Genomic DNA, 144,179 nt, shown 5'->3' on the forward strand with positions numbered 1-144,179 from the left:
CGTGGGGTTCACAGCGCCGTTTCAGCCCCCCAGGGCTAACCCATGCGGACGTTGATGTAGGCATCCTTCCGCGTGCGGGCATAACCACCCCTGGTGTGTTTGTTCGCCCTCCCGTAACACCTCTGCAGATGCATAAGCAAGGGCTGCACATTTAGATTACACTTTTTTAAGTTTAACACAGTCGTAATATCTTGTAAAATTCTACATTCGGGACACTGCAGTGGCGAGATATTCACTTCCTCGCCTGGTATGGAGGAGGTTGTGAGCTCGAACCCGACTTTTGACGCGTGTATATTTGGAGTTTGCATGTTCTCCCCGTGGTCGTGTGGATTTGTCTCTGGTTCCTCTACTTTTCCCCTCCACATTTAGAATCAACATCTGTTTAGAGTATTTGGCTGCAACAATTTCCACGTGATAAGCCACTTCGTTTAGCTATCATTTGTGGCCAGGTCGCTTATGACAAAAAAGCTATATAGCACAGATGACCTTAGCTGGTAAAATCAAAAAAGTTTAGTTTAGAGCACATCGAGGCTATGGCGGATTATCTAACTAACGTGACCAAGATTTTCACTATGATTTGCTGAAGGCAGGATAACATAGGAATACAGTAAAACCGTGGATTGTGATTAATTGCCCTCTGCTATCCACAACATAACCTCACATCAGCAGCCTCTAACACCCGATGCATGCATTGTGGTTATCAATCCAAACACTATCCAGGCTTAACACGTAGTAGGCTTTCACGACCAATATGGTCCATAATAGAGTTTTTTTAGGGTTAGATCGCGTAAATATATAAATGTGTCGTTCAACCCGCCGCCAACCGACACAGCCAATTAGTAAGGATTGTCACGTAAACAGAACATGCCAATTCGTTACCGGTACAGCGCACCGGTGTGTTGGAGAGCCATTGTAATTGATATGCCTTTCATTAACCCCCCCCCCCTTCACAAGTGAATGGCTCACAAGTGACGTCATCACATCTATCCCTCTATTTAAGGAACGAAATAGGAGGATTTCTCCACAAATCTGGATGTCCGCCTGATGATGCTAGTTGTAATTGCTGGTGAAACGTCGTACTCAGTTTGTAAATGTTGTGGATTTGCTCTCCAACACACCGGCGTGATGTACTAGTAACCAATTGGCACGTTCTGTTTACGTGACAAACCTTACTAATTGGCTGTGTCGGGTGGTGGCGGGTTTAATAACACATTTATATATTTATGTGATCTAACCCCCAAATAACTATATTATGGACTATCCAGGCTCAATGCCGCTTAGCTTCTAGGATCTGATTTTAATGGGCAATTCCATCTTAGGCAAAATATTGGACAGTTCCGTAACTTCAAAAGGCTATTACTGTTTGTTTTATGCATAAAGGCATAAACAAATGAACAACACGTATTGTTATGGAGATGGCCAGAAACACTGGCATGTAACGCATTTGTAGACAATGTAATTTGCAAACAAGTTGCCCAGGTACTGATTTTAAAAGGGCATCATGAAACTAAAAAAAAATTGCGGTAATACATTTCGCTCGGACATTCCCAATGCCTCTCATTATGTTTCTGCTGCAGAAATTTTATTTCATTGCATTATGGCATGAAACTTCAAATGCAATGTGCGTCCCAGTACAGATGTTATCCACGATGCCAGAATTTGTGTTGTTTTTACACATCCGTTTATTTGCATTAAAACAAAGTTAAAGGGTGCTATGGATACATCTGACATTATATATTCATCATACTGTTGTTTATGGATGACCCAATTTTAAGTGGCAATCATCAGCACAAAAATAATACAATAAAACTACTGCATGTAATTATACGAACAAAATATATCTTACAATTGAGATTATTCTTCTTCTCGTGTCCACACGATTTGGTTGTTGAGACTCCCGATAGCGTACCCAGAAGGCCCTCCACTAGACATCTCTAGAGAGCCCCTCCAGACGGTATTTGCTTACTCTTCCACGCTGACCAGATGTCTTCGTAATAGGTGAGAGCAATCCACAATTACCAACTGTAATGAGTCTATTTGTACTGGAAGGTAAACAGATGCAGGGTGGCGTTTGAGAAACTTGCCCCATTGTTTCAACTGCAAGGCCAGGACATCGAACCGGCGACCTCTGGATTGGACATCCAGTGCGCCGACCATTACACCACGGAAGCATCCACCACGGTGGCGGAAAGGTTATGCTTGTTATGAACATCATTGCAAGTCACACGTGGGGACTTCTTGCAGACCAGGCGACTTCATTGACCAGTCGTGAAATTTTACCCAGGACAATAATGTTGACGACATCACCATACCGAATGCCATCCAAGAAACATCCGGAACCTTAGGTGTGGTGGACAGAACATTGTTTCTCAACTCATCCGAAGAAACCTCAAACAGTGGAAATACTCTCTAGACCCATTCTGGGAGAGTAATTGAGCTCTGGGCTAATAGGGAAACATTCAGCTGCTGTGCAATTAACACCATTTCTCATTCCGCATTCAACCTCCTGATTTTGCTCTCAGTGATTCCTATTGAGCTGACCAGGTTAGGAACGAAATCAGGCATGGTCAATCTGCTGCTTAATGAAGACCCCCCCCCCAATCCTCAGCCATCACTCAAAACTCCATGATATAACAACAATCCGCCTAGCACCTGCACACGAGATGATTTTACCGCTCCATATTCTTTGTGGAGATCGTCTCAGACGTGTTCCATTCCCTGGCTCCTGCTCCATAATTACTCTTGGCCAGCTGCCATCATCCCTTCGAATAACGTCTCCTGCCCAAGCCAGTTAATTGCCTACGCACTCCAATGTGTACGCTCTTCTGTCCCTCTGTCAATGCAATTCTAAGCTTGCATGGCTCGAGGTTTATTTCCACACTTTTCAGAGTGTGTCCCATTTGTTTTTGTCAATGACCGTGTTTCTGAGCCGTGTTATTTGCAAAATTGGCTTCGTTACGTTTCTTACCAAGTTCATCTTTGTAAAGCACTCCAACATGCCCTCGTCCGCCTCTTCATTTCATTATAAACAAAACAAACATCATCATCATTATCAGCTATGGGACATTTTTGCCAGTATCCAAAATGATGAAAAACAAGAAGAGGTTTTACCCTTTATGGCAATGAAAAAAAAGGTGTTAATCTGTTCAAACACCAAAAGTGTTCTCATACTTGCATTCGTTGTCTTTGTTGCTGCTCGCCTTTTGGCGTCCTCTGGTCTAACACCGGTGATGAGACAAGGCCATTAAGAAGGCTGTCTCTGGTGTAGGCCAATCAGTTTGAAAAACAACATTATCAGAGCCTGTTTGTCTGCATGTTTTGCCACAAAGTACGTGTGGTTAATTCAGACTTGATGCCTTGCAAAAGGTTTGTATTTGCTGTTTGAACATCGTAACACCTGTTTTAATTGCCAGAAAGGGTAAAACCTATTATTATTATTTGTCATCGCCATCATCATCAAACAGGATGCCATCAGATGCTATGGTGGGTAAACGTGCAAACCTGCTGACAAGATTGGCAATGGTCAGATCGTATTTTTTTCAGTGGTTAAATTTAAATATTTGCAATCAGTATTTGGGGGGGTGACCTTTGGAGATTCAAACCGAGAGCCAGGACTGGCTATGGGTGGGCTGTAACAATCAGGGGGCGTATAACGGTCTTTCAAAGTGACAAGAAACAAACTGGACAGGACATCACATTAATCATGAAATGTTTCCATAAAAAAAAACGGAACACATTGGCATATGCTCAACACGTTGCATGCAACACAGCGCTGTTAAAGTGCAGGAAATGCATCTGTGAGACTTAACGGCAAGAGTTTCGTCCACGCATGATTTTTCAAAGTAATTTATCTGGAAATCCTAACCACTTCCGCTTGCTATCAATAAAATATTCTACTCCGAGAAGAGAAGTTGCCCAAGCCTTTTTTTTTGCGAATGCAGTACCACCCTTGCCGACAGCCCGAGCCATACTCTGCCGGCTGTTTGTGTGATCCATCCGTTTGGCTAAAGAAAATTGTATACGCTTTGGTTCTTACGGTAAATCAAGATGAAAGAAAATTGCTTTAATTTGCACAAACTGCGTTTTGGATGACAACAGACTTGACTTGCCAAGTTAAGGACTCGTTGGAATACGAAGCAGTGAGCTCATTACCTCATTTCACAGATTTCGCAGATCCAAAGATCAACCCCCACCCCCAGGCCTTTCGAGTTTGCAATAAATTTCATAATTTATAGCGCCAACAACGCCGCCGCATTTTATATGCCTCACTTGAACGTACAAATGTGGTGAAAACACTCTAAAGCAACGGTAATAATGTCTTTTTTTACCAACTATATTTCATGCTACCCATAAAAGAAAAAAAGCAATGCAACTAAATGATATGAAGAAGTGGCTCACAGCTTGCAAATTATGAGCAATTAGATATGCCCAGAGACCACAGCTCAGTGACGGAGTGGCATTTATTTATTTATAAATTGAGCTTGTGGGCAAACGGCAAAAAGCTCTTATTGTCCTGCCATGAGAGTAAAACGCATTTCCCGAATCACACAATAGGAGTTTGAGTGCGTGGCTGGGTGGGTGGGTGTTTCCGCTCAGCGCTGGTAATTCTTCTAATTGCAGTCGACCGACTCGACGCACCGTGTCACAGGCTACGGGGCAGCTTCATGAGCTAGGCAGCAGCAGTAGCAACAACAACAACAACAAACAAAATAACGCACGCCGCAAGTCGCGGTGCCTGAACAACAAGTCTCACAAACGGTGCCACGCTGCCAAGATTCAAGTTTGAAATCGTCATCTTTCATACATGCCATCTGCCCGTAACTCTTAAGGACTGTCTGCCAGCTTTAATTAAAATTACTGGACTGCGAAGCTTTCGAAATACTCTGCACACTCTGCACCCCGCCGTTGATTAGTATGATTATCGTCAACGCTTTCTAACTAAGCTTGAAAGTGCCTATAAAATTAACTGTCTGTCCATTCGTAACGGGGGGTGTGGGGGTGGGTAACCCTATAACTCTTGATCATCCAATGAGGAAAACTTTAGAATGGCATTGTGTTGCAATTAAGAATGGACTCGATTGAAAAGTGGCCAAATTCATCACGTGGTTGCCTGAAACTTTGAGTGACAATCGAAGAGCAAATATGACCACCCTCATGTTTCAAACAGTGCAACAAAATGTTTGTTTTGCTCCGACAGCTATCCACCCGTCAGTGTCCATCCTCACCAATTAACTACGAACAAGCGGCTCACTTTCACCAACGCATGAAGGAAAGCGTTGGGGGCCGTCCATAAATGACGTCACGCGATTTTGGACGCTTTTTGACCCCCCCCCCCCCGTCGTCTCACGGCGTCACAAAAAGTCAAACACCCCTCCCCCCCCTCAAATATGACGTCACAAAGCTCTGCACCCCCCCCCCGCACCCCAAAAAATATAAAACATGCTTCAAATCTCTTTAAACTATTGCACTGGCCAACAATTTTTTCTGGCTTGGACTTTTGCAGCTGTTTTAGAATAATTTCAGGGTGCTGATTCCAAATCTGATCCCAGATTTTCTCTATCACATCTCATTTTTATGCTATCGGCATACCCCATTTTCATTGATTTTACCCGAAATTAACTCTGTCACTTATGATTGCAAGTTGTTGCGAGTCAGTGACTGCTTTAGTGTTAAAATATGGTGCTGTATTTTTAGGATAGTGTGTTTATAATATCATTTTATGTAGATATCCACATCTTTTTAATATTTTTCTTCTGCAGGGCGTGATCTAACAATGGCTACAACATCCGAAAGAAGGAAATGCAGTAATGACCCAGATATCTTCTGCTACATCTGTGGCAGCTTCACTTTGCAGTATCAAAGGCGCAACATCAATACCTTTGTCAAGAAGGTTTATCTTGCCTACTTTAAAGTACGACTTGGAGACCAAGACAAAAATTGGGCTCCTCACAAAGTGTGCAAAACCTGTGTTGAAACTTTGCGATCATGGTCTAAAGGAAATAATGCTAAACTGAAGTTTGGTGTGCCAATGGTTTGGAGAGATCCTACAAACCATTTGGATAACTGCTACTTCTGCCTTGTCAATGTAAAAGGTTTCAATACAAAAAGCAAACAACACTTACAATATACAGATATCCCATCTGCCAGACGACCAGTTGATCACTGTGAGGAAATACCTGTGCCTGTATTTACTGAGCTACCAGAGATTGATGTTGAATCCCTCAGTTTACCTGCTTCTACAGATGATGATGATGATGCTCAGATCGAATATACGCCATCTGATGCAGATTGTGATAAAAATGTCTGTGTTTAGTCAGCCTGAATTGAATGATCTTGTAAGAGATTTGTATTTGCCAACGCAGTCTGCTGAATTGTTGGCTTCCAGGCTGCAAGAGAAAGGACTACTCAGACCTGGCACTAGTGTCGCCTTTCATCGTAACAGAGAAGCAGCACTGCGAAAGTACTTCCATTCAGATGGTCAACTTGTTTATTGTAATGATGTTGAAGGGCTTATTCTCAATATGGGACTGCCTGCATATGATTCAAGTGAATGGAGACTTTTTATTGACAGTAGTAAAAGGAGTTTGAAATGTGTGCTACTTCACAACAGAAATATATATGGTTCAATCCCAATAGGACACTCTGTAAAAATGAATGAAGAATATGCCAACATCAAGATTGTTCTAGATAGATTGGAATACCATGTTCATGGATGGCTAATTTGTGTTGATTTGAAAATGGTTAATTTTCTGCTGGGTCAGCAAGGAGGTCACACCAAATACCCTTGTTTCCTGTGCTACTGGGACAGTAGGGCTACATTAGAACACTGGGTTAAAAAGATCTGGCCACCAAGAATCAGTTTGACGCCTGGTGACAAGAACATCAAGATTGAGCCTCTGGTTGATAGGAATAAAATTGTATTTCCCCCACTGCACATAAAACTTGGGTTAATGAAGCAATTCGTCAAAGCTCTTGATCACACTGGAGACTGCTTCAGCTATATATGTTCAACCTTTTCAAGTCTCAGTGCCGAGAAGAAAAAGGCAGGAATATTTGATGGCCCTCAAATAAGAACACTCATCGGGGATCCACACTTTGTTACAACAATGACTGCGGCAGAGGCTAGAGCTTGGAATGCATTCTCTGATGTGGTGTGGAATTTCCTTGGGAACAGGAAAGCGGACAACTATCGAGAGATTGTGGAGGAGCTGCTCTTGAGTTTCCAAGCACTTGGATGCAGAATGAGCATCAAGGTTCACTACTTACATAGTCACTTGGCCCAGTTTCCAGAGAACATGGGTCACGTGAGCAAAGAGCAAGGTGAACGCTTTCATCAAGACATTAAAGTTATGGAAAAACGTTACCAAGGCCGATGGGACTCAAACATGATGGAAGATTAGTGCTGGTCCTTGATGAGAGACATCCCACAAGCTGTACATCGGAGATCGTCAAAGAAGAGGTCGTTTATGCAGATGTAACATCACTATTGCGAATGATCTTTTTGTACATATTTTTCTTATCTTCACAATTCAATCTTACACGGTAATATGCATTCACTCTCACAACTTTGTGCTACGGCTCATTAAATGTTTGTTTCATTATTATTGTATATTGTATATTATCTTATTATTGTATGGATATCTGTTTAGCTATCCGTATATGAGCATAAATTTGCTGTTTTTATTGAAAATACAATATTTGATATCTCAAAAACCTGATGTGATAGACAAAAACTGATGCCAGATTTGGAATCAGCACCCAAAAATTACCTTAGACCCGTTGGAATACCTTATGCCAGAAAAAGTGTGTTGACCAGTGTTGTCATTGTAGTGCGTATTTAATGTGGCGCTGCATTGATGTTATAGGTGAATTTTTTTTTATTTAAAAGCCTATTTAATTAAGTAGAACGTGTTGTCTATATTTATTTAAAGTTGCGCATTTTTATGTAACGTCACATTTCTCAAACCCCCCCCCCTCGTCACACATCGTCACAAATGTCTGACCCCTCCCCCCCTAGGTGCGTGACGTCATTTATGGACGGCCCCCTACGCAGTCCACGTGCTTGCGCGCTTCTCCTTTAGCCGTCACTGTTAACCTGATGAACATTGTTTTTAAGTGGAATGAGTTTTGTGTGACGCACTGTCCATGTTTGGCACGCTTCATCCGTTGAGGGTGGACAGCCCCATCCCCTCCGCCACCCTTAGGCCAGTGTACACGAGGGGCATACTCATGCCACCAAGGGATCTGAAAACGAGGTTAGTGACAGGACCTCAGGAGGAATCACGTTGCTTTCTACTCGGGAGAAATTAATCCTTTTGACAGGGAAACGTTTTTTTTCTGCGCTCCGGTGTTCGACAACAGAGCGTGTGCCGAGAGTTTGCCGGTCGTGCTAACACGAGACTGAGTGCGGGAAAAGAAAAAAAAAACTTCACAGCCCAATCAAAGGCAGAGAAACAAAAATATCGCTCCTCAATCAGATAAGCAATTGGGATTGATAATTAAAACAAACTAAAATAATTACTGAAATGTGTTTTTTTATGGATTACATGCCATTTATTAATCGTGCAGAGTGTGATAGATGAAAGTTGATTTTCAATCAAGAATCAATGAAGGCACTATTGTCTGCTGCTTATGATGGAATGGCTCATAGTCCCATACTGAATTTGTATCACTCATCCGGTCCATGTACTTGCGTCTGATCTGGTCAGAACTCGCAAGCTAAGCCGAGTTGAGACTGGATCGTGCTCGGATGGGTGACCACCAAGTGAGGGTCGTGCATCAACATCCATTGTTGTGTTCTACCCCCCCCCCATCTTCACAATCGCACACCGACCGGCGTGGTGAAGTATGGGCCAAGATTCCTCACGACCCGCACCGCATGTTGAGGCCCTTATCCAGGAGTGGCCAGACACCACGCACTGTATTTGTACACGCACGGCCATTCTGTATAGAAACCCGAGCCTTTGACGCAGCTGTTTTCCAGTCCAAATTCCCGATACGCGTTGCGTATATAGCCAGAGAATCACATATTCTCTGCGTGCGTACACGGATCGAATAACTAATCACAACCCGTCGATACTCAAGTATATCTTGCAAGAGACACCTGCGCATACTGTAAATGTTACCATAAAGATCAGCACACGTGACACGACAAGCAATGTTTCTGTACAACGTAAAATATAAATGCGTAGAAAAAATTAATAACAAAACCTCACGGAGACACATTTCACAGGAATGGATGACAAAATGTTCCATGTTTTCACGTTGTACCACCTCCCCCAGACAACCACCCACCGATAGAAATAAGTCAACAATCAATACACGTGGGATATTACTATATAGTTTTTGGCCTGCATTGTGAAGCCCTAACATATATGTTTTAGCATTAAGGGATACGATCTATACAGTGAAACCAAATAATACATTCTGTAATACATGTGCATTCGTTTGATATTCAACTTTATATAGATACGTATAAGTTAATATTCTTTGCAGAGACAATATATCTGATGAATAGACAATGAAATGTACGTGATACTGAATTGCTTAATGATAAGCTCTAAGCTAAAAAATATATATTTCTCTTTTAGAATCATGACATGAATGTCACATACAGGTTAATGTAAGGTTCCAGGGACATCCTTGCACCCATTTAAAATGAGGACAAAAAATATAAAAAAATTGTGTCAGCGTAGACTATGGAAATATACCAAAACACACTTGCAGCAATGCAATTACGCGCGACGCGGCGCGATCAGAAGTACTGGCGGGTCCAGAAAATATTGGCAAGTCGGGGAACACAAAGCGGCAAACTAAATTGAATCTTCTATCTTCCCGTGTGCAACTGCATTCTGTCTTCTCACCAGCAAATCAGCAAACAGCCTGTTCGGCCGCACCTCAATTCTATGCTCGCGAAACTCGAGCGCTCACACAATTTCTGGGACACGGAATCAGTTTGGGAACACATGTAGACTGCAAAAAACCCCATCACTCAGTGTCGGCGGGGACAAGCTGCATTATCTCAATGAAAAGAAAACACGGCGATTTCAAAGTCACCGGCTTACGGAGGTGTTATTTTGGCTTTTCACGAAGGCAGTTGTTGTTGTTTTTTGCTTTCTGATAAGCACTTTATTTCAAGTGTCCGCAAATCACGTGTGTGCCTGGCGTTTGAAGTAAATGTGAGCGAGTAAGAGAAATAACAAATCATGCAAAGACGGGAAATGTACCTGTAATTGAAAAGCAAAAAAAAAATCACCTTCGTAACATTTCAGAGAAATTCTATGCCTCGCTACTTAAATACAACTTGGCATATTTCATGCAATTGATCGTTTCAAGAAAAACTTTGGAACGTGTGTGCTTTTCACACGTAAAGCTACGTATTTTTTGGTGTTATACCGTTTGACAGAACTTCGTTTTCCAAAGCACGGAGGATATAATATGTGAAATGTGCACACGTTTGCCCAATCGCTTCCTTTGTTATTCACAGCATGACTAAATAATGATGGCAGGGGAAACGCAAGCGGCAGCCTGCTATGCCATTAATACACCAAAACGCTTTCCCAGTGCTCTGTGGCAGAACCCGGCGGCATTTTATGGCTTTTAGGAGAGGGCAAATCCTTCACCTGTCCATTGAAACTGGAATTTTGTGAGCGAAAAAGTCAGATGTTGGGGGCAATGCCACAATGCAGCCACAAGGCAATCGTCGGGGTCAATGTTTTTTGACACCACCCACGCCCCACGCTGGCGCTCTGCAAAATCTGTCTTGGACTCGCGAACCGCTGGACGCGGAATTAATTGCGACACCACTCCGCAGAGGCTTTCACTGTTGAGCTGCACAGCTCTCCCGCGATCTTGTTCGGCATGATCTCCTTCTTAAAGCTTTCGTGACTGCAGGGATTCATCTTCTTGGTTCTTTCGGTAAAGTCACGTAGAAGGGAAGTAATAAAATAATAAAAATAAAACATAATAAAATAATTCTCACGACGTTTCGGCCACAACGCAAGCAGCCGTCCTCAGGTAAAGACCAGGTCTGTCGGGGAGACAGCATCTGAATGGCGCAGTCTCCCCGACAGACCTGGTCTTCACCTGAGGATGGCTGCTTGCGTTGTGGCCGAAACGTCGTGAGAATTATTTTATTATGTTTTATTTTTATTATTTTATTACTTCCCTTCCACGTGACTTTACCGAAAGAACCAAGAAGATGATCTCCTTCGTCATACGCCACGTGCTGCGAGCTTCTGCGGTCCCCAAGATGAGAAGCTCGCGATTGTAGCAAATCGATTGTAAGAACCGGCAACACCATCAATTGCAAGAGCTGCCAGAGAGCGAACTGCTCAGTGTCAATGTTGCTGCAGAGGCTACCATCACGTGCAGCGAAACGTCGGACACCATGCCGAACAGCACGCGGCCACAACCCGGAGCGTACGTCAGAGAGAGCCCCTCCCCTCCCTCCATCCCTCACTCCCCTCCCCTCCCCTCGCTCCCCTCCCTCCACTCCCCTCCCTTCCTCCCTCCCTCTTTTTTTGTGACTGAAAAGCTTTAGTCATTTCAAATCAATTAGTAACATTAAGACAAAACAATGACAGTTTTACATGCAACAACATTTATTTGAAACAATCACTCCCTCCCCTCCCTCCCTCACTCCCTTCCTCCCTTCCTCCCATCTCCTCCCTCTCCTCCCACCCCCTCCCTCCTTCTCCTCCCTCCATCCCTCCCCTCCCTCCTTTTATTAAACGATCAGACGAGAAAGATGCTCAGTCTATCGGCACTTTACTTCGTTCATCATGTCGTTTTTTTGTATTTTTTTTTACTTATGTGCTCCCTTTTTTTAAATCAAAGATATAACGCGGGTTTTCCCGTGTAACATTAGTCCCATTGTGTGTTACTGTGTTCATAGACACCAACAAGAAACACAAATCACCCTCAAAAACCCATCACCAGATCCCCTGCTGCTGCACTACCAGCACCATAGCGGCAAAGGCATCTCCCTCCCCTCCCTCCCCTCCCTCCCTCCCTCCCCTCCCCTCCCTCCCTCCCTTCCTCCCTCCTTCCCTTCCCTCCCTCCCCTCCCTCCCTCCCCTCCCGGAGCAACGGAGTTGATGGCGCGCGTCGGACACTTTGCGGCAGGGAGTCCCATGCACTGGCGCGCCAGTAACCAAACATTTGCTCACTTTTTTCGGTCCGCGAGTGAGCGTTTGACGCGTGGCCTATGGGCACTCGGGTCTGGTGATGTAACCGGACAGCAAAATAACACAATTATCTACGGCGACGGAACATTTCAGTGGTGGGTGGGTGTGGACACCTCGTGTTCTGTAACCGGCGCCCTTGCACATGAAATAAAATGAAAAGTCCATTACTGCGAACGTCCCGATGCGATCTCATCCGGTTAATGCGTCTGCATATTCTTTTTTTTGTAAACAGCGTCAAGAATTTGTTGGTAAAATGCTTTTAATGTTATCGCTAATGCACACATCAGATTCAGTCAGCTCCAGGAAATAATTCCCAAAATTGTATTGTTTAGATATGGTTTGAAATAACATGTTCTTTTATATATAGTGTAAAAAAGTGACGTTTTGTTGACCGGTGGTACATCTTTCGATTTAAAGCTTTCGTGACTGCAGGGATTCATCTTCTTGGTTCTTTCGGTAAAGTCACGTAGAAGGGAAATAATAAAATAATAAAAATAACAAATAAAATACAATTCTCACCACGTTTCGGCCACAACGCAAGCAGCCGTCCTCAGGTGAAGAACAGGTCTGTCGGAAAGACAGTGTCATTCAGACACTGTCTTGTGTCATTCAGACACTGTCTTTCCGACAGACCTGTTCTTCACCTGAGACCGTTGCTTACGTTGTGGCCGAAACGTCGTGAGAATTATTTTATTGTTTTATTTGTATTATTTCATTATTTCCCTTCTACGTGACTTTACCGAAAGAACCAAGAAGACGGTGGTACATCGTGAGACAATTAGAGATGGCAGCAGCTTGGGAAGGCCTTCATACAGCAATGTATAGATCATGGCTGATGATGATGGTGATGAGCAAAGTATGTACATGTGAGGTGCAGTTAACACGCGCTATTGATTTAGTATACACTGCAGGATTAACCTCAAGGATCAATGTACAATAATCGATATGGAGCTGAGTAGTACAGTGGTTAGAGTGCGCAGATCCCAATCAGAAGCTTAAATCCCCATCGAGGGTCGGCACAGCCAATCATTCTTTCTGTATCGATAAAATAGGTACAATCTTGTCTCAAGTCAACAGTGGTGGCTGTGTAAATTCACTTGCTATGGAAATGGGCAGCGGTTAAAACCGGTTCGGATCAATGTTAAAATCCATAAAAAAAATAAGTTTGTTCACACCTGTATTTATATACATGTCAATACATCGTTCGCACTTCGAAAGAGTTTAACAACAAGGCTTATTAATATTCAGTGTGAAAGTCTTGCAGCTAAGGGGGCGGAGGAAGGTTGAGGGGGGGGAACTGTATAAGTGAATTAACTGCTTGACATGAACTTCAAGTAGCAAATGCTCAGCTCGAATTCTTTGACGTGAATGACGCAGGCATGGTGACACGCACGCCTGTCACACAACACGTCGTAGGAGAGGGTAGGGAACCACGTCTTATAGGTTTGCGAATCGTTGTTTTGATCTAGATTGAAACTCATTTCTTAATTACATCCTTTTGTGTTTTCGTTGTAGTCCTCGCACCTCCGATGAGCAAGGTCGGCTACGTACGGTGCGAACGAGGTTCTACATCGAGGGACTCCTCTAGTTATAAACATTCTATTTACGAGCTTTCAGAGATACGAACAAACGTGTCCGTATGTCCAGTTGCCTGTTCGGACCGAGAGTCGTAAGTTCAACCGCCTTGCATCTATATCTACAGAATATGAAGACCCAGTGGCATCTACATCTCTAAGTGAGATTAGACAACTTGTTAAAGAAATTCCCCGTGTTTAGAGTACATGCCGTACAACATATTTGGAATTGACAGGAGTAAAATTCCGATTTAAAGCTTTCGTGACTGAAGGGATTCATTTTCTTGGTTCTTTCGGTAAAGTCACGTAGGAGGGAAATAATAAAATAATAAAAATAAAACATAATAAAATACAATTCTCACCACGTTTCGGCCACAACGCAAGCAGCCGTCCTCAGTTGAAGAACAGTGCTGTCGGAAAGACAGCGTCTGAATGGATTCAGCGTCTGAATGAATTCAGACGCTGTCTTTCCGACAGACCTGTTTAATTTTTTTATTTTATTATTTCCCCTCTACGCGACTTTACCGAAAGAACCAAGAAGAGGAGCAAAGTTGGACTTACGAATAAATCGACTGACGAAAAGACCTCTGGAACCTAACGCGTTCGTAAGTCATACGCACAACCTACGTTGCAAATGGGCTTTTTTCATCCATGTGTAGAGAAGTTCCGACGGACGTACTCGGAGACGGAGGTAAGTTAAGCGCTTCCGCCAGGGTTTATTAAAGCTTATCAATAACACACAGCAGGGTACACAACTCCCAGGGGCTAGGGGGGTCCTACTCTGAGTCCGGGTCCCTGCCGGCTAGCTCCGGTCTCTCTCTCTCTCGTGTCGGATCGTGGACTCTGCCGACTCCACCGAGCGGAGATAGAAGCACCTCTACGGCTACCACCGGCTTCTCCCCAGACTCACCACTCGATCCCTCTCTCTACCCCTGGTTCCCTCTTCACCCTTCTTACTCTACCCGTTCCCACATTGACCCCGCTTACGTCACGGGGTATCCCTTAAGTACCCTGGGAGACGTGACGTCATCGCACTGAACGGCACACCTGACGTCACGTCCCCATTTTACTCTCTACACATGCAGCAGGATTTAAAGAGTATTCAATTACATGTAATGGGGTTGTGTTTAAGAGAGCAGTAGACACTGATTTTATCCCACTTGAATATCGTTACCAAATAACTCGGTGGTGCCACGGAGACACCAGCATGCAGGTGGGCTCATGAACCCCTCTGTGTTGACCATCAAATCATTCTCTCTTATGAATTGAGTTTCCATTGTGCCATAGCCTCCCACACATTAAAAAGAAGTCATCAAAAGTACTGGCCAAACTTGACAATGTAGGACTCTCCCTCCCCGCACCCCCCCCCCCACCCCCATCAAAAAACATAACAGAAAGAGCCTTGAGACTCAGTGAAGGTTTCCACGAATTTAGAAATAGTTGAATCTTCAAAAGAAGAAGACGACGCATCAATTTGAACCTTTCGGGTGCTACTCCAGAGTGAGCGGCATCCAATTTAAGTGCTTTAATGCGCACCGATAATCACGGCGTTTGGCCGTGTTAAACTTTATAGCACAACCTTAATTACACGCCGCTAGCCGAAGTCAAGAAAAAAGCAAATTTTAAATTGGCACTACGCAGCGATTAATAAGGCTCACTCCTTTTTTTTCCCCACGCGCTAATTGCGTTCTGGGAACTGAACCTGCGCTTTGCTTAATAGGTTCACGTCCATTGACTATTGCCATGTGGCTCGCTGCGCGTGCGTCTGAAAGCTGCGCGAAACCAATACAGACCGTGGGAGTAAATACACCAACAAACCAACCAATATAATACACCAAGCAATATGGACAGGTCACCGTGGGAGCAAATGAACCAACCAACCGACCGACGACAAAGCGACATTAAAGTTCGTCTTCTGCCGCACATCTAGCATGCGTTCGTTCTCACTAATTACGCCAAGTTACAGTTTCACAATTGTAATCATCGACCAGTGATGCTACCGGAGCTATGTTTAACATACACGCAGTATACATAGAAAGCAGACATCTCTCCCGGTGCCTTTTAGGGGTTGTGCCGCGCATTGTTCGACGAAATGCCTGATTTATGCTCCTAGATGTTAATTTCCTCGCCTGGTATGCAGGAAGTCTTGGGTTCGATCCAGACCCTGCCATCTGTATATTTGGAGTTTGCATGTTCTCTCCGTGGTCGCGTGGCTTTATCTTAGGGTCCTCCGATGTTCCCCTCCATATTTATACAAATTGTGTTAAGAGTATTTGGCTGCTGTAAATGTCCACATTATAACCACTTCGTTAAGCTATTATTTGTGGCCAGGTCACTTCTGAAAACAATTCTGTACAGCTCAGTGTGCCTTATCTGGTCAAAATAAAATAGTTTATAGTTTTAATTTTAGATGCTGGGAGCTTCCTTCTTGATGATGATGCTCACAAAGTCCCCTGCACATGGAGGAAATATGAGTGTTGGTGTATCTTGCGCAGACCTTTTTTGGATTAGGTACCAAAAAGATCTGGATGGAAAAAACCCTAAAATTATGTTTGTTGAAGACGTCCCACGTCTTTTCAGAATCCATGCGTACAGCAGAATAAAATAAATATCCTGCTGTGCAGTCGTACAGCAAAACAAAAAACTGCGTTTCGCAATCAGATTGTAAATGTGAATTTGCTCTCAACACACCGGTGTGCTGTACTAGTAACAAATTGCCATGTTCAGTTTACGTGACAAACCTTACAAATTGGCTAAGTTGGGGGGTGACGGGTTTAACGACACATTTCTATTTACGCGATATAACCCCCCAAAAAAACTATATTATGGATATTATAGCACAATATTTAGCTGCGGAATGAGATTATTCACGTGAACTTCTCCCAATTAAAACCCTTCGTTGTCCCCCCACCTGTTTGTCATCTGAGTGCCCGCAGAAGGTTCTAGCACGTGAAGCAAAACGTCATCCATGAAGCCGAGCAACAACGCGGGGCAACCCGAAGTCACGTGGGGAGAACTTCAAATCGTAACCACGACAGCCGACGCGGCGCTCCGTTGACTCATCATTACGAAATATACCAACCTCGGAGAGGAGGAAAAAAAACTGCGTTTCGCAATCAATTGACTTCATTTGACGCCTCTCGCCTCTCCGGGGCTTTAATTAAGCTTCATTGCTCCCTGAGCAGCATAGCAACTGTTTTGTCTTCTCTTTGCTGCCGTGTGACCCTAATGTTAGTCACCCTCCCATGCAAGGGACCTTCCAGTCACTGCAAATCATTATCGACCACAGTTGAAATACGCAAATGTTGAATCCGCGTCCCAGCCCTCCCTTGCGCGCATAATAATATCTATAAATAATGTTTCGTTAAAAAAAAGGCAATAGTGGCTCAGTGTTGGTCAAGTACTGTTCAAATTGTAAATGCACGTTGTTTTCTAATCCCATTCAGCGTGGTACGGCTTTTAACAGCGCGACGCTCTCACGGTCATCATCTGAAAAGTTTTCAAGGACGATGGCTTTTTTTTCTTCCTAAAAAGCTTTGGAGAACAAATTAGAGATAAACAAAATGAATAAAACGGCTGCGCGCCATCGAACTGTGACCCACTTTGCACGACCGGCTTTGTAAGACGGTTAATTTTAATTCCGCCTAACTATGTCTTGCAAGTGCCTCCCCAAATCGCTATGCGCAATTAGTACTCACATTTTACTGGTAGAAACCTCCTGGTTACACCAGCCCACAGGGGATTATTGTGTCCGTCCGTCCGTCGTGCATCCAAAAATGGGAGGGGTGGGGCTGGGTGGAGAGGGGAGGGTGGGGAAGGGCTGGGTGGGGAGGGTGGGGAGGGGCTGGGTGGGGAGGGTGGGGCTGGGTGGGGGGTTGGAGGGGTGGGGCTGGGTGGGGAGGGGCTGGTCACCCCGTGGTGCCCTTATAAAACTCAACGTTTAACCTACTCACGTTGGCTTGTGCCCGCCCTCACAGTCGGGCATATTTGCGGAATACACCACGCCGCCGTTGACCCTGGCCATTGACCGAGCAACCCAACCTTCTTACCAGCTCCCTCCACAGGAAATAATGTTTCCAAATACGACCGTGAGATTGACGACACTTTGAGAATGGACACAACACAACTACGCGTCTTGTGCTGCGTGTTAAAAGCCTCGCAATTTACCTCCCGCACCCCCGACTAGCGCGGCTGATTACGTACGGTGCAAAAGAAGTTCAACGCACATACATAACTTGATCTCACCACTGCTGGAAGAAGAACTCTCCACTAGAAGGAGCTCTAGAGGGTACGTGGCCTACTCTCCCACGCTGTCCAGACGTCTTGGTTGAGACCATGCGATGATTAAATATTAAAAATAATAGCGCTGCAGAACATAATTTACAGCCCTTTGTCAATCCACTGGTGAATGAAAGGCTTCCCAAGCTGTGTCGGTCAAAGGGGTTATTCGACCATACTTCACAATGCTGGTCATTGCGGGATGATGAAGGGTGGACACATGAACAATGCGGATGTCAAAATCGGTTCAGCGGGTTCATAGGGCAGTGCGCCGACCACTACTCCACCACTTCCTTCAAGTCTTGTGTTCTGCTGAAGAATAAAATAAATGCAGTCGTGGATTGTCAACAGCATCATCGAAGATGAAACGTGTCGCATATCAAGACAGCACCAACGCCGGTCTATTGGACTCTATTAGATGGATTCTTTTGCACACAAACCTACATTCAATGGATGTGCTTTCGACAAGTCCTTTGATGCTGTCATTATCGATAATGATGATGTGTCTCCCTGAAACATCAGAATTCGTAAGATTGTACACAGAGGCCGGTTTTTACTGTCACTAAAAGCCACTCGGCGACTTTCAACCGATCACTCTTTCGCTTTTTTGCAAAATATTGTCCGTGCCGAATTATGGCACTTTTGATAGATTCTTGGCTTCTGCTGAACTGTTATTGGAAATATGTCTCATTTAGACGTCCCGCGGTGGTGACACTCAATTCTGCAGTCCTCCGCATCACAGAATATTGACCACAATTCCGCACAACGTAGCTTGCCAAGTAATACAGCAAAGCTCTCAATTTTGTCCGGGAAAGTGCAAACTTTAATGGTGCGTTGTGGTTGCATGTCTCGCAAGAAAGGCTCAACAAACTGCACCCTCACATTAGAGTAGAGGCATCTCGAAACCTCGACACCACGAGTTACATTTTATCCCAGGGCAATCTATTGATTACAACTCACTCTCCTCCCACATGCAGTGGAGCTGGAGTGATTGCTGCTCACTTATTCACGGACAATGCACAGTTATGTAACCAAATTGCGGGATCCACACGTGATGTCTCGAAATTTGACGGAGCATGGAAGTGGGTTGCTGTCCCACAGATGGTCCGGGCAAATATAATTTCCAAGCACAGTGGTTGTTAGGCAACCACGTGCCAACAGCACCATTGTGCCTCTGGATGGCTGCACATTGCTTCATAACATAAGTGCCCTGGGGCTTTAAGAAACACGGTGGCCCTGATTAGAGCTGGGACGATTAGTTTATTTAGACAATTAACTGAAAATCGTAATTGATTTTTTTTCCTGTGGTTAATTACTCTGGCCCCCCGAAGGTGGGAAACCCCCGACGGAGCACGCCCACGTGTGACCCCGCTGATACGTCAATGACATCACTAGGCCATGCCCACCACCTCCCGTCCAGCGGCACACGTGGAAATACAAGTGAGACCCCCCCCCCACCCCACACAGCTATTTTGTTTATGCAATACGATTAGTCGGGTAATTGATTAAAAAATGGAAGTGTAAATCTATTACTTAAATTATCAGATATCCAAGTTCCAGTATTGATTACCACACTGGAGCACTTCCCACAAAATAAACCAGATATATTACGAACACGTGCAGTGATAAGGAACTGTAAATGGGAGATGCTTTCGAATTGCATTTCATGCCAAAATGCCCTGTGCCGACATGCGGTGACGTCTCTTGGACACCTCGAAAGCGGTTCAACCCTACAATTGCCGATGCCACGGACGGCGCAAGGGCAAGGAGCTATGGAGAGGCACTCTACAGGGTGTTTGGTCTACTCTTCCACGCTGTCTAGACATCTTGTAATAAGTGGGAGTACTCACACTTTACCCCACCACACGTGACCTGCCTGCCGATCGACCAACTGTGGCGGTACCCCTTTATACCGGCTAGGGGGTGGATAAGAGGCAGTGTGGGAAATACGACAGCGCCGATGGGAGATTGAACCGGCGATCTACATTTATTTTTACCATAATTCAAAGTCTGTTCGTTGCCCATTACACACCGCGGCGGCGTTGCCCGTTCGAAGAACAGTTTCCGAAATCTTGGCTCGTTACGTGAACACGGCCCCGATTCAGCGCGCGCGAAGAACACAGCGGCCACGCAGAACGGAGCGAGCGATTATCGCCGCACATTCACACAACTGTTGTTGTTGAACACAACTGGTTGTTGTTGAACACAACTGTTGTTGTTGTTGTTGCTTTCCACCGGGGGTGATGACGGGGGGACACATACGGCGGTTCAGAGGCCATCCATTGAGTCCGTACGCATGGAGGGGGGAGAGGGGAGGGGGTGAACCCAAATGCGTACGCTTGCGTATGGGGGGTCTACTGACAATGTACATAGCATAGGAAACGGGGAGGGGGGTGAAGCCTCGATAATTATTTGTCTACATTGGCCTTCAAATGAGTTAGATAGTCCGGCGGTGGACTATCTGTTTGCTTAAACACGTTAAAAAAAGTCCGCGTGCGTACAGGGAGGGGGGCAGGGGTCAAGTTTTGACAGATTTTTGCGTACCCACTAAATGGATGGCCCCCTAATTCGAAAATTATTGGAACCCGCACGAACCTGTTATCATCACCTTAAAACGAAGCGTGTGCGTCACCCCTTTTATGAGCGCGTAAAAAAACAAAATGTAGCTCCCTGTACCAAATTCAACGTTGCCAAGAACGGCTGTTGCCCTTACGGGGGGGGGCAGGTTGGCAATGCGGCACACAGTGAGATTGCCAGGGCTCTTTGTGAGGCTGCAACACACCACGGAAATAATCCCAGTCACTGCTGCATCTCCTGCGTATGCTGCACCCGGCTGCTAGGCACGAAGGACACCTAGTGGACATTACATGGCTTGTGTACTATACATCTAAAAACATTACCAGGTAAAGCCGCACTGAGCTATGTAGCTGTTATCCACAAGCGATCTGGCCACAAATGATAGCTCTCCGAAGTGGTGCATCACCATGTGGAAATGTATAACAGCCAGATAACTCCAAACGCGTGATGTTGATTTTAAATGTGGAGGGGAACAACTGGAAGACCCGGAGGAAAAAATCCACGCGACCACGGGGAGACAGACAAATATACATGCTTCTAGATTTGAAGCTTTCGTGACTGCAAGGATTCATACTCTTAGTTCTTTCGGTAAAGTCACGTAGGTAAAAAATGAAATAAAAATGAATAAAAATAAAACAATACAAAAATAAAAAAATCACGACGTTTCGGAGGCAACACAAGTCTCCGTCATCAGGTGGGACCGTCACAGCCAGATTTGCTGCATCAAGTGAGGCAAGGATTCAAGATGTAAGCCCTTAAATGCAGGGTCAGGATCGAGCCCACATCCTCGTGTACAATGTTAGACCACGCGTATACGTTGCCTCTAATATTTATTCCTGGAGAAGCAATTCTGTTTTTTTTTTTAAAACGTTGTCATCAGGCTGGGCAGCAGCACCTTGTGGTTGCGATGGGAACATGGCAAGCAGCAGGCAAGGGAGAAGGGTTGGGGGTAGCGACGATGCTCACGAGGAGTTCAGCGCCCCAGCAGAGGTCTCCCGAGGGCTGCACACAGCAGCGGCTTTTGGTTCGCCGGCAAACAGAGACGCGTGGTTGACAATGCACCGCGCGCTTTCAGATGCGCTTCTACGACCGCCTGGAACGCTCTTCCTCCCGACACTAGGAAGCCGCTGTGAGCTATGCACTTTGAAACAGTTAGATTGAAAACTAACTTCTTTAGAGCTGCCTTCTTGTGTTCAGCTTGCTGTCGTCCCCCACAAACATCCGATTAGTACGGTTGGCTGCGTACGGTGCGAAAGAAGTTCAGCATACAGGTTCATACAAACACACAGGCGCGGCGCCCCGAGCAAGGGGAGCGTGAGAGAGGCAGTTGGGGGAAACCAAGGCGTTGTAAATCAAAAGATTTGCCCCTTAAAGATATGGAACTTGCCACGGCGTGACAGCTCACAGCACACACTCCGAGCACGAATGGACTGCCCCAAGGGCGGACGCGTGCTGACGAAGCGCCGAGCCTCAATACTATTTGGTTTACAATATGAGACACCTACTTTACCAGTGGCAAAATATAGTAATAGGTTTTTACCCTTTCAACTGGTACAACAACTGACACCTTTATACAAGGCATCATGTTTGCAATAACCACAACACAAGCAGTCAAAATGCAAACAAAAATAAACAACTCTGATGATGATAATGATATGCACTGTTCTTGAAGTTGATTGGTCCACACACGAGACAGCTTTTCTTAGAGCCTAGTCTCCATTGGTGTTGGACCAGATGACGCCAAAAGGCGTACAACTCAAAAACAGTGCACTGTCAGAGTATTGAGAGCTCGGGGTAAGCATTTACACTATGAAACGTCTCCTTTACAGTGGCAAAATATAGCAATAGGTTTTTACCATTTCAACTGCTACAAATCATCATCAGGTGGGACAACCACAGCAATTGCTTGTGTTGCAGTCGAAACGTCGTGATTTTATTTGATTTTATACCTACGTGACTTTACCGAAAGAACCAAAAAGTATGGATCCCTGCTGTGACGAAAACTTCAAATCTAGATTGCCGAGCCTCAACTTGTTTGTATCACGAATTGCAACTCGCCTGCACAACATTTTCATCCGCTACATCGACAGTGCGTGTTACATTCTGCACGAGCCGGTGGTGTCCACGATTTAATTATTCTGTATAGTGTGTGTTATAAAATAAACATTTAACCTGGTTCAATCTTAATTTTAGAACTTTCGTGACTGCAGGAATTATTATTTGTTTCTTTCGGTTAAGTCACGTCTAAAGATAAAATAATAAATTAAATTAAATAATAGAATACGACGTTTCGATTGCAACACAAGCAATCATCATCAGGTACCTGATGATGATTGCTTGTCATCAGGTACCTGATGATGATTGCTTGTGTTGCAATCGAAACGTCGTATTCTATTATTTAATTTAATTTATTATTTTATCTTTAGACGTGACTTAACCGAAAGAAACAAATAATAATTCCTGCAGTCACGAAAGTTCTAAAATTAAGATTGAACCACTTCTACGGGGAAGTTTTAAGCTTATCTTTTTTCTCTCTCTCTGGCGACTTGTTTTCTCTGCCTGTGTCCTCTCTTTAGATTGTTCACACTTAAATTCTAACTTAGCAATCTTTGAAATACGTAATCAACCAGGCTATGCGTTAATTGTGTGTTGACCGACCCTCTGTGTTGTATTACATTACATTTCGATATTTTACTAGGTTATTTCATTTTAGTGTGTCCTCCTGATTTTCAGGCTTGCTTGCCGTGCCATCGCATTCGCAGCACCACGTCTGTTGACCACTCATTGATATGCTAATTTTTTCTCTAACCCTCCTCCCTCTCTCTGCCTCCGCCCCCCCTCTGTCTATTTAAGGCCACCACACAGAGACGATCACCCCTCTCTGTTACCTGTGTTGCTCTCGCTATGTATCTTGGTGATATCTGTCTGCTAATATGTCTGTCTATAGTTTTCTGGTTAGATTTTATGTCGCTATTTCATTATACCTGATGATGATTGCTTGTGTTGCAATCGAAACGTCGTATTCTATTATTTAATTTAATTTATTATTTTATCTTTAGACGTGACTTAACCGAAAGAAACAAATAATAATTTAACCCGGTGTGATATACGTCCGATAATCACCCAGGAATGTCTGTCACTAACGCCCGTGACGTCACTCCACATCGACCAGCCGCTTGTGTTGCGATCGAAACGTCGTAGTTTTCTGTTGTTTTTTTTTTATTTTCTTTGAACCTATCTACGTGACTTTACCGAAAGACCCAAGAATATGTTAAATGTTTGTTTAAGAGTAATTGCGTGGTTGCTATGGACGTGAAAATTGCCAACCTGGACACTTTTGCAAATGAGGGTGTTCCATCTCAAAGTACTATCCAGGTGTAATATTTAACAAAAAATAAAAAAAATGAACATTTGTGTCAACATTTAGAAGCTGAGATTGTGATCAATTGGTTGAAATGCATTGTTGGGTGGAGGGGGGAGGAGAGGTATGAGCCCAGTTTGATTCCCCCTCATGGCCAACACTAGTGACGATTATCCGAACCGGTTCTGGTCCTCCCCTAGGTCGACTCGGCCTCAAATGAGTAATATGTGCGATGTGCAAACATCGTCACTGGGGAGACAAAGGCGGTCGGGCGTGGTGTTGGCCACCCACCCCCTCGTGTGCCGTGCCGGCCTTCATCGGTGCCACTCGCTAACAGCACTTGCCCCTACAGTCTGTTAAGGCTATGGGGGGGGTGGAGGAGTGGGGGGACATCTGTACACGTCTCGGGGCAAGAAGGAAACAATTTGTTTTAACCGCAGTGAATAAATCATCCTTCATAATTCACCTGCTCTGCATATTCTGTGCACACTCGAGAACGTGAACACATGACTCACACCCCATCGAGTGATAATCTCAAACACTCGGCGATGCAAACGAGTTCGAATGAAGCCAAAGTGCAGCCGTGGACAGAATCATTCGGGAGTGTTCGACAAACACTGCACCGCAGGCGCGCAATGCATGCGTTGCATGTTCTCTCAAGATAACTGGAACATCGCGGGAGTGTTTAAGCATTTTTGGTTTTGTCCCACGCCACACGCTGGAGACGGTGCTGAGTAATTTAGTCGGACAGTTCCCAGGGTGTAATGCTCATTCTCTGCATCCGAGACGATCATGTGGCTCTCAAAGCACCATATCGGACACCATATCTATGGTAGTGTTCTTAACCTTTGCTGCAGCCTTGCCACCCAGTTGCTTCTCGATCGTAAAACATAATGTACACTCTGGATTGGGAGCTTTCGTGACTGCAGGGATCCAAACTCGTTGGTTCTTTCGGTAAAGTCACGAAGGTGGAAAATTAATAGATCACGACGTTTCGATCGTAACACAAGCAATCGTCATCAGGTGGGACAACCACCGCAAGAAAACACTGCTGAAGTAGACGGGAGATCTGCCGTGGCACGAGGTTATATAGTGTGTAGTGTAGTGTATAGTGTAGTGTATAGTGTAGTGTGTAGTGTATAGTGTAGTGTATAGTGTGTAGTGTAGTGTATAGTGTAGTGTATAGTGTAGTGTATAGTAGTGTATCGTGTAGTGTATAGTGTAGTGTATAGTAGTGTATAGTGTAGTGTATAGTGTAGTGTATAGTAGTGTATAGTGTAGTGTATAGTAATTTCTAGTGTAGTGTATAGTGTAGTGTAAAGTGTAGTGTATAGTGTAGTGTATAGTGTAGTGTATAGTGTAGTGTATAGTAGTGTATAGTGTAGTGTATAGTGTAGTGTATAGTGTAGTGTATAGTAGTGTATAGTGTAGTGTAAAGTGTAGTGTATAGTGTAGTGTATAGTGTAGTGTATAGTAGTGTATAGTGTAGTGTATAGTGTAGTGTATAGTAGTGTATAGTGTAGTGTAAAGTGTAGTGTATAGTGTAGTGTATAGTGTAGTGTATAGTAGTGTATAGTGTAGTGTATAGTGTAGTGTATAGTGTAGTGTATAGCAGTGTATAGTGTAGTATAAAGTGCACTGTATAGTGTAGTGTATAGTGAAGTGTATAGTGTAGTGTATAGTAGTGTATAGTGTAGTGTATAGTGTAGTGTATAGTAGTGTATAGTGTAGTGTATAGTAGTGTATAGTGTAGTGTATATTAGGCCTCGGTAGTAGGGGGGGGAGAGAGAAGGGGGGGGGAAGGAGGAGGGGCAGAAAGTGGACTCCGCAGCAGCACCCGGGTCACAGTGTGTAGTGGGTGTCCCACTCTACCCCAGTGTGTAGTGGGTGTCCCACTCTACCCCAGTGTGTGGTGGGTGTCCCACTCTACCCCAGTGTGTAGTGGGTGTCCCACTCTCCCCCAGTGTGTAGTGGGTGTCCCACTCTACTCCAGTGTCTAGTGGGTGTCCCACTCTACCCCAGTGTGTAGTAGGTGTCCTACTCTACCCAGTGTGTAGTGGGTGTCCCACTCTACTCCAGTGTGTAGTGGGTGTCCCACTCTAACCCAGTGTGTAGTGGGTGTCCCACTCTACCCCAGTGTGTAGTAGGTGTCCCACTCTACCCAGTGTGTAGTGGGTGTCCCACTCTACTCCAGTGTGTAGTGGGTGTCCCACTCTACCCCAGTGTGTAATGGGTGTCCCACTCTACCCCAGTGTGTAGTGGGTGTCCCACTCTACTCCAGTGTGTAGTGGGTGTCCCACTCTACCCCAGTGTGTAGTGGGTGTTCCACTCTACCCCAGTGTGTAGTGGGTGTCCCACTCTACTCCAGTGTGTAGTGGGTGTCCCACTCTACCCCAGTGTGTAGTAGGTGTCCCACTCTACCCTAGTGTGTAGTGGGTGTCCCACTCTACCCCAGTGTGTAGTGGGTGTCCCACTCTACCCCAGTGTGTAGTGGGTGTCCCACTCTACTCAGTGTGTAGTGGGTGTCCCACTCTACTCCAGTGTGTAGTGGGTGTCCCACTCTACTCCAGTGTGTAGTGGGTGTCCCACTCTACCCCAGTGTGTAGTGGGTGTCCCACTCTACCCCAGTGTGTAGTGGGTGTCCCACTCTACTCAGTGTGTAGTGGGTGTCCCACTCTACTCCAGTGTGTAGTGGGTGTCCCACTCTACCCAGTGTATAGTGGGTGTCCCACTCTACTCAGTGTGTAGTGGGTGTCCCACTCTACTCAGTGTGTAGTGGGTGTCCCACTCTACCCCAGTGTGTAGTGGGTGTCCCACTCTACCCCAGTGTGTAGTGGGTGTCCCACTCTACTCAGTGTGTAGTGGGTGTCCCACTCTACTCCAGTGTGTAGTGGGTGTCCCACTCTACCCAGTGTGTAGTGGGTGTCCCACTCTACTCAGTGTGTAGTGGGTGTCCCACTCTACTCCAGTGTGTAGTGGGTGTCCCACTCTACTCAGTGTGTAGTGGGTGTCCCACTCTACTCAGTGTGTAGTGGGTGTCCCACTCTACTCAGTGTGTAGTGGGTGTCCCACTCTACTCCAGTGTGTAGTGGGTGTCCCACTCTACTCCAGTGTGTAGTGGGTGTCCCACTCTACTCAGTGTGTAGTGGGTGTCCCACTCTACTCCAGTGTGTAGTGGGTGTCCCACTCTACTCCAGTGTGTAGTGGGTGTCCCACTCTACCCCAGTGTGTAGTGGGTGTCCCACTCTACCCCAGTGTGTAGTGGGTGTCCCACTCTACCCCAGTGTGTAGGGGGTGTCCCACTCTACCCCAATGTGAAGTGGGTGTCCCACTCTACTCCAGTGTGTAGTAGTTGTCCCACTCTACTCAGTGTGTAGTGGGTGTCCCACTCTACCCCAGTGTGTAGTGGGTGTCCCACTCTACCCCAGTGTGTAGTGGGTGTCCCACTCTACTCCAGTGTGTAGTGGGTGTCCCACTCTACTCAGTGTGTAGTGGGTGTCCCACTCTACCCCAGTGTGTAGTGGGTGTCCCACTCTACTCCAGTGTGTAGTGGGTGTCCCACTCTACTCAGTGTGTAGTGGGTGTCCCACTCTACTCAGTGTGTAGTGGGTGTCCCACTCTACCGCAGTGTGTAGTGGGTGTCCCACTCTACTCCAGTGTGTAGTGGGTGTCCCACTCTACTCCAGTGTGTAGTGGGTGTCCCACTCTACTCAGTGTGTAGTGGGTGTCCCACTCTACTCCAGTGTGTAGTGGGTGTCCCACTCTACTCAGTGTGTAGTGGGTGTCCCACTCTACCCCAGTGTGTAGTAGGTGTCCCACTCTACCCTAGTGTGTAGTGGGTGTCCCACTCTACCCCAGTGTGTAGTGGGTGTCCCACTCTACCCCAGTGTGTAGTGGGTGTCCCACTCTACTCAGTGTGTAGTGGGTGTCCCACTCTACTCAGTGCGTAGTGGGTGTCCCACTCTACTCCAGTGTGTAGTGGGTGTCCCACTTTACTCAGTGTGTAGTGGGTGTCCCACTCTACCCCAGTGTGTAGTAGGTGTCCCACTCTACCCTAGTGTGTAGTGGGTGTCCCACTCTACCCCAGTGTGTAGTGGGTGTCCCACTCTACCCCAGTGTGTAGTGGGTGACCCACTCTACTCAGTGTGTAGTGGGTGTCCCACTCTACTCCAGTGTGTAGTGGGTGTCCCACTCTACTCCAGTGTGTAGTGGGTGTCCCACTCTACCCCAGTGTGTAGTGGGTGTCCCACTCTACCCCAGTGTGTAGTGGGTGTCCCACTCTACTCAGTGTGTAGTGGGTGTCCCACTCTACTCCAGTGTGTAGTGGGTGTCCCACTCTACCCAGTGTATAGTGGGTGTCCCACTTTACTCAGTGTGTAGTGGGTGTCCCACTCTACTCAGTGTGTAGTGGGTGTCCCACTCTACCCCAGTGTGTAGTGGGTGTCCCACTCTACCCCAGTGTGTAGTGGGTGTCCCACTCTACTCAGTGTGTAGTGGGTGTCCCACTCTACTCCAGTGTGTAGTGGGTGTCCCACTCTACCCAGTGTGTAGTGGGTGTCCCACTCTACTCAGTGTGTAGTGGGTGTCCCACTCTACTCCAGTGTGTAGTGGGTGTCCCACTCTACTCAGTGTGTAGTGGGTGTCCCACTCTACTCAGTGTGTAGTGGGTGTCCCACTCTACTCAGTGTGTAGTGGGTGTCCCACTCTACTCCAGTGTGTAGTGGGTGTCCCACTCTACTCCAGTGTGTAGTGGGTGTCCCACTCTACTCAGTGTGTAGTGGGTGTCCCACTCTACTCCAGTGTGTAGTGGGTGTCCCACTCTACTCCAGTGTGTAGTGGGTGTCCCACTCTACCCCAGTGTGTAGTGGGTGTCCCACTCTACCCCAGTGTGTAGTGGGTGTCCCACTCTACCCCAGTGTGTAGGGGGTGTCCCACTCTACCCCAATGTGAAGTGGGTGTCCCACTCTACTCCAGTGTGTAGTAGTTGTCCCACTCTACTCAGTGTGTAGTGGGTGTCCCACTCTACTCCAGTGTGTAGTGGGTGTCCCACTCTACTCCAGTGTGTAGTGGGTGTCCCACTCTACTCCAGTGTGTAGTGGGTGTCCCACTCTACCCCAGAGTGTAGTGGGTGTCCCACTCTACCCCAGTGTGTAGTGGGTGTCCCACTCTACTCCAGTGTGTAGTGGGTGTCCCACTCTACTCAGTGTGTAGTGGGTGTCCCACTCTACTCAGTGTGTAGTGGGTGTCCCACTCTACCCCAGTGTGTAGTGGGTGTCCCACTCTACTCCAGTGTGTAGTGGGTGTCCCACTCTACTCCAGTGTGTAGTGGGTGTCCCACTCTACTCAGTGTGTAGTGGGTGTCCCACTCTACTCCAGTGTGTAGTGGGTGTCCCACTCTACTCAGTGTGTAGTGGGTGTCCCACTCTACTCCAGTGTGTAGTGGGTGTCCCACTCTACTCAGTGTGTAGTGGGTGTCCCACTCTACTCAGTGTGTAGTGGGTGGCCCACTCTACTCCAGTGTGTAGTGGGTGTCCCACTCTACTCAGTGTGTAGTGGGTGTCCCACTCTACCCCAGTGTGTAGTGGGTGTCCCACTCTACTCCAGTGTGTAGTGGGTGTCCCACTCTACTCCAGTGTGTAGTGGGTGTCCCACTCTACTCAGTGTGTAGTGGGTGTCCCACTCTACCCCAGTGTGTAGTAGGTGTCCCACTCTACCCTAGTGTGTAGTGGGTGTCCCACTCTACCCCAGTGTGTAGTGGGTGTCCCACTCTACCCCAGTGTGTAGTGGGTGTCTCACTCTACTCAGTGTGTAGTGGGTGTCCCACTCTACTCCAGTGTGTAGTGGGTGTCCCACTCTACTCCAGTGTGTAGTGGGTGTCCCACTCTACCCCAGTGTGTAGTGGGTGTCCCACTCTACCCCAGTGTGTAGTGGGTGTCCCACTCTACTCAGTGTGTAGTGGGTGTCCCACTCTACTCCAGTGTGTAGTGGGTGTCCCACTCTACCCAGTGTATAGTGGGTGTCCCACTCTACTCAGTGTGTAGTGGGTGTCCCACTCTACTCAGTGTGTAGTGGGTGTCCCACTCTACCCCAGTGTGTAGTGGGTGTCCCACTCTACCCCAGTGTGTAGTGGGTGTCCCACTCTACTCAGTGTGTAGTGGGTGTCCCACTCTACTCCAGTGTGTAGTGGGTGTCCCACTCTACCCAGTGTGTAGTGGGTGTCCCACTCTACTCAGTGTGTAGTGGGTGTCCCACTCTACTCCAGTGTGTAGTGGGTGTCCCACTCTACTCAGTGTGTAGTGGGTGTCCCACTCTACTCAGTGTGTAGTGGGTGTCCCACTCTACTCAGTGTGTAGTGGGTGTCCCACTCTACTCCAGTGTGTAGTGGGTGTCCCACTCTACTCCAGTGTGTAGTGGGTGTCCCACTCTACTCAGTGTGTAGTGGGTGTCCCACTCTACTCCAGTGTGTAGTGGGTGTCCCACTCTACTCCAGTGTGTAGTGGGTGTCCCACTCTACCCCAGTGTGTAGTGGGTGTCCCACTCTACCCCAGTGTGTAGTGGGTGTCCCACTCTACCCCAGTGTGTAGGGGGTGTCCCACTCTACCCCAATGTGAAGTGGGTGTCCCACTCTACCCCAGTGTGTAGTAGGTGTCCCACTCTACCCTAGTGTGTAGTGGGTGTCCCACTCTACCCCAGTGTGTAGTGGGTGTCCCACTCTACCCCAGTGTGTAGTGGGTGTCCCACTCTACTCAGTGTGTAGTGGGTGTCCCACTCTACTCCAGTGTGTAGTGGGTGTCCCACTCTACTCCAGTGTGTAGTGGGTGTCCCACTCTACCCCAGTGTGTAGTGGGTGTCCCACTCTACCCCAGTGTGTAGTGGGTGTCCCACTCTACTCAGTGTGTAGTGGGTGTCCCACTCTACTCCAGTGTGTAGTGGGTGTCCCACTCTACCCAGTGTATAGTGGGTGTCCCACTCTACTCAGTGTGTAGTGGGTGTCCCACTCTACTCAGTGTGTAGTGGGTGTCCCACTCTACCCCAGTGTGTAGTGGGTGTCCCACTCTACCCCAGTGTGTAGTGGGTGTCCCACTCTACTCAGTGTGTAGTGGGTGTCCCACTCTACTCCAGTGTGTAGTGGGTGTCCCACTCTACCCAGTGTGTAGTGGGTGTCCCACTCTACTCAGTGTGTAGTGGGTGTCCCACTCTACTCCAGTGTGTAGTGGGTGTCCCACTCTACTCAGTGTGTAGTGGGTGTCCCACTCTACTCAGTGTGTAGTGGGTGTCCCACTCTACTCAGTGTGTAGTGGGTGTCCCACTCTACTCCAGTGTGTAGTGGGTGTCCCACTCTACTCCAGTGTGTAGTGGGTGTCCCACTCTACTCAGTGTGTAGTGGGTGTCCCACTCTACTCCAGTGTGTAGTGGGTGTCCCACTCTACCCCAGTGTGTAGGGGGTGTCCCACTCTACCCCAATGTGAAGTGGGTGTCCCACTCTACCCCAGTGTGTAGTAGGTGTCCCACTTTACCCTAGTGTGTAGTGGGTGTCCCACTCTACCCCAGTGTGTAGTGGGTGTCCCACTCTACCCCAGTGTGTAGTGGGTGTCCCACTCTACTCAGTGTGTAGTGGGTGTCCCACTCTACTCCAGTGTGTAGTGGGTGTCCCACTCTACTCCAGTGTGTAGTGGGTGTCCCACTCTACCCCAGTGTGTAGTGGGTGTCCCACTCTACCCCAGTGTGTAGTGGGTGTCCCACTCTACTCAGTGTGTAGTGGGTGTCCCACTCTACTCCAGTGTGTAGTGGGTGTCCCACTCTACCCAGTGTATAGTGGGTGTCCCACTCTACTCAGTGTGTAGTGGGTGTCCCACTCTACTCAGTGTGTAGTGGGTGTCCCACTCTACCCCAGTGTGTAGTGGGTGTCCCACTCTACCCCAGTGTGTAGTGGGTGTCCCACTCTACTCAGTGTGTAGTGGGTGTCCCACTCTACTCCAGTGTGTAGTGGGTGTCCCACTCTACCCAGTGTGTAGTGGGTGTCCCACTCTACTCCAGTGTGTAGTGGGTGGCCCACTCTACTCCAGTGTGTAGTGGGTGTCCCACTCTACTCAGTGTGTAGTGGGTGTCCCACTCTACTCAGTGTGTAGTGGGTGTCCCACTCTACTCAGTGTGTAGTGGGTGTCCCACTCTACTCCAGTGTGTAGTGGGTGTCCCACTCTACTCCAGTGTGTAGTGGGTGTCCCACTCTACTCAGTGTGTAGTGGGTGTCCCACTCTACTCCAGTGTGTAGTGGGTGTCCCACTCTACTCCAGTGTGTAGTGGGTGTCCCACTCTACCCCAGTGTGTAGTGGGTGTCCCACTCTACCCCAGTGTGTAGTGGGTGTCCCACTCTACCCCAGTGTGTAGGGGGTGTCCCACTCTACCCCAATGTGAAGTGGGTGTCCCACTCTACTCCAGTGTGTAGTAGTTGTCCCACTCTACTCAGTGTGTAGTGGGTGTCCCACTCTACCCCAGTGTGTAGTGGGTGTCCCACTCTACCCCAGTGTGTAGTGGGTGTCCCACTCTACTCCAGTGTGTAGTGGGTGTCCCACTCTACTCAGTGTGTAGTGGGTGTCCCACTCTACCCCAGTGTGTAGTGGGTGTCCCACTCTACTCCAGTGTGTAGTGGGTGTCCCACTCTACTCAGTGTGTAGTGGGTGTCCCACTCTACTCAGTGTGTAGTGGGTGTCCCACTCTACCCCAGTGTGTAGTGGGTGTCCCACTCTACTCCAGTGTGTAGTGGGTGTCCCACTCTACTCCAGTGTGTAGTGGGTGTCCCACTCTACTCAGTGTGTAGTGGGTGTCCCACTCTACTCCAGTGTGTAGTGGGTGTCCCACTCTACTCAGTGTGTAGTGGGTGTCCCACTCTACCCCAGTGTGTAGTAGGTGTCCCACTCTACCCTAGTGTGTAGTGGGTGTCCCACTCTACCCCAGTGTGTAGTGGGTGTCCCACTCTACCCCAGTGTGTAGTGGGTGTCCCACTCTACTCAGTGTGTAGTGGGTGTCCCACTCTACTCAGTGCGTAGTGGGTGTCCCACTCTACTCCAGTGTGTAGTGGGTGTCCCACTTTACTCAGTGTGTAGTGGGTGTCCCACTCTACCCCAGTGTGTAGTAGGTGTCCCACTCTACCCTAGTGTGTAGTGGGTGTCCCACTCTACCCCAGTGTGTAGTGGGTGTCCCACTCTACCCCAGTGTGTAGTGGGTGTCCCACTCTACTCAGTGTGTAGTGGGTGTCCCACTCTACTCCAGTGTGTAGTGGGTGTCCCACTCTACTCCAGTGTGTAGTGGGTGTCCCACTCTACCCCAGTGTGTAGTGGGTGTCCCACTCTACCCCAGTGTGTAGTGGGTGTCCCACTCTACTCAGTGTGTAGTGGGTGTCCCACTCTACTCCAGTGTGTAGTGGGTGTCCCACTCTACCCAGTGTATAGTGGGTGTCCCACTTTACTCAGTGTGTAGTGGGTGTCCCACTCTACTCAGTGTGTAGTGGGTGTCCCACTCTACCCCAGTGTGTAGTGGGTGTCCCACTCTACCCCAGTGTGTAGTGGGTGTCCCACTCTACTCAGTGTGTAGTGGGTGTCCCACTCTACTCCAGTGTGTAGTGGGTGTCCCACTCTACCCAGTGTGTAGTGGGTGTCCCACTCTACTCAGTGTGTAGTGGGTGTCCCACTCTACTCCAGTGTGTAGTGGGTGTCCCACTCTACTCAGTGTGTAGTGGGTGTCCCACTCTACTCAGTGTGTAGTGGGTGTCCCACTCTACTCAGTGTGTAGTGGGTGTCCCACTCTACTCCAGTGTGTAGTGGGTGTCCCACTCTACTCCAGTGTGTAGTGGGTGTCCCACTCTACTCAGTGTGTAGTGGGTGTCCCACTCTACTCCAGTGTGTAGTGGGTGTCCCACTCTACTCCAGTGTGTAGTGGGTGTCCCACTCTACCCCAGTGTGTAGTGGGTGTCCCACTCTACCCCAGTGTGTAGTGGGTGTCCCACTCTACCCCAGTGTGTAGGGGGTGTCCCACTCTACCCCAATGTGAAGTGGGTGTCCCACTCTACTCCAGTGTGTAGTAGTTGTCCCACTCTACTCAGTGTGTAGTGGGTGTCCCACTCTACTCCAGTGTGTAGTGGGTGTCCCACTCTACTCCAGTGTGTAGTGGGTGTCCCACTCTACTCCAGTGTGTAGTGGGTGTCCCACTCTACCCCAGAGTGTAGTGGGTGTCCCACTCTACCCCAGTGTGTAGTGGGTGTCCCACTCTACTCCAGTGTGTAGTGGGTGTCCCACTCTACTCAGTGTGTAGTGGGTGTCCCACTCTACTCAGTGTGTAGTGGGTGTCCCACTCTACCCCAGTGTGTAGTGGGTGTCCCACTCTACTCCAGTGTGTAGTGGGTGTCCCACTCTACTCCAGTGTGTAGTGGGTGTCCCACTCTACTCAGTGTGTAGTGGGTGTCCCACTCTACTCCAGTGTGTAGTGGGTGTCCCACTCTACTCAGTGTGTAGTGGGTGTCCCACTCTACTCCAGTGTGTAGTGGGTGTCCCACTCTACTCAGTGTGTAGTGGGTGTCCCACTCTACTCAGTGTGTAGTGGGTGGCCCACTCTACTCCAGTGTGTAGTGGGTGTCCCACTCTACTCAGTGTGTAGTGGGTGTCCCACTCTACCCCAGTGTGTAGTGGGTGTCCCACTCTACTCCAGTGTGTAGTGGGTGTCCCACTCTACTCCAGTGTGTAGTGGGTGTCCCACTCTACTCAGTGTGTAGTGGGTGTCCCACTCTACTCCAGTGTGTAGTGGGTGTCCCACTCTACCCCAGTGTGTAGTGGGTGTCCCACTCTACCCCAGTGTGTAGTGGGTGTCCCACTCTACTCAGTGTGTAGTGGGTGTCCCACTCTACTCCAGTGTGTAGTGGGTGTCCCACTCTACCCAGTGTATAGTGGGTGTCCCACTCTACTCAGTGTGTAGTGGGTGTCCCACTCTACCCCAGTGTGTAGTGGGTGTCCCACTCTACCCCAGTGTGTAGTGGGTGTCCCACTCTACTCAGTGTGTAGTGGGTGTCCCACTCTACTCCAGTGTGTAGTGGGTGTCCCACTCTACCCAGTGTATAGTGGGTGTCCCACTCTACTCAGTGTGTAGTGGGTGTCCCACTCTACTCAGTGTGTAGTGGGTGTCCCACTCTACCCCAGTGTGTAGTGGGTGTCCCACTCTACCCCAGTGTGTAGTGGGTGTCCCACTCTACTCAGTGTGTAGTGGGTGTCCCACTCTACTCCAGTGTGTAGTGGGTGTCCCACTCTACCCAGTGTGTAGTCGGTGTCCCACTCTACTCAGTGTGTAGTGGGTGTCCCACTCTACTCCAGTGTGTAGTGGGTGTCCCACTCTACTCAGTGTGTAGTGGGTGTCCCACTCTACTCAGTGTGTAGTGGGTGTCCCACTCTACTCAGTGTGTAGTGGGTGTCCCACTCTACTCCAGTGTGTAGTGGGTGTCCCACTCTACTCCAGTGTGTAGTGGGTGTCCCACTCTACTCAGTGTGTAGTGGGTGTCCCACTCTACTCCAGTGTGTAGTGGGTGTCCCACTCTACTCCAGTGTGTAGTGGGTGTCCCACTCTACCCCAGTGTGTAGTGGGTGTCCCACTCTACCCCAGTGTGTAGTGGGTGTCCCACTCTACCCCAGTGTGTAGGGGGTGTCCCACTCTACCCCAATGTGAAGTGGGTGTCCCACTCTACCCCAGTGTGTAGTAGGTGTCCCACTCTACCCTAGTGTGTAGTGGGTGTCCCACTCTACCCCAGTGTGTAGTGGGTGTCCCACTCTACCCCAGTGTGTAGTGGGTGTCCCACTCTACTCAGTGTGTAGTGGGTGTCCCACTCTACTCCAGTGTGTAGTGGGTGTCCCACTCTACTCCAGTGTGTAGTGGGTGTCCCACTCTACCCCAGTGTGTAGTGGGTGTCCCACTCTACCCCAGTGTGTAGTGGGTGTCCCACTCTACTCAGTGTGTAGTGGGTGTCCCACTCTACTCCAGTGTGTAGTGGGTGTCCCACTCTACCCAGTGTATAGTGGGTGTCCCACTCTACCCCAGTGTGTAGTGGGTGTCCCACTCTACCCCAGTGTGTAGGGGGTGTCCCACTCTACCCCAATGTGAAGTGGGTGTCCCACTCTACCCCAGTGTGTAGTAGGTGTCCCACTCTACCCTAGTGTGTAGTGGGTGTCCCACTCTACCCCAGTGTGTAGTGGGTGTCCCACTCTACCCCAGTGTGTAGTGGGTGTCCCACTCTACTCAGTGTGTAGTGGGTGTCCCACTCTACTCCAGTGTGTAGTGGGTGTCCCACTCTACTCCAGTGTGTAGTGGGTGTCCCACTCTACCCCAGTGTGTAGTGGGTGTCCCACTCTACCCCAGTGTGTAGTGGGTGTCCCACTCTACTCAGTGTGTAGTGGGTGTCCCACTCTACTCCAGTGTGTAGTGGGTGTCCCACTCTACCCAGTGTATAGTGGGTGTCCCACTCTACTCAGTGTGTAGTGGGTGTCCCACTCTACTCAGTGTGTAGTGGGTGTCCCACTCTACCCCAGTGTGTAGTGGGTGTCCCACTCTACCCCAGTGTGTAGTGGGTGTCCCACTCTACTCAGTGTGTAGTGGGTGTCCCACTCTACTCCAGTGTGTAGTGGGTGTCCCACTCTACCCAGTGTGTAGTGGGTGTCCCACTCTACTCAGTGTGTAGTGGGTGTCCCACTCTACTCCAGTGTGTAGTGGGTGTCCCACTCTACTCAGTGTGTAGTGGGTGTCCCACTCTACTCAGTGTGTAGTGGGTGTCCCACTCTACTCAGTGTGTAGTGGGTGTCCCACTCTACTCCAGTGTGTAGTGGGTGTCCCACTCTACTCCAGTGTGTAGTGGGTGTCCCACTCTACTCAGTGTGTAGTGGGTGTCCCACTCTACTCCAGTGTGTAGTGGGTGTCCCACTCTACCCCAGTGTGTAGGGGGTGTCCCACTCTACCCCAATGTGAAGTGGGTGTCCCACTCTACTCCAGTGTGTAGTAGTTGTCCCACTCTACTCAGTGTGTAGTGGGTGTCCCACTCTACTCCAGTGTGTAGTGGGTGTCCCACTCTACTTCAGTGTGTAGTGGGTGTCCCACTCTACTCCAGTGTGTAGTGGGTGTCCCACTCTACCCCAGAGTGTAGTGGGTGTCCCACTCTACCCCAGTGTGTAGTGGGTGTCCCACTCTACTCCAGTGTGTAGTGGGTGTCCCACTCTACTCAGTGTGTAGTGGGTGTCCCACTCTACTCAGTGTGTAGTGGGTGTCCCACTCTACCCCAGTGTGTAGTGGGTGTCCCACTCTACTCCAGTGTGTAGTGGGTGTCCCACTCTACTCCAGTGTGTAGTGGGTGTCCCACTCTACTCAGTGTGTAGTGGGTGTCCCACTCTACTCCAGTGTGTAGTGGGTGTCCCACTCTACTCAGTGTGTAGTGGGTGTCCCACTCTACTCCAGTGTGTAGTGGGTGTCCCACTCTACTCAGTGTGTAGTGGGTGTCCCACTCTACTCAGTGTGTAGTGGGTGGCCCACTCTACTCCAGTGTGTAGTGGGTGGCCCACTCTACCCCAGTGTGTAGTGGGTGGCCCACTCTACTCCAGTGTGTAGTGGGTGTCCCACTCTACTCCAGTGTGTAGTGTGTGTCCCACTCTACTCCAGTGTGTAGTGGGTGTCCCACTCTACCCCAGTGTGTAGTGGGTGTCCCACTCTACTCAGTGTGTAGTGGGTGGCCCACTCTACTCCAGTGTGTAGTGGGTGTCCCACTCTACTCCAGTGTGTAGTGGGTGTCCCACTCTACTCCAGTGTGTAGTGGGTGTCCCACTCTACTCAGTGTGTAGTGGGTGGCCCACTCTACTCCAGTGTGTAGTGGGTGTCCCACTCTACCCCAGTGTGTAGTGGGTGGCAAACTCTACTCAGTGTGTAGTGGGTGTCCCACTCTACCCAGTGTGTAGTGGGTGTCCCACTCTACCCCAATGTGTAGTGGGTGTCCCACTCTGCTCCAGTGTGTAGTGGGTGTCCCACTCTACTCCAGTGTGTAGTGGGTGTCCCACTCTACCCCAATGTGTAGTGGGTGTCCCACTCTACTCCAGTGTGTAGTGGGTGTCCCACTCTACTCCAGTGTGTAGTGGGTGTCCCACTCTACCCCAGTGTGTAGTGGATGGCAAACTCTACTCAGTGTGTAGTGGGTATCCCACTCTACCCCAGTGTGTAGTGGGTGTCCCACTCTACTCCAGTGTGTAGTGGGTGTCCCACTCTACTCCAGTGTGTAGTGGGTGTCCCACTCTACTCCAGTGTGTAGTGGGTGTCCCACTCTACCCCAGTGTGTAGTGGGTGGCAAACTCTACTCAGTGTGTAGTGGGTGTCCCACTCTACCCTAGTGTGTAGTGGGTGTCCCACTCTACTCCAGTGTGTAGTGGGTGTCCCACTCTACCCCAATGTGTAGTGGGTGTCCCACTCTACTCCAGTGTGTAGTGGGTGTCCCACTCTACTCCAGTGTGTAGTGGGTGTCCCACTCTACCCCAGTGTGTAGTGGGTGGCAAACTCTACTCAGTGTGTAGTGGGTGTCCCACTCTACCCCAGTGTGTAGTGGGTGTCCCACTCTACTCCAGTGTGTAGTGGGTGTCCCACTCTACTCCAGTGTGTAGTGGGTGTCCCACTCTACCCCAGTGTGTAGTGGGTGGCAAACTCTACTCAGTGTGTAGTGGGTGTCCCACTCTACCCCAGTGTGTAGTGGGTGTCCCACTCTACTCCAGTGTGTAGTGGGTGTCCCACTCTACCCCAGTGTGTAGTGGGTGGCAAACTCTACTCAGTGTGTAGTGGGTGTCCCACTCTACTCCAGTGTGTAGTGGGTGTCCCACTCTACCCCAGTGTGTAGTGGGTGTCCCCCTCTACCCCAATGTGAAGTGGGTGTCCCAATCTACTCAGTGTGTAGTGGGTGTCCCACTCTACTCAGTGTGTAGTGAGTGTCCCACTCTACTCAGTGTGTAGTGGGTGTCCCACTCTACTCCAGTGTGTAGTGGGTGTCCCACTCTACCCCACTGTGTAGTGGGTGTCCCAATCTACTCCAGTGTGTAGTGGGTGTCCCACTCTACCCCAGTGTGTAGTGGGTGTCCCAATCTACTCAGTGTGTAGTGGGTGTCCCACTCTACCCCAGTGTGTAGTGGGTGTCCCACTCTACCCCAGTGTGTAGTGGGTGTCCCAATCTACTCAGTGTGTAGTGGGTGTCCCACTCTACTCCAGTGTGTAGTGGGTGTCCCACTCTACTCCAGTGACCCGGGTGCTGCTGCGGAGTCCACTTTCTGCCCCGCCTCCTTCCCCCCCCCCACTTCTCTCTCCCCCCTGCTGCCGAGGCCTACTATACACTACACTATACACTACACTATACACTACACTATACACTACACTATACACTATACACTACACTATACACTACTATACACTACTATACACTACACTATACACTACTACACTATACACTACACTATACACTACTCTACAATATACACTACACTATACACTACACTATACACTACTCTACACTATACACTACACTATACACTACACTATACACTACTCTACACTATACACTACACTATACACTACACTACACTATACACTACTATACACTACTATACACTACACTATACACTACACTATACACTACACTATACACTACTCTACACTATACACTACACTATACACTACACTATACACTACACTACACTATACACTACTATACACTACACTATACACTACACTATACACTACATTACACTATACACTATACACTACACTATACGCTACACTATACGCTACACTACACTATACACTACACTATACACTACACTATACACTACACTATACACTACACTATACACTATACACTACACTATACACTACACTATACGCTACACTACACTATACACTACACTATACACTATACTATACACTACTATATAACCTCGTGCCACGGCAGATCTCTCGCCTACTTCAGCAGTTTGTTCTTGCCGTGGTGTCCCACCTGATAACGATTGCTTGTGTTGCGATCGAAACGTCGTGATCTATTATTTTTCTACCTACGTGACTTTACCGAAAGAACCAAAGAGTATAATGTTTATAAACGAATAGGTTTAATGAAACAAAGTTGTTCTCATTACGTGCCCGTGATTAATTTGTCTTTCGATGATTTGTCTTCGAAAAAAATCCGGGCCACGTCTCGCGCCCCCAGAAAGGGCATCTCTCACCCCCTGGGTGTGCGTGCACCCACCCCAGGTTAACAACGACTGCTCTATATTAGACGAAGCCTCACCCGCGACTGGAGTGTGATGTCAGCAAACACTGGTCATGAATGTGAGTGTCCACTAGCTTGGAGCTTTACGAGCAAAGCACTTGGAAATATGAGCACAGCAGTGCATTGAATCTGTGTTGTGGAGTTCCGAGTGTAACGCAGTTGTAATAACGCATCGAATTTCGCAAGAGCAGGGCGTCATATTTTATTGTGTTCATTGTACACAACATGTGTCATGCTTAAAGACCATTCCCCACTAGCTGCTTAAGCTAGTGCTCACCAACGGAATAGTCAAGCTCATGCGAGCTCCACCTACTAACACTAGGCATTGTTTTTTGAGAAGCTCGAACCCAACCATAGGAATGTGGGATTCCCATAATTGTTTAGGGTTCCAACCTAGTAAAATATGCGATGTTTGGGCTAACGTAGGCATGTGGTTGGAACCGTTGGACTAGCGTCGTATGTTTGCTAACGAATTCTTCCGGGCAATTGTTGAACATCAACTCAGCGGAAGCACACCATGCACGCGTCTTCAGTTGTTTTGATCTGCATATTCGACTGCAACATGCGGTGATCCATTGACACAGATACCGCACTCAAACAAAAGGGGAGAAAGGTATAAAGTAAACTTTTTTTTATTTCAAAGCCTCTACATGTCTCCCACCAATCTCGATGCACTCCTCTATACGACGTAGTACCATCCTTTCCCAATATTCATCACCTGTTCCGAAGAAAGAAAATGCATCATTTTAAAAATGCGTGGCTTATCTATAAATGCGTCACCCTTTACAAATGCGCGCATTTGTTCAAAACGGTTAGTACTTACACATTGAAGAGCAAGCTGGTGCAGATAGTTCTTTTTCTTGCTGATCATGAGGGCTTTTATTCTGATCATACCAGCTCTTAATTTTTGTTTCGTATTTTTCTATAAAAAAAAACACACACTGTTGCCAAAAATGTACGTCTAATGTGTAAAACTACTGCAGGTTATCCTTCGGTTTGCATGGAGGAGCCAAGTTATTAGCAGAAAGTATGACAACTTATGATGTAAATTACAATGAGATGCATTATAAGTTATAGTTTCCGCTAATAACCTGCCACATTAAGCCACCATCTACATCATCAGCCGGTCCTTCTTCCCAGAATCCCTTGGTCATATCCTGCACTGTGATGGGTGTGGGAGATTCATAAGGTTTGTCTCGTCGTAGGTAGAGTAACTACTACGTCATGTGGGTTTGGTGCATTAACCATCGCATGACATGGATGACATTTAAAATTTAAACGTGGAACTTTTTTTGTTATGATACTGTTATACATATTCCCACAAGTGTAACTGTCTAGTTTAAACAACTAAAGAACACGCTGCATGTGCAGATTGCCAGTAGCGTGTACCCAGTGGCGGGTTGTGTCTCTGGCTAGATTTGGGGAGGCAATAAAGTTCTCACCAGGTTCTACAGTGTCAGATCACGTGTGCAGATAGAGTCATAATTTGACTGCAAGGGCACCGTGTGATGATAATGGGGCGCCAGTGCCCAGCACCCAACCTTCTGATCAGTTCTCCTTGAAGGATTCATTGACTGCATCGTGGAGCAAGCGATCAAGCCACTGCCCATCACATTCAAGCTATTCAGTCCAGACCTGCTTGACCCTCCACGAACTTGAGAATAAGTTGTTCCCCTTTTATCTGGCAACAAAACAGGTGTTAAGTTGTTAAAACACCAAACTGATTACCTTTTACAAGGAATCATGTCTGAATTAACCACAATACTTGTGGTCAGAATGCAAACAAAAACAATTATCTGATAATATATGCATTGTCCTTGAAACTGATTGGTCCACACCAGAGACAGCTTTCTTTTGAGCCTCGTCTCAAACGGTGTTAGACCAGAGGACGCCAAAAGGCGTACAGCACAAAGACAATACACTATCAGAGTAATGAGAGCTCGGGTTGAGCATCCACGTCATGGGACCTCCTTTGCCAGCACCAAAATATGAGAATGCGTTTTCCCCTTTTATCTGGCAACAAAACACGAACTTGTTTTAATTCCCGTAAAAACCAATGTGGGATCGCGCGAGACAATTGGATGAAAAGCGGGGTCAATTGAAGACCGCTTGCGAACACTGTGGAGTTCTGTGGACATTCCAAATCAAATCCTCATCGACAACCCCACGATTGCTATGCACGGTGTTGATCTCCCAAGGAAGCTACGGTGCTACTTCAACCGTTTCAGAACAGCAACAAGTAGCTGGGCACACACCTCCTCCACAAGTGTAGAATTAAAGACGACCCACGGTGTGACTGCGGCCACCCGATCCAGACAATGGACCACGTTGCGAACAACTGCATCCAGAGCCGGCCCAGCCACTAAGCGACCCTTGCAATTGCAAAGGGCCCCGTGGACAGCAGAGGGCCCCCTAGAGTCACTGCTAGCTAGTGGGTGAAAAAAATCATACATCAAAGGGGCCTCCAACCAAATTTTGCTTAGGGCCCCCAAAGGTCTAGGGCCGGCTCTGACTGCATCTGACGCTCGCTCTCCGGCGGACTGAGCAGTATTAGTCGCGCTATTCCTGAAGTTATCGCGTGGCTCACAGACTTAAACTTGGACCTGTGGTTTGCACATACTCGCCATACGCTCGAGAGAGAGAGCGATTCTACCTGCTGCTCGTTGTGAGAGATGAAGGCTCTAGAAATTAACTGTTCTATTAGCTGTTCTATTATGGAAGACACGCCTTGTTATTTAAACAGACGTGAGACGGACAAAAGTGGACGATTGAACGACAACCTAGTAATGGAAACGCTTTATGAAGACATGCGTTGCATTCACCATTGACTTAATCATCAGCCATTTATCCACCGCTGGGTGAATTGCAGCCAACACTCGTGCCATCTCTCCATTTTGTTCATATTTGCGGAGTGTGAAACACAGAACGGTGATGGCACGCGTGAGCAGTCAGGCTCTTTATTTGTAAAAGTTTCACTTTGGCAGGCCTATCCTGTTGAGACGCAGTTTGCATTGAGTCGCTGTATAAATAACAATTGTAAAAGGTGCGCTTTCCAAAGCACGTCACTCTTTTCTTCTTTTCACATCCCATAAGATGCGGTGCTTTGCGAATGGATGGGGGGGGGGGGGCTTCCTGCTGTTTGGAAGCAGCACGCATTTTTGTGTTGGTATGAATCTGTATGTATCCATAGTAGATGTTTTTGGGGTAGATCGCGTAAGTATAAACGTGTCGTTAAACCGGCCACCACCAAATACAGCCAATTAGTAAGGTTTGTCACGTAAGCAGAACATGCAAATTCGTTACTCTACAACACACCGGTGTGCTGTACTCGGAACGAATTGCATACCTGTCAACCCATACGGTTTACCCGCATACTTGTGCAGGGAAATTGAGTTTTCAGGTCCATACGGCATACAGCCGTTTCAATACGGGCAAAACACCCGTTTCTATTCCTTTGTGTTTCTCCCTTGTGATGGTACTTTGTAGGATGGACTTTGAGATTTAATAGGGCACGGCGTGACCAACAAGGTCTTAATTTGTCTGTAATAAGGCAGGGCACTGATAAGGGGTTGACAGGTATGGAATTGGCACGTTTTGTTCACGTGTTTCGTCGGGTGGTGGTGCGTTTAACGACATTTATATTTCTGCGACCTAACCCAAAAACCTCTATTATGGATAACATTGCCCGCGAAAGTCTACTTGTTAAACCAATCTGTATGTATGTTGAACTTTTTTTTCACCATAAGTAGCCAACAGTGCTCACATCGGAGGTGCTGGGGCAAGGAGAAAATCTAAACACAAAAAAGCAGTCCTAAAGGCAAAGGACAATAAACTAAACACAATCTGTTGATTTGAAGCTTTCGTGACTGCAAGGATTCATATTCTTGGTTCTTTCGGTAAAGTCACGTAGAAGGGAAATAATAAAATAATATAAATATAAAAAATTCAAATTTTCTTGCTGTGGATTTCACACCTGATGATGATTGCCTGTGTTGCAGTCGAAACGTCGTGAGAATTTTTATTGCTTTATATTTTTATTATTTTATTATTTCCCTTCTAGATGACTTTACCGAAAGAACCAAGAATATAAACACAATCTATTGGTATTCCAGCCTGCACACCGCCATCCTCCGGTCGTGATGGAGTTTCTCGTCATCTTACAGAACAGTGGATTTGAATGTTGGGCGTAAAGGTGTTGGATTTGAACGGTGCGTGAGAATGAAAGGAGCGGTCGGAGATGAAATTATTTTTATTTGAATATTTATTTATAAACTGTGCATGGGACAAAGTTACGAGCCATTTTTTTTTTCAAATCCAACATTTTGCACGAAAAAAAATGTAGCTAGTACACAAACAACTAACCCCAATAAAATGCTCAGGCTAATTAAGGCAATGTTACCCCACATCACGTACCTAATGTTTAAGCTTATGAAACATCGATGCTTATTAATGAACTACTTCACACAACAGTCCACTTGTCAACCGTATTCAGTTACATCGTACAGCACTGTATGTACACGCAAACTTGGCAATCTGCCGGCATTGATGGGAATTCTGGCGAGTGTTAGTAAAACTTCATAATCGCAGAAAAATAATATATATTTTAAAAATGTCGATTAAAAAAAGAACAAGAGGGAAAACAACAACGGCAACATTTCTTTACAATAAAGTCAGTTCTTCACGAAACAATTTGTCAAATACTTTGGCATCAATAAAAAATAAAATATACAAAATAAATTTACGAATAAACTATGTAACTTTACAATCCAAGCAAGACAACAAAAATTTAATTATACATTACAATATGATAATGACGGGTTCTACTTCACAAATGATAATTGTAAAAAATAAAGAAACGTGGAATAATTGCGCGACGTTGCATACACCAACAACCGAGAATATTTCGACAAATGAACAAAGTAGACCAGACAGTATCTGCTTTTAAATGCAGCAGTGATTTTTTGTTGCAGAGCACATACATGTCCTGCACAAACTAAATCAGAGTGGGACAACAGCTTAAACTAAGTTGTTGCTGTTATTGTTACAGCTCTTTTTTAAAATCTTACTTCATTTCGAACGAATGTGTACCGAGTTCATTAATAGTGGTTTTTACGTACCCTATTTAAGTGTAGGCATGGCACTGAAATCGTTGTTGTACCACGTATCACTAACATGAATCCTTAAGTTTTTGCCAACATAACTATAAAAAGGACCTGATGACTATAAAAAAAAACATGGTATTGAATCACACACTGCATACACGTGCATTGCTTCACACCGATCTCCATAATTTGTCGTAGTGTTCATGTATGTATGTGTGCATATATACATATACACACACGCATATCAAAATGGGCCATGTTTTAATATGGGCCGTGTATACACATCTCCAGAAATATATAACTGGAGAATGATATGGCCGGCTAGGTCCATACATAAATTTAGAATATAGATACACACAAAAAGACTTTCAATGTATGCTCAACCAGACATCATAATTTAACCAACGGTGATACTACAATCATTGTATGCAGTTTTATTTCTCTACCAATTTGGAATTTCTTGGACAAATCAACTACTTAGAATTGTTCTGCCAAGATATAATGGCACAAGCAAGTCATTACAGTGCTGCACCTTTACCAAGGCATTTTAGAGTTGCCCAACTCAGGTCTGGCGTAACCAATAGCTCTCTATGTATTCATGACCCAAGAGAGTGCACACACGTCCTTGTCAATGTAAGCTGCACGCGAATGCAGTGGTGATCCCTGCCTCTCGCGGCACTACTGGCTTCATACCTGCGTACGCAAGAAACTTGCATGCTTTTGATACAGATCATTATACAAACAATTTCCGTGACTCAACCCGGGCATATAGTACACACGCGTATTCGCGGGCGGCAATCAAGCTATGTTACAATGAAACTTGAAAAATATCAAAATGCTACCGAGTGAGTACAAGACAAACGGAACGCCTGGTCCTTTCACATCCCCTTTGTGCTTTGTTTGCAGTCACACAGGAAGCATTTCTACTTTTTGGGAAATGAGACCCAAAAAAACAAAACGCAACAGAAACGTCAACCGCGAGATTTTACCGCAAGCAGAAAATAATCGCGCCGCAAGCATGAAATGAGCAAATAGCACGATCTGGAAAAAGCCAAGCGCAAATTCATCACCGCAATCGAGCGACGTTTGGAGTTGCCGATGGAATACAGCTTCAGAATACGGGTGGCGGCGGCTGCAGCGGCAGCTCCGTGTAAATGTGGCTTCACTCCGAGTAGCACGACCACCATTCCTTGATCAGCTACCTCACAATTGGCCAAATATTAATATTTTCATCGAAGGAGAAAAAAAAAACCTCTTTACATATTTAACCTGTAGAAAGTTTGTTTTGCCTCAGCTGTTAGCAATTCAGAGGGTGGCACTGTGATGCAAAATTATACGGACAAAATTTCGCACGACTCATTATTCTTTTTGGCTTCTGAAGCGCGTTGCTCTCATGCACGTGAGGTTGGGTAGCAGTGTAAGTCGTTTAAATTCTGCAGTTATGGGAAATGACTTTGTATATTAAAGATAGATTTAGCCAGTAAATGTGCATCTCCCATAAAAAAACGAGTAGTTTTTTTTTATTAAGTAGATTTCAACAATTACAAAGTTGACAAATGGTGCCGCTTAAGTTTTTTTTTTAAGTTGCTGCAGAAATGTTACAAAATGTGGTAATTATTTTCAGAAATGTTTAAAAATTTACCCATGAATCAGATTTTTTTGTAACCATGATAAGCCACTTTATTTCCACAGAGCTTAGCAGGCTTTCATATATTTAATTAGTCCTTTTTCAGATTATAAAAAAACAGTGCCAATTTATGTCACGTGATTTTTTGTTCTAAGCTTTTTCTGAAGTATATCAAAGAGGGCAAAATCCAAAGCATGCTTTTCACGCTGGCACTAATATATTCATCTTTTCCAAAACAGAAATTTGCAAGGGTGTCAAAAACACGTTGGAATTTAATTATGGAATCATGAACTTTTATTCAGAATTATTCAAGCTATTATTATGAGAATGTATTATTAGAATGTGTGAAATCTTCATCAGCCTTGGTCAACATCATTGTTAAAAAGGACATCAATTAAAAAGTACGTTAGTACTACCGTTTTAAAAACGCTGTTGTTTTTGGTCAATGCGCAACAGTAAAATGTAACTGCAAAGTCAGCAAAGACGTCTACAGTATTTGTACACAAACCTGTACAAGCAAACATACTGTCAGATGACAGTATATTCATTGCTGTGGCTACAAAACAGACAGCTATTGTGTGGAATGTTTCGTAACAAACGAAGCTGGTGTCTAGAATATCCATATCAGATACATTGATAGAGGCCATGATGTGTTCGGGACATTTTAGGGAAATCGTCACAGGCAATTATAATGTGTTATTCATTTATCATGAGCAACTATGGCATCTTGATATGGCAGTGGCACAGGGTGAATTCTGTCTGGCCATGAAAAAAACATCACTGAAAATTGTATTAAATTAACAATAATTGGTAGTCACATGACGTATGTCTGTGATCTGATTGGTAGCTGGCTTCGCAGTCACCGACTAGGCAGACAGCGGAAATTCAGATTTGTACAACATTTTTCCGCAAAAAGAAAACCAGGATGATTGCCGGAGATGACTGAATTGACATTGCTCTGGTCAGGGATTAGTATCAGCCGTAGATGTCCGGGAGCTGAGGCTGAGATCCAGAAAAGATTTCCGCCCCCTCCTTCTGCCCCCCCCCACCTACCCACACTCTTGACAGTGTGGGGAGGGGAGAGGGGCAGGATCTAAGGCAATGGGGGGAGACCCTGAAAAATATTCCACGTGAGATTAAGCCCTGGCCATAGTGCATCATGACCTGGTGTGTTTGCCCCTGCCAACAACAACTGAGCGCCATGGGTCACGATCCTAAAGGCTCATGCTTTATTCACTGTGGTACTGACAGCTTCACCACTGTGTGGAGATAACCGGTACAGGCACCGGACAAACACAGTTGGGTGCTTCGGAATTCTATTTTATGAGAAACCATGATCTTTAATTTGACGACACACCATTATCTGTTAGCCAAATCAGCTCCGTTAACTCACAGCCTGAAGTGTGGGGGGAAATGTTGTTGGCACGGTGCAAACATTTCTTGTATATTTTCTTCAATTAGTTGGTGTAAAATTAACCAGAAAGATATGTAAATTACCATGGATGAAGAAAGTAACATGCGCACGTTGCTGATTATTGTGTGATAATCGTTATGTCTGTAACAATGCACGGATTCGTCAATTAAAATCAATTGTTACACTCATGGCACCTGCACCGTTGAATCGTGGGCAAGGAAAGTTACCATTTACGCACGCACATGTAGGTTAATGAATGGAAAAAATTAGATATACTACCAAGTAAATGGTAAACACGAGATTAAACAAAACTAATTAGTCTTGAATCAAACTTAAAAAAACACAAATTGTGATTGTGGCCCATTACAATAGTGGGTTGTTGCTACCACAAGCAGGCTCCACGGTTTGCCGTTCCCGCCTCTCGAGTTGACGATGATATACTGGGGAGGTGTGGCCCATTAGGGTGAATAACAGACTCGGCGTGGTATAAAATATATAGCGATGTGCCTTTTGGCAACATGGCAAAGGTCACCATCGCTTCCCTCCCCCTGCTCGAGCAGCCGATGCACTCAAGTAAAGCTTCACCTTTGTCAGAACGATAGCCGCAGAGCCAATCGAAAGAGGCCTTTAATGTAACACATTTTTCTTTCTTCAGCTATAATGGAAACACGGTTTCGAGAAAGCAGGGGAGGGGGGGGTATTTAATAATATTAATAGTATTAAAATGGGAACAAATGTTCCCATTCATCATACATGGACGTTAAATGATAAAAATGTATTTTAAATTCGTGTAGTGCTCAAGGGGGGATGCTATGAAAAACAACTGGAGCTCTATGCCCCAGGCCTAGGACCGTCTGATATTCAAATGTGTAAAACGCCCAAAACGAGAAGCTCTTGCGTTTGACGGATGCCGTGTCAGCAGAGGGTGTAAGATGCGGTGGCTGTGGAGAAAAGGACGTCCTCTGAATACCGGATGAACTGACCTCAAGCGACACCCATGGAGAAAAGAAAATACCACTTCCCCGCGATCAGCGCGCGCGCACACTCGCACGCGCAGCAAATATTCCTCGTGTTGGGGGAATTAGCTACTACTCGTCTATCCAATTTTATTAATTTTAATTAGTCTCCTGCCCAGCCAGTGCTCCCTCCCCACCGCCTCCCTCCCGTGATCCCCTCGTCCCTTACCCCCACCCCCTCCCGCCCCGTTGCGTTGCCGATCGATTGCGAGCGGCGGCTCCTCAGGCGACCGTGGTGCCGTCCGTCACGGGAGACGTGGCCTCGGATCCGGTCACCTTCTCCTTGCTGCCTCCGTACTGGCCGATGAAGGAGCCGTCCTCGTTAAACTGGCCCTCGACGCCGTCCCCGTACTCCGCCAGGCTGTCCTCGCTCTCGCCGTGCTTCACCTCCCCGTCCAGCGACGGCTGGCTGCCCGCCAGCGGCTTCTCGTCGTTGTCGCTGGAGAGGCGGATGGCGGAACGGGCAGGGCAGGGGGCAGACAGACGGGGTTGCCGAGAGGCAGGGTGAGGTGAGGTGGGGTCGGGTGGTGGGGGATGCGTGGGAAGGTTTCGGAGAGGCGGAGAGAGTGTGCGGTAAAAGAGGTCGGGGGGTCAGGGTGAGGTTTGGCAAGAGGAGTGGAGAAGATATTGCAAAGAGGACAGAGATTGGTGGGAGAGATGGACACGGGGACGGGATAAACAAATGTAATTTCACGTCGGGGGCAAATTCAATTGAGAGATGCACGATAGGCGTCGGTTTTGAGAAAACCATCCGTGTTTTCTCGCAAAAGGTTTCGTACCGCATGGGAATAATTGATCAGGCAGGGGATGAAGGCAAGCTTTGAACGGAAGTTGTTGAGCATTCATAGTCAACAGAGATTGCATGGGAGGATAGATTTGTTCCTGGTCCGAGCTGGTTTAACCCATTTCCTTTGCGAGCTGCTTTATTTCCATTGAAACGTACCTTTCCAGTGTTCTATTTCCCCACGTGTTCGCAAATGGTAAAAACACATTGTGTTATTAGAATAATAATTGTGACACACAGAAATAAAAATACAGGCAGACAATGGCACGATGACCGCACTTGACTCTGCGTCTCATACCTGTATTCACCAAACGTCTCCTCCTTAATTGGTTTAGCTTCGGGATCAACCCGGGCATCCTCCTTATCTTTCACTGCAAAGATAAAGCGATGGGAAAGTGAATTAAACACGCACGTGTCAATTGAGATGAGCCTCAGAGCACTGAGCGGATATAGCTGAGATTCTGGGTTAAAATTTCAAATTTCAGCCGCCCCTGATCAAATTATGTCCTTAAGTGTAGCCAGTTGATGGCCTTAGTCTGGTGACCAATGAATGTGCAAAAGCAAAGCAGTCGAAATTATCCATCTCTGCGAATATACAAGAGACAAATATATACGATTGATTAGTCCAAACGACTAACATATCTCTGTAGCAAAGCACGTGAGAAGGTTCTGCCTTCACGCAAAGCATGTGGATAAACACAGAGGTCACTTGAAGGCATCTCATAAGTAGTTCTGTCACATCTGCCTCCACAGGCCATTCTCCAGCAGCTGGGGGCTCTCCGAGAGCTTCAATGGACATTGTTTCTCATGACAGGCGATGCTCGTACAGCATGCTTGGAATTAAATCGTGGAGAACATCAAAATGCACACTTGCACGGCGTAGGGTTTCCACCAGTCCCAGTTTTCCCACGATTATCCTATTTTCTAGGCAAATCTGCAAGTCTTCATGGGACACTGACAGTCCCGTATTTGATCGATTGCGTAATAAAATAATAACACACCGCACATGACGATGCATTTCCATTTAGTGATCGACTTTTCTGGCATCGTGATACATTCTTCTTCTCCCCTTGTGCAACAAAACCAATTGCTCTCGCTCGACCTCAATAACATCCACGCAGCTCGAGTCGCACTTTCATCCACAGTGCAATCGAAGTGGGGTGTTCGTTGGCCACCCTCACCGGAGTACTTGCCACCCTTGTTCCTCTTGATGAAGCAGATGATCAGGAGGATCATGATGAGCAGGACCACGGCACACATGAGTGCAATGAACCAGGCCTGCGTGGCCACATCGAGAGGCCCTCGCCGGTATCCTGCCAAGGCGACACCGCAGGAGCGTAAATCAACAAAGCAGCAGTAGCCAGCCGTAGCAGCAGCAGTAGCAGCAGCCGTAGCCAGCAGCAGCAAGTAGCAGCAGCCGTAGCCAGCAGCAGCAAGTAGCAGCAGCATCGCCCTTAAAACCATCACCACCGCCGCCATATAAAAAATTCGGCATCATCGTCATCAGCCATGATCAATCCACGACTTGATAGCGGCCTACCCAAGCTGTCACCGTCTGTAAGGGTTCTTGCCATGTTATAATAGACCGAGCACTTGCACACTGCTTTTTGTGTTTAGTTTGTTGTCCTTCCCCCACACCTCCGATGAGCACGGTGGGCTATGTACGGTGCTTCGAGATGGTTCTCCAGGAAAGGTGCTCTGTAAGAATAAATGTATAACTTCACGTATTATAATAATAATAATAATTATACTACTACTACTACTACGGTGCGGATTCGAATAATGCACAGCCCTTTGTCAAGCCCCTGCTGGATATAGACCTCCCTACACCACATCCGTCATGGGCAGGGGTCGCAAACCTGCAACTCCAGAGCCTCGTGCGACGGCTCTTGAAGGACTGCAACGTGACTCGTTACTTATTAAGGACCCACCACCGTCTCGTATTCACCACACAGTGCATTGCGGCTCTTGAAAAATTGAGTTTTTTTTTTTTCCACCGAATTTGAAACAAATGGCTCTTCTTGTTGTTTCGGTTTCCGACCCCTGGTCACGCAGATTGTTTGACCATATAATGTTTCATTTATTTTATTATTTCCCTTCTACGTGACTTTACCGAAAGAACCAAGAAGATGAATCCCTGCAGTCACGAAAGCTTTAAATCGAAACGTTTGACCATACTTCACCACGCTGGTTGGTGAAGGGGGATTACGGGGCCCAGCACCCGGTATAGCCATCGCCCTCCACCGGTGTGAGCCCGTTGCCTGGAGTCGAACCCAGGTGACCGAGTTCAGCGCGTGAATGGCGCGCGGCACCACTGTCTTACCGTTCACCCCCGTGTGCAGCGTGGGCTGTACGGTTCACTCTACCTCTGCCGGTGGTCTCAATGACGTCCTCGGAGCTGATGGTGTGCCCGTGCTCGTTGAAGGCTACCAGGCGGATCTGGTACTGGCTGCCCGGGGACAGCCCGTCCAGCAGCAGGTGATTCCTGGACGAACTCACCACCGAGTGATTGCGCCACCCGCCAGGGCCTGTTCATTCAAACAACGCGCTCATTAAGGACGGGGGATCTGCATGTACAGTGGCGCGTGATGAACTCTTTCGAGATCCGAGACGTCTGCAAGTTGCAGGGTGGGATCCCGTTGACCTCGGAACGCGCAAGTGGTTAGCGTTCACTTTATTCGGAGAGACATTATGCTCACCGCAAAGAACTGTAGCGACACGACCACACTCTATGATAGCTGGCACCAAGCTGTGCCACACGCCCTCCCACATGGCCTTGTGGGTGCCTCGGTACTGATAAAGTGACTTTAGTTTTTCTTCCGGTTCCGTTATGATGATATACACGTATGCACACGTACGTCATCAGAGTGGGAAAGCGTTAAATGCCCCAGCAACTCAAAGTGCCTTGACATCCCACCTCAACTCAATATATCCAGTGCCATGCTGCTGTCGAGTCGAGGGAACTCCCCGTGGCAGCTGTCCTTGTGCGGCACAACGTGTACGCATCACCGGCCTGCAAACGGTTCTTGTTTGACGAGGTGTGAATTTAATTGCATAAGTTAATCCAGTATCAGTTATATATTTTAAATGTTCGTATACGAGTCGTTCTGTGTTTTCTCTGTGTGTCAGTTGGCACCCTGGACACCCTTGTAGATTAGATATTCCATCTCAAGGGATTTTCCAGGTAACAAATACTTAAAAATGGGAAGTAGTCTGCCGTATACGCATTTATAAATTAAGTAACTTGCGAGTCATCAAATTTGACTAATTTGGATCATGATGCCAGCACACATGGCCTACTTCAATGGATTTGAATTATTGTTGCCATTAAGAGAGTGATAATGGGGGACTCATAGTCTAGGGGAAAGCCCATACATGGGGTCCCAGAGGCAGAAGGCAGCAGTGAATATTGATGACCATACTGTACCCATGAGCCCTAATGAGGAATAAATCTGTCTAAAGTTGTCTGTTCCGCCACTGCCTGGTAGGACGGCTACATTATACACTCTTTGAGTTAGTGGTTTAGACCGCAGGGTAGAGAGCATTACACATGCCATGTGGTGGTCGTGTGACATAGATGCAAGGCATGATGGGAGTCGCATCTTGCTGCTGTTTGTGAGTAGCACACTTTATTATAGCTGTTATTTCCAGTTGTTTCTAGATTTGAAGTTTTCGTGACTGCAAGGATTCATATTCTTAGGTTTTTTCGGTAAAGTCACGTAGGTAAAAAATTAAAATTAATAAAAGTAAAATAAAAAATAAAATAAAAATCACGACGTTTCGGAGGCAACACAAGCTTCCGTCTTCAGGTGGAACCGTCACAGCACGTAGCAATCGTGCTGTGATGGTTCCACCTGAAGACGGAAGCTTGTGTTGCCTCCGAAACGTCGTGATTTTTATTTTATTTTTATTTTACTTTTATTAATTTAAATTTGAATTTTTTACCTATGTGACTTTACCGAAAAAACCTAAGAATATTTCCAGTTGTGTTTTACTGCTGCTCAATCTACCGAACTTGTATTTTTTTAGTTTTTATTTCATCGTTTGCCTCGGTGTGTTGTTTATGTGTTGAGATGTTTTAATTAGGATTGAAACATTGCATGAACTCAATCTTTTTGTAAATTGTTGGCACACACTCATTGCATCAGAGTGTGAGAATGCAAATCCGAGTTAAAACAAAAGAAATGCTCACGCGTCTGTGTCTTATTGCGACTGTAACAAAAAGCTTACTTCTGCATGCAGTGACACGTGTCTGTAATCCTGCCATTTGGGGGGCAATGGGTGGTAGATCGTGCAGGTTTGTCAAACTGTCAAACCCACTGGGCTGTGCGGTGGCCAGGAAACAGCAGCGCAGTAAAGGGTTTAGTGAAGTCTCTGTCACAACCTTATTCAGTCAGTTTTTTTTTCCGACAAGACCCAATGAGCTAAGAAGCTTTTTTCCAATGGCAACCCGCCCATAGCGGCTGATATACGGTATCAAGGAAGTTACCAGCGAGGGGGAGAGTTGACAAAGGGCTGCGTAGAACAAATGCAGGGAAATATTACGAACGCGACTAATACATGGTCATAAATTATAACAACAACAACAACCAGAGATATGTACAATGGAAATCTCGTAAGCAATGCAAAGAAAACATTACGGATGACACAAGTAAGATGACCTCACTAGTATCATTGTTTATTATGGTTCCCTATCACATGCCAAATCCTTGTTCATGGAATATGCCAGATATTACAAACGAGGCTCCTCTTGAAAAGAATATATTTGAGACTCTGTGAGGATGTCCTAAACAAATTAAGGGCATTATTAGCACGACGACGATGATTGTTGCTACTATTTTCCTGACGCCGTTCTAAATCAGACAACAATCACCGTATTCTTGGTTCTTTCGGAAAAGTCACGTAGAAGGGAAATAATAAAATAATAAAAATAAAACAATAAAATTCGCACGACTTTTCGATTGTGATTGCAACACAAGCAATCATCATCAGGTGTGAAAACCACAGCTGTCCGTGGTGCTGACGTTAAAAAAAAAACGCCAAATTTTTCAAAATTTATTGCTGTGGTTTTCACACCTGATGATGATTGCTTGTGTTGCAATCGTAACGTCGTGAGAATTTTATTATTATTTTTATTTTATTTCATTATTTCCCTTCTACGTGACTTTACCGAAAGAACCAAGAATATGAACACCCTGCAGTCACGAAAGCTTTAAATCGAAAAATAATCACCATGTTTGTCCCGGAACTGGATGAGGTATTCGGACGCGGACTGGCCCACTCCCGGCACCCACGAGATGTTCGCGTACGTGTCGCCACGCGTCGTGTTCATACTCAGCAGTACCGGCGCGGCCGGGGCTGTTAACAAAACAAACACACACACAATAACAAGAGTTACAACAACAACCAGCTCCACTAATAGTTTCAGAAAAAAAAATATTCCCATGGCACATGTTAACAAAGTAATTATCCGCTTAATGGTACACATCCCCAAAGCGCTGCTCATCCTTGGAATAGCAGGAAGCAACCGCAAGCTACAATTCCATCGCTCGCCCACATGAGCGATGGGGAACGACACCCAAGTGCACCTCCCCCCTCCTCCTCCCCCCTCTTGCGACCGTGGGTGGAGGCGCGAGGGCTGGGTTGTGTAAACGACAGCTCTTCCCAGAGGTGACTCTCACTGCGGGGGCGTGTGATTGTCAGAGATTCGTTTCATACGGAGGGAGGCGTCACGCTAATGTCTCTTGCCGAGGGAACGAAACCCACCAAGACCTCCTCCGTGTGAAGAACCTTCAATCTCATCGCGTAGCCCCGCCGGCCCCCGAGACGGATGGTGAGCACATCATCATCATTAGTACATTCAAAAAGTCCAAGTGATTAACTGCTTAAATGAGCATTGAGGCAATGCCCATCTTCCGTTTACAGCCTTCAGCCAGTGACGGAAATTCCACATTCCTATGGCAAGGGTGAGTCTATGCATAGGACCACCACTGTTGACTTTCCCACAAAGTGTTACTCATTTTAATAACCCCCAGCCAGGATTCGAACTCGCAACCTTCCCATTGCGAGTAGCGCGCTCTACTGCTAAGCCACCTGGTCAGACAAATGTCACAACTACACACAGGTGCATTTGCTATTCGTGCCAATCTTGTAGCGTAACGCTATCGCGAAGGCGCCGTTTCACGCGGTCGGCAGCGGTATTTCTCCGTGTTCTCACAATTGGGTGCTTTTCAGGCGCCGTTTCAAATCCGGGAAAAAATGTCGACCGTTGTTTTGAACCACGTCATGACATCTGGTAACGCCCACTGTGGCTAATGCACCCAGAGTATTAACCAGGGGCGGCCGCGGGGCTCAAACCGTGCGCCTCTACTTACGGATTTCCAGAATGGTCACGGCCTCCTCGGTGAGTATTTTCCCGGTGCCGACGCTGGTGAAGGCGGCGATGTAGAACTTGTACTTGGTGTAGGAGTCGAGGGATTCCACCCGCAGCTCGGAGACGTTGGCAAAAAGCTCTTCCCTGTGTAAGGTGCCCAGGTTCTGCGTGTTGTTGACTGCTCACCCCCATGCAATACACATACACACACAACAGCAGCAGAAGCAGAATGAATATTGCTGGGGCGGATATATAAGAGGTACAGAAAATCTCTTTTACTTGTGGAATAAAATGCTGCCGCTGTGAGATTAATGGGTGGTGGTGGAGAGACTGCAGCAATGATCATTGGTATTGTACTACGAGACGGCATGACTCCATCATCTACAACATGGCTGTACATTAATAGCAGGCTGTACGTTTGAAAGTGATGAAAGTGATGAATACATGTTAAGTAGCCAAATGGCGCATCATCCAAGAACTCCCTCGTAGAGAAGGGGGTAGCTTTTTTTACTGAACTAACTAACTTTTAATTTTAGCAGGTAAGCCTCATTGAGCTATCTTGCTCTTTTTCAGAAGTGACGTAGCCACAAATGATAGCCGAATGAAGTGGCTTATCACATGGAAATGTATAGCAGCCAAATACTCTAAGCGCGTGTTGATTCTAAATGTGGAGGGAAAAACCGGAGGAAACCGGAGAAAAGCCAACGTGGCCATGGGGAAAGCAGAGCACGCAAACTCCAAATATACAACAGGCATCAGGGTCGGGATCGAACCCATGACATCCTGCATACCAGGCAAGAGAGGTAACATCCTGCCACTGCGGCGTTTCTAGCCACTGTAAGCACTGCTCCACCACTCCACCTCACTATTTTTGCAAACAAAGTCAGAGTTTAAGCACAGGTGTGTGTGTGTGTGTCATTACACAAGTGAGAATCTGCTATGTAGTACATTATACTTTTTTGTTATAAAGACACAGTGTACTTACTGTTCTGATATTGGACGATGTATCCTGTGAGGATTCCATTAGGATGTGACGGAGGGTCCCATGCCAGCGTTATGGAATCAAAGTCCTTTTCTGGAACTCTTAGGTTAGTCACCTGGCCCGGCACTAAAACAACATAATGTGGAGGGAAAAGAACAGGGTCAATGTGACCTCTGCCGTCACCTTCACCGCTCTCTTGATAGCCATAACCTTCGTACGCACCATTAAGTCCATTTCCATTATCGTCAATCATTAAGTCTTCTTCGTCTTCATAATACAAATTCAGTTAATCACCTTCAACATTATGAATATGGTTTGCCAATGATCAGTTGTTAGCACACTCCCTTGATCTGCAAGGCATATCATTAAACATGAAAACTATGAACTTATGAATATGTAAGTTAAAATACTCATGAATATCAGTGTCCTTGAATAATGTTTGCATACGGGCAAAATAACACGTGTTGGTAAATTATGGGAGGCGTTATTTTAACAATAATTAAACATCTTGCTTTTTAACTATTAAAAATGTATGTTTCAAATGGTATAGTTATTCACTCACAAACAGCTATAATTGTATGCAGTACACAACTCCATTGGTAGACTGATTTCTATGAATGGTAAAGGCAGAAAGTTGGCAAAAGAACGATATTCCAATGACCCACAATTTTTTTTTATACCCAGGCTCATGAAGAGGAACCATCCAGATTTAATCAATAAGGTCCGGGTGATACATTTCTGGGCAAAAAAGCCATGCTGGAAATTGAAACCGCTCTCTACTGCATCACAAAATATGACCTCAAGTACCTACATATATTAAACAAAAATATTGTCAAAATAAAAAAAAATAAGATCAAATTCCGGATTAAAATTGTGTGAAAATGTGCTTTGTTTACTTTCCCATTTAAAGACTTATGCGGACGATAGGTTTGCGTGTCCGTGTTGAGGTCTCAGTGAACCATGGTCACAGGCCGACTGGGGAAGTCCTCCGAGTGTCTCTGGTCACCGACCCCAACCTCGCCAAACAAAAATACCCACAAAGGACCTCGACTACGGACTCAGCTCCAGCTTAACAAGAACTGACCTACAACACGGGCTTAGGACCGTATCTCATACCTGCCAACCCATACAGTTTACCCATATTCTTGTACAGGAAAATTGAGTTATCAGGTTCATACCGCGTACAGCCGTTTAAATACGGGCAAAAAAAAAACATGTTTTATATTTGTTTGTATTTATCTCCTGTGATGGAACTTCATAGGATGATCGTTGAGATTTATAAGGGCACGGGGTGACCAATACGGTCTGAATTGGTCTGTAATAAGGTAGGGCACTGATAAGGAGGTTGACAGGTCTGGTGATGGGTGAGACGAGAAAGCCTGGTAAGGTCTGAGTCCTCTAAATGGATGGATGGAGGAATTGTCAGAGCGAAGTTCACGGAAATAAGTGACCGTGATAAGGGGTTGACAGCCATGGTATCTTCACACCGGCAGTTGCGTCGCGTCATTGTCCGTCCCACTTAGCCCGATACGAATCGCAAAGCGGCCGTCGGACTCTCTACCGACCAGCGGTCGGGACAAAGCGCACACGACGGGGCCGAAGTTTCGGCGAGTCGCGTCGCCGCACCCACCTCCTTCGGGCATCTCGACGCGCAGCGCGTGGCTGGCGGGGCCATCCCCCTTGCCGTTGAAGGCCTTCACCTCCAGCTCGTAGAGGCTGAACGGCTCGAGCCCCGGCACCACCGCGTGGCTCCGGTCGCCCGGGAACACGAGCACCCTCCACTCCACGTGGCGCCGCCTCCTCTCCTGCAGGCCCCTCAGCTTGCGGTAGAAAACCTGTGCCAGGCAACAAGCCACCATTCTCATACGTATACTTGCTCCATCTCTATGATTTGTTTCCAAGTGCCCGTTTCCCCCACCCCCCTCCCCCCGGTTCTCATCCGATCGGTGGATTCGTTCATAATAGAGGTTTTTGGGTTAGATCGCGTAAATATATCAATGTGTCGTTAAACCCGTCACCATCCAAAACACAGCCAACTAGTAAGGGTTGTCACATAAACAGAACGTGACAATTCGTCACTAGTACAGCACATTGGTGTGTTGGAGAGCAAAGCCACAACATTTACAATCTGTGTACGACGTTTCGCCAGTAATTACAACCAGCTTCATCAGGCGACAGCCAGACTGGTGGAGAAGTCCACCTGTTTCGTTCCTTATATAGAGGCGTAGATGTGGTGACCACGCTTCTGCGCTCTTGCGCAAAGTGGGGGGGGGGGGGGGGGATTTAACGAGTCAACGTACATTCTGCATGTGCATTACGCCGATTTGTTTATTGTTTGTGTATTGTTTTCTACAGTGGCTATCGCACGTGTCCTTCACGGGCATTCATTTTATGATCCTTGTTTCCCACTCACTTATCTCGTCGAGTTGTGGAATTAAGAAAGTGAAGTGATTTGTAAGTGCGCTTGTTCGATGCATTGAGCACAGGTTCCCTGGTGAGCGAATGCCACAGCGGAGTGCTTGCTGAGTGCGCAACCGATGGGTTAAGCTGTGGCAATACGGGGCCACCTTTTTTTCCTGGATCGATGGCTTGAAGCCCAGGCACTTTGGGAGGCGTTCCGGTATTACCTTGTAGCCCTTGAGGTGGCCCCGCACATCATGGACAGGAATGGGGTCCCAAGTGAGCTTCAGGACAGTGCTGTTCACCACCGCAAACTTCACATTCTTTGGGGCACTCTTCGGGACTGAGAAAGAGAACGGCGCAATGAAAGGTATGTAACTGCCACCCAAAGATAGATAAAAACAATGCGTGAATAACAACAACGAGGCTAAAGTCAATAGGTTATCACAGCCGCTGCAACTCATGCCACCATATGGCACTTGCATTTTTGCAGTTAGTCAGCTAAACTATTTCTATTTTGGCCAGCCATAGCCCACTAAAACATATTTTTTTTTGAGAAGTGACCTGGCCGCAATTGATAGCTCAATGAAGTGGCTTATCATGTGGAAATTTACAGGAGCCAAATACTCGAAACGCATGTTTCTAAATGTGGAGGGGAAAACCGGAGGACCCAGATAAAAATCTACGCGATCACGGGGAAAATATACAAACTCCAAATATACAGCAGCATGTGTCAGGGTTGGGATCGAACCCACGAACTCCTGTATACCAGGCGACATAGTACACATCTCGTCACCGTGGCGAAATTTTAACTACTTCTGAAATATTTTGGTAATGGACTTTGATCAATTTGGCCAGTTTTCAAGAGTCCTTAACGCCAATACAACTGTATATTAATGTTTGATGCACGTTAGATCAATGCCCTACCCGCCATCCACCACCCCCTCCTACCCCTGCCCCACGATTACGGATGGACAGAACTAATGCATAGATGCTTCAAGCATCGTTGAAAAGCATGAATACTGTTCATCAGCAATGGGATTCAGAGTATGCAAGATTATTTTGATAACTTCGCAGGCCAGTAATTTTCATTAAAGCTGGCACACATTCTTTAACAGTGATGGCAGATGGCTGGTATGAATGTTGGGTATTTTAAACTTTGATCTTGGCAGCGTAGCACCGTGTGTGGCTGGTTGTTTAAACACTACGAATTGCGGCGTGAATTATTTTTAAATCCTTTATATTAAGTTTGCTTGCTTGCTTGCGTGCTTGCTTGCTTGCTTACGACCGTGCAAATCTTTCGGTAGTTTTTTAATACACTTCCCGTGATCCAATCGAGCTGACATTTTCCATACAAACTCGTTGTGCGTGAAAACTAATTTTCGTGAAAATTTTTTTCCAAAATTTTACACTGTTTAGGGAAAAAAATTTCAATATTTAATTACCAATTGCTTAATGCTGGCAGACAATCATCTGACCCATAGGTGGCAGCCATCTCAAGCCAGAGGACGAGAGGACTCTAGCCGCCATGCATATAAAGGATTTAGAGTGAAAAACTTTGTTTTTACGGGTTAATTTTTTTCTTGCTGCATCACCCATGAGGCTGCTGCAAGCCCGTGATGACGCACACCATCAATGCGCCGAGTATATCGACTGTAATTAGGAGAATTATCGGCGCTAAGCGGTGACATGCGCCCATGGCCTCGTGGTAGCGCGTTCGCCGCTTGTTGCAAAGGGGTTCACGGTTCAAATCCAGCGGCCACCCTGATTATTACCGAAGGTGATAATAACCATGATAATCCTATGTGCGTCTGCTTCATAGTGAATGCTAAAGAGCCCCTCATATCATTCGCAAGAGTAGGCCATTGTGTGCTGGCGTTAGGGTCCAAATTTGCAAAAATTCTAACATTTCTCGCAAATTTCCCAATTGTCTGCATCAGCAGCAGACCATGCTTTCCCACCTGATGACGGACGCTTGTGTTGCGCCCGAAACGTCGTGATCTATTTTATTTTATACCTACGTGACTTTACCGAAAGAACCAAAGAGTATGGATTCCTGCAGTCATGAAAGCTTTAAATCAAGATTATATAGAGCAATCATCGCCCCCTACTGGTAGACTGTCACATGTAACTCGTGCAAATGAGACTATCCCTGGTCTCGTGAATTCTCAGCTGGATAAACAACAAACTTGAAACTGGCAATTTGAAACTCAAGCGCTCATCATCCTCTTACTGTGGGACAGACTGATGGATATAATGCACAAATGATTTCCACCATAGTTGAAAAGCATACAAAAGTTAAATGCAATGTTTTAAAAGTGGCGGGACCCATTGCTGGCTTGAGCATTTCACCCCACTGTGCACTTTGCGATCGGTATTCTCTCGTCTCCTTTTTCTTTTCTCTCTTTCTCTATATCATCTCTCTTTCATCTCTCTTTCCTCCGATTTTCTTTCCTGCCTTAGATCATCACAGCTCACGGTTCAGATGCATTCATCTACACCGAACGCGCCATTCCTTGTGCATCCTTGTGTTTTTTTTCGTTTACACACACATATATTCTTCGTTGAGAAAAATAACTTACAAAAAACAACAACAACAACAACAACACGCAAAGTATCAAAGTGACGTCTCACAATCCTCTCCGGAGTGGCCGACGATGGGCATCGGCTCGGGTCCCTCCCCGAGGTCGTTGATGGCCTGCACCTTCACTTCGTACGGCACGAACGTCGCCGTGTCGTTCACGAGCAGCCGCGAAGCGTCGGCGCCGAGCATCGCCTCCTCCCAAGGCTCGCCCGTGCCCTTGCGGCGCCAGTTCACCTTGTAGCGCAGGTTGGGCCCATTCCGATCCAGGTGCTTGAGAGGCTTTTCAGAGGGGGGGGGAGGGGGGGGACACGGTGCAAGGTTCGGGTGACCGTGCGTTAATACGTTGACCCTCTGCCCACATGACTTGCTTGCTCACTAAACTAAAATATATATTTTGTTTTACCGGGTGAGGCCCACTGAGGTATATAGCTCTTTTATTTTCAGAAGCGACCTTGGCCGCAAATGATAGATCAACGAAGTGGCTCACCACGGTGGAAATGTATAGGTGGCCAAATACTCTCAACGCGTGATGTTGATGCTAAATGTGGAGGGAACAACCGGAGGACCCGGATACAAATACACGCGACCACAAGGAGAGAGACATGCAAACTCATAATATATCAGGCATCAGGGTCGCGATCGAATTCATGACCAGGCGAGGTAGTTAACATTTTGCCACCGTGGCACCCACGTGGGGCCCACACGCGTGTCACAGGATCACACTCCATTGGTGTTGTCCACATCCATCTACTGTGTTTACCAGCTAAGGGTTTATGCAAATGACTCAGTGGTAGACACTGAATAACTTTACGTGGGTGTTTTCTTTTTTACGCAAATACAAATGTATTTAAGGTTTACAGAGAGCATCTGAGTAATGACCACATGAGCTCTACCTCCCAAGCAATGACCATGTTGTCCGGTTCAGATCCTTCCCCCGTTACTCCGACGGGTGCTATGTCAGGCACTGAAAGTAAAAAACAAAAGGTGTAATAACAAAGCAGACGTTATTAAACTTCGTAAAATTCACATTTGCACTTCGATCTTTCAATTAAACAAGCACTCCATGGTAACCAACGTAATGCCTACTCCTCATGCCTCGTCACACCACGCTCAACAAATGAACCACACGGCATTCACGCAGCAAACTGCACGTCTGCATCTCACAGGTAGCGCTCGTTTTGAGAATTCCTTCGGCAACGCAGATCGCAAATGTGTCGCTGCGTTCCTTGCACCAACACGTCTATGAACATATAAAGTTGCATTTAAAACACGTTTATGGTAAGCACAAATATGTATACACATCAGCATGAATGTTGCACCATTAGCACTATATTAAGGTTACGGTTTAAAGGGTATATCAAGATATTAAGGAGATGGCATATGCAAAAGGTTAAACAGTGGTGAGCTACCCTTAGGGCATGCGCACACAGCATTCCCCAGTGATTGAACAGGACATTTCAATACAGCCTTGTCAACCTAGGCGGACATACCAATATGTTCCGGGAACCAATGTGGACACACGGCAAACTGTGTGCTTAAATACGTCGCGCCGATAGGCCCCGTTAACCAGGACGGACGCGGCAATATGCGCGATTGAGAGGAACAACGTCCGTGCACCCGATCGGCGGAGGCAGGTACGACACATCCCTCGAGAGCAATCGAAGAGACCAGCGCCAATGCGTCCCGGTAATTGATGCAGACACGTGGCGGCAATTCCCCCCCACCCCCCCCCCCCCTCCCGGCTATTGGGATGACGGGGGCCGATAATGCGCGAGCGATCAGAACGCGACAACGACCAAATAGCGCGACAAGACGAGACCGATCCTGTCGGATGTTGGAAAGTCAAGCGGGGGGGGGGGGGGGGGGTTGAGCTTGGGCGGTGCTTGGATGGGCGATCACCGCCGCGTGCCAGGCTGTCAGAGGCAGCTGGGGGAGCCTGCAGGCTGCGTCGTGGTCAGCGGAGGGCAGTGCACGGCAACTCGCAGTCAATCTGCGCTTCTGCGCTCCCGCGTCTGTGCTGCCTAACCTCGCAGAATCGCGCTGACCAGCGTGCGTCAAGTGCGGTCGAATAGCCCCTTTCATCCAAATGAGCAGTTTTTACAAATTACTCGCGAATTACTTAATTGGCAAAACCCACGTAGCAACTTCGCCCCCTACTGGCAGTCTAATGCCCTTTAGGTGGCCAGCGCTGTGCTGCGTAGACCTTGTACCGTACAGGGACAGCTGCTGCTGGGGATCCCCTTGGCTAGACTGCAGGAGGACCACGGAATGGATGAGGCGTGACAGAGGACGCTTTGAGTTGCCGAGTCATCTCAGCCAGGGCCACGACTAAACTAAAACTAAACTTCGATTTAACGCTTTCGTGACTGCAGGGATTCATATTAAGTCCCGTAGAACGGAAATAATAAAATAATAAAAATGAAACAATAAAAACCACAGCAAGAATTTTTTCTTGCTGTGGTTTTCACACCTGATGATGATTGTTTGTGTTGCAATCGAAACGTCGTGAGAATTTAATTGTTTAAATTTTATTATTTTATTATTTTCCTTCTACGTGACTTTACCGAAAGAACCAAGAATATAAAACTAAACTATTTTTATTTTACCAGATAAGGCCCACTATTTCAGAAGCGACCTGGCCACAAATAACAGCTCAGCATAGTGGCTTATCACGTGAAAATGTATCGCAGACAAATACTCTAAATGCACGTTTCTAAATGTGGAGGAAAAAACCGGAGGACCAGGTGAAAAAGCCACGCAACCACGGGGAGAGAGACAGGCAAACTCCAAATAGACAGCAGGCGTCACGGTTGGGATCCAACCCCACGACCTCCTGTATACCAAGCGAGGTAGTTAACATCTTGCCACCGCAGCATCCACACCCCTCACCCAATACCAGACGGAGCAGCCGGCTCCACGACTCATCCGACCGAGCCGCCCGGCAGAATCCTTACCGGCCGGCGGCGTGGAGAAGCGCTGGGACGAGAGGCTGGCCCTGCTGGGCCCCACCTCGTTGTAGGCGATCACTTGGAACTGGTAGTTGACGTAGGGGCGCAGCATGAGCTCTGCTGAGGTTTCGGAGCCCTTGATATTCGCCAGGTGCTGCCAGTCACCCGGTTTGTAGCGGTCCTCTTCGTACTCCACGACATACTCTGCAGGGGGCGGCCGCACGAGTGACGTTGAACACGATTCGCGCGTCGGCGCAAGGCAACAGCAAAACCGAGCAAGAGCATAAGGCCCCAAGCAGCTCAAGGCCCTTCTGCCCCATCAGATGTCATTGTAAGTTCTAATCTGAATCAACATGACACGAGAATTTAAACGTATTACAACTGATCTCACATCTCTATCTCTTCTGTAATCTCGCGACATCTCTATCGCTCATTTAAATAACTTCTGTCATCTCACGAGATCTCTATTTCTTGCCTTACATTTACTTTGTCATCTAAGTAGGATTGCATAGATTGAAAAGAAAGAGAAGGGGCAAATACAATTTCTGCTTCGGGCCCCGAATGGGATAGCACCGTCCGATGGCGACACGGAACAATTCTGTGGGGTGTTTAATTCAGCTCAAAGTGTCTCCACACTCAAGCAAACATTTGATGGAAATCTTTTCCATGGGCAACTCAGAACCAGTGCTAATCATTGTTAGGCATGTAATTATTCGACAAATTGTCATGCTTACCACGATTTAATTAATAAAGAAGTTGTGTTCATTGTTAAATTGTAGTAAAGATACTACCTATAGTAGAGGCAAGAGTTACTTGAACCCATCAGATATATAATTTAGACAAATGGTAAATAATCTGCCTTTACACAGAACTGATTGTAAGATCATTTTACGTTACCTTTTTCATCCACACACTTGAAAGATGCATTATCCCACGTGGCCTGCTATCAGAGACAGGTGTGTTGTATGATGCTCTGACATTTCTAATTCTCAGAGATAGAATTCATCCAAATTTAGCGACTAACCCAACCGAATGTCAGGGGTTTTTGTGCGGTGATTGGGGACCAGGTAAACCCCCTACACTTGAGAACCAAGTTTAATCACAGATGGCAGAAACCCATATTTGAACCTAATACGCCAATGGTGCTGGCTCAGTGTTCTAACTCTAGAGAGACCCAGCTAACTCCATAATGTGCTTACTCTTAAATACGCGTGTGTGTGTATGTCTTTGTGTCATATCAGGTGCTCGCTAACAACACTTGCCACGACAGTCTGTTAAGCGTATACGGGGGATCTTTGTCTTTGTTTGTGTAATTTCAGTCAGTCAATCCATGGCACCTAGGTCTGTCCCGTGACCTCCTGCCAGCCAGCCTTCGACAATTCACGTGGCCTTAAAGTGCACATAGCATGGCACAAGCGCCATGGTGACGTCACCGGCAGGCGAATGGCGGTTGTTGTTGTTGTTGTTGGGCTGAAGACACTGGTTCCCCTGGGTGCGCAGTGTGTGTGTCGTTGTCTTTGTGTGGTTGTTGAAGAGTTTCACCTGAAATGGGGCTGTTATAGTGGTTCCCTGGAGTCCAGCTCAATCGGACGCCCCTCTCCTCATGGTGGGAGAGTTTCAGGTTGTGTGGGGGGTCTGGCTTGTCTGATCACACACAGAGAAAATCACAGCAAAACAATCACAATACAGCTTGGGTGCGGAGAGCGTCCAAGCGCGACCGGATCTCTTGATGCTGTACAGAAACGGTGGACGGATATTTATTTTTGTAGATAGAGAATGTAGCAGTCGGTCATAGGCTGAGGAAAAGAGGAAATTCCTGAGCCTGGACATGAATGTGGGCAAGGGTTTTCAGCATGGGTGGCTGGCAGAAAGTTATTTACAAAGACATGAGAGAAATTTGAACCGTTTATTTAATGCTCTACCATTCATAGATGTTATGGATTACATATTGGTTGTGATATTTTATTATTAATAAAGTTGGCTGGATGAGAATTATGATTATTTAAAACATCCCATAAATATATGAAGAGTTGTTTTATGATCATTCGAGTACCTTGCCAATCCACTGCTGGATGAAGGCATCCCTATACAAAGTGGCAGTCATGGAGAATACTTTCCCATACTTCACCATGCTGGTCAGTGCGCGTTCGTGAAGAGTGGGTACCCAGAATCGATTCAAATATCACTGATCACCAATGTTAGCCGTTGCTAGGAAACAAACGCAGGTCACCGGGTTCATGGGAGGGTGCACTAAACAACTGCAGCACCACTCCCCCTAGATTTGACTCCTCGATAAATATTTCACGACAGCAAATGTGCATTTCGCAAAAATTCAATATTCTATTCTATTCTTGTGCATGACGGCAATATGTTCGGGAGCTAAATGCCAATATCGTGGTCTACTAGCCACGAGAGGGCTTCCGCAGAGAGTTTGTGTAGTTGTGGTGTTCCTCCTCAGTTGAAGGAACGCAGATTGCCGTGGTTTATTACGGGGTTCGGGGCAATTAAGTAAGATGGTAATTGCTTTGGGATGCATACGCTTATTTATTAATTTTTCCTACAACACAGTGAAGGACGCAGACTTTGCAGGGCCTGGTCATATTCCCTGTGCAACGGATGGGAGTTGATAATTGGTTTTTTTACCCTTCTATCTGGCAACAAAACTGCCACCTTTTTTTACAAGGAGTCATGTTTGCATAAACCACAATACCTGCAGTCATAATTTTAAAAAAAACATAACTCTGATAATGTATGCACTGTCCTTGAAGTTGATTGGTCCACACCCGAGAAAGCTTTCCTTAGAGCCTAGTCTCACATGGGTTGGACCAGATGACGCCAAAAAGCGCACAACTCAAAGACAATGCACCATCAGAGTATGAGAGCTCGGGGTAAGCATTTATACTATTGGAACCTCATTTGCCAGTAAAAAATATGACAATTGGTTTTTTTTACCCTTCTATCTGGCAACAAAACTGACACCTTTTTTTTTACAAGGAGTCATGTTTGAAGGGTAAAAAAAACAATTATCATATTTTTTACTGGCAAATGAGGTTCCAAGGGTGGGAGTTGTGTAAAATAAAAATTATTTCATTTTAGATGACGTCATCCGTGCAATTGCAACCCACAACGCTGCACGTCAATTAGACAGTCCCTTGCACAGATGGTGCAAAAACAAAACCCCACTACTTAGCAGATCAAAAACTGAAAGATGAATATATAAATAACGAAAGAATAAATATACGTAACAAGAAAATAATCATCACGGAGAAAATCAATAATAATAAATCCGTTCAGTCTCTATACCCAAAGACCACAATCCCAAACTTTCGTCGGATTTATATATATATTTTTTTGCAATTGGGACCTGCAAAATCATTACATGATCATCATTGATTTTTCATAATACAGCAGAAGCCCTCTTAATGATGGCAATTGGTTCCACTAAACCGTTCCTTAAGTGATTTGGTCATTAAGCGAGTGTAAAGGGTTAATTTCTTCCAATAGCACCAAAAGTTGCCCTTTTTCACCCAGAAACGTACTTTATAATATTTAAGCAATGGGTATTAATATAAAAAGATACTAACAACATTATAAGCACATCATATTAAAAGAAACATGGTTAACCAATACATTAATTAATATTTATCGTACCTACAACAGCCTGTCGTGAACATGGGAATGGTCGGTAAGCGAACACATTGGGCTCTATGGAGGCACTACACTACTATACGCTATACAATACTATATACAGTACTACATTACTATACACACTACATAATACACTACACATTGGACTCTATGGGGGCCCGTCGTTAAGCGATTAGTCGTTAATAGGGGTAGTCGTTAAGAGGAGTTCTACTATACACTATACGCTACACTAATATACAATACACTACTATACACTACACTATACACTACACACTATACACTACACTATACACTACACATTGGGCTCTATGGAGGCTCGTGGTTAAGCGATTAGTCGTTAATAGGGGTAGTCGTTAAGACGAGTTCTACTATACACTATACGCTACACTAATATACAATACACTACTATACACTACACTATACACTACACACTATACACTACACTATACACTACACATCGGGCTCTATGCAGGCTCGTGGTTAAGCGATTAGTCGTTAATAGGGGTAGTCGTTAAGACGAGTTCTACTATACACTATACGCTACACTAATATACAATACGCTACTATACACTACACTATACACTACACTACTATACACTACACTATACACTACACATTGGGCTCTATGGAGGCTCGTGGTTAAGCGATTAGTCGTTAACAGAGGTGGTCGTTAAGAGGAGTTCTGTAGGTAATATTCGAGACTGGAGCCACGGTCTATGATGCCAGTGTCAGAGAAGATTCGTTCTCCCTGCATGTTTGTTCCACCATGAATATACATTCTCCCAAAGAACCGAAACTTAATGATCATTTGAATACTTGGACCCCCTTAAAAACATGTGTAACAAACGTGTCGTTCTTTGCATGCAAGGTGACAGTCTTGCATGTCGTAACTAAAACCTTCATTTTAAGACAGCTTTCTCAACCTACTTGTGGAACAGTTGCTTCAATTTGCTTTCAGTCAAGTTTTACTTTATCACAACATCTTTTTTGGTCTTAACTTCATCCTAACCAATGCAGCACTCAACCCTAACCCGTGAACTCTAAACTCTAACACTAACAACTAACCCTTAACCTCTAACCCAACTCCGAACCATAACCCCAAACTGTAATCCCTAACCCTAACTACTATCGCTTTCCTCATAACCCAATTCGTTACAACACATATGCCAATTCGTAACCCAAAAACCTGTATTATGGACCAATTATTAAACCTAACCCCAAACAATAGCCTCTAAATAATAACCCTAATGGTAACCCCTTAACTCCAACCTCTAACTTATAACCCTAAACTCTAACCCATAACCCTAAAATCTAACCCATAACTCTAACTTATAACCCTAAACTCTAACCCATAACCCTAAAATCTAACCCATAACTCTAACTCACAAATTGAATCCCTAACAATAGCCTCTAAATATAACTCCTAACCTCTCAAAGTAACCCCTAACTCTGACCTCTAACCCACGACCCTCACACCTAACAGTGAACTTTAACCCCTAACCCATAACTCAAAAACCCAACTGCTAACTCTCACTCCTAACCCATAACACTCGCACGTAACAGTGAACTCTAACCCCTCACCCATAACCCTAACACCTAACCTCTAACTCTAACCTCTAACCCATAACCCTAACACCTAACCCATAACCCTAACACCTAACCTCTAACTCTAACCCCTAACCCATAACCCTAATACCCAACCTCTAACTCTAACCCCTAACCCATAACCCTAACACCCAACCTCTAACCTCTAACCCATAACCCTAACACCTAACCCATAACCCTAACACCAAACCTCTAACTCTAACCCCTAACCCATAACCCTAACACCCAACCTCTATCTCTAACCCATAACCCATAACCCTAATACCCAACCCCTCTAATTATAACCCATAACCCTAACACCTAACCGCTAACTCTAACCCCTAACCCCTAAGGGTTACGAAGCGATGCTCGTCTGCGCCGGCACTCAGTGGGCCCTCTCTCGTAGGGGGAGGCAAAGCGCGATGGCCGTCCGGCCCACGTACCGATGACGGTGAGCTCGGCCTCTGCCCGCGCGAGGTCCAGGAACGTGTGGGCAACGCAAATGTAGGTGCCCTGGTCCACCTCGCTCACGTTGTTGATCGTCAGCGTGTTCTTGTCCGTCATGAACCTGCCCGTTGGGAGGAAGACGGCGACGCTCGTTTATGTCGACACGCAGGCCCAACAACGGAATGATCTGCATCCAGTCAGGTGGCACTGCGCTTGACATGCACAATGCGCAGTAAGAATGTTGCAAGGTGCATTTTGCGGCCAGGGTTCAACTCACCCCGTTATCCCACTGGAATACAATATATGACCATACTTTAGAGGAAGTAAAACAAGTTATTTCAATGTGAATATACTTGTCCCTGCCATAGCAATGTGGAATTTCCAACACTGCCTCAGGGCCGGAAATGGGAGATGAGCACTGTACGGTGCTTATTTGTGGTAATTCAACTGTGCACTGATTTATCAGTTTAATCTTATTTGTACAGTTGTAAGAATGTATTGAATCATGCGAGTGCAAATCAAATGTTTACGGTTTATGCCAATTGAATGAAAATTATGTGTTAGTGTTACATATTGGTGAATGCAAGGAACAAAACTGGACAGATAAGAGAAAAGATAGAAACAATTCAAATTAGCCGATAGAACCAAGACAAAATCAACAATCAATTCCTGAACTGGATTGCAACATTTCATTGACTCACCATGGGGACAGATTGTTGCATGCTTAGTCAACAGCTGGATTGTCTCCCATCTACTCAATAGTCAAGGTAGAATACGATTAAGTGCTCCTGACTACTTAGTCCATGGGTCAGAGCATAAATTGGTACCACCTAAGGTAACAAAAAAGCGTTTGCACTACCAATGTATTTATATGGCTAATAAGAGATAATCAATTGATTATCCATTCATTTCAAATGGTTAGAACATAATTCACTGCGAATGGCCACATTCACGAATTGGAGCCACCAAAGTTATGCCACTTCAGGTCACTGGGCTCATGGAGCAACTGCGCACATCGGCACAAGGGTGGGACTGTTAGAGCCTCCCGCCCTTCCCTGCCAACGTTCAGTCAGCCTACATCGGGCAAAGCTCACCGTGCGATGAAGAGAGCTTCATCGCACGGGCCACACTGGCCGACACGGTCCAGGCGCACGTCCCCTCGTTGCCTCTCACCAGTTGGTGCCGCTGAGCTCCATACCGTCCTTCTCCCAGTAGATGTTGAGCTCCAGGTCTGGGTCGTGCGTCACCCGGCACTCGAGCTCCACCGTGCCGTCCTTGCGCACGCGCAGATGCTCAAACGGCTCGATGTGGGTGGCGTCTGGAACGAGCATCGACGCGGCTTCAATAAACTAAGAATGTTTAAATTTCGATTTAAAGCTTTCGTGACCGCAGGGATTCATCTTCTTGGTTCTTTCGGTAAACTCACGTATTTTAGTTTTTTTTTACGTGGTGGTATAGCTGCTGCAGCTCCATACTATTAACATTCCTTACCTTTATTAATGCTAACCCTACTCCCTCCCTTTGATGCTGCTAATCCTGCATAATGCACGGGCATAATATGACTTTGAAACCCCCCGCCCACCTCCTACACATTCCACAAGTAGTGACTAATCCCATATCTGCATTTCCCATAAATATGCTAAATTCCTCTTGATATGCAAATTATTTTGTCAAGGCGCTCTTCCCCCTCCAATCCAGCTTAAATATACGCTGCCAAGCCTGGTGGTGTTCATTCAGACGCTGTCTTTCCGACAGACCTGTTCTTCACCTGAGGACGGCTGCTTGCGTTGTGGCCGAAACGTCGTGAGAATTATTTTATTATGTTTCATTTTTATTATTTTATTATTTCCTTTCTACGTGACTTTACCGAAAGAACCAAGAAAATAAGAATGTTTAATTTTACGTTTTGTTTTTTTAACCAGGTAAGGCCCACTGAGCTATATAGATTATTTTTTCTTTCAGACGCAACCTGGCCACAAATGCTAGCTCAACGAATTGGCTTATCACGGTGGAAATATATAGCAGCCAAATACTCCCAAGGCACATTGATTCTAAATGTGGAGGGAAAACGCGGAAGACCTGTATAAAAATCCATGTGACCACGGGGAGAGAGACATGCAAAGTCTAAATATACACGCGTCAAAAGTCGAGATCGAACCCACGACCTCCTGCATACCAGGCGAGGTAGTTAACATCTCGCCACTGCAGCGTCCCAAATGTATAATTTTCCAATATATTATGACTGTGTTAAACTTTTAAAAGGATAAGATGAATGTGCAGCCCTTGCTTATGCAACTGCTGAAGAAGGACCTCCATGGGGGGGGGAGGTGAGGGTGGGGATTTAAAGAACTTGCCCCAGGCATCAGGGTAGGGATCGAACCGCATGACCTCCTGCATACCAGGCGAGGTAGTTAACATCTCGCAACCGTGGCACCCCAATTGTGATGTTTCACCAGCCCAACAGCGTTCTCCTTCCCACAGCCAGGCATGGCCTTCACATAATGAGAATAATTCTAGATTTGAAGCTTCCGTGACTGCAAGGATTCATACTCTTAGGTTTTTTCGGTAAAGTCACGTAGGTTACCTACGTGACTTTACCGAAAAAACCTAAGAGTATAATGAGAATAATTAACAGCTGTTTGTAAAATCCACTGCTGGATCAAGGCGTCTCCATGCCACGCCAATCGTGGGCGTTTGAATGAGTCAGAAATTCTGCCATTGGCCCCCCCGTCGTCGGCTTGGGTTCGCCCCAACCTCGTTGATTTTTCTCTTCTGTGGAGACCAAGCAGTTAAAGAACACCTTGGTGTTCAAAGCACTCGCAAGCTTTGAACACCTTGGTGTTCAAAGCACTCGCAAGCTTTGAACACCTTGGTGTTCAAAGCACTCGCAAGCTTTGAACACCTTGGTGTTCAAAGCACTCGCAAGCTTTGAACACCTTGGTGTTCAAAGCACTCGCAAGCTTTGAACACCAAGGTGTTCAAAGCACTCGCAAGCTTTGAACACCTTGGTGTTCAAAGCACTCGCAAGCTTTGAACACCTTGGTGTTCAAAGCACTCGCAAGCTTTGAACACCTTGGTGTTCAAAGCACTCGCAAGCTTTGAACACCTTGGTGTTCAAAGCACTCGCAAGCTTTGAACACCTTGGTGTTCAAAGCACTCGCAAGCTTTGAACACCTTGGTGTTCAAAGCACTCGCAAGCTTTGAACACCAAGGTGTTCAAAGCACTCGCAAGCTTTGAACACCTTGGTGTTCAAAGCACTCGCAAGCTTTGAACACCTTGGTGTTCAAAGCACTCGCAAGCTTTGAACACCTTGGTGTTCAAAGCACTCGCAAGCTTTGAACACCTTGGTGTTCAAAGCACTCGCAAGCTTTGAACACCCTGGTGTTCAAAGCACTCGCAAGCTTTGAACACCAAGGTGTTCAAAGCACTCGCAAGCTTTGACAAAGTTGTAACGTGCATTATTGACCGGCTTTTATGGGAATAAAGAGGAAACTTTCTGCCACTAATTAAATTTCCACTGAATTAGTGGGGTGACTTTGGCATGAGTATCGTATCTTGTCATGACGATCCCAATTCCTACACCAAACTTCGTACACCGGACAGATTTCAGTGTCCGTTATCTCTCTGTAGAAGCCAAGACTATTTGAAAACCGATGGAGTTGGAATCCGCCTGCATCTACTATAAAAGCCCGGAGTTCCATTTGTCCGTTTGTCTGTCAACTATATTATGAGAGCCTTTCAGAAGGCCTGAATCAAACATTTTAAGAAGGTGGACCCCGCCCTACCCCCCCCCCCCCAGACATGGGGGTAAAAAGTTGATCCAACAGGTTTCTAAAAAAATACATTTATTTTGTAGGCATATATGCCTACACACCCTACATACAATAGAGTCAGTCATATCTGCACACATTTTGTGGGGGGTGGAAGAAGAGGACATCAGTGGGGGTGACGGGCGAGTCGCGCAGGAGCTAGAAATTCTCGTCCGATAAAATCCCTCCGTTAGGACAGGAAATAGCAGAACTACGTGGCGCATTGACCTCTATTATGGATAATATTGGTCGCGAAAGCCTACGTGTTAAACTCACTTTGTATCATATTCTTGTCACGTAAATAGAAAAACAAAACAAAACCAAAAATTTAAATAAAATAAAAAATTCTAAAATAAAATTCAAACAATAAAAAATGTATACAAATAATAAATTGAAAATAATAAAAGCAAAAAAAAACCACGACGTTTCGATCGCAACACAAGCGGTCTTCATCAGGCCTATCGTTGTGTGCGTTCTTTTCACGTGAACAATTTTCTGGAAAACCCTGAGATATACATATACACGTGTGTACAGTGTAAATATATAGTAAAGATAATCGCCACGTGCAGCTGCTAGTGCTGCGTCGTTGCTATAGAATGTGGTCAGCAGCTGTGTAGGTGGAATCAAGATTAAAATGAGGACGCACCCATACTCTGTCCCCGATTGGCAGGTAACCAGGTGCTCTCCTCCGTTTACGAACTACGAGGGTGCAGTGACTCACTGTGGTCAATCGCACGTTTTGTTACATGCTGTCTCGCCCTCCCGTTGGTGTCCCCAATGTGTCCGTCGCTCTTGAAAAAAAAACTAAAAAAAAATGCTTTATATATATTTTTAAAAACTACAAAAAATGCTTTATATATATTCTTAGGTTTGTTCGGTAAAGTCACGTAGGTAAAACATTAAAATTAATAAAAGTAAAATAAAATAAAAATCACGACGTTTCGGAGGCAACACAAGCTTCCGTCTTCAGGTGGAACCGTCACAGCCACGACAGCTGTATCAAGTAAATGAGAGATTACAAGAGCTACCACTCCGTATATATAATGGTTGGAGAGGGGGGAAGGGCCAAGTACGGCACACTTTTTATTCATATGGTAAGGTGAGGCTGAGCCTTTGTTATGGAGAGGTACGGTTTGTTATATAAAAAAAAAGAAAAAAATGCTTCATATATATTTTAAAAAACTACAAAAAAATGCTTTATATATATTTTAAAAAAACTACAAAAAAATGCTTTATATATTTTTTTTTTAAAAATGTACGCACCTCTGACTCGGAGTTTCGCATTGATGGTGCCGGTGTCCAGGTCATTGGTGGCCTCACACATGTAGAGGCCCTGGTCTGCCTTCTTCGCCTCGTGTATGTACAGGGAGCCATTCTCAAACTCCTTGAATTTCTTGTCCTGCAGGGTGTTAACCTCACCATCTTTGGTCCTGAAATGATGATCATAGGGGGTGCATGCATTGTGTATAATCGTTTTTGTCAAACAAACTTTTTTTTTCACAGTCATATTGCAATTCTGCTCATCAGCATTATGCATATATATCATACAGTAAACCACTATAGTCTGAACCCCTTAAACGGAGGAGGAATAACAAGACTGCATGAACTCTCTCCTGAAGCCCTCTCGTGGTTCGCAGACATTTACATTGGCATTTCGCTCCTCAAAATATTGCCATTATACGGAAGAATAGAATAGCATCCGATGTGAGACGAAGCCTAAATTCAAACTCTTGCAAAATATTCCTTCGTCCTTTGTTAAAGAATTGCCCTTGGAAGGTAATATTACAGAACCACTTCTGAGATGCCTTCAGGTGACCTTTTATGTTCACACACTTGGGGGCAGGTGAGAGGTGAACCTTTTCAACAAGCCCTACTCTATGATTCCAAGAACACAGGATGAGATGTTACTATCCTTTGTGCAAGCACTTCCAAGAGTTCATGAACAGTGAGCCTGGTGAAATTTGGGGAGCACATCGTCAGTAGTGTACCTTTGGTTCCTAGGGTGTTTCGGCCTTTCACACTATACACCCTCCCCAAAGGCGGCCAGCGACAGGGTGATCAATCCTACGCTTGCGTCCCATGCCCAATTAGTCATAGGAGTTGCCTTGTTGTTGATATCCAACATCCCATGGGACTATGCATGGCAGGGGCGTCCTCTTCCCTGAGTCAAGCATTGTTGACCGCATACCTCCTGGCCCTCTCACTTCAGGGCCCAGCTGGGGTCTTTCCTCTTCATCCAAATCACCCGAATTTCATTCGAATTATGCTCGTCAGCATCAAGTAATGAGATGAAAAAAATGCCGCTTCGGAGTTCTCGCAAGGCAGACTAGCCGCCCGCTGCTTGAGCATGACCTCTGCAAGGAAGCGCTATGAAACTGTGTCTCTTATATTCTTTACGCGTGCCGTGACGTAGAAATCTTCATCGCACGGGAGTCAAACTGGTTTTATAAAAAATGTTTTATGCTGTTCACTAAATTCAAATATCCTGAATGTTACGTAAAAATAACAAAACTATGTAATATAATCGTGGTGAGTGACCCACTCTTACAAATGAGACTACCCTAGCATCGCAAGTTCTCACGCGATTGAACAAAATAAACTTTTATTCCTGGTTTATGTCTCCAAATTTTGGAAAACCCTCTTGTCAATTTGACCGATTTTATTTCGGCACGAGTCCCTAATAGCAAGGCAACATTACACCACAGCCTCCTTCAGATTGGATAACATGTGTGAGAGTTACAGTTCCCGCCGGTTACAGACAGCCACATAGGGATGATGTATGCATTGAGGCTTTCAGTCATCGTGGGAAAGCATTAACAAAGTATGTTGGCTGATGATGAGAAACGATCAGCGCTCTTACCATCGGATGGCGGGTTTTGGAGAACCGAAGACTTTGCAATCGAGAAGCACGGGCTGTTTCTCTACGACAACGTACTCTTCCTTATCCTTCGTAATAAACTTGGGAGGCACAGCTGAGGACAGGATAAAGATGCTACATTACACCATTGCAGTTCACGCTCTCATGTTATACAGGGTGCGCCAAAGGTCTGGGACCATGAGCGATTTCACGATCGCGCTGTACACAGTGTCCTCCGATGGGACGCTCGTGCAGACGTGCTGCGTGGATTATCGCATCACGGGATCGTGAGAGTTCACCATGGTTTTGGCAGGACTCCTCAATAAAGCAGTGGATAGACCATGGCTTACGATTAAGGATCAATAAAAAAAACGAGTGGAGTGTGCCAAGATCGAATTTGGACACGTTGAGGCACGTTCAAGCATCCTGCTGTGCACGAGATTGAGACGTGTGTCCAGGAGAATGGTTTCTCACTGTGCGAGCGTCTGATATTATTTACTTTCCAGATGCATGGTTCCGGACTTTTTCTGCCCCCGGTTGTAGAAGTCAAGGTGTCTGCACACACAGGCCATGGGTCAGTGCTCAACTCCATTACAGCCTTGAACCGAAGGAGGAAAGTCCACAAGACAGCAGTGAGTCTCCCTTACGAGATGACCACTGTTGCCTTCTCATAATGTGGTTCTTATTGAATAGATTCTGGAATGTATGATAATGGGTTGAATCGATCTGCCCAAACTGGAAATGTACCCATTGACCGATGCAGATAGATGGATGTATATTGAAAAATGTTCGCTCAGTACAATACATCAATTGATATTTACACTCATACTAATTGCATCTCAGCGTGTGTGCAAACATCAATTATTTTACATTTGCATACGTGATGGATGGTACGTAATGGGTTCAACATAATGTATCTGCAGCGTAGCAGATAAACTATGACCATCGAAGGTGCGGGGGAAGGACAACAAACTAAACACAAAAAGCATTTCGAGATTTAAAAGTGCATAACTCCAGTCGCTTCCTAATATCAGAAGGAAGAGGATTCCAGATGGTCGCAGAAGCTCATCTGTAAGTGCGCGATGCAGTGACCGTCTTTGTTCGATGGTTAGCCAAAAGCTGCTGTGAGGATGACCGGAGTTTGTGTGGTGGTTTATACTCCTTGACGAGATCGGCAAGGTATTGCGATTCTTTTGTGGCAAGCACCACTTTGTGTGCAATGGTGTTTCACAAAAAAGTTCAAACAAATATAATTTGTATTCTTGGGTTTTTTCTGTAGTCACGTAGGTAAAAAATTCAAAATAAAATTAATAAAAGTAAAATAAAAATCACGACGTTTCGGAGGCAACACAAGCTTCCGTCAGAAACGTCGTGATTTTTATTTTACTTTTATTAATTTTAGTTTAAATTTTTTATCTACGTGACTTTACCGAAAAAACCCAAGAATATGAATCCTCGTCTTGGTTCTTTCGGCAAAGTCACGAAAGAACCAAGACGATGAATCCCTGCAGTCACGAAAGATTTAAATCGAAATATGAATCCTTGCAGTCACGAAAGCTTCAAATCTAGAAATATAATTTGATTCTTGAATTGAATCGTGACCCTGAATCGTGACAATTCACCGAGTCGCGAGGGCAGTGAATGCGTCAACTCACGACTACGAGCCAATCCAATGTTGAGCATTAATAACACAGCAACACCTCTGCTAAATGACATGCTAAGACACGAGTAGCGATCAATGTTGCATTCAACTCTCAATGATCGTTATTATTATTAATAATTTTTATAATAATAATTTACACTTATCACATAGAGGTCGCAAGGCTAATCATGCAGCGGCTACGAATGCTTTTGAAGCGGTTTTAGTTTTTTTGTGCCGAGCTATTAAATTGTAAAATACGTCTCATTAATTGAGAATGCGGCCCAATTAATGTTGTTCAATGGACGTTTCATGTTGATGTTCGTGTAATTCATTTTTATTTCTGTATTGCTTTATTTTTACGAATACTTCAAGGCGGCAGGTCTGCAATTCACCAACTCTCAGGAAAAAAGCAAACGAATGGCTAAATCACTGACAAGTGAATCTCGAACAGCTGGTCTGCATCAGAAAGAAGACTTGCGGGCGCTGCCAATCAGAATCTTTATTCAGGCTGGAGTAATCCGACGAGCCATGAAGCCCTTTTCACAAGTGTCCAACTAAGCAGGCTACACGAGCGTCGGTGGGAAGGGGAGTGAGCGACGTCCGTGCAAGTCGAGGGGAAGGGGAGGGTAGAAGGGGGGAGCTGGGGGGGTTGGGGTGTTGGTAGGGGGGAGTGAGAGGGATGGGGGGGGGCCTCACCCAGCACACTGACGAGCGCGTTGGCAATGATGGTGCCGAAGATGTTGGAGGCGACGCACTGGTAGACGGCGCTCTGTCCGATGACGAGCTTCTTGAGCACGATGCGGTCGCCCTTCACGGTGCGGTGCGGCTCGGCCGGTGCCTCTGCGGGAGCACAGGCGGATCGATTGCCGGTGGCACAAAACTCTCGGCGCCGCCACCGCCGCCTAGCCGTGTTGTCGTAACCGGGGCGAAGGACCCGGTGCCGGCCTCCGCTGCACCGGATATCATTCTGAGTAGAGCAGTCGGGGAGTTTGATGGTCCAGCTCTCACTGACTCGGCAATCGGTGGTCAGCCGCCTCCCTATCGCTCTTCTAGCTCGACTACCGTGGTTCCTGTTCAGGTGAACTCATTGACACCTCCACCCGTGATGAGGGCCTGGTCTTCCAGGCTCACTGTCTCACCTGATACGTGCCATGTTCCACCACAACAATGTCGATCACAACCCTTTAATTTCTGATTCGTCCCTTCCCACTGCTCAACTGTGGAATTCCCTCCCGTCATCGTCATATCCTTTCCCAAGCAATTATAGCCTCGCTCAATTCATGAAACATGTTGATTCTGTATTCTTAGGTTTTTTCGGTAAAGTCACGTAGGTACAAAATTAAAATTTATAAAAGTAAAATTTAAATAAAATAAAAATCACGACGTTTCGGAGGCAACACAAGCTTCCGTCTTCAGGTGGAACCGTCACAGCACGATAGCTGTATCAAGTGAGAGAAATTCCAAGAAAACAGTCCTTGTATATATACTGGTTGAGGGTGGGAGGAGCCAAGGTAGGTCCTGAATATTAATTTTGTGAGGTTCGGTGCGGCTGAAGCACGCTGCTAGGAATGCAGTCAGGAAAGCTTCAAATCTAGAAGAAAAAAAATATTGATTCTGACCGTTCAGGGGTTTGCCGTTGAGAAGCCAGTGAGTGTCCGGCGGAGGTTTTCCGCCAGCGACGCAATGCAGCACCGCGTCGTCGCCCGGCGCCACGATGCGGTCCTCCGGCCTGGCCGTCCAGTAGGGGGCCGCTGCGCGTGAACGAGGCAAAGATCCCACACCCGTGTCACCTTAACGGACTGCTGGGGTGAGTGCTGTTAGCGAGTAGCAACTCTGTGAAGGCCGGTAATGGGACGCGGAAGGGGGGTTGTGTGGCCAGCATCACGCCCGGCCGATTTTGTCTCCCGAGCGGCGATGTTTAAACATCGTGCCAGCTACTCGTTTGGGGCTGAGTCGACCTAGGGGAGGCCCAGGACCAGTTCAGATATTCATCACTGGCGTTGGCCGTGAGCGGGAGTCAAACTCGGGTTGTCGGGTTCGTAGCATGGTAAGCTAACCGCTGCACTACCACTCCCCCACAAGTATGCCCACAGACACAACCACAGATATATATACATATACTCCCATATACACATATACATACTTACATACATATACAAACAGGAATACCTTTACAGATGTACACACAGAGTTTGATTCCTGGCCACGACTCGCATCATTGGTGAGTATTATCTAAAACAGTCCTTGTTTCCCCTTCACCAAGCACACTCACCAATGTGGTGAAGTATGGTCAAACAGCACCCATGACTGACATGGCATGGGAGACCTTTGACCCAGCAGTAAATAGACAAAGCGCTATAATTTATTGTAATATCGTAGAAGTTAAAAATACATATTCATGCCAGATGCTGCCAAAACCTAGAATATATTACATAACGGTAACCTTTGCCTGTGCACTATAAAAATGCTGCAATGCATTCAATGCATTCAATTAGCTTTTATTCAGCAAATGGTTCTATTCACATGCATGCGTGTCTGTCTGTCATCCGACCTCCAGTATCGATTTAACCTAAGCAACTAAAGTGGCGTTGTGTGAGGTTAAAGCGCACTCTAAAGAAATTACATCATGCCTCTTTTTTTTTTAAGCTAGCCGCCTATTGTTATTGTTAATCATGGAATGTTTTAGCCTCTAACCCGCACACGCTGCTCTCTGCAATCTCAGAAGAGCATCAGCTAATGGCCTTCGGGAGATGTCACGTCTCCGGTGGTTTGGGAATGTCACGCACTCTTACTGCACTGGCGGTGTCCTCGACCGCACCGCGTCTGTCCTTACTCGCCCTGTGGTGAGACCAAATAACCGCCCGGTGAACCTCAAGCCCTCCCCGCCGCCACCATCCGCAGCGAGTCGCGGCCTCCGAGGTGTCGGTCGTAATTACTCTCGCGACGGGACGGGCATCGCGTCCTGTGCTGCCGCAAGTGCGAGCACGTGCGTTGGACCTGAGCTTCGTTCGCGTGCGTACGTCGCCAATCGCCCTCGCCGGAGGTGCGACTTTGCGGCTCGCACGCACGGGCGTGCGAGGGCGGGAGCACGCGACGGCCATCGAATAATTGAATTGTCGCGTGAAAAATTGGCAATGTAGCAAAAAACTGGGCAATGTCGATGGGAGTCCCGTGTAACGCGATGGAGTGCCTCGTTGATTTATATCACGCAACAACAAAGGCCCTTCAAAGTTTGCCGCGATTCGAATGAGCGTTAAGCGACGCGTGCCTTCAGGGGACCCGTAACGGAGATGAAATGGAATGCAAAATGAAATTAAGAAGCAGGCGCACCAGAGGACATAGACTAGGGAACATATCATTAAAACGCATGATTGATATCCATTGCATCTCTACAACGACAACTAGCAACCCGAATTGAACCCACGCCCGTTATCTATGCAGAGAATGAACAAATGAGCCGAACACTCCTGTAAACGACGTGGGAATCGACAGTTCATATCTCATATCGGCATCGCTTAATCCACATTCTGGAGGTGGTCCCACGTGTGCAACCCTGAACTGGGTGGGGGGAGGGGGGGGAGCAAGAGGGTTTGTAAGGACACGCGCCGCCTGCATTCTCCGCCCCCAGATTCTGTCGACTTTGTCATCCATTCATCCACGGCACAGACAAGCCAGCACTGCCTTATCTCACTCTATCCCCACATCACCCGGCCACGCAACGCATTCCTTGCCGGGCGTGCTCAATGAAGACGTGGCGTTCACTTTAGACGCGGATTGTTGCCGCAGCCGGCATCCTGTGGCCGCCTGACACGCATCATGGGCGAGCGTTCATTTTAGGTTCTCTCTCCAAGGAGAGGTCCCTGGCTGAAGCTCCCTCCATCCCATCTCATCCCCCTGCACCCCCTCTTTCACCCCGAAACACTGGGATCTTGTGCTGTATCTGGGGAAGAGTAGTTGAGGTGGTTTCCCCTTGCCTTTCTCAACAGTAATCTCGAGGTGACATCATCCACGGATGTGGTTTTATGTCATTGCCAGGACAAACTCCTGCCACTAGTCTCGAGAAAAATTGGACTAAGTCTGAGTTTTCAAGGTGTAAAGTTGGCTCAGAGATGCTGAGATGTTGGGTTCGATTCTGGGGCAGCCAAACACGATTGAATCGGGTTCTCAAGTGTAGCCAGTTGATGGTCTGAGCGAAATCAGCAATGACTGTACAAAAAAGCGATCATATTACATTTGTTTTCTCACCTAAATCAGTTACATTGAATCTATGTGCAACTCGAAAAGTATTTGTTTGACTGCCATGCGATGCACCTTTCTCTGCAGCAAGGCGTTGTGAGTGAGGAGAAAGTGTTTTAAAAAAAACACCATTGGAACCTCATTTGCCAGAATAAAAAATATGATAATAGTTTTTTTACCCTTTTATCTGGCAACAAAACCGACACCTTTTTTTACAAAGGCGCGCCTTTTGGCGTCATCTGGTCCAACACCATGTGAGACTAGGCTCTAAGGAAAGCTGTCTCGGGTGTGGACCAATCAACTTCAAGGACAGTGCATACATTATCAGAGTTATGTTTTTTGTTTGCATTATGACTGCAGGTATTGTGGTCTATGCAAACATGACTCCTTGTAAAAAAAATGTGTCAATTTTGTTGCCAGATAAAAGGGTAAAAAAAACAATTATCACAATTTTTTAAAAAGTTCGCTCTGAGGGATTTCAGCTGTAGTTCTGCGATATCCTCTTCCACTGGGGCACTCTCGAACACAGTTAAACGCAATGCTGTGCAACGACTTCAAACGGACACTTTGTGCCATGACGTGGTACCAGCGGCGCAGTCCATATCACAAAGAATTTACACAGGTGGGAATACAATCGTCGGCTGTCTCGCTGGGGGCATTGTCCCCATGGCGTTTTACCGTCCACTGTGACGACGAAGGAGTGGTGCGCTGAGCCCATGTTGTTGCTGGCGATGCACTTGTACTGCCCGCTGTCTTCCACCTCCACCGGGTGGAGTCGCAGTGTCTTGTTGTGGTTTCCCGTCGAGAAGCGGCCACGAGGCATGTGACCGTTCACCCTCTCCCAGCGCACGTCCGGCGTCGGCCTGCCGTCACACGCACGAGCGAAAAGTGCGCGAGCCAGCATACAAAGATAAAGATCCCCCGTATAGCCTTAACAGACTGTAGGGGCAAGTGCTGTTAGCGAGCACCTATGAAGGCCGGAACGTTACACGAGGGTGTGGGTGGCCAGCACCACGCCCGACCGCCTTTGTCTCCTCAGTGGCGATGTTTACACACCGCACCAGGTACTCATTTGAGGTTGAGTCGACCTAGGGGAGGCCCAGGACCGGTTCAGATAATCGTCACTGGGTGTTGGCCGTGAGCGGGAATCGAACCTGGGCCGCCAAGTTCATAGCGCAGCGTGCTAACCGCTACACTACCGCTCCCATACACACACAGACACACACAAATTTGTCACTGCGGCCCAAAGCGATGAAGGCGGAAGCCCTGCAATTTCTTGGCTCGTGCCACCGCTGGCGGAATGGCCTCTGGCGGAGGGGGAAGCCGCCCCCTCCTCCTGCCGGAGCCGCGGTTCCAAAACCTTTCTGGATCCACTGACCGCAGTCAGCCCGCAAATCAGTTTTGTGGACCGTTATGCGCCAATGACATGTGTTTTTATCATAACTACTCTGGAAGTACTGAGCCAACTTAAATCCATTTATAGGATTAGTCAATAAAAAGCAGGTTAAATCTAATGGCTTCTGCAATGGGCAGTAAAAAAAACAAGAAATCTGCAACACTTGGGCAGAACACCTCCCGTGGCCCTGCAGACCGCCAGCAGCCCACAGACCACGGGATGGGAACCACAGCCCGAGCGGGAATCTGGCCTCCTTTAATCCACCACACGCGACCTTTCAATCGACTAACTGTAGGGGGGGGGGGGCATCCATTTATACTGCCGGGTGGACAGAAGCAGGGGAATCTGAGAGAAAATTCGACCAGTGTCAGCTGCTGCGGCGAATTGGACCGGGGAGCAGTGCGCGAGCAATCACGCTACAGTAGCATGCCTTTGTTATTGAGGTCATTTGTTTAGTCGGCGTCCTCACGGCGAACCCTGCACCTTGGAAGGGTGGCGGTAATTGTGAGCCAAGCTTTGCTCCCTACTTCGCATTCTGATTTCGTAAATATATGCATGTATTCTCTCTTTCTCTCCCCCCCGCACGGATATCAGAACAAATTAAATCAGGAGAGTGGGAAATAAACAGTTGCAACGAGGGCAGCAAAATGTGCAATTGGCCTATATTCTTAAAATTGCTGAGGCGTGCGCATTCCAGAAGCTATACAACAGAGACCTGTGCAATACCACATCGTTAGCATATATGACATATAGCTCCATTTTATTATGGCGCGCTTGTCCCCATGGGCCACAAGGCACCTTGTAAAAGACAAATTAAGTGGAAAACAAACTTTAATAAGATAATGTATTTTTGGAGCTATTGGCAACTGGGCTGAGGCCATGAATGCACTACATTTGAGGACTTGGTTTAATCACATGCGGGTGAACCTCAGCGATGAGACGATGGGTCAGTGTCTCTCGACGCCTGAGCTCCCTGGCTACCTCAGTATGGATCATTAAAACAACTGCTCCGTAGAGGTGGGCGGGTGGATCAGAGGTCAGAGCGCTGAGCTGGCTTTGCTGAGATGCTATGGCTGAGTCCAAGCAAGGTGCCTGTGATTAAATCGGGTCGTCTAGCGACGCAAGATGATGATCTCAACCTGGCCACCAATGATAGCCTGAAAACAACGGCCACATTAAATTGCTTCCCGCGCTTAATGATGACAAATTGCAGCTCTGATAATGAAAACATTGTATTAACTGTCACGTGATAGTGTCCCTCCCACCACCCCACTGTGTGGACCGGAGGTCACTTGAAGGTAGTTCTGTCGCATCTGCTTCTGCAGGCCATTCACCAGCACGGGTGGGTTGCATTGCTTTACGAGAGATTAAAATGCATAGAGAGCCTTGTGGCACGACACAGACGGCACAACCTGGATACAATTAGACACAAAAAATACCAAAGTGTGTGTTTTTGTTTGACTGTGACTCCACGTGTTTGCCGTGTTAGGTGCGGCGCTGTTGGTCGTCGGCGTAGAGAAGGAGACACTCACAGGCCCTCGGCGATGCACTCCATCACGAGCGTACTTCCTTTCAGGCTGTGCATCCTTGTGGTTTTGCCATGGGGCGTGAGCAGGCTCGGCAGGCGGTTGCGGAGACCCCCGGCTGCAAGCGTGAAAACACCGCCGTCACAAACGGGAACACGTCCATTAGCCACAATGCACTGGGCACGCGTAATGGGACGCTGTGGGTTTAATCAGCGGCAAAAGCTTTTAAAAGTACGACAGGCGTCTTGGTTGAGGGATAAATTTACGACGCATTAGCCGCTCAACTTTGACCACAGACATTAGTAATGCACGTCGCTGTTCAAATCTCGATGAAACATAAAAAACTACGTAACTTTTTTTTTTTACCCAAAAACCCAATTTTATCAATTTTGCTCACTTAGTTCACGTAACAAATCTCACGAGCATGAGCGATATCAAACTGCGTTAATGAGGAATAATTGAATTGCCCTTCATACTGCGCACATCGTTAAGCCGCAGAGGAACATGCGTGTGTGGTGTACGCACACGCGTGCACGTGCGTGTGCGTGCGTGCCATTCGCTAGGATCTCAAACGGAGAAAAACCTTAAAAAAAGAACAAAATTAAGCGTCCAGCAGCATCGGCACAAATTGCACCTCCCCCGGCGGGAGCAAGAGCACATGCACGTTTGCCGCCACATCCCGAAAGCATGAGTCAGTCACGTGAGCAGAAATAAATGGCCCCAGCAGAAAACAGCCAAAGGAAAACAAAAATCATAGCCGTTCAGTATTAACTCAGGAATCAGCGCAAGCAACATTTTTTTGTTATCGCGTAAAAAAAGAGAAAATCCCTTACGAAAGATTTGCTAAAAACGCATAGTTATCAAAACATTCCAAAAAAAATTATTACAAATTGCTAATTAAATAATTTAAGCAAAGAGTTTTAAATATTGATCATATTTGTGTAAATAGACGACTCCTTTAGAGATTACTTTTATACAAAACTTCGTGAACACGTTTTAATTTTATAATCCAATTGAGCACACGTTAGTTTCATACATTCATGACTGCTTGATGTTTTTAATCTTGTGTACTTGGGCAAATCGCATGATCCTCAGTCAAAATTGAAAAAAGTGGTTTCCTGCTTTTACTAAGCATGGGGAACAATGCTCACCTCTTGTTTACTTGCAGCCCTGAATCAGTGGTGAAATTCCACATTCTTATGGTAGGGGCAAGAGTATCTTAAACAGGACAAATCACTTTCGACTTCTCTACAGAAGAGGTATTCATTTTATGGACCCGAGTGTGACGAATGGCGGAGTCAACACCTGACCGGGATTTGAACTCGGCGAACTTCCGATTGCGGTCCTCTGCGTCATCTCTTAGCTGGATGAACTTACACATCCATCGTGATTAATTGCCTTCTGTGCATTAACAAAACACACTCGGCTGTGATTTACGCACATCTGCAATTTGCACACTCCGACCGGGGCGAGTGAGATACATGAAGCAGTAAGAAGAACCAGCCGCAGAGCAAAATAGAAAAAAGAAAATCCCATCAGCAGCATTACTGGGCTGGGTTATACGTGCCCTAAATGTTTAACATGAGCAGGTGATGCCATGGTATAGCCCAGAGGGAAATGACCAAAAAGCAAGCATGTGCTGTATTATGATTATTTCTCCCTCCGTTGCATTCTCTTTACCGCGTGTGTTAGACCTCGCACTCACTTGCAATTCGAAGTGATCGACCGCCGGTTCGTGTTCCGCCAATTAGACATTTCACCGTCGCGGTTGTTCTTGTGCGAAGCGGGTTCACGACAACATTCCAATTTAATTCGCGCACGCGGCCACATTGCAGACGTCGGGATGCGCGCGCACCCACGCGCGCATCCACGCTTGTTTTGCTTTGCCGGGCCCGGAAACTGTTAATCAGAAACGGCACGCATCCAGATGACCCGGCCCAATCGTAACCTTTCTTACGGCGGTCAAGGGCGGATTAGTGTGCGTTCATTCATCGCACTGCGGTGAGAGCGCACTTCAGCTCGCCCGTGAGTTCGAGGCCTAAGGTCACAAGGAGTCTCGCAGGAAGGCAGCGCTAAGAGGGTCAGCTGTTAGTCTCCAAGCGATCGCCGGCTCGAGCCACTCACCAACAGCTAATTGGGTTTCGTTCACACTCGATGACTGTGCGTCATCAAGTGTTTCCACTGCAACAAATGAAATAGCTGCGTAAAGTTTCAAAAACGATAAAAGAAAAAGGAAAACACAAAAAACGCACACATGTGAAGGAGAAAATGTAAAAAATAATTCATAAAGTAAGATTTTGTAAAGGTACTGCTTTACTTTAGCTGCAGAGGTTGAGGAAGTCAGAATGTTGAATATCACAATGCAGGAATTGTTTATAGGACAACTCCATCTTATGGAGACCTGACCGGCTTATGCAATTCGTTACTATTTTTGTACCCTGCTAGAGTGCAGTAAGAAGCAAATCGCGTAATATCCAACACTGTTTTCATGTACAGTGTCACTATAAAATGATCCTTCTACAAACCTGGCCAACCTTTGGCTGATGAACAGAACTTAAAAGTTTCAATAAAAAAAAATGCCCATTACTCATATGAAACATTCCAATGATTGCTCGGCCAAGACTATGCAACATTACTCAATAGTCATTTCCTTCGCTCACACAATGGCCATCCGAGGTCTCAATAATCAGCAAGACAGTGAAGACGCTGTCCTGAACTTGCAGCAGAAAAGTTATCAGAAGGACAAATACAAATTATCCGTGGGAATTAGGAGTTGCGGTGGTGAAGGCAAACGTGCTATCACCCCTAGCGAGCCGAGTTCGATTCCCGGCTGCGGCTAACAGCACCGGCCCTCCTCCTGCCACCCTTCGCCAACCAGCACTGACCAACCTGTTGGTCAGTTATTGGCGACACGGCATGGGGGAGACACCTTCATCCATCGGCAGCACGCGTGCTCTTTAAGGACCTTAATTTCGTGCAATATTCGACCAGTGCCGGGAATTGCTTTGGGAGAGTGAAGTTCTTGGTGTGCTACGTCATAGGACAATGCCTGAACGAATTTGCACTTGAAATTCTAATGAACACTCACGTTCATCTGAACAAACACACAAGATCGCCCGTGTAGCCTGAACAGGTTGTTGAGGCAAGTGCTGTTAAGGAGCATGCTCCTACGAAGGTTGGCACAGCACACAAACGGGTGGGTGGCCAACAAGCGATCCCGGCTACGTGTGTCTCCCTGATGTTAATACTCCACACCAGGTACTAATTTAAGGTTAAGCCGAGCTAGGGGAGGCCCAGGACTGGTTCAAATATTCACCACTGATATTGGCCGTGAGCAGGAATCGAACTCGGGTCGCAGGGTTCATAGCGCAGTGCACTAACCACGACACTACCGCTCCCAGCATACATACATACACACACATACAGGATGCATCTAGCGCCGTCATGCACGTGTGCAAAAGAACGGCAACGTGGGGAAGGAAATTGAAACGACGAGCCCTTCAGTTGCCGTCGATTCAAAGATTCTGCCACGCATTCCGAAAGAGACTCGCGACCACAAATCGAGGCTCTGCGTTCTCATTCCGCCGGAAGTATTTCTTCGCTTTGCTTCGTCAAATAGCACAAAACAGTTTGATGAATAAAGGACAGCTCGGGGACATGTATAATGCTGCCAGTCATGGATTCAAAGAGTGAGTGACAGTTTGTGTTCTGGAGGTCTCTTCTCCATAGCAGCGGAATATTTTTTTTTCCCTTTGCAGCTCTGCCAGAAAACGCCGTCTTTGTTGTTTGATTGCCTTAGACGTATGTCTCCGCAGGAGGGTGGGAATAGTATTCTCTCCACCGCCTGCAACTACTGGCAATGCGAGCATACAATTATTACCAAATCATGACCTTTAACTGAAACGTCGGGACCAATAATAACAGGTTTTGGTGAACAGCGATGGATGTGACTGGCAAAGCAGCCGAGGCAAACAGCCTGCTTCACACACAAGTGCAAATCAAGAAGGTGGTTTTTATACACTTGCACGTACGTGCACGGATACACACGCAAAAAGACAAAGGCATGTGCGTGCAGACATACACAAACACACTATCACACACAAAGATCTCCCCTGCACTCCATAACAGACCGTGTTAATGAGCATTTCTGAAGTCCAACAGGGTGCATGAGTCGGTGGTGTGGGTGGTGTGGGAAACACCATTCCTGACCATTTTTGTCTCCCCATTCGTGAAGTCCGAGATGACTTAAGGGAGGCCTAGGACCGGTTCATACATCACTCGCCGATGATATTAGCCGTGGTCGGAAATCGAACTCAGGTTGCTGAGTTTGTGTAGCCCTGTAACTAACCGCTGCACCACCGCTCACCACAAAATTCAAATATCCCCCATAGAGCCTACACAGGCTGTCAGGGCAATACATGTGCACAAACTCCTACAAATGGCGGTACGGAATACGGGCGTTGGTGATGGCTAGTAACACACCCAGCCGTTTTTTGTCTCAATGTTGGTGATGTCTGCACCAAGCACTCACTTAAGGCTGAGTTGGCTGACACACAAACGCGCGCAAACATATACACAAACGCACACACACACACAGAGGCTGCCTCATGTACCACCGCGTTGAAGGACTTTCATGGGTCATTTGCCACACCACGCGCACGGGTACACACCACAAGTGCCCTCTGCTCTTTGAAGCACAGTTTCTCAGCCACGATGTAGAGGCAATTGCGAACATGCCATGGGCTCAGCTGCCAGTCAATGGGTTCATATTTCAAGGAAAATAAACCGGGAGCCTGGAGACGGACGAGGCACAACGCACTCCAAAACATTTGCCTGTAATTTATTTGGCTTTTGCCGCAGCTTCCAGCCAGCCAGCGAAACTTGTTCACGTTCAAAGGCCGCCGGATTGGTCGGCGATTTACTGGCGAGAGCCGCACAATATTCTTCAGACGACTGCTGAGATTAAGCCAACAATGGTCAGTGCGGGAAGACTTTCCCTGCGACGTTTGGGCACAGAGTTTCATTTCGACTCGGGCGTTATACTAACAGCCGAAGTTCTGTTGAATGCGGTAATGCGTTTTTTTTTACCTGTTCATGCCTTATCCAAACACACGCGCACACACGTGCACCGTGCATGTTGTAGAACACAGCATTGATCAGCACCATGTTGAGAGGCCTAATCACAGCTTGGTTCAGAATATCAAAGATCCGCAGTGAATTCATCTCTCTCTGGAGGCCAATTTCCTAAACCAGCATGATAGAAAGAGGGCATCGTAATGTGATATATATAAATATATATATATAAATATAACAGAACTTTTAAATCCATATACATTTCAGAATCCTCTTTCGTTTGAAAAGAAGATCCAACGTCCACTATCCTCAAGTGTAACGTTAGTTGGTTACCATCTTAACACTATTAAAAATACCGTAATAACATATGGCAGTGTTATTCTTGCGTAAAAATATTTAAAATATATAATTAAATATGACAGTCATCAACCTATTGGCCTCCTGTTTAAATATTTAACAGCTGACAGTTGCTGATGGGTCTCATCAGCAGAGTACGGCCCATTACTCAAACATTACTGCAAGTTGTCCGGAATGTATATATGTTTGTTGAATTTCTTTCACACCATACATAGCCAACCGTGCTAATCGGAGGTGCGGAAGTCCAATAAGCCTGCTCGCTGAACCGATTTTTTTTTTTATAATTTTGATGTGGAGATGTGGAGTGAATTTCGCCTGTTTATTTGTTTACCCTATCCATAATCCACACGGGATGGCACGTGATAATATTTCACGTAACCTGGCGGTCACCGAGTGTGCACGGCAGCCCAAGTGAATCTTACGTGAGCGGACTTTCAGCTTGATGGGCTCCTTCGAGATGATGGTACGGGAGGCCACAAACTGCGCGTAGCAAATGTAGTCGTCTCGGCTGTCCACCGGCTTGACGTTGGAGAAGTAGAGGTCACCGCTGAGGCCCTGCGACACTCGCTTGTCCTGCCCAATGTGGTCCAGCGCTGCGAAGGCAAAAAAACAAATGCCCTAACTCGCATACGGCAGGGCAAGGAAAGGTACGTCAAGGGCTCGAGTGAGCGTGGAGGTGATGCTAATCTCCGGTTTACAGCCTCGAGCCAGAGGTGAAAATTCCACATTCATGTGTCAGGGGGCAGAGCAGCTTTACCCATAGGACAACCATTGTCGACTTTCCTTGATAGCAAGGATATACCCCTGTTGAGTTTTTGTGACACAGAATATAAACATATTATACATATGTAGATATTTGTGTAACGGCTGGCATTGTGTTCTGTCGTCGTTCCGTACTGCTCGTCATCCACAAGATTTTGGGGGGAGGAACGCCCTGGGGAGGCTTGCAGGGCAGAACCACCGAGTTGCCCTCGTCCACCTCGATGGGATCCAGCACTTCCTTGGGCCACTTGGGGGTACCTGGGCCACGCACGCAACATGGGCACGCGGTCACCGCTGGCTGTCGAACGTTGGCACGCTCTATGCACACGCTGCGCTCACACTATGCACACACTACGCACACCACGTTCACACTATGCACACGCTACGCACACCACGTTCACAATACGCACACGCTATGCACACGCTACGCACACCACGTTCACAATACGCACACGCTATACACACGCTACGCACACGCTATGCACATGCGCTCGAACGCACAGCGCTGACGGTCCTCGCGGGCTCTTAACGAGGCCTTTGATGATGGTCGCGACCACCAGTTGCTACAGCACAAAGGATATCACGAAGACGCCACGTTGCACGCATGAGGACAGGATAATCTGTCGCAGATCAACAGTAGGGGGGCGACGTTGCTATGGTGGCGGGTTTTTTTTTCCCGATTGAATACACTTTGAGGTTGTTATTTTTTTCAAAATGTGGGCCATAACGCCAGCGCACGTGGCCTATTCTTCTTAAAATATTATCACGGAATTTTGTAAACGTCCGCTATGACGCAGGCGGCAAATGCTCGAATGATATACCCGCAGTGTTAACCAGGACAACCGCCGGGCTCCAACAGCAAACCTCTGCGACCAAGCAGCAAAGGCACAACCGCTCGGCCGTGTCACCACCCAGCAATAGGGCCCACTTTACAATGTTTTACCCCCTTTGTCGCCCAGCGGCCTGGGCACCCCTGGACCATGGAACCCGGTGCAGTTGCACCGACTACGCACTTGATAGCTCCGCCACTGGGAGTAACAATACATCATGGCACTGTGCGATTTACACGAGGGAGACAACACGACGGATAGGCAGGTGCCTGCGAAGGCACTGGAGATGTTTAGGTACACAAGTAGGAAGGTAGAACAGGTACTCCGCAGGGAACGTGGGTTGGGTAAGTTTGTAGACACACTGGGAAGGTGGGTGTATTTAAACATCTGTTTGACAGGATGTTTGCCGGAGAGGGTTTTTTTTTGCAGCTTTGGCAATCACTGATTACTAAAAGAGAAGTAATAACAAACAGATGTATTTTCTCGCCGGGAGGAAGGACAGAACTGGTATTTGGCTGGTTTCCTTGTTTATTACATGGGGTCCAATTTGCGGCTTGGCGAAATAGCTGAATCACACTGACTTGGCAATTTGCCCTTTTGTTGTTAATGGAGACATCAGCATGGTTTTGGCAAAAAAAATTCGTACGAATTTGTTCAATACCAACACGTGGATCAGACCAGCCAGCCAACACCTGAACTCTTTCCCTCCATCAGAAAAGCTAAAAGTAGAGGCCTGCAACATCTTGCTCACGCCACTGCTGTGGTAGAGCCTCCACAAGAGACCTCTAAAGGGCTCCTTCCTCGCCACCTATTTTGGCGTGTCATTTCCACGCAGGCCAGATGTCTCGAAGACATGGGAGTACCCACACTTTATCCCACCACACACGACCTGCCGATCAACTAACTGTGGGTGGTGTATTCATTTACACGGCCGAGTGGACAGAGGTGGGGAGAATTAAAGAGAGCGTCCCATCGTTTCAACTTCCACTCCGGGAGATTGAACCGGAGACAAGTGGATGGCAAATCCAGTGAGCTGACCATCATTATACCATGGCAGCATCCTCTTCCTCCATCTCATTTTCAATATAAAAATGTTTTAAAAAAAAATAGAGAGCCCTGCACATGCAGCTTACGGTAGCCACACATCCGTGCAAACATCGGTTATATTTTTCAAGGAAAAAACAAAAGGACGTTGGTGAAATTCTGAAGGGAAGCACTCCCGTTGCAGGGAATGAGGGAGGCCCTGGCTGATGGAACTGCAGGGTCAACTGGGGAAGGTACACATCTACAAACGTTTACCATGGATAGCTCGTCTGTTACCTTCCATCTTAGGAGGCATGTCACTGTGGACATCTTTCCAAACGATGAGAAAAAAAAGACATGATTAACACATTCAAAAACACGGACACGAAAGCAAGAGAATCGTGACGGAAAAAAATAATCGGATTTTTAAAAAAATCAAATTATGATTGCATTTCACATTCGTGCCATGCTCATAGTGCGAGGCTATCACATAAGTGCTGCGTTTCACAGACACAAGTCTACAATCGCAGCTGGTAAGGTCTTACATGACAGTCTAGTTTAAAACATATTGTGTGGAAAAAGAAGACACACGCAGACATCCCATCTTACTTTCGGGCACTCATTTGAAATATTATTGCGCAGATTACATCCCCGACATGCTGAAATCCCCATTTATGAAAACAGATGCCTGCTGTCACTTTGCTCCGATGATAAATGTCTGCAATCCCGTGCCTATGGCTGTGGCGGTTTCCTGGTTAAGCCGCGGCTCACGGAGACTGACAGGACGATCGGTAGAGACGGAATTGAGAGCCCAATGGCTTCGCCAATATTGGTATAGAGTGCGGCGGTATTCAGCCCTGGATGGAACAGGTTGCTCGCATGGTCATCGCGTGCGGACAGGCGTTTCTAATAACTCCTGTGTTTGTACGGCGTGGAATAAAAGATGAGGATAGAGAGACCAAAAAAAAGCCCTTAGCCGTTTTATTCTTTAATTAACAATTGGTAAGTCGAAAGTGACGTTCGGATGTGACTATTTAAATGTTAAAGGTTGATTTTTTTCAGTGTAATCATATACTCCTGCTGCAGCAGGAGCAGCAGCAATGTAATTTAATACACTGAAATTAACCTAAGATGTTTCAAGGCCTCATTAATATCAGAAGTGCAAAAGCTCCATGAAAGGAAGATATGTAATTAAATGCCATTTGCTGCACTGCAATCAACGCGTGCATTCATTTGTACGCATGAAGCAATTCAAGAAAGAGAACCCATCAGGAACAAATACCTTCTGCTCAATTCTTTACTTTGCACGTGATAATTTCCCTGCATGATATATGTTCAATTTAACCCCCCGTTACCTTCTTGGACAAATATCAAAAGTGATGCCTGTACAAGAGCACACCAATTAGCCATTACAACGGGACACGTGCAAACCTCATGAAGTGAATTTGTTGAGGACGTCACGTATTACCATCAAAGTCGTAAGTGCAAACACAGCGGGAGAACGTACAACTACAGTTGAGTCAGGAATCGAACACAGACCCCTTTTTTGCTGTGAGGCACAAGCGTCACGACTGCGCGAACCTGCCTTCGGTGTGCGAGGCTTAATTCATTGGTAGTGTGGCAGGTTTTCAAACAATTCTAAGTAGAATATTTCAGCAGTTAATCCATTTTTACCCTCTATATTGAGAGAAAGTGCTTGACAATGTTGCACGTATGTCTGTTTCTGAAGTCAAATGGCTAATTGTACAAATATAAATGCGTCAGCCCGTAGAGTAAATCCCATATTAGAAATATTTTTTTCTTCTTCCACTAGACACAATTGTATTTGTTATCTGAACTGGTCCTGGGCCTCCCCTAGGTTGACTCAACCTTACATGCGTCTCTGGTGTGGTCTGCAAACATCGTCACTGGGGAGATGGACAAAGGCGGGCTGGGCATGGCCCTCGCCACCACATTCCCGCCTGTGCTGTGCTTGCTGACGACACTTGCCGTCAGGGTTGCCAACCGTCCAGGTTTTTACAGGATCCTCCTCTTGTTCAGAGAGCTACCCTGGGAAATCTGTAATTCTTCCCGGAACATGAATAGTCACAGTTGTTGTGTCTGTTGTGCACTCATAGACCTCCAAGGGCAATGCATTTCCAAGTTCTAATAACCTTGCTCAATGAAAAACAACTATTATTTATTATAATTGTTTTTTTACCCTTTTATCTGGCAACAAAACTGACACCTTTTTTACAAGGGGTCATGTTTGCATTGACCACAATACCTGCGGTCGGAATGCAAACAAAAAACACAACTCTGATAATGTGCACTGTCCTTGAAATTGATTGGTCCACACCCGAGACAGCTTTTATTAGAGCCTAGTCTCACATGGTGTTGGACCAGATGACGCCAAAAGGCGCCTTTTGGCGTCATCTGGTCCAACACCATGTGAGACTAGGCTCTAAGGAAAGCTGTCTCGGGTGTGGACCAATCAATTTCAAGGACAGTGCATACATTATCAGAGTTGTGTTTTTTGCTTGCATTCCGACCGCAGGTTTTGTGGTCAATGCAAACATGACTCCTTGTAAAAAAGGTGTCAGTTTTGTTGCCAGATAAAAGAGTAGAAAACCAATAATCATATTTTGCTACTGGCAAAGGAGGTTCCAATGGTGGAACAATTTTTTTATTACATTTTAAGAGTTTTGATACGTATATTGGTTATATGTGTTGGTTTTGAACGCCCATGATTAAAGTTTAATAGCGTTGTTTGTTGCTGGCCACTCGTTGCTTTGTGCCTTTAGCCGTGCACTCACAAACTGCGGTGAAACAAGAACAAGAATAGCTTGAGGCTCTCCCCTCTTCCGGTCCAGCATTGTGAGATATTGTCCTCCCCGCCCACGATGTGTCGCAGAGGGGTCTTCTTCCTAAGCCTCACGTGCCCCCCAAGAGTTGGACATCTGCGAAATAGAGCTTCATGGCTCGTCGGATTCCTCCAGTGTAAATAAATAGTCTGAATCTAAGTTTGTTCGATGCCAACACGGCATGGGGGAGGAGGAGGGGGAGTGCGGGTGGCAGGGGGTTGGGGGGTTGGGGTGATCATTGTGCCTGCCACGCGCTGGTGGCTCTTACTTGCGATGCGCAGTTTGATTTTGTCGGAGACAGCGGTGCCCAGCTTGTTGGAGACCAGGCACTGGTAGTCGCCCTCGTGCCGCTTGGCGTGGCCGGTGCTGTTCTTGACGAAGGTGAACGAGCCCGAGCTCTCGGCCGCCACCACGCCCACCTCGCCTCTCGGGTCGAACGACTTGCCATTCTTCGTCCAACGATAACTGCAAAGGGGCATGGGACAGCGCCGTCCATTCCACTGACCCGGGTCGCTTTTGCAAGCATGGGACTCGCCTGGTCTCTTGAGTTCTAAACTTGGCTCTGTTCGTTTCGTGCGCACAATGGCAACACGTTCAGGAGCTAAATGCCAATGTTGAGGTCTGCTAGCAACGACGAGAGGGCTACAGGAGAGAGCTCGTGTAGTTTTAATACTCCCTCCTTTGAATGAGCACAAACTACCAGTATTCTACTCTATGGCTCACTTGGTTAAACAAAATAACCTTAGGCTTGTAGTTTAAAAGAACGGTCAAAATTATTTTCTGCTCAAATGAGCATTGGAGGTGGACGGCACTCAACTCCCATTTACAGCCCTCAGCAGGTGGTGGGAAAGCCACGTGGTTATGGCAAGGGTCCATCTAACCATTGGACAACCACCGTGGACTTCCCAAACATCGGTATTCATTTTATGGACCCCAGAGGGATGATGGGCTGAGTCAACCCCCCGCGCAGGATGCAAACTCGCAACCTTCTGATTGCGAGCTGCTTGCTCTACCGCTGAGCCACCGAGCCGGGTAAAAAACAACAACTGCTCACTGCTCTACCCACGGAATAGTCGAGCGTGCTCTGTGAAGCTGGATTCCCATAGTTTGTCTCTAACTCGCATCTCGCTCACTCTGCATGGACTTTGCGTGCCGGATTATCACTGCCATATGGCGCCTGCATTCTCTGCACGCACTGTGACCAAATCGCCCGGAACGCGCGCCAGATCTCTCCAGATTTCAGAAGCTAAGCAGGTGTTTAGCCTGGACTGTGCTTGGATGGGCGACCACTGTGCACAACAGGTTGTTATAGGCTGTGAGGCTACGCTGACAGCAGAGGGCAGTGCAGAAAAATCCACTGTTGCACTGCTACTTCAATTATTCTCCAGCCTTCACCAACCCACACTGACCGGTGAGGTGAAGTATGGTCAAATAACCCACCCAGCTGCCATCGCCCCCTCCCATCCCCCACGCTTCACTGCGTAGAGAGGCCCTCATCCAGCATTGCAATTACAAAAGGTTGTGCACAGCACTTTATTTCTCATGGAATATTTCCAAGACTCCCCCCAAATCCCCAAACCCAAACCTCCCGCCGGCAGCAGATGGGAGGGTGGGGAAATTACATTGTTATAATATAAATACAGACATGTGTTTTACCCAGGAAAGCCTCAATGAGACTCAAACATCTTTTTCAGGAGAATCTTGCGAGGTTTCACAATACAAGTGATATTCCAATGTGTTATTGTGTTTCTTTTTTTCTTCCACAAATGAATTCGTTTGCCGTGCAATTGTTCGCACGTAGCCCACCCATTTCAAATAACATCACGGGATCTGCGACGTCGATCGTGTAAAGCAGGTTTGCGTGCATATCGTCGATGGTATTTATTACATATTTTTACCAGGTAAGGTCAACTAAGCTATGTAGCTCTTTTTTTAAAAGTGACCTGGCCACAAATTATAGCTCAACGAAGTGGCTTATCACGTGGAAATTTACACCAGCCAAATACTCGAAACGCATGTTAATTATAAATGTGGAAGGAAAACCCAGAGGACCAGGAGAAAAATCCACACAACCACGGGGAGAGAGACATACAAACTCCAAATATACAGCAGGCATCAGCGTCGGGATCGAACCCACGACCTCATGTATACCAGGCGAGGTAGTTAACATCTCGTTACTGCAGCGCCTTAATACACCCGCCAGTGTTAACCAGGACGGTGGTGAGGCTCGAACCGCTAACCTCAGCTTCCGAACAGGTCCGGCTGAAACTGACCCCTGGTTGTCCCTGTGCACCCTGGATGCAGTCAACGGAGTGGGGCCCACCGCAGAAGCCCTGGGGGTTTAATGTGACGCCGTGCGGCGGCACGGCTGGTTAACCACGTACCTCGGGGCAGGGGTCCCTTTGGCCTCACATTTCACTAAAATGTCCTCTAACGGGTCGACGTAGTGGTCAGTGGGGGACTGCTTCGTGATCGCAGGCGGCTGCTCCACTGCGGAACAAAAACGGCACACATTAAAGCAACACTTCGGCGCTGTCAGTCGGCGGCTTCTGACTTGCAATGCAGTTAATCACCCGATTTCTGCCCCCACACCGTACCCCACAACCCCATCCCGAGGATTTGATTTGAGAATCAATGTTTTTTTTGTTTCCCGTCTCGTTTTGATTGACCGTCTCGTTTGTATTGCATCTCTATGTAGAGCCGTATTCGCTCCATGAGGCTAAATATTCCATGAGCATGAAGAGGTGAAAGGGAATAGGCGCGGCCCTGCGATCGCCTGCTCACGTCATTGCTGGCTTGAAGGGCTGCCACGAGACAGAGCTCTAGAAGAGCGCCTCTGGATGGGTATTTGGCCTACTCTGCTGGTCAGAGGTGAGAGTGCCCACACTTTACCCCACCATACGTGACTTGTCAATCGACTAACTGTGCTTTGACGTATAATTCGGATGAATGGTAAATCGTAGTTTTCCACGCACACAATTCGATGCACATATTGTAAGCATCAGAATCAATTGTAACTGATGAACCGATGCATAAACATATTGTGTGTGCTTTTCTTTTGTTATTTTACAATTGAACAACCAGAAAATATAAATGGTTAAGGCACTACAAAAGCTGTGATTACTGCAAAAGCTATGATTACAGAAGGATTACGGTTAAAATCGAATTGTACTGCATTTTTTAAATACAATTACAGATATTCAAAGCGACATTACCAGTGTGTGTATGTTTTGTCATTATCGTCAGTCATTCGAATTGTTATGAGGATGTATTATTTCTTAAAATCATAATCAGTGTGGCAGATGCTTCAAATGAAAAGAGACAAGAAAAAAAATTCCCTGGAAAAAAACATGAAATTCATTAACAATATAAGCAAGAAGAGCCCCTTACTAAAATAATAGATCTGGCATCAGTACTAATATTCAAAGTGGTTATAAAAGAGTGAAGGTGCAGTTCTGAAATTGCTTGCTCATGCCACGCTGGTGGAAGGGCCTCCCACGAGAGGGAACTCTACAGAGACCACCTAAACGGGTATTTGGCCTACTTTTCCACGCTGGTCAGACGTGTCGGTTAGAGCTGGGAGTACCCACGCTCTACCTTACTGCGCGCTATCTGCCAATCGACTTGCTCGTGCCACTGCCAGTCGAAGGGGCTTCCACTCTAGAGGGAGACGGCCTAGAAAGCCTCACCTCCCAATGGGCCTCCTCTTCTACACTGGCCAAACGTCTCGGAAGGGGTGGGAGTAGCCACACTTTACCCTGCCGCACGTGACCACCGAACGACTAACTGGAATCCATTTATTCATGATCAACGTTTTTGAGTTTAGATCGCGTTATTTATAAATGTGTCGTAACCCTCCACCACCCGACACGGCCAATCAGTAAAAAAGTGTCACAAATTGTAAATGTTGTGGTTTCACGCTTCAACACACCGGTGGGCTAAAGCAGTGAACTATTTGTCTTTTGTCAACGTGACACTTTTTTACTGATTGGCCGTGTCGGGTGGTGGAGGGTTACGAAACATTTATAAATAACGCGATCTAAACCCAAAAACGTTGATTATGAATAATATTGGTCGCGAAAGCCTACGTGTTCAACTGGAATCCATTTACACTGGGTGGACCGAGGCATTCCGAGTGTGGGGCATTTAAGAATCCGTGCCGTTGTTCCAACTGCGGCGCCAGAAGATCAAAGTTATGACCGCTGGGTTGCAAGTCCAGTGGGGTAAAACATTACACATCACGGCGGCTTTCCAAATTGGTGGCACGATTTGAAAACGTCACTGATCTCTACAACGTTCCAGTCGCAGTGGCCTCTTGCGCAGGAATTGGTGATGTCATTGCAGAAAGTTGAAATGTGCGTTTGGCGCATCGAATGTGCCAAGAGATGTGGGCAGGTGGCAAATTTGTGGTGTTTTTCTCACTCAATTAGCGATGCCTGTTGTGTGCGATCGGCAGTGACGGAACCCATAAACGTTTTAATTGCACGCGTTTCTGATCGCAGTTATAGTTTAGAGAATCACGTTCCTCTTGATGTAATGCCACAACTGCCTTGGAGATCACTGGTCCGTTGAGTGCAAGTTCTGTCAACAAGTCTGTGCAGAGACTACACAAGTGGAGCCCAGCTGAGCATTGTAGCAAGAGTGAACAACTACATGCAGAGCAGAACCAACATTCGTTAACATATTTTAAAAAAGATCTACGGAAGCAAGTCGCTTGTTGGTGGTTAATTGTAAGCAGCAAACGAAGATTGCCTGGAGGATCAAATTAGTGAAACAGATGTGTTCCACGATACATCACGAATAAACCCATAACGTAATTGATAGTGCATGGAAAGTTTGGGAAAGGTTATACATTAAATAGAGTGTAAGTTGTCTGTAACCACAAATATGGGGGAGAAGGAGACATATAAACAGAGATGAGAAACTGAAGATCATAGGAATTTGCAGGCAAATAAATAAACAACATTGCGGATGCATGCACCGTTTGTGTGTATCTTGGGCTCTCTGGCACGATGCTCAAGCATTATTTGTAATAAAAAAAAATACTTTAAAGTTACTTTCAAGTGCTCCCACCCACCGGTTATCCCTGTGGGTGTATTAATCGAAAACACGAGGCCGTTTTTTAAAGTGTAGACCATGTGTCCCGGTGTCACGGTCCAAATTCACCAAGTTTAACACGTAGGCTTTCGCGACCAATATCATCCATAAGAGTTGTTTTATGGGGTTAGATCGCGTTATTTACACGATCTAACCCCAACGCGTTCTAACCCCAAAAAAAACAATGTTATGGACAAATTTACCAAATTTGAAAATGACCCGCAAATTAAGTAATTTGACCGAACCGCATTGAAAGATCACCCCCTACTGGCAGCCTATGCCCATCAGGGAAACATACGGCCTTCGTGATAGCACATCGCTATAAGAATTACGCTAAAAATAATCTTTTTAACGTGATTACTTTAGCGAGGTCAATGCATTGACATTTTGAAATGTATGGCCGCGATGTCACAGTTTATGTCACAGTGGAGGTGGCTGGGTGGCTGAGATCCGAATTCTGAGATGGCCACTGTTAAGATTCTGGGTTTGAATCGAGTGAGTGAGTTCATGCCCTCAGCCTGGTCACCAATGAATGCACGCGAAAAAAATATATTGATCACGTAGCATTTTCTTCTTGCATTCACTTCATTCGGCTACATTTCATGTCTGAGAATTCAAAATATCAGTATGACTCGTCGTAGGAGCAGAATGGGGTGGGAAAGTGATGCCCTCCCTTGTGCGGATCAGAGGTCACTTGCACAGATCTCAGAGGGTGCTCTGTGATACCTGCTTTTGTGTTGCCATTACAGACGCTGATATCACTGCCTTATTGAGGGATCCAAATTTATGTTTTGTCTTGTTATACGACACCGATAGCACAATCGGGATTAGATCAGGAAATAATACATTTTTAAAAAGCACAATAAAGTATTTTTTTAACGGTTTTACTTAACTTGACTCCTGTTTGTCGTGGTCAAATCTTGTAATCAAAAGTTAGTCTACTTCCGGTTGTACAATCACTTCCACATTTTGCACACGTACTCAGATCCGGTGACAAGGCATGCCTGTATCAAAATTAATGGCATCCATTAATCAATTAATTCGTTACTTTAAAGCAATTCACATTTTGTATGGACGCCTTATTATTTATATATATATTTGTGTAGGTAAAAAACGCAGCGGTCCCTAAACTCTCGAATCGCCTGTTCCGTGTGAACAAGTTACGGAAGTGATCAAGTAATTCAAGTAAGCGTTGATGTGGGGGGAGCAGGCGCCGCATCATCGACGTACTTCACGACCGTGAGTTAAACGAAGTTGTTAATAAAACCGTTGTTTAAAAAAAAAACTATTTTTAAGGAGTTTATTTGTTCTCATTAGCAAAGCACCCCAACGGGTGTTTGACATCCAAACACACTCACCATAGCTACGTATCTACAAGAACAAAACATATTTGTTGGGAGTGTGCATTTCCCTTTTAAAAAAATCTTCATGAGAGGAAGCGTTGAATTAAATTACGCGTAACAGAGCACCCACTGATATCTACATTTGTGCACTTCATGTACATGAAGTCGCTAACCGGTCCACACGATAACACAGCAGCTGGCTTTGGAACACGCACAGAGACACTGCAGTACAGCAGGAATTTGGATGACTATGTAACTAAATCAACAAGCAGAGAGTGTGCAAGCAACTATCGAATATTGATTGCTATTGAAAGCACATCAACGGTAATCAACTTACTATATGTGCAAGCATATAGTGATTCAATGTCCTGTGCTTGAATGCAAATGGGTCTATTCTTTTTCCCCCCGAAAGCCTTAGAGAATTGACACCAACACATTGCATGAACGATGCAGATTGGCTTTCCCTTTGCACATCCGTGCCGAATGCGCTGCGAGACATCATCACAGCATCCCGTTAACTAATCGGATTCATTAAGATGCAAAGCGCACGGGCACACTTGAAACACAAAAAACACTACGAGCACGACAAAAAAAATAGTTAATTAATTACCAGCGATTAACCAAATTGCGTACGGGGGCGGCTGGCTGATTAACTCACAGCTGAGGTTGGGAATTTTGATCAATAAGCACAGCTCACATTCAAACACCGCATGATGCCGGGCAGCACACCGAGCCTGACGCAGAGGCTCTCTGGCTCAATAATTACGAGAGGCGTGGGATTACGGCAAGCGGCCGTTCCCCGCGTCGCGTGAATATCACGGCGACGGCATCGTGCCCGTTGCCGTAATCTGCCGCGAGGTTTTTGCCGAAGCTTCCGTCTAGCTGCACGGGAGGAGGCAAAAAATCACGCCCGGCTTTGCGGTCCGCAAAATCACGCCCGAATGTGGAAGAGGCACCGAGCAAAGGCGTCGTTTAGAGTAATGGTGCGCCGTACAACACGTGACTCAGGATGGCGCGCGGGGTAAATTGAGAGAAATGCTCGGATGTCCGCGGATAATGGCCATGCAATTACACGTGTGTGAGTTACAGTAAAATAAAAAATGAGGGGGGGAAAAAACGTGCATGGAGATCACTCTTCGATGAGGCTTTTTAATGGGCAACTTGATGGCAGGGAAATGGAATTTTCTTCGCGGTGACTATGGGCGGAGTGATGTGTGAAATCTAGAATGCGCATCACTCGAATGCTTTTGTACAGATGGCAAGTGCAACGGGGTCACTTACCATTCTCCAGAAGTGTGGCTTAACATGTTAAGAAAGCGTGAGTCAAGAACAATGTACTGTTAGTATGCATGCTTGGAAAATAAGTGTTAAAATCATAAGCCATTGTTAAATATTACCATTCTGCAGTCAGAGGCTTCTGTGCACCTTTTCCAGACATAGCGAAATATACCTACATTGAAGTTACTCAGATGCACTCTGAACATATCGGTTTAAAATGTGCGGCATTACGCACACAATAAAAAAAAACACGTTTCACAGAGATGCCACCGTGGAATACAATTAAAGCGACCGCTCGCTAACACTCGCACTCTTGTTTTGCAAGTTTGCCATAAAACACAAATGGTGACATCACACATGTTTTGCTGCACAGCGAAATGAACGGTGCACAGATGCGCACTTTATTCTGCTTTGCACAGCAGTCAACGCCATTACAAAAAACAATCCATTGGCATTGTTTTTTTTATTTAATTCACAAAGCATTATAGCGCAATGCTTAGAGATGGACCGCTGCTCAAAAAGGTCCCAGCAAATACAAATTAAATAAATACAAGATAAACCCACTATCAACGTGAACTGACAATTTAAACCAAGATTTTGGTTGTTGCTGCATGCTTTGAAAGGCCACTGCCCGAAACGTCGCCTATTAAAAATTTACCTTATTAAGGGCAAGCACACATTATTTGCTTGACGGATGCATTTGAAGCAACATCATTTTGCTCTGTTTGTTACTTGTGCCTGTGCACCACAATTACCAACGCAGCATCAAGAGCGAAATCAACCGAATAATTTGCTAAAATCAGTCGGGGCTGCGCTGCTTGGCGCCACCGCAATGGGGTTAGCAGGAGGGCAACGCGATCGACCTGGCACCGAGATCAGCCACCAGCGCCAGCACGGTATAGGCATCGCCACTGGGGAGACAAAGGCGGCCGAGCGTGGTTGCTGACCCACCCACCCTCCCTGCCTCGCGTGCCACAGTGCCGACCTCCGCAGGTGCTGCTCGCCCCCAACAGTCGGCTGCAGGCTACGCACGCGTGAGAGAGAGAGGGGGGGAGGGCTTTGCATTTGTGCGCGTGCGTGCGTGCGCGTGCGTGCCACTCACGGTCTATGGGGATGTCGATGGAGCCTGACGTCACCCAGAGGGTCGCGAGGAGGGCCGCCCCCGCCAGCAACGAGCGGCGTCGCCCTGGCAACATGGCCCCTTCGGCTGGTGGTGCAGAAAACTGCGGATCGAGTGCTCGCGGGCTGAAAGGGGAATAGGTCCTCTCCTCCTCCTCCTCCGCTCTCGCTCGCTCTCTCTCTCTCTCTTCTCTCTCTCGCTCGCTCTCACCGCTGCTCCCTTTCTTCACGCGACGGCAATAATAACAACAACAACAAAGGCGCGGCCGTGGCACTCCCCGAGTCGATCTCGCCGTCGGCTCCACCGCCCCGCGCCACTGTCCACGTTCACCGTGGGTGATGTCGATGGACCACCGCTGCCGCTGCTGCCGCTGTAAGGAAGGGAGTGGTGGTGGTGGGGTGGGGTGGGGAGGTGGAAATCCGATGGAGTTAGAAAAAAAAACAAATGGAAATAAAATAAAAGGCTGCCCGCCATCAATAATGCATGATCGAAAAAAATGGAGCCAGTGTCTTCCTCCCGGAATTGCATCGATCGCGCGCCAATTGTCTCGCGGACGACGCGACGAGACGCGATGCATCGAACATCGAAGCGACGGCAAACAAGACGATATACTCTTTGCAACGAGACAATATTTTACATTTTTTAGTTTTTAGCTGTGCGCCGCCGCGGCTCTTACGAACGTGAAGCTCCGGCGCGGCGCGTCTGCAGGCGAAAGAACGGAGCGCTAAAGACGGCGTGAGCTCACCTCGTGGGGGAGAGCAGATTGCACTAAGGCTGTCGCCACCGGGTCCCCTAGGGGAACCGTGGGGGGGGTGGTGGGGGAAGGAGACGAGTGGGGGGAGGTGTGCGCGATTCTGCCGCTGCTGCTGCTGCTGCAAGGCAGCATCGCAAAATTGCAAATGCGTTTCCATTCCCATAGCACTGCATTCATGGAACGACATCATTATCAAGCAATCTCCGCAGCCGGGAGAAGCGACAGAGATAATCGACAGCTGACCCCTTAAGTCAAACAAAAAAAAATACATTTTAAAATCTACATGAATGTCCATCATTAATTGCGCAAGATAAACCCGGCGTGACTTCAATTAAGCCAGAGACCAACGATTGTTATTCTGAGTCGTATTGTGTGACTGGGTATCTAGCTATATTGTAAAATAATATGGAATGCCTCTGGGAAGACGTCCACCATAGAGATTGGGCGATGAAATCAGCTCGCGTTGCAGGTGCAAGCTGGATTATAATACCATCGCAGGAGCATGAAAGACTGCTGCTGCTGCTTGTGGACGATCTCATCCAGCAGTGAATTAACCACGGCTGCCAATGATGCCGATGATGCTATAACAACAATTAAATCTGACGCCGCAAGTTGGGATTCCTGGCCACAGCTAAAATCGGTGACGAATGCGATCTGATCCATTCCCTCAGCCCCTCCTTCACCCAAACCCGTCCTGGCGCGGTGAAATATGGTGGAACAACCCCCTTTGAGCAAAGGGCACGAAGGAGAGCTTTCATCCCACAGTGGATTGGAGAAGGACTGTGAATTATTACTGCCATGTGACGGGCACACGGAGGAGCACCTTCCATCGTTATTTTGTTTCAAGGCAAGCCAGCCTATGGCATGCTGACTCAGATGCGAGGCCCAGCCCTGCAGCTCGAAGATGCAGGGGACATCCCTTAATCACTTGCCGATGACGCACGCGAGGACGAGCGTTACCGTGCTGCCTAGGCAAGGATGCTACAATGTCAATTACCAAAGGCAGGAACGATCGGAGGAAAAACTAGGCGCGCTCAACGACCAAGCGGTGAACGGAATCACCGCCACTTTCATCAATCCACTGCTGGATGAGAGCCTCCCCACGCTGTGTGCATTCCTGGGGGTTATGTTATTAACCGTATTTCACCTTGCTGGCCCATGGGCGCTGACGAAGGTGGAAAGAATACACGTGGGGAGGGCGTGGAAGTAGAATACAACAAAGGATATGGCTGCAGAGCCCTCTCTGCTGCCCACCACGTAACCGCACAGCCTGTAATGCCTGCTATGCATGGCCGTCACTGGTCAGAGCGCTAACCAGTCTGAAACCTGCTTAGCTTCAGATATCTCACGAGATTGGCCGTGTTCCATGGAATTTGGTCGTAGGCGTTCCATTTCATCAAACGTCCGTGCCATTCGCTGCACAGCCATGGAGTCATAAAAAATGCATCCCAAGACCGTTCCTTCTCATCGTAATGGCTCCCAAACTGTCTCGAATAATAGAAATAACAAAGCAGCCAAGATAAACCCAAGAGAGATTAATTATGCACGACGCTCACCAATTTCCCAATGCGCCTGCACGACGAGGGCCGTCATCCGTTTATCGACGCAGAGACAATTCCACGGCTTAGAACGCAATCTACCGCGCCACGAAAACGGCACATTCGAGGCTACAAGCGAGCCCCGGTCTGCCGAATCCGCGCGCGCGCGCACGCCGCAGCCAGCCAGCCAAGGCGAACAAGCGCGGCATCTTGAAATGAAGCCCATGCATCTGCAGAAATTACCGTCAGACCGCCGCCCGTGGCATTGGCTCACGGGCACTCTCTCCGACAGCGAACGCACGCCCGCCCGCTGAGGCGGGAGGAGGCGCCCCCGCTCGCTACGCCGAAACTCGGCTCACTCCGCCCTCCGCAATTAGGGGCTTCTGGCATTCGGCCAGATGATGGCACCTCGTTTGATTAAATGTGCCACTTGCAAATTAGGATAACAACGAGGGTCACCCCCCTCCCGCCCCCCTACACCACCACCCCCAACCCCGCGACTGAGTTAGTTTTTTTAATTAACATTACAAAGGCAATATGTATTAAGTGATGTCGATGACCGCTGCGGAGGTTGATTTACTTTGATTTAAGCGACTGTGCACGCAATGAGCTTCGTCGTCGTCGTCGTCATTAGTGAAATGAATTTGGCAAAAAAAAGTCCGGCGATTAATTTTTGCTGCAGCAGGCTTCGTGCAAAATTTTACACTTTTACGTTTCGCAGTTACATCTGGGATCCTTGCGTGGACGTATAACATTTAAAATTAGCAAGTTGTTCACGTCTACAGAGAACTGAACTCTTGTAAAAGCGTACAGATGTGATCTTCATGTTCACCACCACCACAGCATGGTTGTGAAGACAATGCAGGGGATAATATTAATTTAGAGTCAATTCCACATATCCTAACATTGTTTAAATGAAAACGGTGCAGAATATAAACTTGTCCGATTCAGTCCAGCAGGCCGAAATGTTGCTGAGTGTTTGATGAACGTGAAAATGAGTCTTGGATTGACAAACATTTCACATATTTTACAATAGAGCCACTGCGTAATTGATTGTCTGGAAAAAATATATGACAGATATCTTTCCTACGTGCTTTCGAGTCGTACTGCGCGCTATTTAGCAACGATGTCCAACGTTTTGCTGTGTACTGGGAGCTTCTTCAAGAACTAATTCAGCATGTAGAGTGAAATGTCAATCATCATGCCGAAGAGCAGAGTACAACTCTAAAACACATCGGTAAGTTTTCCAGCAATACCGCAAAACAAATCTATGCAGCAGTATTGTCGGGCGTGTCTCTTGGTTTACTAAAAAATGGACCATTACATTGAACAAGGCAGCTTAAATTTACACAGTTTCGCATCAATAATAGTGATGTGATATCTGTATTTACTTCATGATTATCATACACATTTCGCCACGATTGCAACTGTAGATTATGCCTTAGGGGCGCGATGGTCTGATGAAATGTGTCTGTTAAACAACCGACGTTATGCATTCGGTTTTGTCAAACTTATATTTATCTTTCTAACTCAGCGATTGTGCCGGCCAAACAGAAATCTCCATCAGAGCTCATGCATAATTAAGGACCTGCTATGCGTTTGTAAGGTTAAAGATTTTTGGCGTTTCCGCATATGGTGGCCTAGATTTTAAGCCAGTTAGTGTGGCCAGCCCCGTATTAATTTTTAACGCGCCACTGGTGTTTAGCATCTGGGTAGGGGCCTGAGGTTGGTGCCTTTAATATTAATGACCCCTCTTCACTGCTGGCCGCAGCACTCATGGGCGGGTACCCACAAAGTGCCACCGCCTCCGTGAGCTGCAGCGCACCCGGACATCTTTTGTATTGAGTGGCTTTGCACCCATCATAGCAGCTGTTCCAAGGGACGCTGTCAGCTACATCCGTCAGTCGCACTCCGCTTCACCGTGGTCTGTGGCGAATATCTATCCAATTTGCTGAAAAGCAACGAAATAAAAGAAAGAAATCAGTAATCTCCAGACCACCTTATTTCTAATCAAGAAATGTTAAGATGCCCAATGAGGATGGCTACCAGATGGAGATTGCGACTGGATCTCTGAATGGTTTTTCACAACGAAAATAAAACACTCGGTGCACATTTGCTCCCTGACCTCATCTAAACCGAGCCGAGTGAGCTGCAAGCTCAGTTTTACAAATGCCGCTACTGCAGCCGAGTAAACGTGGGGGAATGGGGATCTATCCAGCAGCATATCCACAACACTACTATCAGCTTGGCAGAGTGCATGGAACAAAGAATATGAAACTTCATAACGACTGGATAAAATTTTACTTTTCTAAATGCCATGCTCTCCAGGAACAGTGGAACAAAACTATGACTAAACGCCATGTGTCATCGTGAATCTTAGCGCAAGAAAAGTCTCTTGTCAAGCAAGCCACAGTTTCATGCTCGTGTTTCTTGAAGTGAAACTGGAACAGATACTTCCACAAGCGAACTGTGGAGCTTAGTCACAAGGGTGGAAGCAAATTCACGTAAAAAATATATTAAAAAAACAAGCCCGACAAAACCTGGCCATTAACGGAGCCTCACTTTCGTTTGGGGATTCAACAGGACGAAATAGGTGTGCGGACGGGAACACGGAAGCGTACACGCGTCTGGTTGAACACATTGTATGATCGTGCCAACACCCACACGATGCATGCGTTCAAATATACAGGATGAGCCTGATCGCAATGGAACAATGAACAACGTAAAAAGGTGTTTTTGTTTGAAGGCAATTCTTTTTTTTTCACGATTCGCAAATGTTGCCCGCAAACTACGTGATACGTCTCGTATGCGTCGGTTTTTGGGGGTTTTGTGGTTGAAAATGAATAAATGAGAAACGTTTGTGGATGAATAGACATGTGGATGGATGGACGTATGCATTGACACATGGGAGTCAACACTTTGTTGACATATTTATAAGTTACCATATTTCCCCCCGAAAGCAAATATCTTTCCTTGGACTGATCTGCACGATACTATACATTTGTTGTCCAATTTTTACAATGTTGCTTTCAATTCTGCTACCATTGTTTTTATTCAAAATAAGCCAGCATTTCAATTAAACTATCTGCAGCGGACCCTTCAGAACTATCCCACCACCACGGCGATATTCATAGTCATCATATGTTCCCTGCAATGGATGGACGATGCATGGCGTGCAATCCCCACTCTCCGTCTCAACCAAAATGAACTGTTGCCCACTGTCTGATATTCACTCAATATCTATTGCTCTGTGACTCGCAGATGGCAGTGAGGCAGTGGTCAACGAGATTTTGACCAGCAAACCAATGTCGCCCGCTCTGCTCTCCAGGTCAGGACATGCCCTGTCAAATAAACGTGGCATTTTGGAAAAGGTGGAGTTTTTTCCCACTATTGGTTCTTGAGTTATAACCAGAATTGTGGACGAACAATAATACATATTTGAGCAAGTAAATAGGAGTAAAGTATTCCACCACACAGCGGCAAAACACGAAAAATCGTAAAAAAATCTGAATATAGCGACCTGAATGAGCATATGTGCATACATTTCCACAAAAATGCGAGGCGTATTTGTGGCCTCACCATTTCAACTCAACATTCATTGAAAGATATTGATAAATAACCCAAATCAGCGACAGGAGCCTGACAAAATGCCCTCGCAGGCAGCATTCTGTATTCAATGCTAAATGAAACCGATACTGAGAAATATGAGTCACACACGTTCACTTGACCCAGGGTCAAATATGCACTGCACAGCAGATTTTCATTTAAAAGCCCGATTCTTAAGCCGAGACAGATATAATATTACGAAAATGTCAACTATAAATTAGCTGTCGGTCATATCCGAAATTTGTTTAAATACTTTGAAATTTATTACAGGAGTTACAAGTGTTTAAATATCATGTCTGACACAAGACAGACCCCCAAAAAAGTAACAACTTATAGCATGAATAAAATAATTAAGGCTCTCCAATGGCAGTTGTAGACAGGCAACAGCTACATACAAAACTGTCCACAGCCATCGCTAACGCTGATTTATAACAGAAAGAGAGCGCTGTGGTGCGGTAGCTAAACGCACCACACCATGAACCCGGTGAGTTCAATTCATGGCCATGGCAAAACAGTCCTAGACCCACGCTCTTCACCAACTCACACTGACCAGCCTGGTGAGGTATGGTCAAACAACTCCTATGACCGACTTTGAGTGTGGGGGCCTTTTTTAATCGTTATCTACTTCCTGTGAAGATGGGCCACTGGTTTAAACTACGAAGCTCTGCTTTAAAATGTATCGTCAATGGAAACATGTGGCGAGTGGCCTTTGAGTTGTTTCTCAGATTAATGTTATTCTAATTATTCACGTTCATTACTCTTATAACAACAATGTTGCCAATTATAATGCATATTTTTTTTCTTTAAATCAAAATGTCCTTGAACTCTCCACGGTTGTGAATTCTACCCTAACTAATTCTAGATTTGAAGCTTTCGTGACTGCAAGGATCCATACTCTTTGTTTTTTTCGGTAAAGTCATGGAGGTTTAAAAGAAAACAAATGAATAAGTATATAGGGTCGTGTATCTTAGAGCTCTCTTCACTTGATACAGTAATTTTGCTGTGACGGTTCCACCTGAAGATGGAGGCTTGTGTTGCCTCCGAAACGTCGTGATTTAATTTATTTGTTTTTTTAACCTACGTGACTTTACCAAAAAAAAACAAAGAGTATCTACTCTAACTGTTTTTAAACATAAATTATGTTCATCATATAATGAAGCACAATCAGAATCTTTATTTAGACGCACTCCTATAATTCGGGACTGCTATTTCATTTTTTTGTAATGTGCAAGCGTGGTCCAGATGTATTGTGACCCCTAATTGATTGACCCCCCCCCCCACCCAACAATGTTTTTCCTCTGCATATTAATTTCTGCTTTAAATAAATCATACTAACAAAAAATAAGATCCAGATTATTAAATTGGGGTCACAAGACATCTGGACTACCCTGTACATACAATATCTAAATATACCGCCTACACACGTATATATATTTACATCGGCTGACGGATGGACGAGCGAAGTTCAACCTCAAATATTGACCGACGCCTTCTTGCTCCCACTGCCGTTGACCGAGTCACGGCGGCCGCGATCGGCCCGGCGGGGGGAGAGAGCGCGCCCAACCCCGGGAACCGACGTGGGGGCAGCGTGTTTGTGTGCACTCCCCCCCCCCCACACCACCCCCCACACCCCCCCCGCCCCGACTATTAATTGCAAACCCTCCGAGCACTCCCTGGTACCCGCCACCAACCTATTGTCAAGTGGCGCCTTCGGGGATTTGAAGCCATCATCAACAGCACCACCATCAGCACCACCATCACACACCACCATCATCATCAGCAGCAGCCACCCAGAATTGGCCAGGTACCCATCGTCAACCAGCAATGCCATCAACAACAGCAACAACAGCAACCGTCACCACGGCGCTTGTGCCAGGCTGTGTGCACTTTAAGGCCCGCTGGCAGGAGGTCACGGGACAGACCCAGGTGCCGTGGGTTGGTCTGACTGAGATGACTGGCAGATGCATCCACACACAACCACGACAACCGCAGAGTACACGTGGGACAAATCCTAAACATGGCCTCGCCCTGCCACCTGTACCTGGACACGCCTCCAGGTGCTATTAAAGCCATGTTTGGCGATGTGCCACATGCGAGTGAACAGCTTGTCGGAGCTAGAATGCTCTGGAAGGTCGCTCTTTCTCTGCTTGTGCTGCTGCTGGTGGTGCTTCAACTGTTTGGAATTCTTATTCTTGGTTATTTCGGTAAAGTCACGTAGAAGGGAAATAATAAAATAATATAAATATAAAACATACATTGTTTTATATTTATTTTATTTTATTATTTCCCATATATTGTTTTATATTTCTATTATTTTATTATTTGCCTTCTACGTGACTTTACCGAAAGAACCAAGAATAAGAATAATATAAATATAAAAAATATATATTTATATTAACTTATTATTTTCCTTCTACGTGACTTTACCGAAAGAACCAAGAATATGAATCCCTGCAGTCACGAAAGCTTTAAATCAAAATGTTTGGAATTCTGTTCCCCTAACCATCTGCACTGTGGAGACCCTTCATCTGCTCAAGTTCTAGGATGACGACTTTCCTATAATCTTCTGCCTGTGACTCTCTCTCTATCTGGATACATCAAGCGTGCTTCTACTGCAAAGTTGTTCTTTATTCCCTCTCCAGCCTGTAAGATGACACGCCTCATCTCCTGCTCTAAATCACCGCTTCTTCAAAGTGTCCTCAATTGGTATTCTTTACCCCTGGTTATACAGCGTCTTTCGATGCAATTGCATACAATTGCTTCGTAAATCCAAGTTGTATTGATTTATATTGGTCATTTAGAAGAAGCTCATAAAATCACACCGTATACAAGTAGACTTCTGATATAAGTAACTCATCCTTACATTCGACTTGTGAGGGGCGAGTCGACGGGGAACTTCTAATACAAGCACACTACTTCAGATATAAGCACACATAGAATTTCTCCACAGAGGTGCTCATATATCAAACTTCTACTGTATTGAAAAGCATCGACCAATGCCAACTGAACACTTGTTTCACCATAGCAAACGTTGGCATGGTATTATCTCATACTTCTAGGAAGAAAAATAACGTAATAATGTTGAAAGTTGAGTTCATTGTTGTCTTTGAAAATTGTGTACTTGCATGCAGGGCCACCTGCCGTGCAAGCCTAGAGGAGGGGGGGGATTCTGTCCCAACACTTGCAGCGGTGTGTGAGCGCTACGTTTTGAATCCACATTTTTAATAACCGGGAGCCGTCTGAGATCCACCTCTCACCGCTCTCAACAGCAGCACCACTGCCTGCCGCCTCCAACACGGCATTAAATGCAGCTACCGCCGCAGCAGCAGTAGCAGCAGCAGATAAGGCGTGCGGAATGCACCAAAGCAAGATACATGGATTCAATAGGGTCGCCCCATATCGAGTGACAAGTTCGCAGATTATTAAAACAAGGGGGATACGTACAAGGAAAGCATCGCCTCATTCAGCGGAGCACTATCAGTTACAGACGCAGGATATATGGCCAATTTTGGAGGCCTCCTTAGGGGGAGATGACTGCAATGTTGTACCTTCCACTGACCGACTGCAATTCCCTCCACCCACCCAGGTGCCCCCCCCCCACCCCTCCCCCTTATGAATCCATTGCTGCTCACTCCCTCTGATAGAATGCTGCTGATACAACAGCAGCACGTGACACACGAGTTGTGTGTGGTGCACACACTCTGCTCCAAGTGGCCTCATCCGATCGCAGTCCCCCCTGCACTCTTCGCTCGGGCAACATCTCAAGCACCCGCTGGTGATAACCTTCCCAACTAAATCGCTCATTGATGCCTGCACTTTCAATTCTTTACGATAACGTCACCCGCGATTGCTTTTGACACGTGCCCACGTTTGTTTGTTGGCATACGAGTGCTCTGGTCGCCCGATATCTGTTCAATTTGTAATGTTTCTGTAGCTCAGTTTTGCAAGCTGTAAATGTGGGATGCGGTATTATCCGATTCCTTTCTTTGACAGAGGGATGCAGGCGTGGTGTTGTGTCAGCACGCTCGACTCGTAGCACTAAGGTTGACTGATTCGATTCAATCTCCTGGCATGGCAGTGAAATAACGATGCTTTTCTTAAATCGCCCCCCCCCCCCCAACTCTCACTTCGCCGCTGTTCACCCCGTAGTATAAATGGGCTCACCACAATTAGTCAATCGACTGGTTGCGTGTGGTGGGGTAAAGTGTTGGTACTTCCACCTCTTCTGAGGTCAAACACAACCTCTAGAAGAGCTCTCCAGAGTTTCCCGTGAGTGGAGGCTCTTCTGCTAGCATATGCGTGAGCAAACAATTGCAGGGCTGCACCTTTACCGAACCTATGCCCATGTCTTCGCCCAATCCTTACAAATGAAGGGCCATGAATGTGCCGGGTCTCTTGGGATCTAGGTGGCGGGGCTGAATGGGAGGCCACCTGGGAATGCCAGGCGTCGTAGGCTTGCACTGCGAGGTGGCCAGGAAATGGCAGGACAGCGAGGGATTCTTGAATGAAATACCTGCGGATATGTGAGCATTGTTATCGCCTCGTATGTGTGGGTTTTATGTGGGTGCTTTGGTTTCCTTAAACATATCAAACAGTCGTCACCTCCGATTCGCAACTGTTGGCTACGTACGGTGCGAAAGAAGTTCAACATATGTTGATGGAATTGGCGAAACATCTCGATGGAGGACGATCATGTGAGATGCAACAAAGATTCCCTGGATCAATGAAGGGCATCTCGAATCTGAGAATGTACGTTATCAACACTCCTAGAATGTGGCCTGCGCTCTCTGAATAAAACGAGATTTCAGCTTTCTCAAACTATACTATGGCTCAAAAATATATTCTAAAGTTGTAACATTATTAAAATCAATTTAACACGTAGGCTTTCAATTCAATTATAACACGTTTTTTTAAATTCACGTTTATAAGTTTTTATACAAAATCTGTTCCTCTAATCAGTTCATAATTAATTGCATTTACAGATATAGATTTATTTGGAATAAATTATTTCGGCAGTCATTAACTCTTCATTGGCAGTGTGCGCTTACTTCCATCGGAGAACTGTGCAATTGTATTCTTTGCACAAGTAATTGAACGCATGGCAGAATGGTTTACTGAACACATTAGGCTGAAATTACGCGCGTAGCGATACAATTATTTGCGGATTCGAAATTAATTCTTAAGATCACCACACATGAGTAAAACCACGTGTGTAACAATCGACGTGATTTTATTCATGAATTTTGTTGCACTCAATGGGTTTCACGGGACCACTCCAACCACTAGGTGCCGCTCGATTCACCACAATAATCGTGAAACTGACCTGAAATTGGATTGGGAGCCGTTGACGAGATCAAATAATTAGGCCGATGCTGTCTCACGTATGGGTGCTGGGTGAGAATTCTAGCAGCAGAAATATTACAGATGGTCTGGAATTTCGGAGGCGATGGATATTTTAGAGATGCCTTAGAAGAGAGAGTTGCAATCAATCGAGTCGGAATGTGATAACGGCACGGATGAGTGTCTCAGCGGCAGCTGTGAGTAAGTAAATACGGCATGAATCACTCCGCGAGAGTGGAAATCATGTCCCACATAATGACCATACAAGAGCCGCTGTTATTTCCACGCTTCATCACGGTAAAGGATAATTAATCCTTGTTGCTGATGGGTGTAATTAAGAATTGAAGTTCAGGCCAATCTCATCCCACCACGCAGCCCACACAGGAACAAGTGACCCATGTGTTCATAACATTTATTAGCAGAGTCATCTCCGCAGTGGCTGTGACCGCCTCACTCCGCTAAAGGAGTCACGCCCCACTGACCAGACCACAACCACGCCCGACTCCCAGGGTCGAGCACACAAAGACAAAGATCCCCCGCATTGCATTTACACAACATCGGGTGAAAGTGGGGCTTGCAAGCTACAGGATTTTGGTGGTACATGTTGTTTATGTCGTTTATTGTGAAATTTCGGTCACAGTTCCTATGATCACTGTTACATTGCTTATGGCTTTATTTTGGTGATTTCGAAAACGTTTAGAATTATGGCTTTAATCTACGTTGTCTTGTGGTTGTTGTTGTTTGACTTGCATCCCACTGGGATTTTTGCACAACGTTGGTGTACGGTGCTTTTTTTCTGGAAGACTGCAGTTTTTTCCTGGATTTTTTTGTTTGCGCATAGTCACTTTAAGATGTTTTCTTGTTCATGTTTTTTGTTTGTTGCGGTTGCACCCGAATCAAGAGCCAAATGGCTCACAGGGCTATACCAAAATAAATGAAACTGAAACTGCAAGCAGCCTAGCAAAGGAGCAGTGTCGCCAGCCAGAATCATGCGTGGCTGCTTTCGTCTCTCCCGTGCTGATGTTTATACACCGAATCAGACGCACGTTTTCATAGAGGTTTTGTGTTGTTTATCCTGGTTACTCAGTACAGCCCTATGGACTCAAAACGCCAAGTGGTTGGTAGTAACGAATAGCACCGTTGAGCGTGTAATAGATAAGCGTTGATGCGCAACTTAAAATGAGCGTGATTGTTATTCGGGCTTGGGAAAAGTGAAGATGAGAGAAAATTCCAAACTCGAGCAGTGGAAGGGAAGAAATATACAGATAGATAAGTGCGTGTGACCTGCAGTGTGGTGAGTGGGTGGTTGAGTGAGTGGGCATGTGGAATGAGTGGGCGGATGGTTGAGTGAGTGATCAAGCGAGTGCATTAGCATGTTATTGTGACCTGCAGTGTGGTGAACACAGACTGGATGAGACAAAACAATGTGGTAGACCGAGGTCTCAACACGGATAGAGGATTCAACGAGTAGTTCACAGGAATAGTAACCATGTTAGTAGCGATATAAGAGTGATGAGGTGCTAGACCGCCAGGGAGCGAGTGACTAGCCCATGAGTATTTACACACTGCACCAGGTACTAATTTAAGGCTGAGCCGACATAGAGGACGTCCAGGACCAGTTTCAAAAATTCGCCACCGTTATCGGCCCGTGAGCAAGAATTAAACTCGGGCCTCTGGGTTCATCATGCAGTGCGCTAACCACTACACTGCCTCTCCAAAGACAAAGATCCCCTGTAAAACCTTAACAGACTGTAGGGGCAAGTGCTGTTAGCGAGCACCTATGAAGGCCGGAACGGTACACGAGGGGGTGGATGGCCAGCACCACGCCCGACCGCCTTTCTCTCCCCAGTCGCGATGTTTTTACACACCGCACCATGTACTAATTTGAGGCTGAGTCGACCTAGGGGAGGCCCAGGACCGGTTCAGATAATCGTGACTGGTGTTGGCCGTGAGCGGGAATCGAACCCGGGTCGCCAGGTTCATAGCACAGCACGCTAACCACTACACTGCCTCTCCCCACCACGTATTACACACATGCCAGGACACAAATAAAACATTTAACCCACTTGAAATTTCTCAAGCAATTATACATTGTTTTGGGGCCATTCGGTGTGTGTGTGGTCAGCACACGGCCGCAAGTCAAATACCGTTGGTTTCCATAATAGAGTTTTTTGGGTTAGATCTTGTAAATATAAAAGGGCCGTTAAGCCCGCCACCATCTGACACAAACAATTAGTAAGGTTTGTCACGTAAACCGAACATGTCAATTCGTCACTAGTACAGCACACCGGTGTGTTGGAGAGTAAACCCACTCGAATTGTAAATGTTGTGGGTTTTCTCTCCAACACGCCGGTGTTTACTGTACTGGTAAAACATTGGCATGTTTTGTTCACGTGACAAACCTTACTAATTGCCTGTGTCGGGCGGTGGCAGGCTTAACGACACATTGACATGTAGGCGATCTAACCCAAAACCCTCTATTATGGGTGATATTGGTCGCGAAGACTTTCGCCTACGTGCTAAACTGACCGCTGGTTTCCAGAACCCGTGAAATGTTGTTTGCATGTCCGACTTCGCGGACTGATGGATGAGGAGCAGGCTAAAGTAAACACCACAAACACAGCCTCCTCCTCCTCCTCAACGCGAGGCATTTGCATAACATAATTGCCCCACACACAGAGAGCTTAAAGAAAGGGGTCACTCAAGGCCACTCCGATTCACTTTTCATTAATTAACTCATTCATTTTCTTACGTGAGAAAATAGCGATGCAGAATCTAAAGAATCCAGGCAAGATTGGGGCATGCGTTATCTTACCGGTTGCTTGTAGTTTACCATGAAACAGAAGACATCAGCAAAATCGTATTTTAAAATGGGTAAGTCCGACAAAGGCCGTAAAACAACGTACACGACGTGCATGCAATGCCAATAGCGAATGTTTAAAGAGAAATAGCCTAACGTATGCAACAACCCACGTGCTTACACGTACCGCCAAGCCCAAGGTTGTACAATATTGAAAACTAAAATGCCAATTAATGTTTAAAAAAATATGTGTACGTAAATTACTCCTTCTAGACGTGTAGACCTCACAACATACGTTGTTGTGCATTGATTCATTTTCTAATTGCTACGTTGATAGCATTTCAGCGGAGCTGTTTAGAATATTTTGAAATATACATCTTACGCTATTCCAGCAGTTATACAGAACTTTGGCAATAAGCAATCAAAGCAGTAGCCCGTGACCAAATTAATAGCCCACGGACACGCCCGATTAGAAGACAGAAAATCTAAACAGCGGTAGAGCATGGATAGTGCTTGGATGGGTGACCACCTTGCCCAATAAAGAGGTGCTCTGGGCGTCATGAAGGGTGAGAGAGCAGGACCGCAACATCAACATCCGTTTTGAACACCCGCCCCCCACCTTTTTCAACCTGCACTGTAGCCAGCGTGGTGAAGTATGGCCAAATACCCCCTCGTTAATCCACTTGGCACGGTGGGGGGGGGGGGGGGTCGGGGGCACACGGACATGTGCAAAAAAAAAGGAAAATGGAGCGAGACATTAAGGGCGTCCTCTGATTCGCTTCAAGTTTGCTCATTCACTAAATACAATGGGGCTCTTTTTTGTGTGTGTGTGTGTGCACCAGAGGTCGCAAACGTACCCTACCCGAAATGAGTGACAAACGGCTACTCACCAGTGACTCACGGCCTACCCGTACCCGTACCCGGCCGCACCAGGGTCGCAAACGGCTACCCGTACCCGGGAGAACGAGATGGGCTCAGGGTCGCGGACCGCGCACCTGTGCCAAGGCGATGAGGGTAATGGGACTCACTCTTTGGTTCTTTCGGTAAAGTCACGGAGAAAATATAATAAAATAATAATAGAATACGACGTTTCGGTTGCAACACAAGCAACCATCATCAGGTAAGAATGAAACAGACACGGAAACAGCATAGGCAGACACACATGCAGAGAGAGAGACATACACATAATTTTGTTTGGGCCATACGGTGTGTGTCTCTCTCTATGCATGTGTGTCTGCCTATGCTGTTCCCGTGTCTGTGTTTCATTCTTACCTGATGACGGTTGCTTGTGTCGCAACCGAAACGTCTTATTCTATTATTAATTGATTTTATTTTCTACGTGACTTTACCGGAAGAACCAAAGAGCAATTCCTGCGGTCACGAAAGCTTCGAATCTGGTCATGGGACTCGTCCCGCAGCGCATTTTTGCTCGAGTGCACAAATGAATTGAACGCTGCCGATTTGTCAACACTCCGCTCGGCGCGGTCACGACAAACTGGGGGAAAAACGCCGCCCGCCTGCACGCCTCGCCCACACACCGCACGTTCCATTGTTACGCGATTTAACGCGTAACAGCGGTGGTAATAATCATCATCGTAAAGATCGTGCAGTACACGATTTTGCTATTTGCCACATTCCCGTAGCGCGGGGCTATTTGTCACGGCGCGATGTATCGCAGGCGAGAAGTCTGCGCTGTCAGAAGGCGACGTTGCCGTGCGGCTTCGTCCAATGCATTTGTGTGTGTGTGTGTGCATGTACGTTGAACTTCTTTCGCGCCGTACGTAGCCGACCGTGCTAATCGGAGGTGCGGGGGAAGGACAACAAACTAAACACAAAAAGCAGTTCTAAACAAATGAGATTTAAAAGTGGATAGCTCCAGTGGCACCTAATATCATCGGAACGAAGAGCGTTCCAGACGGCCGCAGAAGCGTATCTGAAAGTACGCGATGCAGTGACCGTCTTTGTTCGATGATTAGCCAGAGGCGGCTGCGAGGATGGCCGGATATCGCGTGATGTTTTATGCTCCTTAACGAGATCAGCAAGATATTGTGTTTCATTTGTGGCAAGCACTTTGTGTGTAATGAGTGCGACCTCGTAATGTATTTGTCAACACCAAGCCGGCTGGGATGTCTGATAGTATACGTACGTAATGTACTGTGTCGTATAAATATGTAAAGTGTATATGTAAAGTACTGGTTTGTATTAAATTTTGCGGAGAAATATTCAATGCAACGGAGGTAGATATGGGTCAGAGCCCCCAAGGAAGTTTATTGTGTGAAGAAGTAATAAATCACAGAGGCTTGGTTTTAAAAATAAATTTGTATTCGTATGCACAGCTTGGTGGCACTCCCCGTGCGCTGCATTTTAAAAGGAGCCAGACGATGTAAATTTGCATGAGCATTAAAAGTTACCAATCATTTTAATTACCTACAATAAGTCCACAAACAACGTTTCTCCAGCAAAACGATTATGTGTTCGCATCAGTACACAAATAATAATAAAAAAACGCGTTTGTAAGAAAAGAAAAAACTATTGCTCGACTGTGCCTCCCATTAATCAGAATTCATTTTGCTCTCAGTCGTCATTGAAAATAAAAATCCCGTAGAGAAGCAGACGGTTGGGATCATCGCCGTCTTTTCTTGGATTTTCTGTTTGCACTCAGTCACTTTAAGATGTTTTCTTGTTCATGTTTTAGTTTTTTGTTTGTTGCGGTTGCACCCGATTCAAGAGCCGAATGGCTCACAGGGCTATACCTAATAAATTAACTTTGAACTTTGTTGCTAAATCCCTGCAGCCGCTACCAATGTCCCAATCTCGAGCAAGGGAAGCGTCGTGTGGCACTGGCGATGTTTGTGTCGGCTCGTCCCACGTGGGGCGGGCGGTGACATGGCCCAGCAGCAGTGGCATTTGCCGCTTGTGGCAGATGTCCGTGGTTCGGTATGACGGTGGCCGCCCTGGTAAACACTGCGAGTGTGTCAACACTGCTAGTGTGTAAACGCTGATAGTGGGTAAACGCTGATAGTGGGTTAACACTGGGAGTGTGTTGGTGTTTTAACCATGGATGTTAAAGATTCCGTGACACTATTTGAAAAAGAGTAGGCTTGTGTACCAGCTCCATGATCCAAATTTGAAATAAATAAATAAAAATCCGCATTCATTTGGAATGACACGCAGCAACATTGCTCCCTACTGGTAGACTACACTTGGCAGTTGTAGCCCTGCTCTATGATAATTCTATGTAACACAATTTTTGTTCCTGGGTACTAAGTGTTATTTTTTTAATTGCTTATGCCTAAAAAATATAGACAATGGTTATTAATCCCCACTAACTTTGCTTTTGTGACCAGGACTTAATGTGAACGAAAGACACATATGCACACGTTTTCTCATTGAAAATAAGTACATTTCAAAATATCACTGTCCTGGTCACAAAAGCAAAGTTTGTGGGGAATAATAGCCATTTTTTGTACTTTTGAAGCATACGCAATTAGGAAATAACACTTACTACCCAGGAACATTTGTTGTTTGTTACACAGTGTTATTAATGGTGTGGATTGTTAACTTTGCTTTTGTGTCCTGGTAACAAAAGCAAAGTTTGTGGGGAATAAGTAATTTTCTGTACTTTTGAGACATAAGCAATTAGGAAATAACACTTACTACCCAGGAAAAATTTTTGTTTTACGTTACACAGTGTAATTTCAAACGAAATGTTCTAAATTGTTCGACAATTATTCTCTGCCAGACGACAGATATTTCAGTATTTAGCAAATATTCACTCGTGAAACGGGGCAGCTCAGCTTTTGCTTGGTGGAGCTAGCTCCCTGCCACTAAACAGTGCCCACTCTTTGTTAACAAGTCATTCTGGGTAATTATATTCACGCACAATAAATGCTTAATGTGTCAAAAGCAATATAACACCAACATGTTAGATAACAGCGGAATGACATTCACTTACCCGGTTTCCAATTCAGTTATTTTTGTACTCGAATAAATGCTGTTAAATTGAATAACAGTTTCAACTAAAATGAAAAAATATATAAAAATTGTACGCGGCTTTTATACTTTTTATTAACGTCAAACAAATTGCATGTAGGGTGCAGTGAGTGAAATATGTCAAGATAAGCTACACGTGAAGGCTTCTATACGATGAGTGACAATGGCAATCAGGAGGCTGCTGTAAAAGCGCCGTGTTAATCCCAGCACGACAACAACACCAGTGGTAGCTGTCCCGGTGAGCACATTCCACGTTTGAAAACTGCAAGTTGCTCAAGACACACCGATAAACATGTGATATTTATTTTTATTCTAAACAAATAACGTCTCCTACTTAATAATGGCATCCCGCTAAAGGGATGGAAGCTGTCACATCGGTGTAATGGTTGGGACCTTCAATCCAAAGTTCGCCGGTTCGATCTCCGGGCGCGGCAGTTGACACAGCAGTCCAAGTCTCTTAAACATCCACCCACCCCACTTCTGTCCATCCAGCAGTGTGAATGGGTTCCACCACGGTTAGTCGATCGGCAGTCCGCGTGTGGTGGAGTTAAATGTAGGGGTTGAGGCTTTCTAGACATCCCTCTTGGCGGAGGCACCTTCCACCAGCAGTTGGCACGAGTGAGGAATTGCATACTAATATTAAATAAAATGTGAATGTTTAGAAGACAAAACTGTGCTTCCACGGTCCACACAGCGCACGTGCGGTAATTTGCAAGTAGTTATTAGAAATTAATTTTCCGGGATTACGCACTTAACACTGTCACTTGGGTCATCCAGAAATAATTGAATGCCGCGCTGCATCGCGCCGCGCAGATACTTCCATTCCTGCCAATGTGCGGCGGTATTTTCTGAAGCAGCGAATTGTGATTTCCACATCACACGGGAATACTAATGATAATACATCACCGGCCAAAATAAGCAGTGTAATACACATCATGGAAGGAGCACCTCAAAGCGTTCGGGTACATAATTGCCCATTGCACGATGTGATTGGTGGCCTTTTCAAAAGGTGCCATGGTCAGGTCACACACAACAGCAAGATGGAAAGATGGAACGATTTCGGGAGGGGGGGGGGTTCTGAGTGGGGGTGAGAGGGGGGGGGGGTCAAATGGAGAAAGCTGGTGGCTAGCTGCCCAACGCTCCAATTACCAAAAGGGGAGTTATGTATTGAAAGAGCATTCACTTTTTTTTTATTACACCGTTCCAAGATGACACGAGTGCAGAGAAATAGTTGCAATCCAGAAAACCAAACAGACAGAAATGTTTGTTAGGGTTAAGCTTTTTCACTATTATATTTTTGGTTCTTTCGGTAAAGTCACGTAGAAGGGATATAATAAAATAACAAAAATAAAACAATAAAATTCTCACGACGTTTCGATTGCAACACAAGCAATCATCACATTTTCTTGCTGTGGTTTTCACACCTGATAATGACTGCTTGTGTTGCAATCGAAACGTCGTGAGAATTTTATTGTTTCATTTTTTTATCGTTTTTATTATTTCCCTTCTACGTGACTTCACCGAAAGAACCAAGAATATGAATCCCTGCAGTCACGAAAGCTTTAAATCGAAACTTATTCACTATTGTCAAATCACGGCTACGGAGCACAGTTGCGCCAAAAGCCCAAAATGTCAAGCGGCCAGCAACAATCGGCACTGTGTCATGAAGTAAGCAAGGTTGATACTCTTTGTTTTTTTCGGTAAAGTCACGTAGGTTAAAAAAAAAAAAATCACGACGTTTCGGAGGCAACACAAGCTTCCGTCTTTACCGTCTTGTGTTGCCTCCGAAACGTCGTGATTTAAAAAAAAATTTAACCCACGTGACTTTACCGAAAAAACAAAAGAGTATGAATCCTTGCAGTCACGAAAGCTTCAAATCTAGAATAAGCAAGGTTGCTTCAAGAGCTTCGGGGGAACGTGACAATGGAAGGAACGAGTGCCGAAGGAAAGCGGTGAGAGAAGAGAGATTGGAAGAGAAGTGGTGTGACCTGGATGCAGGATGGATGAGACAAAGCAGTGCGGTAGACTTGAGCCCTCAACGCGAGTAGACGAATCAAGGTGTGCATTTTCTGGGAACTGTAATCTATTGCAAGCGAAAATAAAAGAGTTATGAGGTGGTGAGCGACCTTCGGTGAGCGATTGACTGTAACCCATCATCGGTATGTCAAATTATAAGTGCAGTGGGGTAAGAATTGGATGCTCCATCCTAGGTATGAACAGAGTACTCACGTTCTGACCAAATGTGTGCTTACTCTTTGGTTCTTTCGGTAAAGTCACGTAGGTATAAAATACAATGAATTAAATCACCACGTTCCGGGTGCAACACAAGCGTTCGTCATCAGGATGCTTGTGTTGCGCCCGAAACGTCGTGATTTAATTTATTTTATTTTATCCTCTACCTACGTGACTTTACCTAAAGAACCAAAGAGTATGGATCCCTGCAGGCACGAAAACTTAAAATCTAGATAAAATGTGTGCTTTGTATGGTCGTGATATATTGAGACAGAGGTGGGACAAAGTCATTGTTATGCAAGTCCAAGTCGAGTCGCAAGTCATCAAATTCATGACTCGAGTCTGACTCGAGTCCAAGTCACATGACTCGAGTCCACATCTCATAGGTGGGACAAAGTCATTGTTATGCAAGTCCAAGTCGAGTCGCAAGTCATCAAATTCATGACTCGAGTCTGACTCGAGTCCAAGTCACATGACTCGAGTCCACACCTCTGTATTGAGAAGTCCAGCTCCGAGGTTAATTCATGAGCCGGAAAATCCAAAACCCTGCCCGAATTCTAGAGAGCGACAGAGTGTGGTATAGAGTGGCCTACTGCTGCAGGAAACTGCAAAATCATAGTGCAATGCACCCAATGCATCTCCTAAATCAGTGCGGCTCTGTGTCTCCACAAGCTGAATAAAAAACAACCTATCTGCCAAACAATGTATTACACCCACCGGCTGCAAGAGATAATCTCTTATTATTAGGGTTTTTCGGTAAAAGTCACGTAGGTAATATTTTTTATAATTAATAAAAGTATAATAAAAAAAATCACGACGTTTCGGAGGCAACACAAGCTTCCGTCTTCAGGTGGAACCGTCACAGCACGATTGCTGCATCAAGTAAGAGAAATTCCAAGAAAACAGCCCCTGTATATATACTGGTTGAGGGTGGGAGGAGCCAAGGCAGGCCCCTGGACACCATTACTGTGAGTGACTTTTACCGAAAAAACCTAATAATATGAATTCTTGCAGTCACGAAAGCTGCAAATCTAGATAATCTCTTAACAAACATCATCCCAGAAGAAATCTTTCCACCTTTCATTAAAGTGTCCTTCCATGGCGACGCCGCAACAGTGGTGCGGGGAAGTAGAAAGCGTGACTTGGCGTTGCAATCCGATTCTCCCTTGTTGGCACAGCGACGCGACGGGGTAAATACGTTGCTGAGCTCGTCCAGAGCACAGGGACAAGAATTTCGACAGGACCTCTGCCACCTTTGAAAGGGGGTGCTCAAGCAAAGTTACCATCGCAGAGCAGTGTAGCTTCAAGCACACTCATTAACTTTTCCGTTTGTTTATTGTTGCCAGCAATGATGAGTGATGTGTGTGTCAGTGCGTGTGTGGTGGGGAGCGGTGGTCTAGCGGTTAGCGCTACGCTGCGCTACGAACCTGGCGACCAGGGTTCGATTCCCGCTCACGGCCAGCACCCAGTGACGATTATCTAAACCGGTACTGGGCCTCCCCTAGGTCGACTCAGCCGCAAATTAGTACCTGGTGCGATGTGAAAACAGTGCCGCTAGGGAGACAAAGGCGGCCGGGCGTGGTGTTGGCCACCCACCCCTTCGTGTGCCGTGCCGGCCTTTATAGGTGCTCGCTAACAGCACTTGCCCCTACAGTCTGTTAAGGCTATACGGGGGATCTTTGTTTTTGTGGTGGGCGCGGTCGTGTCGGGGTTTGCTCGCTGCACGACGAACCCTTCCTCCCGGGTTCGATTCCCGCTCACGGTCAACACCAGTGACGATTATCTGAACCGGTCCTGGGCCTCCCCTAGGTCAACTCAGCCTCAAATGAGTATCTGGTGAAGTGTGTGAACATCGCCACTGGGGAGACAAAGGCAGCCGGGCGTGGTGCTTGCCACCCACCCCTTCGTGTGCCTTTCTGGCCTTCATAGCTGCTCGCTAACAGCACTTGCCCCAACAGCCTGTTAAGACTACACGGGGGATATTTGTCTTTGATTGACAAAGCACTTGGAGCATGTCAAAGGGGGTGAATGTTGCCAGTAGTACTACACCGAGGATGGACTGGCGATCCATAGGTCACCGGTTCAATTTGTGCCCCTGGTTGAAGCAACGGTGCAAGATTCTTGAATCCCTCCCCACCCCTACCCAGAGCCGCCTCTCTCTACCCAGCTGTATAAATGGGTCCATCACCACAGTTAGTCGATCGGCAGGCCGTGTGTGTGTATGTATGTTGAACTTCTTTTGCACCGTACGTAGCCAACCGTACTAATCGGAGGTGTGAGGTGGAGTAAAGTGTGGGTACTCCCATCGCTTCCCAGATGTCTTCGTGGAAGAGTAGGCCAAATACCCTCGACAGGTGCTCTCGAACTCCCTTCCAGTGGAGGCCCTTCTGCCAGCAGTGGCATGAACCAGTAGTTGCAGGGGCTCCACCTTCACCTTTTATATAAAAGCCTTCATCAGTATAAAATATAGGAAGAGGCAGAGAAAATAATCGCCTTTGAAAATCAAATAGAGAAAAAATGTACTTACATTTTTTTCTGTACAGGACCCTACGCATGAGCATACAAGTTAGCTCCTGTGGGTGTGTTCCAGTAACACGGCATTCCTTTTGAAATTACTTGGCCAATTGTATTCTGTGGCTTTAGAATAAAAAAAAATCTGGCAAGGATGCTGCCCCAGCGCCTTTTGATATCTGTGCTGTTTGATGTGCAACAGAGGAATCGTGTTTCAGAGAGCGACCGTGAATACGACCGAGGCCATCGACAAACAAAAACAAAGAAAAATATATAAATGTCGCCTCGTCATCACACAATAGCCACCTCCCGAGTTTTACGATGATTCGGTTTAAAAAAAATGCAAATTGTTTTATCGGAGCCATTACGCATGAGCGAAAATCCTGACTGTAATTGATTACGCGGACTTCCTCCCAGAACATTTTCCCGTAAACACAATTAAACACGCGAGGAAGGCACCCAATTATGAAGCGTCATTTCGCGTGTGTGGCTGTTACACACTGGCAATCAATTGCGCAAGCGTTACAAAAAATAGACAAAACTTATTTCTTAAAACATGAAATGCCTTCAGTTGTTGCAAATTGGCAGTTGTGTAATTTTCCACCCTGGCGTGCAATAAATTAAGGGTTTCCCATTTATGTTGAAAACTTTACGACAAAAGGCGAAGTCGGAAAAAAGGAAATTATGGATCTGGACAGAACCGGTGGGGCATAAAATGAGGGCCTTCTCAAAAGCCAGGACTGGGTGAGCACGAAGAAAGAACTTAAAGGCTCTAGGCGACCATTTAGCCAACCCTTAACATGCCTCAAATCTGCTCCCGGCAGGCCTGGGGGAGAATGCACCTTCATCCGACTAGAATCTTCTCCTGCTGCTGCTGCCCCTGCTGCTGCCGCTGCTGCTGTTCTTGCTGCTCTGTTACCGGCGGCGTTAATTGGCCGCCCGACGAGATGGCGGCGCCGGTGCGGCGTGTCGTGCGGCGAGCGGTAGCGGCGCTCATTACCGTGCGCGCCCTGAACCCTGCCTGCCGCTCGCGGCCAGGAGGTCATCGCCGTGGAAACGAAGGAGAAAGGGCGCAGGCAAATACAGAGATTTGTTTGCCGAAATCGCGCGGTGGTGCCCGTCACGCACCGGCCGCCTGTAATCCAGCGCGGCCCAGGCAGCGACGGTCGGTGGATCCATCTTCTTGGTTCTTTCGGTAAAGTCACGTAGAAGGGAAATAATAAAATAATAGAAATAAAACATAATAAGATACGATTCTCACGACGTTTCGGCCACAACGCAAGCAGCCGTCCTCAGGTGAAGAACAGGTCTGTCGGAAAGACAGCGTCTGAATGAGCACCACCAAGCTTGGCAGCGTATATTTAAGCTGGGTTAGGGGAGGAAGGGCGCCTTGACAAATGAATTTGCATATCAACAGAGTAATTTAGCATAATTATGGAAAATGCAGATATGGGATTAGTCACTACTTGTGGAATGCGTAGGAGTGGGGGGGGTCTCAAAGTCATATTATGCCCGTGCATTATGTAGGATTAGGTCGGTGGATCATTGCACGAATGCCGGGAACATTCCTTCCCGTGGGCGTTGCGATGCCGTACACCAGAGGTCGCAAACGGGTTTTGATTCCTTACCCGTACCCGTACCCAGCCCCACCAGGGTCGCAAATGGGTTCCCGTACCCGGCCGTACCCGTACTCTACCCATACCCGGCCGGGTACGGGTAGGGTACGGGTATCGGGTACCCGATTGCGACCTCTGGGATGAAGCCATGTTGCAGGCGTGGGTGGGTTGATTCTAGAAACTTGAATTGTGAGAAGAGACAAGACGTTGGGAAATGAGTGACAAACGGTTATTCACCAGTAACTCACGGCCTACCCGTACCCGTACCCGGTCGCACCAGGGTCGCAAACGGGTACCCGTACCCGTACCTGGCCGGGTATCGGGTAGGGTACGGGTATCGGGTACCCGGTTGCGACCTCTGCCATACACTGACTCGCCCAGAGGGCAGTGCAGCAAGAGGAGTAATCTCCATCCGCTTCCATCTGTACGGTGATAAGAGTGTTTCTCCCCCTCGCGTACATGGTGGATTTTCTCCGGGTGCTCCCTCCCACTTGTGTTAACACTCAATGATTGTCTGAAAATATATATTTTTAAAAACAATGCAGGACCTCCTTGGAAAAAAAGCCTTTGAACTCAGTGTGGCTTTCCTGGATAAAATATTAACTAGTAAGTTGCGTCTCCTTTTCTAAAATGTATCCAGTGACGTACAGTGTGTGTATATATATAAATATCTATATATCAATCATATACATCTATAATGTGGGGAGCGGTTGTGTAGCCGTTAGTGCACTGCGCTACAAACCTGGCGTACCGAGTTCTATTCCCACTCACCGCCAACACCAGTGACGAGTATCTTAACCGGTCCTGAGCCTCCCCTAGGTCGACTCGGCCTCAAATGAGTACCTGGCGCGATGTGTACACATTGCCACTAGGGAGACAAGGGCGGGCCGGGCATGGTCGTGGCCACCCATCACTTCATGCCTCGTTCCGGCCTTCATAGGTGCTCGCTAAAAGCACTTGCCCCAACAGTCCATCACAAACTATACCGGGAATCTTTATCTTTTATATACATCTCGACCAGAGGTCAGCAACTTGCGGCTCCGGAGCCGCATGTGGCTCTTTAGGCACTGCTTCGTGACTCGTTATTCATCAAGGACCCACCGTCTCGCATTCACACGCATCGTGGCTCTTGAAATATTGAGTTGTTTTGCTTTTTATGTTTCTACCGAATTAAAAAAAATTACCCTTCTTGTTATTTTGGTTGCCCACCGCCGATGTGGACGATAACATTTTTAACATGAAGAGGCTGCATTTGCAATGGTACAGTACGCAAGCGTAAGTAATAGAACTAAATATAACGAGAAAATCCGTCACTAACAATGCTCTATAATAATTGGGCAATGCCTCAGACAGTCGCCCTTTTTTACAGAAGAGAGAAAGCGGATATAGATTGACTAAGATAGTCCTTGATCCCGTGGAGCCCTGATTAAAAAAAACAGGCTCTTTAAAGGAATGATAAATGAACAGTGTAGAATTTACATGTCAGCAATTATCTATCAGCAGACACTTGAGTATCGGACAAACCCTTCATCGTTATCATCAATATCATCAGCCATGATCTATCCAATTTCTGGATGAAGGTACCGCCATGTATCACTGTTTCACGAGGCAGCTAATTGAATCTCTCCAGACCCGGGTGTGTGTATGTATGTATGTTGAACTTCTATTGCGCCGTACGAAGCCAACCGTGCTGATCGGAGGTGTGACGTGTGTTCCATCCTTTGGCTGCGACTCCACTGTTGATCTCCACTACCGGCCATGGGTCCCTTCATGCAATGCTCTCCGTCCGAGACCACTCATTTGTCTCCACCGTCAACAAACAAAATACACTGATTTCATATACAGTAAAACCTTGGATTGCGAGTAACTTGGTCTGCGAGTGTTTTGCAAGACGAGCAATTTTTTAAAATAAATATTCATTTGATAAACGAGCGAGGTCTTGCAATACTAGTAGTACGTGTATACGCTTTGTCTGCCGAGCGTCACGTGATCACAACTGATATACGAGTGCTTTGATATACGAGTGCTTTGGATTACAAGCACGTTTCCGGAACGAATTATGCTCGCAATCCAAGGTTTTACTGTATTTATACAGACAGTCCTCGGGTTGCATAAGTATGGGGCTTATTTTACGAATACTGTGGATATATTTACAGAGTTTACCAAAAAGACAATTTACATTTTTTGAAGGGTGACATATCACCCACTCACTGGCAGAGCTACCCTTAAGCTTCAAGTCATCAGCTTTACAGCGGGGAGTTATATTCAGACGCATGAATGCCACTAACACTGGTTGGATCCACAATGCAGACTCTAGCATTTATGGCTCTGTGGCCACCGGGAAAGGCAAGGACCACCCAGACAGAATTCACTAAGCCCACCTCAACGGACAACTAAAATAGGTGGGACACAATGCCAGTTGTGTCTTTTGTCAAACACTAAACAGCACTTTTCCAGAATCAGAGCCAAATACTGCAGAACACACATTTGTAAAAGCGTCACAGTCTGTACAATCAGCAGGTGCAGTCCATTCCAAAACGAACTAATGTTCAAAGCGTCTGCCCTAAATAGGACAAATATATATTTAAATATCACAAGCGCCGTTTCAGGCATTGAGGTCTCCTTCATAGCAGAGATGTGTTTCTCGACAAATCAGGTGAGTTTTGTTATTTGTGCACCACTGCCAACACGGTGTCATAATTTGTTGGGGGAGGGGGGGGGGGTTACATTTCACCGGAATTTGCCTAAAATTTTCTAAATAGATTTCAATATTCCACTGCTTACACCAACCAAGCCCTCTTGACTGAGACCGATTTAAACGAGAAAAAAACGCACGGTGAGTGTAACCCCGCAGTAACCCAGTTCTTTGACCGAACGTTGCGCGGGTTTTACCACGACCGATGGTTTCAATTCACTGTCGGAGCAGCGGGCGGGCCAAACCCGCGCCCCGCGCTCGAGCCCAAAATCCGCATCAAGCTGCGATGGTATTGTCATATTGCACGTGATGGGTCAAGGTGCTGCCCTGCAGTTGCTTGTTCACGTTGCTGCTGGCGGTAGGGGCCTTCGATAAAGGCAGCTCTAGAGAGCCCCGCTAGAGCAGGGGTCCCCAACCCCCGGGCTGCGGACCGGTGCCGGTCCGTGGCCTGTTAGGAACCGGGCCGCACAGCAGCAGGAGGTGAGAGCGGTGAGTCCGCGCGTGGCCCGCCCCCATTGTTTTATTTACCACTTCCGTCCGCGCCTCTTTCCCGCACTGTGCAATTGTCCCAGTCACAGTATTGGTAAGCCCACAAGCTCTAACCCCGAGTAGCCACAATGAGTAAAAACAAACGTCGCTGGAGAGCTTCTTTGAAAAGGGGGAAAGACCCAATGATGAACCACCCCCCCCCCACCCCGGTCCGTGAAAAAATTGTCTTCCACGAAACCGGTCCCTGGTGCCAAAAAGGTTGGGGAGCGCTGCGCTCGAGGGTAGATTTGGTTTGGCCGACTCTTTCCACCGCTGACCAGAGCCACACTTTACCCCACGCGACGCACAACCGACTGGCGGCGGTGTGCCCCTTTGTTACTGCTGGTCGAGCAGAGGCGGCAGGGGAGATTTAAGAAGCTCTCAGCATCGATTCAACCGCCGCGACGGCAGATGGAACCGGCGACCACCGGATCGTAGCACGTCCAATTTGCTCGCCGTTACACCGCGGCAGCATGCAGTTAATGTAAAATTATTTGCCTTTATGAATGTTCATTTTAACAAATGACTGAGCTGTCACATGGATTATTCGATGCCCTTTGCAGATGACATTTACACCATGAGCTCAAACAAGCCCATAGTTTATATAAACCAAACGTAGAGTCAGCACCAAATGTCACACACAAAAATGTTGGAAATCAGAGCCATATACCCTGGCAAATAAATGTTTTGGATAACGGTGTCAAATCCTTCGAGCTATTTAACGAATCAAAGCAGGGCCACTGAGACCCATAAAAAATACCCTGTCCACAGTAATTATTACGGGTGGCAACCCTAACTAAATATGTCCTTAATAGATAAAGAGAGGTTTATTAGGAAAAGCAGCAGACTTGCGTCAAAGTTAAGATAATTAACTCTCATTAGAATTAATGCTATATGATTGCAACGAGGCTCACTGCTCGCGTGCAACGCAATTAACAGCCGTCCCTTCCATTGCGAGCAGCCAGCCCACCACACCCTCGCTCGCCAGACAGGTCTCTGCCATCTGCTGCGAGCCCCCCTGGGAAACAGGGTGAGATCACTGGCTAACACTCACAATCTACAAACCGTAGGAAAGCTGTACCACAGCGGGGGAGCGTACTTGCAGAGTGAAGAGGAAAGCGGGCGGGGGGGGGGCATTGGGGGAGTGGAGAGGGAGGGGGGGCCGCTTCGGGCTGTGAGATCACCGGAAACCAAGCCGGGTTTCTGTCGCTTGATTAGGCTTCCATTTCATCCATTAAACAACGGAAGGAAAGCACATCATTCCAACAATCTGCACTTTCACTGGAGCAGACGATGCCACCACCACGCTGTGTAATGGTTAGCACCCGAGGCTTGCAACCCAGAGGCCGCAGGTTCGATCTAATCTCCTGGTGCTGCGGTCAAAGCGACGGGGCCAAGTTTCGCAGATCCTGCCGCCCCTGTCCATTCAGCAGTACGCCTGGGCACACCGCACGAAGTCAACCGCCAGGTCGCGTGTGGTAGGGTCAAGTGTGGGTGCGCCCACAGCTTCCAAGATGACTGGTCAGCGCGGAAGAGTAGGTAAAATACCCTGTAGGGGGGGCTCAGCTGCGTTCTGCACATGACCTGACCTATGCCTTCTGATTTCCCCAATTTGACAATTGCCCAAAAACAGCCAGCGGTTTCCCTGTAACCGTGCCAGGAATAAATATATTATGTAAAAACAACTAAATACTAAAAAATGTAGTTTAAACTGCCAATAAAGAAATGCCTAAGATAACGTATGGCAGGGACCATCAAAGTTTCCACTCCGGTTCGGTCCCAGAAAATGTTAGCAAAAGATGGAAATATTTGTGAACTTACGGTGTGATAATAACGTTTCATCCAAACGTCAATGAAAAGTATAAGTCAAGCGGCAAAAGCAATTTGGCACGTTTGTACCCCGTGGCAGAGGCTGTCACCAATACAACGGTTTGTAACCAGGAAGAGGTACGCGTTTCAAGTGACAAATCCAAACTCGCCACGATATTCCGAATTAGAGTGGATACTCCAAACGTTATGTGACATTCTAACGGCAACGACAACAATAAACTGAAAAAAGGCGCATTGTTGTGACACCACGTCCCGGAGGCGTACGGCACAGATGTTGGCAGCGCCCAAATTTGGCGTTCGGCTGCCACTCTCCGCGTGGCTCTGGCATTTACCCCGACGAGAAGGCGGCCGGCAAACTTTTGTCGCACACAACGGTGTGGGTTCACTTAAAGCTGCCCAACTCACCGTGCGCCCGACAAACGGCATACCGGCACGACTTGTCTTGCACCCTACGTGGGCGAGCTGCGCTGCTGTTACATTTGCCTTAACATTTTACATACAGCAAAAAAAAAATCATATTCTGACATTTCTGGCATAAAGGCTGCAGTCTTTGTCTTGTCGGACACATCGTTCATTGTTGGGGGAGGGGGCACGACTTCCCATGGGACCCGCGCTGCCCGCTCTGCCATCCCGGGTTCCTGACTGACGCAAAGAAGGGGCTTTGTAGCAGTTAAATGTCAAGGTCGGACACGCGTGCTCCTGATGTACCAAAACCAGAGGCTTATTCAATCGCCCCTGCCAAGGCCAATTATGTTTTATAATGTAAAATAATTATGGACAAATACTTCACTTGCATCCGCAAATTTACTACAATACCCAGAATTCAGAGTTTCAATGAAATAATTTTTTTTTGTATTCTGCAATAAGGAGATGTTAATCCACTCCTGAATGAAGGCCTCCTCGTACCGTGTTGATTGTTTGGCTATGCAGTACTTCACACACTGGTCAGTGTAGGTTGAGATCAGGACTGGTCCAGATATCACTCGTCACTGGCTACTCGTGGCCAGGAATCAAACTCGTGTCACCGATTTCATAGGGCAGCGTACCGACCACTGCACCACCACCATCCGCGCACTCCCAACAACAAATTACACCCTCTCACTGCACGTAAAACTCTGCACACTGCGGCATTTACCATTCTGGTATACTGACACAAAAAATGTACATAAACGTGATCTCATGCACGAGACAATCGAACAGAGCGAGGGCCTCTCTGGGACGACGTCACCGTGAGTCACTCAGCGTGAGCCACAGCGGACACTCACGGATGCGCGACATTCGCGAAAGCGGGGAAGGGGGAGAGGGGGGGGAGGGGAAACTCCATTCTGTGGCCCTGCTAATTAACCCATTATTGGTTGTGAAAGGCAAGGCGAGCGTCATGCGGAGATAAGAGGCAGGGGTGGAGGGGAGGGGTGGGGTGATGGGGAGCGGGGGGGGGCGTGGCAGTTGACAGGGGATGGCAGTTGACGGGGGGTGGCAGTTGACGGGGGGGGGGTGGCAGTTGACGGGGGGTGGCAGTTGACGGGGGGGGGGGTGGCAGTTGACGGGGAGGGGCGATGGCGGCGTCTGAGACGGTCCCTCTGCGCGTTGCCACATCTGGACCCCCCCCCTGTCCGCATCCCCGTCTCGGCTGCGACGCGGGTCAAAGACGTGGCCGCAATTACCCTCCGTGGCCTCGGTATCAGGGCACGGGCACGTCGCTCGCGGCCGCGCCCGGTTGAGCGTCACGCTCGCTCACTAAATTGGCCGGCACATTTCACCCAGGATCACAAGACCCGACTTTAGATTGTAAATGTTGTGGCTTGGCTCTCCAACACACCGGTGTGCTGTGCTGTGCTGGTGACGAATTGGCCACGTTCTTGTTTGCGTGACAACCCTTACTAGTTGGCTGTGTCGGGTGGTGGCGGGTTTTAACGACACGTTTATATATTTACGCGATCTAACCCCAAAAAAACCTCTATTATGGATCGACTCTATACGTATGTATATATTAAAAAAAAATAACTCGCCATAAAAAAACCGAACACCCCTCCCCCCACACACACACCCCGCGCTATTTTAATGAAGGCTTATAGAGAGCTCGTCTTCGTGAATACGGCCGCGAGATGAGCAGATATCGCATCGCCGCGGCCCTCTTTGTGACTCACCACCAATCGCCTTCGTCAGCCACGTGCCCGTGAGCCGACGTCACTGACTGAGAGGGCCTTCTCGTGAGATGAACGATGAGCGTCTGGACCTGGCCGCGCGTCTACTGAACGTGGATTTTGACGAGATATTCGGGGGGGCGAAACTGGAGGTTTTTATTGTATCTCGCTCTCTCTCTCTCTCGACTTCCATCCGAAACTAAAGGGGCGTTTCACCTCTCACACAATGCAAAAAATTCGGCTCTTAAATGCCATTGCTCCAAAAAAATAAGCGGCAGCACTTTTGATAATAATAATGTAATACCTTGTAGAAAGGCATATGGTTGAAAAGCCCCTTTGGACTGCGTTTTCCTCTGCGAGCCAGGATGAAACACACTAAGGACACACCCCAGCAGCTCCTGTGTATGTGAAGCCAAATGAGTGAAGCCAGCATTTGCGTGTGGGTGGCGGGGTTTTTTTCCCCCTTCGTACCTGGGAAGGTGACAAATTGCATCTATAAATAAGCGCGTTTAAACGCGTTAATTTGAACCGAAAGGACAATCTCACCGTGTAGAAATCATCGGCGATCGTTAGCGAGAGCAGACATGGTCCGAAAGTGCATCATTTTGACTCCGAAATAATTGCGTAATGCTCATTAAAATGATATTGAACTGGCAGAATTTCACATTAATTTTAAATTACAGGAGTCTTCGTTCAGCCAAAGTGCCCGTGTGTTTGGCAGTACATTTGTCACAGTCTATGACTGTACAAGCACAAAACGTATTTCGTTCCACACTGTCCCACATAATTCACTCAGCACAAAGTGGCCCTCATTGCAAAGGGTTTAAGGACTCACACACTCCAGTCTTCTCGGAGCTGTCACAATTGAGGGCGACAATTTTTTTCCAATCAATATTTCCGCCTTTTTCTGCCATTGCGATGAATGTAGCATCTTTGGTGCTGTATAGGAGCAGTCATTTCAGTGTACGGTGAAACGAAAAAGGGCAAAAAAAACTCAAGATCGGACAGTTTGTGGAGCGAGTGTGATCCAAGGACCTGCCTTTGGGCAGAGATTGATACTCGAAGGAAGAAATATGATCAGTCCACAATTATGCCCATCGCCCGATGAAGCTGGTTGTAATCACCAGCGAAACATCCTACTCGAATTGTCAATGTCGTGGGTTTACTCTCCAACACACAGGTGTGATGAAGTAGTAACTAATTGGCACGTTTGTTCACGTGACAACCCTTACTAATTGGCTATGTTGAGTTTTGACGAATTTAACGACGCATTTATATACACGCGATCGAACCCAAAACAATCCTTTATTAATATTGGTCACAAAAGCCTACTACGTGTTAAAGTAGGATCAGTCCGTACAATCTATGGCAATCTGAAGCTGAAACAGATTCTGTTCACTCGTGCAAATCAACCAATATCACGAGCCTTAGAATCCACTTAAATCCACGTATCGTTACAATCCATTTCCACAAGCAGCCACGTTTCTACGCAGCCCTTTAATAACGTATGTGAATGTTCCTACTCGTGGCTGCATGGCAGCATCATTTACATACAATGTACTGCATGGAAGAGTAGGCCAAATACCTCGCCAGAGGGATTCTCTACAGCTCCAGCTCGTATCGGAGGCATCAACATCTGTAGTGGCGTGAGCAATTTCAGGGCTGCACCTTTACCTATACCAACTGTTTCAAAATTAAACGTTAAATAAGGATTCATTTTGCTCAAAAAGCACGAACAGCTCTCGCAAATGTATTCAGGAAATGTACTTGGGCTTGTAAGTGGAAAGAAACAGGTCAGCCTTCAGACTTTTCTTTTCAGATCGAATCCACTAAATTATTAATGTACCAGAGGCAGGAAGGCAGGAATTGAGACAATGCTCAAACTTGTCTCATTAGCAATGGCCCTTGAGGTCAAGCGAAACAATGGGCATCCCTTTAAACCAGCTACAACTGGCAGACGCTCAGCGATTAAATGCATCTCCATCCCAGTGGACTTTTAGAGTGTTATTACTTCTGTGGTGCGGTTGGGTCGCGGTTAGCGCACTCCTCTATGAACCCGGTGACCTAACTTTCATTCCCAACCGCACAGATGGCATTACGTGGCGAGCGATATTTGAACAGGTCATGATCGCCCCACTTCACCAAATTGTACTGGCGCAGGAAGAGAGGAAGTATGGTCAAACTATCCTCATGGCTGACAACAGTGTGGGGAGGTGTTCATCCAGCAGGGATTGGCAAAGGGCTGTAATTTATTTTTCAGAGCCCTTTGTCAACAATAATAACGATTCTTTTCAGTATAGTACTTGCGCAATATTCTAATTTTGTGTTTATTTTCCATATGACATGAGACTAAGTATCCGTTCACAACTATCATTGAAACAGTGAGCATCACTCCCATGTTTGGTAACGGCCTGCAGAAGCAGATTTCACAGAGAGTTAATTCTGAGTTCCCATCAGGTGACCTCTTGTCCACAATAGGGGCCCTTCCCCACCCCACCATGCTGTACAGATGTTCATCGCATGACAATCGTTTTTTTTCATCTCTCAACTGCATTTTTTTTAATACTTTCAGATTAAGTAAAAAAAACGAATTTTACATGACGGGTTTTTGTTTTTGGCTCGTAATTTTAGGCCGGGCTAAAAACACCAACCTGGACAGCTCTCCGACATCTTTTTGGCCGTTTACGCTCACAGGGCGCGGAACGAAACGCCGGACAACGTGCCGAACAACACACGGTTCGAACTGAAAACACATCGGAGAGCTATACAGTACAACCTAAGCAATGTTGTCAATCGACAACCGGGTTTTTATTACAAGTTACAGGCTGCCCATCTTCTAACCTAGGATCCGGACGGTGTTGCCACGGAGCTCTGACCCCAGAGCCGCGTGGGTTCACCTCGTTACCGCTTCGCATCGGTAACCACATCATTCGCGCACAACCACGAGCTAGACGACCGACGCGACCAGCCCCGCCAGCCCAGATGAAGGCGCTCTTAACGAGAAACATTCCCACCGCGAAACCGCTGCCAACGCCGTTTGCCCTGAACACACGGGCGGCAGCTGGCGTGTGGGTTTTTCTGCAAATGACAGTGCCGTAAATCAGCCGCAGCGAGGCAGGCGGAGAGAGCTTAAGCAAGCTCGTATCCAAACAGAATTCACGCAAAACCTCGGTCCACCTCTCCTCTCCGTGCTAATCAGCAATCGTGGCGCGCTTCCTCGTTCGCTTGCGGGATCAATCTTAAACGAGTCGACCGCACTCTGGAATCCGGCTCATTTTTCACCCGAGCCAATAAATTAGACTGCTGCTGCATTCACTCAGAGATACGAATTAATTGTTGATTATTATATTCGTGGTTCTTTCGGTAAAGTCACGTAGATAGAAAACCAAAATAAAAATAATAAAATTTTAAGAATTTTTTTTTGCTTTATTCTTAAAAAAAATGTATACGTGACTTTACCGAAAGAACCAAGAATATGAATTCCTGCAGTCACGAAAGTTTGAAGTCAAAATTCTTGATGATTATTATTTTTTAGGGGGTTGAGAGTTCCGTGACGAGGTATTTCCCCCGGTGCAATCCAAAGTGTTTGTTCCGCGCGTTGCCCGACGACAAAACAAAAAAACCTGTCCAGGCAAGGCCCCTGAGCCAGGAACGTCTCCTCTGTGGTTTCCTCTGAGAGGTTGGAAGTAATTTGAAGAATGTGTCATCTTCCAATAAATGCATCGCATTCCGTATAATTACGACTCGTTAAAGGAGATGACCTGACCTGGAATGTTACATCGAGCACAATATATGTGTAAACTATACTATTTTCTATTCAAGCTTTTGTCAGTTCACTGCTGGCTAAAGGCCTCGCCCACACCGATCAGTCACGTGGGTTGTCTGACCATACTTCACAACGCTGGGCAGTGTTGATTGGTGTAGGGGGAGAGCATAGAGGTGCGAGCATAGAAGTACATTACAACAATAAACTCTGTCGCCCTGCTCTCCCCTGCCCCCCCATGTAGCCCCGCAGCAGCTGAGACCAACCAGTTTGTGCATGTGGGGTCACGCATCCAACTATCCACACTAACCAGGGATATAAATCAGATTGCTGGGTTCATAGTGCAGTGTGCTAACTGCTGCACCACTGACATCTCGTCATAACGCATAGGGACATTGTCTATAATACATATACTGTACGCAATCATGGATACATTATTGAGTAAAATTCTAACAGTATTCCTAGAGAGCGCATAAAGCTGTAATTTGGCACAAATGTAGTCCAGTCTCTGCGTCAAACAAGACAAATGTCAAACCGAAAGTATCAATTTTGGGCTCCCCCCAAAAAAGTGACAGCCGGCAGTTTGATTGCTTTCATTGACATGGCAGAGTGAGACGCGAGGTCTAGATTTCATCAAGTCCCGTGCGACACACGGACAAAAATATATACTGTGTGTGTCCTCCATCTCCAGTGAACCGAGTAATTTGCCTTCAGTGCAGGGTGACAGTGGCTCCGCAGAGTGAGGGAGGTCCTCTCAACGGTTGCTGCACCACACAAGGACCACATATGCACGCACTAAGTTATATTGTTGTTGTTATTATTTTTATTAAATGTGTGTAAATGACTACGCATTAATCATGTGTACTCATTCACGTCACATGTAATCAAAATCCTCCGCGAAATGATGTGCAGAGTTGGATTGAGCATCATCATCAATTCTGAACTATTGAAGTAACAATATCATTCATGGGATATGCCGATTATTATCGAATTAGCTGCTTTTTCTTTCTTCCCTTTGTCTAAATTTAACTAAAAATCCATTTTGATCGATCGCACTCGCGATTCTGAGCGCAGGCGAGACCCACCAGTCGCCTGCACGCCTGCACGCAGGGAGACAGCCTCTCCGCATTCCCATTAGACTGACCCAAGTTTCATTTCCTTTCAATCCTCTTTTGTATTGCTGCGAAGGTTGTCGCGCTTGTGCCGTTGAGCTCTCCTATGTGTTTCCGGGTTGTACCGCTTTTTTATTGTGGGAATTTTGCACATTCTTGTTCCGTTCCTTGGTAACCGGTCAGTGTTTTTTTTTTGTTATATTCAACTTAACGCAAACAAGAAGGACGACCTCCTGGTCACACGTTAAATGCGTTCATTCTTTTCGATTGAGATTGTCCAGGAAGGCTGGCCCACGATCGGTCAGTTGTTACGCGAGGACTGATATATTCGCCACCGCCTCTGCGTCCTCAGGCGTCTGAAGGAAGGGAGACAAGAGTGGCCTCTGAAAGACTGGGGGCTCGCAAACGTGGCACTGACAAATCTATACATGGTAACATTTCTGTAAGCACCGGGTATAATGCTGAATGCAAGAATGCAAGACAACGTTGGCCGGTGAGTTGCAACTGGGCATACAAAAAATTGGGCTTTTTCACATGCAATCAATAATGTGTACGTGTTGATATTTACGTAACAAAAACTATGATTACCTTTTTACGAAAAAATATATTTATTTTACCAGGTAAATCCCACTGACCTGTTCACTCTTTGTCAAAAGTGGCCTGGCCAACGAAATGGCATATCATGTGGAAATATATTTCAGCCAAATTATCCAAACGCATATTTCTAAATTATGGAGGGAAAACCTGGGGGAGGCCGAGAAAAATCCACGCTAACACGGGGAGGACATGCAAACAACGTATATACAGGCGTCAGGATCGGGATCGAACCCACGGCCTCCTGAATAGCAGGCGAGGGAGATCATTTATCGCCCTCCACGGTGCACCGGGAAATTCTCACCAAATCTCAAAGTCCCTTCTTCAGAAAGTTGCTACATTAGTATGTTTGGTAAATAGCCCTTTACTACCCACGCGGCGCCTACTACAAATGTCTTTTGATCACCCATACAAGGACTATCCAGGCTCAGGCCTGGTTAGCTTTGAGTGCATTCTGGGCGATTTGCTCATCGGCAATGCTGTAGACGCAACACTTTATTTGCTCAACATCGCATTTGCCTCCACGTGCGCGTTTACAACTGCACACGGACCGGGACTCAACAACCAAAGCTGATAGGGAGATGATTTGTACAAGGCGTCAAGTTTTAATGTGTCCCCCTTGAATTAAATGTGTTTCTACGTCTGACGTTCCGATGACAATACGGATACCCGTGCTCGTTGGCAGGTGTCTTCCCACTCAATAAAAGGGCCCAGCATCTGCTCCACGTACA

General features: G+C 46.6%; 1 protein-coding gene across 2 annotated transcripts; it reads right to left on the reverse strand.

The window, feature by feature from the left end:
- Positions 1 to 44,533: 44,533 nt before the first annotated feature.
- On the reverse strand, positions 44,534 to 106,758 carry LOC144730097 (neuronal cell adhesion molecule-like). 2 transcript variants are annotated; one of them, XM_078610655.1, is made up of 27 exons: positions 106,375 to 106,758; positions 99,939 to 100,044; positions 97,823 to 98,019; positions 92,994 to 93,116; positions 92,519 to 92,689; positions 88,791 to 88,865; positions 86,673 to 86,784; positions 84,423 to 84,607; positions 81,128 to 81,259; positions 80,205 to 80,348; positions 77,870 to 77,981; positions 76,273 to 76,439; positions 72,373 to 72,517; positions 71,196 to 71,320; positions 67,063 to 67,164; positions 65,527 to 65,724; positions 63,466 to 63,536; positions 62,623 to 62,851; positions 60,216 to 60,331; positions 59,219 to 59,423; positions 57,592 to 57,714; positions 56,608 to 56,784; positions 55,466 to 55,591; positions 52,600 to 52,761; positions 51,415 to 51,546; positions 50,532 to 50,604; positions 44,534 to 49,888 (listed from the first exon to the last, which is right to left on the reverse strand). In XM_078610655.1, the coding sequence occupies exons 1-27, from the start codon at positions 106,466 to 106,468 to the stop codon at positions 49,672 to 49,674; spliced, it is 3,819 nt and encodes a 1,272-aa protein (XP_078466781.1). In that variant the 5' UTR covers positions 106,469 to 106,758; the 3' UTR covers positions 44,534 to 49,671. The 2 variants fall into 2 exon arrangements, with proteins under 2 accessions (XP_078466781.1, XP_078466782.1); XM_078610656.1 differs by lacking the exon at positions 88,791 to 88,865.
- Between the last annotated feature and the right edge of the window lie 37,421 nt (positions 106,759 to 144,179).

Source organism: Lampetra planeri, chromosome 34 (assembly GCF_965212315.1).
Source record: "Lampetra planeri chromosome 34, kcLamPlan1.2.h2, whole genome shotgun sequence".
Taxonomy (NCBI): Eukaryota; Metazoa; Chordata; class Hyperoartia; order Petromyzontiformes; family Petromyzontidae; genus Lampetra; species Lampetra planeri.

Bases quoted from the DNA above. Each gene is read 5' to 3' on its own strand.
- LOC144730097 (XM_078610655.1), bottom strand. From the start codon at position 106,468: ATGTTGCCAGGGCGACGCCGCTCGTTGCTGGCGGGGGCGGCCCTCCTC. The intron at 92,690-92,993 runs GTACGGAACGAC...TTGCCTTCGCAG, and splicing joins AATCTTGTGGATGACGAGCA to CGCTGGACCACATTGGGCAG. The intron at 52,762-55,465 runs GTGATTATTTTT...TTGAATGAACAG, and splicing joins CCAGTTCCGGGACAAACATG to GCCCTGGCGGGTGGCGCAAT.